Source organism: Rattus rattus, chromosome 4 (genome assembly GCF_011064425.1).
Source record: "Rattus rattus isolate New Zealand chromosome 4, Rrattus_CSIRO_v1, whole genome shotgun sequence".
NCBI lineage: Eukaryota > Metazoa > Chordata > Mammalia > Rodentia > Muridae > Rattus > Rattus rattus.
Window position 1 is genome coordinate 160,035,024 of NC_046157.1, and position 143,885 is coordinate 160,178,908.

Consider the following 143,885-nt stretch of genomic DNA (forward strand, 5'->3'; position numbering starts at 1 on the left):
GTGAGTGGGGCAGCCTGGATGTGTGAATGGCAGCTGGACCAAGAAGCATTGGTCACTGTGGCCAAGCTTTCTTCCTCGAAGATCAGTGAGGACTAAATCTGCCCTGGTCTCAAAAACCCAGAAAACTTAAAAAGTCAGAATAGTACTAAGATCAAGGCACCAGACCACAACGTTGGAGTGATGAGGGGCTGGCTTGGGAATGGGGCCCTTCAGATCCCTGAATGTCAGTGGGCAGCCTGCAGCTGAGCTGACTTTGGACCTGTGCAGGTGGAGTGTCATGGCATATGAGACCAAGCTCCCTCGGCAAGCCTCCTCCTCCACGGTCACTGAGGACTTCAGTGAGGACTCAGAGGTACTACCACCTGCTTGCTCTTGTTCTTTCTCCGTTGTAGTGCTCAGCATGGTACTTTGAATCGCACACTCAGCATTGAGCTGCATCCGAGCCCACCGCCTGAGCTATTTAAGCCCCACATGTGATTGTCATGCACTCAACTTTTTTACTGCATTCCTGCCCCTTTTGAGGTTCTGAAGGGGTGCAGGAAGAACTGTGGGCTGAACTTGAGACCGGGCAGGCTCAACTGAGTAGGGCTTCATGATTGTCAGGAGGTTTCCTAAGTTGTCACCAAGATTTGGGGTGCTCCTAATGCCTAATCTCTTGTGACATCTTACGTTCTTTACGTAAGATAAAGGTAAATAATAGATAATAGATAATAGGTGCTTTAGCTCAGCACCTATTGCAGTCTGCTCTTCCTGCACAGCCTCCTCCTGTCTGCTTCCAGAAGTCTCCATGTTCGTCTTTCTGCCTGCCTCTCTTTGATATCTATGCTGCCCTCGCAGTTAGCGCACAGTACTTCAGTATCAGTTCTGTGTGCTGAGTAGTGGCCATGCCAGGGATTCAGCTCCGAGATCCTGAGGGGTGGGGTTTTGTCTTATGTCCTGACTGCAGTGCTGGGCACATGCAGTGTTAGTCCTGCTAGGAGACTGGTCTGAAAAGCCCAGGGGTCAAGGGCAGTAGCAGTCAGCAAGCAAGGTCAAGCCTGCTTTTATGGCTTCACAGGTGGAAAATGGTCTGTGCTTTTATTTTGAGAAGAATATTTCTTTAGAGCCTGAGAAGTACCCAAGAAAATGTCTGAGACTCTGGCATAGATGGTCTCTCTTTGACTTGTGAGCTTGCTGGTCATGGGGAGGGCAGAGAACAGTGGAGTACTCCTGCTTGTGGGTACACCTTATTGGCAGAGCTCCTGGTCAGGAGAAAAGATAGCTTCTGCTCTGACTGGCCTCTAGCATATTCCTGAAGAGGGACTGGGGTTTACTCCAGGGCTTCCAGGCTTGTTTCACTGTCCTGACTGAAGAGGTGTGGACTGTCTGTTGGCTCTTGTAGGTTTTGTTTTGTTCAGACTTACCATTTTACTGTCCACAGGTTGGTAAAGCTTTTGGTCTTATCCCATAGCTGTGGACAGCCCTGATAGTGATTGGAGATGCTCTGTTCTGGGAGAGGATGGACCAGAATGGCCCAAGAAAACTCTTTAAGTTAGACACTGTGGAGTTCACAGTTGATTCTGAGACTAACTGCCCGTTTTGGTATGATAGGTGCAGCAAATTCTCTTCTATGAAGACTCAGTTGCAGCCCATCTTTCTAAAATCTTGACTTCGGACCAACATTCTGTGGTGATCTCATCAGCCAAGTGAGTGACGGGGCTTTGGGGACTCAGAGAGGCAGCAAGTGTGTGCTATACAGGGTCCTAGCCAAACTGCCCTCTGTTTTTTATAGAGTGCTCTGTGAGACAGTGAAGGACTTTGTGGCTCGAGTGGGCAAGGCTTATGAGAAGACGACAGAGAGCTCACAGGAGTCAGAAGTCATGGCCAAGAAGGTAGGTTTCTGGGCACAGGGTGAGTGGAGCAGCAGGTACAGAAGAGCTTGCTCTCCATGCCACTTTTTCTTGAATCTAGTGCTCTGTCTTGAAAGAGAAACTGGACTCTCTCCTTAAGACCTTGGATGATGAATCTCAGGCTTCATCCTCTTTGTCCAACCCACCTCCTACCATTGCTGAGGAGGCTGAGGACGGGGATGGATCAGGCAACATCTGTAGTTCCACTGGGGACCATTTGGTGGGCTCAGCGTGTCCCTCCAGGCCACAGATCTTCCGACCCAGGGAGCAGCTAATGCTGAGAGCCAACAGCCTGAAGAAAGCAATTCGCCAGATTATAGAGCACACAGAAAAAGGTAGGTCTCTTACTCCCTAGGTGGCACTAGAGTTCCCAAATTCTCTGGATGTAGTAATAGACCAAGAGTGGTATGTGAAAGTCATTTTGGCCCAAGGACTTCCTCACCTCCATCTTCACTCTCTCCTACCCTCTCTCACTGCCCTCGGAAAACACTTGATTCTGTGTCCTCCCTCACACTCTACCAACTTTCTTCCTGTCACTCTGAGCAGCTCTGCCTCTTCTTGCTTCAGACCCTGTGGTCACACCACACTGGGTCGGTGTGGCCATACCACCCACTCTCCTGCTAGGGCCTCTAGTTACTCTGTTCATCTCCACATCCTCCTGTCTCAGAGTCCTTCTCCCCAGCCTGTTAGCTGGAACCCCCAAGTCCTAGTACATAAACTGAGCTAGGGCATTGGACTAAAGTGTGTGGTGAGGAGTTTGGGTCTGAGCGTTGAGCCACTACCACTAAGAAGAGAGAACCTAAGTGCTCTTAGCCCTACTGGCACAGTCTTAGCAGGAATGAATGTTCTTTCATTACCAGCGGTGGATGAGCAGAATGCCCAGACCCAGGAGCAGCAGGGTTTTGTCCTTGGCCTATCTGAATCTGAGAAGAAGGACTTGAAAACTGACAATAGGGTGTGCACATCATCTGCCCATAGTGAGAGCTGTGTGGTAGCCAAGGGGAGGAGTCACCGCAAAGGTAAGGCTGGGCTTTGGTTTTTGGGTGATACTTGGTGAGGTGGACATGGGCACTTTAGGGTGCTTTTTCTCTTCGCTCTGGCCATTGGAGTAAACTGACATTCTCACCTGTAGCCTACATCTGTACCACCTCCATGTTACCAAGATATGTTTAGTAGAGGCTGTGCACCATGTCACCTGCAGGAAATAGGGCTTCTCTGATGAGGACTGTCCCTGTCCTCCTAGGTGTTCTTAGAGTCTTCTTATGTCTGCTCATAAGTGTCTGGCAAAACTGAGACCTTCATCTCTCTCAGAATAGGCCCCAGCAAAAGTCCTCAAAAGGAAGGAAGGGGTTCTTCTCATCAGCCTGTCGTGGCACCGTGGGAGAGGCAAGGGGGCTTTTCTAGAGTAGACGTATTGTTAATTAGCATCCGAGCTCTGTGCCTTCTGTACCCAAACTGATTAGGGATCAGCCCCTCTCTGTCCTCATACTGCTGACCAGGTTTGTGTCCTTTCAAGACGAGCCAGGCCCACAGTGGACGTGTGAGTACTCTTCCTTCTCCTTTACTCAGGGATCAGCACACATACTTACCACTGGCCAGTGAGCGGCTTGAAGCACTCCTCCTTTCCCACAGCCCTCCTGCCTGTTCTTTTGGTTGTGACTCCCTTCAGCTGGGTTCTGCTTTGGACAGTGTCAAGTGTGTTGTCCTGTTTTACAGCATCCAGGACCCCTTGTGAAAAGCTGATGAGCAAAGGTCTGTCACTTGGCAGCTCTGCTTCACTCCCTCCCAATACAGGAAGCCGGGACAGCCTGCCTGCTCTGAACACCAAGATCCTATATCCAAGTGAGTGATCCGCTCCCCCGGGGTGGGGGTCTTAGGCTGGGGGTGGGGTACCAAGGAAGTAGAGGCCTTGCAGGCCTTGGCTGGGCTATGGCACCCGGGTCTTGGGAAGAATAAGACTGTTGGTGTCCTTGGAAGTTTGCAGGTCCATGGAAATAGAGACAGAACTCTGTAGTTTAATTTATGTGACTGCAGGAAAAGTGCTTTTTGTTTAATTAGTGTTTTTTTATTCCTTAGCAATTTCCTATATGTATACAATATATTCTGATGACATCTGTCCCCACCACCTCCCTTCAGGCCACCACTGTGGCCCTCCAATGTATTCTCCCTACTTTATGTTCTTCTCTTATTTTCTTTCTCTGTTTTTGTTTTTTCCAATGCACTGAGTCTAATTAGTGTGCCTGGGTATGGCCCCTACTGCAACATAGGCTCCTCCACTAGGCCCAAGGCTTTGGGAACTCTTCTATCCAGCACTTGGGTTTTGATCAGCTTGCTGTTGTGCACGTGATCAGTGCTTCTGAGGCTGTGCTGTCCACCAGATGTCATTTCACAGCTCTCTCCCCACTGCAGGCTCTCACAGTTTTCTTCAGTGTTTCCTGAGTCTTTGGGAGGAATTGATACAGTTGACCCTTTTAGGGTGGAGCACTCAACACTCATTCATTCTCAGCACTTTGACCAGTTAGGGGTCTGTACATTCACTATTGCTCACTGGAGAATGAAGCTTCTCTGAGTTTTTCTAGTTAAATTCACACAGATAGAAGCAAGTATTTAAAATACAGTGTGACATCATGATTGTTTACCAAAACAGCAGCAGCCAGTTTTCTCTTAGGACTACACTCTTCCCAGTCATGGACTGTTGGCCAGGCTTACAGTACTAGGCATGAATCCCCTGTCATGTGGTATAGGTCACAAATTCAGGTACAAAGTGGTCTCCCCCATAACAGTTGCACCGGTGGGCACATCTTCCTGGCAGGTTGGAATTGCCACACTCAAACAAAGTCTCATGCTGGGTAAGACCATTGATTTTTTTTTTTTTTTTTTTTGCCCCCTAGCCCCACCCCGACAGCCACATAACAAATAACAGCTCCAAGAAAGCTAGCCAGGAAGAATGTTTCCTACTCAGTTCCAGATTAATTTCTCTCTGTCCTGAAACCCAAGTGTGCTGTGTCTTTAGCAAGAGATTTTTTTTTTTTCTTTTTTTCAGAGCTGGGGACCGAACCCAGGGCCTTGCACTTGCTAGGCAAGCGCTCTACCACTGAGCTAAATCCCCAACCCCTAGATTTTTTTTTTAAATGTATGTGAGTACACTGTAGCTGTCTTCAGACACGCCAGAAGAGGGCATCAGATCCCATTACAGATGGTTGTGAGCTACCATGTGGTTACTGAAAATTGAACTCAGGACCTCTGGAAGAGCAGCCAGGGCCCTCCATCTCTCCAGCCCCCAAGCAAAAGAGTTTTACCACGTAGCTTTGGTGGACAACCAAAAGCAATGTCAGTAGCCCATGCTGTTTTGGGAGCTCTTGGACTCTTGACCAATTACTTACAGCATAGTATCCCAAGCCTAGGAAGGTACTTGTTTAAAAGGCATGCAATGTACACATAATGGCAGGGAAAAGAAGAAGGAGACAGTTTTTATGTGTCTACTGTCCATATAACTTATTTTACTATGGGAAGGTGGTGGGGATTTTGAATCGTTAGTCAAATTGGAGTACTTGTTCATAATGTTGTCCTGTAGGATATGTGGCACCAACCTTAGAGATCTGTCTTGCTCCATCTCGAGCTCCTGGCCAAGAACTCTCTTTATCTTCCCTTGCAGGTGTTCGGGCAGGGATGTCTGGTTCCCTGCCAGGGGGCTCAGTCATCAGCCGCTTGTTAATTAATGCTGATCCCTTTAATGCTGAACCTGAAAACCTGTAAGTATGAGGCAGTACCAGTGGGCATTTGTTAGGATGCAGAGTGCAGAGGTCTGATTCACAACATTCAGAGCCATCGTTGAACAGCAGGCTCTTTTTCAGCTGTCCTTGATGTGTACCTGAGAGTCTTCCCTGTAGGCTAATTTGGACAGCAGAGGGCAGACCTGTTACTGTCCTGTCCCAGGCCAGATCAGTGCTGACACTTCTTTACTCACTACATTGTTTTTGCCTTTGTCTCTTGTTAATCTCATGGTGTCTGTCATCCCTTCAATGATGTAGTTTCTAGCATTCCTGGACTGAAATCCTCCAAGTGGTTGTTCCCTGGGTGTTAGGGTTCCTGGGGACAGTGTCTTTTGAGGATTTAAAGTCTGGTGGCTCCTCTATACTGAGTTCCAGGGGGTGTGTGGCTTCTTCTGCTATGTGATAAGGCTGTACAGACATATGCATAGTGGTTTAATGGACCCCTGTGTATATTAAAGCTCATTGTAGATGGTATTTCTCATACCAGAGAAGACACTGTTTTAGTCATGTTCTCCTACTACTGATTGCAGCTTTGTGGGCAGCTAGAGACTGGTGGCAGCTGGCTATAAGTTCTTACTGTGTGGTGTGATGATGGAGTATGTGTGTGGTTCACAGTGGCCCTGTTTTGGAAAGGTGGCTCTTAAGTGTACAGCCTAGAGGTCCATGGGCCTCTGCTCCTGGTCTGGTCTTGTGCTCGGACCCTGACGTATTTCCTCAGCAGGGGCAGAGCTGTAGTTCCTCTGGAGGCCCAGACCAGGAGACTTCTTTGTTTACCTCCTTTGATGTCCTGGAAGGCCCCCATCTGTGGCTAAACATTTTTTCCCCTCTCTGTCATGGGTAGCTGCTTCCTCCTTGGAACCCTTCACCCAGCCTCTCCTACTCTTGTTCTTGCACCCTATTTTCTGTATTACTTTTTTTTCTTTCCTAGGACCTATAAATACTGTTTATCACATGCTCTTTAGCTTAGAAAATAGTTTGGCCCCAGAGCTTTTCTGAACAGTCACAAGGCACTTGAACTAGATGTATGATCAGGAAAGATGCTTGCTGTACAGATTGGTTCTCATCAGGTTGCAAGAAACATAACCTAAAATGTATTAGAATTCTAGGGCACACTTTGTGGAGCACCTCCTCTTGTCCAGCGTCTGTGGGAGTTCTCAGAACTTACCTTCCTCCTAGTGTCTGTCACATGGGACTGGGGGAGGGCATGGGATAGGACACATCTATGGCTCTAAAGGAGTGAGTGAGAACAGTGCCACAGAGTCACCAGTAGTTCTCTGGGGAAGGGAGGCTTTGGCCTTGGTACAGGGGTTTTCAGTCACTGCCCTTTTCACTTCAGAGGCTGGTTGAACAGTTCAGCAGTGCTAGAGAAGCATGTGTGAAGACCTCTGGGAAACAGGCTGGCAGTGCCTCAAGGGCAAACCAGAGGCTGTGTGTCCCAGTGGTTCTGCTCATGGTACAAACTCTATCAATTCTAAAACAAATGTCTACAGCAACATGGGCACTTATGTGCATAAGTCATTACTAGAACGCAAATAAATTTGAATGTTTACAGTTAGTGATAGACAAATGTAGTAAGGCCACATAATAGAAGTTTGCTTTGCATAAAGATAAACTGTGATTAAGGGAAAGGAGTCAGAGGACACTGTCTCATTCCATTTATTTGACAGGTCCTGGATAGGCACATCCAGAGGACCAGTAATTTCTGGGGCCTGAACAGTGAAGAGTAGGAGTCAGTGCAAGTGGTGGTGGTTCTGAAATGGGTGAAAGGACTCTGGAATGTACTAGAAACTGTTGGTCATGTACTTTGAAGTGATAGTGATTTGACATGTGAATAACATCTTGGCAGAGCTCTTACCAAACAAACAAATAAACCCTAAATCAGGGCCCTGAGTTCAAACTCTAAACTCAGGAAAAGGAAACAAACCAAGCCAAAGTGAAAACAACAGCAAAACATGGAAAAAGCCATGAGGTTTGTTCTGCGGGAGAAATGGCAGGGCAGTCACAGAGGAGCCTGTCAGGCAGAGCCATTGAGAGACTGTAAACTTGCCTTTGCAGAGAGTACTACACAGAGAAGTGTGTCATGAACAACTATTTTGGCATTGGCTTGGACGCAAAGATATCTCTGGACTTTAACAACAAGCGTGATGAACACCCAGAGAAATGCAGGTAGGTACTCCCTGTTGTTAGAGATGTAGAAAGAGGCAGTAAAGAAGCCAGCTCAGAAGGGGAGGGACTCCACCCCTGGATTGGCCAGCTGGGGCAGACTGGACATCAGGAAGGCAGTGATGCGTATGACTGTAGCGGGCTGTGGCTTACCCAGCACTGGGGTCTGTGGTGATGTGTTGGAGGAAGGTGACAGCAAGCTCAGCAGCCCAGCCCTGCTTATAGGGAGAGCTTTGCCATCCACAGACTGCCTACCTCCTCGCAGTTGTCATCAGGACGTGGAGTATGTAGAGGCTTGGGAATTCGGAGGTTATTTTCTCCCTTGTGCTTTTATTTTATTTATTTACTTATGTGTATGAGTGGGAGTGGGTGAGCAGATGCCATTGTGCATGTGTAGAGATTGGAAGACCACCTTAGGTGTCATGTGGTCCTTGGTTTACATCTAGTTTTGAGACAGTCTTCTACTTTTCACTGCTGTTTTCCTGGCTGACTGGCCCGTGGGGTTCTGGGGATTCTCCTGTTCTGCTTCCCATTAAGCCATGTGCCCTGGGATTTCAGATATGCTCTATTGCATGCAGTTGTATGTGGGTTCTGGGGATTCAAACCCCAGGCCTCATGATTGCATAGAAAGCACTTTATCCACTAGTCATCTCTCCAGCATAATTTCATAGCCACAGCCATGGTATATAATTTTCCTTCCTTCCTTCTCAGAGTGTGACTGCTCTCTTGGCAGTGTCAGTTTGCAGCATGCTTCCTCATCGCTAACTTGACTCTTCTTGCGTGTTTGAGAAGCCCAGACTGTTCTGTTCCAGTGTCCTGCTGTACAGTTGCTGAGTCCCCAAGTTTTATAGCAGTAACTCAGGCTATTGTAAGAGAAGCCCTGTCGAAGGTGGCACTTCTTCTTCTAGGAGTCGGACTAAGAACATGATGTGGTACGGTGTCCTTGGGACCAAAGAGCTGCTTCACAGAACCTACAGGAACCTGGAACAAAAGGTCCTGCTGGAGGTGAGTGGTAGCCTCTGGCCTGGTGGGTGATCTTCCAACTTTGGTTATAGATCATTCCTACTGAGCCTTGCCTGATGGTCCCTGAGGAGCCCTTGCCTTGGCCCAGGCCCCCAGCATATCAAATCGCTGCTAGGAGGAACTGGCGCATGCTGAGTGTTGCTCTTTTCTCTCCATTTGCCTTTCTGTGGTGCAGTGTGATGGGCGCCCGATTCCCCTCCCAAGTCTTCAGGGAATTGCTGTCCTCAACATTCCCAGCTATGCTGGAGGGACCAACTTCTGGGGGGGCACCAAGGAAGATGATGTAAGTGTGGGGTTTGAGGTGGGTGGGCTGGGCTCACAAGGTCATGAGGTGTGACTAGATGCAGTATCTCCTTGGTCCCGACAGTGGGCATGGTGGAGGACCAGGTAGACAGGCTCCCTCCCCTATTGGCCTGGTGTCTAGAAGGCAGGTCTAGCACATGATCAAGTGAGAAGCAGCTGAGACTTGAAGGAAAACTTAAGTTGGCCAAATTGGCAGGCACTAGATGGGGAGTATCCTGTGTTGACAGAAGAAAGAAGATGTGGAAGCTCAGAAGTTAGAAGGGAACAGTTTCCCGACTGTAGTGTCGAATGTGCACGGAGAGGGAGATGCCTGGAGAGCCTGCACTGCATGAGGCAATAGAAGCCAAAAGCAGAAGTCTGGACTTTATGCCAAGAACATAGGAAGATAGTAATAGGCTTTAACCTGGGTTTGCATGTAATTAAGAAAAGCAAAACAAAACCAGCTAGCATTTACTGCATACTTGTGTGTAGGCCACTGTTCTAAGTAGCTGGAATTTGTTTGCACATTCATTCTGTAACCTCCCTCTCCTAAGCAAGCAGTGTTATCTCCCTCTGAAGGAAGGAGGGCATGAATAACTTAGCTATGGCTAATAAATAGCAAGCTTGAGAGCTAGTCTCAGGCAGTGGGCTTCTGGGTACAGACACCAACCCTGCACTACACTTACCACCATCGCCGCACCGCATGTGGGTTGGGCTTGTCTGTCACCAGAGCAAGAAGGAGACGTGCTTGGGGAAGTGAGGCAGACAGCTTTCATGCTGGCCCTTTCAGACTTTTGCAGCTCCATCATTCGATGATAAGATTCTGGAGGTGGTCGCTGTGTTCGGCAGCATGCAGATGGCTGTGTCTCGTGTAATTAAGCTACAACATCATCGAATTGCCCAGGTACTGGCCATGCTGTCCAGGGGTCCAGCCCACCCCATTCTGGGGCTCATCCCTGTTTGGAGAGGCAGGGCCTGGATTTGCTCGTAGTAGAGACCCAGGAAGAGAGATGCCTAACTAGGACCTAGAGGCAGCCTCCCTCTGCCTCCCTCTCCCACTGAGTGCTCTCTGAGTCTTGCTGAGGTAGAAAGGGCCCAGCTGAGCCCACCAGGGCTTGACAGACAGCACTGAGGCTAGCCAGAGAGCCCTGGCAGGGCAGGGCAGGGCAGGGCAGGGCTCCTGGCTTTAATTCTGTCAGCACTGCTGAGCTGGTATAGGTCCACCCACTTTGGGGATACAGGGAAGGAGCAACTATACATACAGTGCAGTGCTGATAAAGTCTATCGGATGAGATTGCTGGTGTCCTGCACTCTCCTGGTCCCCAGCAGTGAGCTGTTTAAAGTTTACCTTTTTGTTTTGGAGTGCAGTTTTGTAAAGAGAGTTGCAGAAGCCTGTTAGACTTTGCTCTGCCTGGGGATGTTTACATCTGTCAGGAACCATGACTCTTTGACCCCTGTAGCCCAATATCACTATCTGCACCCAAGATAACCTGATCTACCTATTCTAGATGTCTGGGGAGGGAACAGTGGGGGCAGAGGCTAGAAAAGGAGGACCAAGTAAATGGCTGTGGGTAAGGGGTGGGAGTGCAGATACTCAGAACAGCAATGTGCTTTAAATCTCCTGGCACCGGAGTAACAGCATGGCATCTGTTCAGTGTCGCACAGTGAAGATCTCCATCCTGGGGGATGAGGGCGTGCCTGTGCAGGTGGATGGGGAAGCCTGGATCCAGCCACCTGGGTACATTCGGATTGTGCACAAGAACAGGGCACAGACTCTGACCAGAGACAGGGTAAGAGCATTTGCCAACAAGGCCTGGTGGGGTCTGGGCTACTTACTCACTCATGGGCTCACCTGTATGTTCATCAAACAGGCGTCTTTGTTCTTGGACTCCTCTTCACTATACAGAGATTAGCTGACATAGTGGTGTGCCCTGTAGTCTCAGTAATCTAGAGGCAGGAGACCAGCTAAGGTTATATAGTGAGACATGTTCCAAAAGACACAAAGTTAAACTAACATCCTTTCCATACATAGCTCTTACCTTGGTGGGCAGATGATGTGTTCACCCTCTGGAGGGCACAGGAGGAAATCTGACTCTGGGTTCTAATGTCTTAGGCCTTTGAGAACACCCTCAAGTCTTGGGAAGACAAACAGAAGTGTGAGCTGCCCCGCCCACCATCCTTTTCCCTGCACCCTGAGATCCTGTCTGAGGAGGAAGCGACCCAGATGGATCAGTTTGGGCAGGCAGCGGGGAGCCTCATTCACAGGTAGGCTCTGCTGTGTTCCTTGAAACCTTGCAGGCTTTGGGACCTGGTCCTGCTTGCTGGCTCTGCTTTACTGTGGGGCTGAGCCTGACTTCCCTGGCCTAGTTTGCTTCTTTAGTCGAATCCTTTATTATTCAGGTTTGCACAGTGAAGACGTAAGATGCACAGGGATTTTTCTGAGCCACCAAAGCTTTAAACCCCATGCTGGGTTTCTGCGCAGACTGCTCTGTTATTTTATACAGGAAAGTCAACAGGCTTTTTTCTTGTTTTAGCTGTGGTTTGCAAGTGGTTTGTAGAGCTACCGTTGCTCTGTGGCATTGCCATTGTCTGTTCCTCCCTGCTCACCTGGGCTCTCTGGAAGCTCTGATCCTTTCAGCTCTCAGTAGTGCCCTTGGCTGTCCATTTCTTGTTTCTCTTTGGCTCTGGCTGTGGGTTCTCTGTGTGTTCTTCCAGGACATATTTGCCTTGTTGTGGCCAGCAGAGGCTTCAGGTTCCTTAGCAGGCCGATTTCTCTTTGATCCTTGTGGGCATCTTTAGGCACCTCTGCCCCCATGCTGTTGTCTCTAGACAAGCAGCTGATACTGGTGCAACCCCATTCTGCTCCTTTGCGTGTCAGCCATGTTTATCTAGCTCTGTGTTATAGGGACCATGGCCCTGCCACCTTGTAGTTCCTGGTAGCCTAGGAAGCCTGGCTGCTGGGAAGGCCTGCTTACTAGGTCAGCCTTCTGAAAGCCACCAGTAGCTCCATGCTTCCCACAGTATGTGCAAGTTTCTCCCTAGCTTATCTTACCACACCCAGCTTCTCTGAGATATCCCTGGTTGGCTCTTGGTCTTGACCCAGGCTGATCTGGCTCAGAGCTGATCAGCACACCATGTTACTCTGTCAAAGGTGCATCTAACTTGAACTTCCAGAATGTCTTAGCATGGTGCAGCATCCGTATCCAAGTCTCTGATTGCCAGCCTGCATGCACAGCTGTTCGCTTGCTTTCCATGTTATGAGGTTTCGTCTTACAGTTTCCTCCCTGGAAAACTAGGATTTGGCATCAGATTTCCCATAAAAGTCCACTATTTGTTGGTATTGGGATGAGATATACCTGTGGCTGTGACTGAGAGGTCATCGTGGCAAAGCTACTATCTCCATTGGTGTGTCAGACACCCCCCCACCCCCCCGCATATGTCCTCTGGGTGTGCTCATAAGCAGGGTGTAAGGCCTGACAGATGTGTGCCTCTTTCCTTCAGCATTCGGGAAATAGCACAGTCCCACAGAGACATGGAACAGGAACTCGCACATGCTGTCAACGCCAGCTCCAAAGCCATGGAGCGAGTGTACGGCAAGCCCAGAGCTGCAGAGGTACTTGGTCTTTTTGGGTCTGGCTCCTTCTCACCTTTGCAGCTCTTGGCCTTTCATATGGATGCATTTGTTCTTCTCAGGGGTTGAACTGCAGCTTTGTTCTGGAGATGGTGAACAACATCAGAGCACTGCGCAGTGAGACAGAGCTGCTGCTGGCTGGGAAGATGGCCCTGGTGAGCTGATAATCGACAGGAGGGTTCTGGCTGTATGTGAGGTGTATGTCCAGGGTGCTAGACATGTAAGGTAGCCGGTTCCTTCCTTCCTAGATTTATTTTTGTTTTATTTGTTTATACTGTTGCTGTCTTCAGACACACCAGAAGAGGGCATTGGATTCCATTACAGATGGTTGTGAGTTGAACTCGGGACCTCTGGAAGAGCAGTCAGTGCTCTTAGCTGTCCTCCAGCTCTAGGTGCCAGTCTTAACATTGGGTGTGCTGCACTGTCATCTGTCTCCACTCACTATGTGAAACTGGCTGTTGAGTTAACCCTTAGTTCACTGTGTGGGAGTAGGGGTATTGCTGGGCTCTAGGGTTTACTCAGATGGCTGCATATGACATGAAGAGCACTGCTGGAGCCTCCCAGCCTCGTAGCGTCCCACCCTCCACTCCAAAGAGGTGCTGTCCTGGATGCCCAGATGTTGCATTAGCTGCCTCCCATGCTTGTGCACTTTGTGACAGAACCCAGGGGGACCGTAGCTGGCCAGGTAATAGGGTTGCTGCTGTGGCTTCCCTAAGCCAGAGCAGAGGTCCACTCATCCTCACCTGTTCTGGGCTCAGGCCTTACCTTAGTTTCAGTTCTGCTAAGTTTTTATAGCAGCCAAAGATCTTGATCTAAGCCTTATCTGCCTGGCTTGGCTGGTCCAGGCTTGCTGTGCTTAATAGCTCCATTTCTCTCTCCCTTTTCTGGAGCAGCAGTTGGATCCCCCTCAGAAGGAACGGCTTGGGGCTGCCCTAGTTGAGATGGACCGGCAGCTCAGGAAGCTGACAGACACTCCCTGGCTTTGCCAGCCCATGGAGCCTGGTGAGGAAGAGGTATGTGGGTCCTTTACATAGTTACAGAGTTTAGTGGCTCATGCCATTAGTCCCTGTGTGCAATATAGCCCTTGAGGCAGCTGCTCTGCCTTCTGGAAACTTCTCTACTAAAATGGCTGGCCTTCAAGGTGGGGAGAAATTTAGAAATGGAGGAAGGAATTGAGGGTTGGGAATGGAAAGTGATCCATGACAAATGGGCCCTCACTGACTTTGAAACAGGCAGGACTGGGATGGAGCAGGGGAGGGGAGAGCAGGTGGCAACTTCTTGGAGATTGGTGACAGGAACTTGGTTGTGTGTCCATTCCCCATAGGTACTTCTGAGCTAAGGACCAAACCCAGGGCCTTGCGCTTGCTAGGCAACTTAAGAGATTCTTAATTGTTGCTTATCTGATAGTTTAAATAGACAGGGACCCAGGGCAGACTGTTCCAGGATAGAATCCACTTACAGCAGGAGAGCAGATGAAGGAGACAGAAGAGGGATGCCTCTGGGCTTCTGGTGTCTTAGAAATGGAACAGAAAGGGCCTAGAGAAAAGTCATTTTGGCCTCCTGTAACACAGGAGACAGTGTCCACTTTAACACAGTGACAGGAGAGAACTGATAGGAAACAACTGCCCAGCTCAGTCTGTGGGAACATGTAGCAGCAATATGTTAAGGATGAGAATGTTGTGGCTGGAGAGAGGGTTCAGTGTTTAATAGCACATACTGTCCTTCCAGAGGACCGGAGTTTGGTTGCCATCATGCAGGCAACTCACAACTAGTTGTATAACTTCACTTCCTTGCCCATTTCTGGCCTCCCTGGGCACCCATACAAATGTATAAGAACAAATAAGAGTATAAACCATTTAACTAACAAAAGTATCTCTTTCTACACCCAACTCCCAACTATAGATTAGACCTTGGCAATGAGTTTCTGACTCTGTGTTTCTTAGTCTCTCCAACAGAATGTGATGCTGGATCTTACTAAACGCAGCCGCAGTGGTAAATTCCGCCTTGTGACCAAGTTTAAAAAGGAGAAAAACAATAAGAACAAAGAAGTTCACAGTTACCTAGGAGCCCCTGGTATCTGCCCTTCTCCTGTGTCCCTCCCTCTGGCTGTCAAGATCCAGTTCTCCTGGTCTCTGCTTTTCTTCTCAGCATTGAGGCTCTTCCCCTTGGTCTTGTGCTATATAATCTCTAGTCACATTGGCTATACTAGTCTGTCTTATAGCTGTGAGACCGTACCTTGCTTGTTTTCTCTCTGTGTGGGTACTGACTGATGTCATGCTTTGCTTGAATGCACCTTCTATGGAGACTGTGGGGTGATGGGCAACTGAGCTGACCTGTCTACCCTGAATTTGGGGCTTGAAGTGGGGAGGACAACAAGAATGACGAGACGAACTTGGAGACACAAAACTAGACTCAAGACTGTACTGGGGTCCTCTGTGCCTGCTTCCTCTGGCAGGTTGCTGATTCCCATTTAATTGACTCACTGATGAAGGTTCTTAAGCCTGGCATTCCAGGTCACCAGTGATTGTGGGTGAAGAATCACTGGGAAATGGTGCTAAGGAACAGATTTTCCTCTCTGGATCAGTAAATTGGGTCTTTAATTTATCTTAGTGGTTGTTGGCCCTGAGTACTGTGTCTGCACCTTAAGGGGCCAGAGCTTGAATTGGTGTGGCATCTGCTGCCATTCAGGGCAGCTCCTGTCTGATTTTTTTGTCTTTGCATGTTTGTCTAGAATTGGGTTTATGTGAATGATGGTGGATCTGACTCTGCATGGCCTAAGTCTCTGCGCATCTCCTGTAGTGCTCCAGCTGTGAGCTCCTCTGTGTTTGGTGCTGTTTAATTCCTCTGGGATACAGAGGTATCCAAAAGGCTGGTGACTCACCTGGCAGGAATAATCAGCACTTCTGCAGTGCATGTCCCTTGGGAGGGTGGCTCTGTCTCCCTTACACTGCTGGAGCACACTGCCTGTGGCTTTTGAGGGCTATCTTGGGTGGCACTGCTAGAATGTCTTGGGTGCTGGTTGCATCTTGGGTAGCACTGCTGGGTGTCTTGGTGTTGGCTGCTGCCTACTTGGCGCTGGGCTCTGGGCATTCACTGCACTCGTGCTTTTCCGTCTCTGACAGTTCACCTCTGGGGGACAGAGGAGGTTGCTGCCTGGCTGGAGCACCTCAGTCTCTGTGAGTATAAGGACATCTTCACGCGGCACGACATCCGGGGCTCTGAGCTCCTGCACCTGGAGCGGAGGGACCTCAAGGTACTTCACAGGTGTCTTCCCAGAACCCACACCTGCACTTTACACACTCCTTTCAACTATGTCCTCTTCCCTGACTGTGTCCTAGCATCACTGGTCATCAGTTTTTCTTTTTGTGTATCCCAGGGTACACAGGTCTTTGTCTTTTATTGATGATGACCTCCCTTGATACAAATAAGCAAGGCCAGGTGCAGACATGATGGGAGAAGCCTTAATTCTCTTAGCCACAGAAGGAACTGTCTTAACCTTAGAAGCTAGGGGATGCTTCCCTGTGGTCACTAGTTCAGCTGAAAAGTTCTAGGGTCTAGTGGTTGGTGGGCCACACTGCTCCACAGTGAGTGAAGATGAAGAGTCTGCTTTCTCAAGGCTGGTCTCACAGGCAGCTGCTGCCACTTTGCCTCACAGGGAGAAGGGTCATGTGGTTCATCCTCCCATCCCTGTGCATGTGTGGTCTGTTCTGCACCCATTGCACTGGACTCACATCGCCAAGCCCTGGCCTGCTTGGTCTTGCAGAGAGGTCTCTGGGCATTGCTTCTGGTTGTGTCCAAAGGAAAAAAAAAAAAGGCCATGGGGGGGTCTCAACTGGTAGCTCTCCCAACACTACTTGCTGTCAGGCCTCTGTTCTTTGTCTGCTGGCTGTCCTTCACAACAGTACTCTTTGTAGGACACAGGAACCATGTGTTGGGTGTCTGCATGACTGACAGCTGTGCTGATTTCCTTCCTATTTTATCCATTGGCCATTTTCCTATTGTACTTGAGAAACTTGAGAAAGCTTGTTGGTGGCAACCCATTTGTAGAGCCTCTGGCCTGAACCCTCTTCCTGATATCCATGTTGCCTGTCTTCCTTCTCTGTTGCAGGACCTTGGTGTGACCAAAGTGGGCCATATGAAGAGGATCCTCTGTGGGATCAAGGAGCTGAGCCGGAGCTCCCCTGCCGCCGAGGCCTAGCCTCTGCGTTCTCTGCCTGCATCCTCCGCTCCTCCCGAGACTGAGGCCCAGGGAGGAAGGACACTGCCAGCACTCAGCCCCTGGCCTTTCTCATGGTGCTATTCCTTTTGTTAGTGACAGGAAGTCTGACGCCCGTTGGTAACAGCTTTGGAGTCTTGAACATACCAACACAGCTACCTTTGAGAATACTTTTCCTAGCTGCAGTCATTTGGGGCAGACTGTGTCAGGTCCACTTGTGGCTCTCGCTAACCTGCCTGTGGGCCACAGAGAATGTGGTGAATGAAGCCTGACCACCCCAGCACATGGCATCCCTGCAGAACCTTCTTACCTGTGGCACATGCTTGGAGTGTGCTGTGCACTCTCCTTTTCTGTGTCCTTTACTGGGTAGTAACATCTTCTGCCTCTATTGGCTCTCAGAAGCAGAGTTGGGTCTGGCCTCAGTGGCCCTCACCAGAATGTTCTCTGTGCCTGCTACTCACTCTGTGGTTCTTTACAGCAGCCTTTCAAAGGCCGCCCACTGCTGTTGCCCCTTTGTTCACAAGGTTTCATTGTTTTAAAAAACAAGCTTATTTACTTTCCTGGTTTGAAAGTGGCATGGATCTATCTCCAGGCTTCTTATAGTCTGTGAGGAAGAAGGAAAACCCTCCTGCTTAGGCCAGGCCTCAGGACACTTGGTTCTCCCCTCTCTTGTCCTTTGGGCTTTGAGCATACGGACAGTCCATGTGTCTCTTCACGATGCTACAGGTGTCTGCAGTCCGGTCTGGGCAGACAAGGAGGTGGGTTTACACTAGTTCAGCATCCCTGTGGAGACCAGGCTTCCCAGGTGCTGGGAAGGACATATGCCATGGGAGAATGAATAGTCAGTAGGGGCAGTCTGGGCCATCTCAGGTGGCTTCTCATTTGCTGTGAGATTGTCCCAGGAGGTGTCTGTGAGGTCTCTGATCATTGCAGCTGCCCTGCCACTATCTGCTGGGCAGAACTGGCTCTGAGACAGCAGGTGGTACTGTTGGGGGCAGAAGCTCTCCAAAGCTCAGACTACATCCTGTGGGCAGTTCCCAGGTGGGGATGTTCCCCTGGCCTTCACCACCACTGACTTACCCTTTTCTCCACTTTCAGAGACAGCAGTCCTCCACAGGGACTTGTAGAACAGCTAGAAAGGGCTGTAGCTCAGCCCTGGTAGGAGGAGGGCTACTGGTTTGTGGTCCTCAGTAGAGATGACAGTTCTGTGAACTCTGCCAGTGCTTCCCCATCTGACATGGAAAAGTGCTGGACTTGGGTAGGGTCTCCATTAGGGGGGCAAGGTTGCTCTGCTGTTTGTGCTGCAGACTAGACTCCTTGCTCATCTTCCCTTTACTGGTGGCAGATCTGAGAGCCCTGGGCAGCAGAGTGGAGTATGGAGACGGCGTACATTGTTGTTCCTGCTACATTCTGCCCCAGACCTAGAGTTTCATCCACTGTAGATCAGATGTGGGCTGGGACATTGCTGCCTCCATGAAAGCAACCCTGAATGGAAATAGTTGTCACTTTTCCACCTGGGGCTGTTTCCCACTGAGCAGTCAATGTAGACTAGAAGTGGAAGCAGGGAGAACCTTGGATAATTCACAGAGCCTGTGCCAGCCAGACCACCTGGGGTCATGAGGAGAAACAACTGAGGCCAGTGGCCTTGAGAAAGCTTCATGTTTGGATGACAGCATTAGAATTCACTGTTGTCAACAAAAAGTGAGAGGTCCAGGCTGAGTGGGGAGGGACCTGCCAGGTGGCCATGGCTCTTCACAGATGTATTCCGGCCATCACTACCTGACCCCAACCCCACGGCAGTTCTTTAGAGCTGTGGAGAGGGAGGGAGAATATGAAGGATCCCAAAGGATTGGAGTGAAGGTTTTGTGCCTGCAGGTGGGGCTAACCTAACCCTTATATTTATAATCTTAATTTATAGTGACCATCTGGAGCAGATGCCTCTTGTATTGTTATGTACATAGTCTGCATCAGAGAGTTGTAAATAAGTTCTTCTGTGTATAATAAACAAGCCTGTTTCTGATCTTCCAGTCAGCATTCCGTCCTCATTCCTGTGCTTATCTTTTCTAGCTGCTCTGACTTAGTGGCTGTAAAGCAAAACAGAGCCATTGTGTTCTAGGGGTCTGATGTATGTGCAGCTCAGCCAGGGCAGCTCTGGGTTAGTCATTAGCAACAACAAAACCTTCTGGACAGCAGCTGCCACTCATATTTCTTTGTCAAGGTGCAGCAAATCACCTTTACACATTGATGTTTGGCTTGCTCAACTGCTATGCTCCTGTAGGCAGTGTGGCAGTTCTGGTATTGTTGAGTCCCTCGTAATTAGATCTGACCTAGAGGGAAACTAGCAGCTATGAACACAGTTTTGGATTGTTAGGAAATTCATAGTACCTACCACCATGGCCCAGGCCAGATCCTCTTCCCCAGAATAGTAAACAGAACTACTCGACCGTCAGTTCTTCCAGCACACTTTCCCAAAAGTCTATACACTTATTTTTAAGCCAAAATATATTAGAAACACTGATTTGGAAATAAGTATAAGTCATGTTTGTTGAGTCTATAAGTCATGTTTGTTGAGTCTCTAAAAGTATGCTTGGAGAGAAAGCCATACAAGTTCCTCAAGCAGTGGAACACAAGTCAGTCAGTGTATGACAGAGCTGAGGACTGCAACTTTAAAAATGGTTTATTTTTAATAAAATCTTAGTGTTTTTTCCCTGTTTTGTCTGTTCTATCCCCCAATTAAAAACAAACAAGAAACCAACCAAATAGAAAGGCCTGTCAAGAGACTCGGGCTGCAGCCAGCACTTGAGGCATGCCTTCTGGCTTCTCTAAGTACTGAGAGGGTCAGGGAGCTTCTGGCTTCCTGAAAGCAAGGTGTCTGAGCTAGTACTATATTGTCAGGGCTGGGGTGAAAGGACAAACTAAGGAACTATGTCAGTTACAGTACAAGAAACAGTAGCCAGTACCCAGAGGACTCAGTTGTGGTCAAGTAATGTTTACTATCTGGGTCTCCCAGAACCCCTTGGGGTGTAGCTACAAGGACATGGCCAGAAAAGGTAACCAGTCCAAGTCCAACATCTTCTAATCCAAGTGCTTCAATAGAAGCAGCCACCTAACACGACGCTGCCAACTCTGGCAGATGGTGTTGGGAAGACAAAGGAAGAGCAGGATTACGTGCTGATCAGCAGCTCCACAGAGAAGCCAGTATGGCTAACAGCAGAATATGAAAAGCTTTTAGCCAGCAAGGGCCAGCTGAGCCCAGGCCAAAGTAACTTTTCCTTGTCTTACACCACCTCAGTTCTGTTACATGAAGACATGGCAGAGTCGGTAAGAAACCGATACCTGACAACTCCTCTTAGGAATACTGTCATAGGCTAAGTCAGCCCAGGCCTAACCTGCCAGTTCAGTAGCTGATGCTGTTTTGACAGTATATTAATTACAGTACATAAACACCATATCTCTTCAGTTACCTGTGCTGACTGAGAAGGAAGAGGCCTCAGTTTGCCTAGGACAACTGGGAGCCTGGATTTGTTGTGCTAGGCTTCTTTGATGGTCCTGCCCCTTGCCAGAGTGTGTAAGTGGTAGACAACAGGGCAGTTGATGCCACACACAGTTCTTCTTGCACAGCTGTCTTAAGAGTCCCACTTGAAATTTGGCCCAAGAGGAGGCGCATGGCATAGTGAGGGCTAGAACTGGGAATGAAGTCAAGATACACATCCTTCTGTTGCAGCTTCAGTGAGGTGTCAGAACTAGATGACTAACTGGTCACCTCAAGAATGGGTAGGTAACTAACCTTGTGTCTTACCTATCAGAATTGTCCTCTTTGAACAACTTGCCATTGTCCAGAAGTATGCTTTCAGGAGAGGCCACTAAGACCAGGCATGGGAGATGTATTCCAGTTGGCACAGTGCCTGGGGTCAGCTGCACCTGCTTGGTCTGAGAAGTGCTGTCCCTTAGCCTGTCACAAAGCTGAAGACTTGAGATCACTGGCTGTGGAGGCAACCAGCTTGTCCACTATAAACCCACAAGGTGTCTGTCATAGAACTGACAGGACGGTTCTATCTGGAACACAGGACATACTGCTGCAGGGGCTATCTGAAGCTCGCAACATGGATGGACAGAGAAGCTTCTGGTCCCCGGGGCCTAGTAGGCATCCCTGAATTGGAGAACACATCGCTGCTCTGTGTACGTTGGACTTCTCGGCTGTGGGAGACAGAGGATATCACTGATAACACAATCATGGGTGAGGGCCTTATTTAGTTACTTCTTGTCTGTTCCTTTAAGATTTATTTTTATGTGCATGAGTGTTTTGCCTGCATGCCTGGTGCATGTGGAGGTCAGAAGAGCGCACTGTATCCCTGGAACGGGTTATAAATAGTTGTCATTTACCACGTGTGTGCTGGAGACCGGTTAGGTCCTCTGCAGAAGCAGCAGGGCCGTCTCTCCAGCCCGTGTTGAGGGTACTAAGAATGGTTCCCAAATGAATTCCACATACTAGGGTTCAAGGTAGAATGGGTTTTGCAAGTTTGACAGTTGTTTTTCAACTGCCTATCTGAGGACCCAGATGACTCTCATGTGAGAATGGGGTTCTTCACATCTTGGCTACACATCGTTATAGGCGGCTGAGCACAATCATCTCACAGCAGAGTGACCTTTTTCTTCCTCACATTTTAAGTTGAAAATTAACATTCAGTGTACCCAAATTATGCCCACATACTTATGTGACAGTTCAGGCAGCTCCCTTTGCTCCCTCAGTCCCTGTCCCCAGACAACCACCATTCTGACCACTTAGCAAACTAGTCTTCACTGTGACTTCCAAACATGCAATCACGGTAGTGTGGTTCCTGGGTCTGGCATTTATAATGTACAGTACTTCTGCAGATGGCTTCCATGAGACTCATGCTGAGGCTGAGCTCGGGCCACTGCATTTCTTCGTCTGCCTGTGCTAAAAGTGAGTTTGTGAGGGTACTGCTGTGTGACAGGTGTGTGTCCCCAGAAGTAGGAAGCACCTCCAAAGTGGTGTTCCAGCTCTACACCTGCTAGCGAAGCCACAGACCTAGGCACTATCTTCTCACCAGTGTGGCATCATTTCAGCAACATTAATGGAAGTGTCGTGGTTTGAATTGACATTTGGTTGATGACTGAGCTTAACTGAATACTTTCTGTATGCTACAAGCTATTGCACTTCCCTTCTGCTCATGCTTTTTACCTATGTATTTATTGGCTCGTTGGCTTTTCTACCAGTAGGCATTATTTTACACCAGTAGCCATAGCTTTTGACCCAGCCATCGTGCTCCCACCATCTGCGCTGGGCTGTCAGTGACGAAGAGCGAGCATGCTCTCTAAAAGGGTATATAGGTGACAGTGATGCTGGTCTCAGGAAGGTGAACTCACAATAAACCCTTTTGGTGGCTTTTGAGTCTGAAAGCCTGTAATAACATTAAGTATCAAAAAAATAAGATGGGAGGAAGTGGGAGGCAGTGCGGGCCGGTGAGGATGCATTATTCCAATAGCATGCAAATGGCAGATGCCTGCTGAACACAGACCATGGTGATAGCAATTCCAGTTCACGATGTTCTAGCTCTGCATAGGGATGAAGGTGACAGGGCCTGACTTGGAACACTGCTGGGTGACAACAGGGCCCTGCAGATCAGACGAGGTGTCTGAAAAGGTAGTGAGAACGCCAGGTCTTCATCCCTGGCGGCCTTGAGTAGAACATGGCCAAGCCTCAGACTTACCTTTTCTTTTTCTCCAGAGCTGTCCGCTTCTGGTTTTCCTTTCCAATGTCATCTCTGATTGTGCTGAAATCATCATTGTCATCAAACAAGAGATTCTACATTTCAAAACAATAAAAACAAAGGTTTTCAGTCTGGCCTACTATCCAAACTAAAAAAAAGATACTCAGACTTAACTGATTTTTGAAAAATTTTAACTTTTTTTCAGTCAGTATTTGAATTTATTTGTATATGTGTGTTGGGGGGAGGGGGCGTATATAACATGTGCATGCTACAGCACACGTGTGCAGATCAGAAGACAACTCTGTAGAGACTATTCTATCCTTCCTATGGGCGGGAGGGCGGATTAGCAGGTAAGAGTACTTGTGGCTCAAGCATGAGAACCTGAATTCAAAACTCCAGAACTAAGTGGGAGAGGTCAGGCATGTTTGCTCGTGCTTGGGAGGACAGGGGGACCACCAGGGCGTGCTGGCCACCAGCCTAGTTCCAGCTTCAGTGAGAGGATAAAGTGGAAGGTGATAGAGCAGGACACTGAACACTGTCTGCTGGCCTCTGCATGCACAGGTGCTCACACACACATGAATAAAAATAACTCTTCTATTAGAGCCCAGACTGGCCTGGAACTTAGAATGCTCCTGTCTCCAACTTCTAAGTGCTGAGATTATAGGCGTAAGCTAGCATGCCAAGCCGTTTGCTTCTATTAGAGTTGGATCTTTATGTGTCTTGGGTGTGATGGTTCATATTACCAGTCAGCTTGACAGAATCTAGACCTGTGTGGGAGGGGCGTGCCTGTGTGACTGCCTTAACTGAAGTGAGGACCTGCTTACTATGGGTGGCATCCTTCTCTGGACACGGGGTCCTTGGCTGTACAAAATGGAGGAAGAGCTGAGGAGCAGCATGCACACACGCACACACCTCATCACGTACGTCCTGACTGTGGGTGTGATGTGACAGGGTTCCTCAAGCTCCTGTCACTGCTTCTCCTCCATGATGAGCTACAATAAACCTTTTTCCCTTAAGTTGCTTTTGTCAGGATATTTTATCAGAATGAGGGGAAAAGGAACATGGACAATGGTCATAAGCAAGCTGGCTACATCCTTTATTAACAGTGCTGGTCTTATTCTACCTGCTGTCCTTCTCATTCATTCTCTGAAACAATTTGTGTAAAGTGAGACTACCTGGTAAGTGTCTCTGAAATATTTGACCTTTGATTTAAAATGATAAATACAGTTTTCACTCACCTTAATGCCAATAGTGTCTCCGTCTTTTAAGTAATATGGTCCCCCTTGCAAAGTATCTTGGTTTTTCTTCTTTTTCCTTTTGGCAATTTGCTGATTCTATTGGAACATCAAAATAAAATTCAACTTGAAGTTTGCACTGGACTCTCTGCCCTGGTTTCTCTGAGAAAGCCCTACTCACCCAGCTAGATATTGGAAGCCACTCAAACTTTTCAGGAAAATATTTGGCAATTTCAATTTTCTCCACAGGAAGAGAATAGAAGTCAGCCACTCTCTGCCTCAAGGAGCCAGCAGTCCATCCTCTGGTGGTATCCCATACTACGTCTTTGGCCAGGGAGTAGGCTCTCTCACCAGGGATACGTAGCTGTGTCCTCAGCAGTACATCCCGCGGGCTATAGAAGAACAAAGCAGACACCGGGCAAAAGCACAGGAAAGATGAATGCTGCAGAGTGTGATGGGCAAGGCTCCCCAATCCTTCTCCAGTTCCTGAAAGGGGCTCAGATGGAGGTGGGGCCCTACCCCAAGTCTGCAGTAGAGGCCTGCAGCACCATGGCAAGGGGCACTGGCTCCTGCTGCTGTGAAAGCCACTGTTACAACATATAAGCTCTGTGTATTATCCAGAGTCAAGTCACCCTACAGGGTTCAAAGCTATTCAGATTGTCTGCTAAGAAACTCCTTGAGAAACATGAAAAATATACAGAACAATCGCCAATGTTCATAAAATACAGATTTATAAGGCCCAGTCTTACTAGCAATCACAGCACTAGAAAAGCCATGAACACGATGACCTGTTTTCATTTGTCAATTCAGGAAGCATCTAAATGCTGAATATTCAAGGCGGGTTTGCAGGTGAAAACACTTAAGAGCTCTGCATATGGGACCACCAGAAGCCTTTTACAGAGATGAAGCATTTAAGAGATCCTAAGTGTCCACATAAGTTGGTTCCTGATCTTCCTGCCTATAGATGTGCTCTTAGAAAGACACTGGGGTTGACTGAGGGTCAGGCCTGGAGGGAAGGGCATGTTTTCCAGAACAGTAAGAGCAATCTCATTACAACTGAGAGAAGGAAGGCAAGTACTCACGGATACTCATAAAAGTTGTATACACATTTTCCCACATGCAAAACACATGTGACACTTTGGTTATAGATGGTTTTGGGGTGCTTCATTAGTCTTTAAATAATTACTATATCACAGCTGCTATTGCTGGTCTTGGGGATGCAGAAATGAACATAGTGTTTGCTCTTGTGAGCACTTATGTCCCAGACCCGGAAACAGACACTTGGAAAGCCATCTCAGCACACAGTGGGAAGACGTGTCTCAGCAAGCAGACACTGGGAAGAAGGCAGTACATAGGCAGGATGATGGGGACACTATAAATCATGTGCCCTGGGAAGGGCTCAGGTTGTCAAGGGCTCAGTAACACCTTGAGAATGACAGAAAACTAACAGTCACTGCTGTTACCAGAGTAAGTTTTAGGAAAGCCATATAGATCTGTAAATACAATTTGGTTTGTTTGCCTGAGTCAGGTTCTTACTGGATAGCCCAGGCTGACTTATGGTGCTTCTCCTGCTTCAGTCACACCCAGAATTGTGAGACAATTGAGAAGCAAGGGAAATAGCACCCTTCTGATCAGGCCTGTACATTCTCAGGAAAGCCACCACTTGGTGGGAAATGTGCAGCAGGCTTCCTTACCCCAAGTCCTCCTCCTTTTGAAGGAGCTCTAAGCAGAGCTCTGTTCTCCGGCCCAGTCTGTACTCCCTGGGAATTGAAATGAGCAACTGATTAAGTCACTAGGGTTTCTGCAAGCCCCAGGCCCCAATTCCAAGTATTTTCCTGAAGAAAAGGAGTGCTTTCTGAATGATGCATCCAAGCACTCGGCTTTCAGAAAAGGAAGGCATCTACAGCACTGCGGTGGCTACTACACAGACACGGGGCCACTCCTCACCACACAGGAAGGCCCAGCTCTGAAGATGGGCAAATGCCAGTCAAACAGCCCTCTGGCCGAAGCTGGTTGGACTGCTTTTTGGTTGATAATCAGACACACATGAAAGAACGTATTAGGGCTGCTTTTGCCAAAAGAAACCGAATGCCCCAAACTGACCCATTAAGATTTCTGGAGGTGGAGCAGCTGGTCACATGTGTCCTGAATATTAGAGAGCTCGCTCTAACTCCCACATCACTGAAGTCCTTTAAATTATGATCATGTGGTCTTTAGAGCTATGTCTGATCTTGATATGGAGGCTGATGTTCTCCCAGAGTTAACTTGGAACAAGAAGCTTATCCGACTGACAAGTTCCTAGGGGTACTCTGACTCATAGGGCCGCTTCTCTCATAGACTAATCTTGCTCCCTGTCCCTTACAGTGGCAGCAAAGGGTGGCCAGGAATCCAGAGACACTTACTTGAGCTGCCGCCAACCAGTGCGCAAGAGCCTGCTGGGGCGCTTGCTCTCCACTGTCCAGACTCTAAGCAGGCTTGTGGACTGGACAGCGAGCTTCAACACAGAAGGCAAGGCCAAGGCCTAGAAAGAGCAAGAGACATATCGCCACTGACTTTACAAGTACTGGAAAGCATCTGAATGAAAGACTACATGACTCTGAGGGACGAGCACCTCAGTGCCTGTCAATAAATCAATTACAAACTCAGGAGAGCTGGTTATGGGAGGACATACCCACAACCACAATGCTTGAGAGGTAGAGGCAGGAGGATTACGAGTTCAAGGTTATCCTTAGCTACATGTTTGTATTCCGGACCAGCCTGGGATACATCAGATCCTGTCTTAGAAAGTCAAAACATTACAGAAATATCTGTCTTAAATGAGGTATATATGAAGTATATCCTGGTACTTTCATATTTCTTTGCACTGAAATAGACCAGAAAAATGAGCCTTCTATTTTTAAATTCAAGTTTTAAAAAACCTATTTTATTATTTTTAAAATTTGAGACAGGCTCCTGCCCAATCTCCTGGATACTGTATATCACAGTGTTGTACTAGCACTCATGGCTGAAAAAGTACTGCTGTTTGCTGTTTTGAGACAGGGTCTCTCTATGTAGTCCTGGCACTCACTTTATAGACCAGGTTGGTCTTGAACTCACAGAGATCTGCCTCCCTCTGCTCCCAAGTGTTGGGATTAAAGGCGTATGCCACTACCTTAGAATTGAAAAGCTTCTTAATCATGTTTTTACAAAGCCACTTAACCCATTCTACATGGGTGTGACTCATACAGGCAGAGCCTGCTCAAGTGAATGAAGCAAGGCTCATCTTCAGCTCTTACCTACATGAATGTAATCCATTCTAAACACAGAACTTTTGCTTTGAAACACTTAGACTTTGGCTCCGACAGGGAGTCCGGAACTTTGTGTGCTCTAGTTCCACAGGAGCAGGTGACTTTGAGCACCTCTTAGACTGAGGATAGAGTACAGAAAGCAGCCTTTGTTCAGCTTTTACCTAAAAATGGCTGTCTTTTATCTTTCCGCCAAGTACAAGGAATAAAAAGGTCTTCCCATTTGTTTTCGTGGAAATGGAGCTTAAGTCTTCTTAAGTAGGGTTATTTCATTCACTGGGGACACAAAAGATGACACTGCAGGTCACACTGGGTCCTGCATCTGTCTCTTTAGTAAATGCCATGTCCACCACAGTCTAACAGAACAAGATACTGTTTCATCACAGTGGGCCACACGTTATCTAGCCTTCCCATTTGTATGGTGAGATGTGACACACAGACAACAAAATGTTCAGCTTAGGACCCTAATACAGATAGCTCTCAGCTAAGGAAAACCCATACAACACAGCTTGGGACTAATGACATTTAACAAGTGGATCACAATGTACAAACAGTATAAATGAAGAGCTAAAGGGAATGCTTTATAAATGGTTCAAGAAGTCATGTTTCCCTAAAAAGTCAAAAGGAACATAAGCCACAAGCTTCTGAGGACCAATCCAAACACAAGCACAGCATGCCTGTGGGAACTGTATGAGTGGAAACCACCGGGCAACAGCACCAACAGATACCAGAAGTGTCTATGTTGAGTGTGGGCTGCCTGTTGGTACTTACCCCTGACCATGGCATATAACACATGCCATATCAGGACAGACTGTAATTGGGGGAAGAGGAAATAGAAGAATAGATTAATTAATATCTCCCTGGAAGAAGCCATATCAATACCAAAGTGTGCTGCAGGAAGGGGCCTGACCTGAGACTTCAGTTCTGCCAAAGTGGCCTCTTCTGAGATCTCCATATCTCCCAAGTAGAGGAGAGAGACTTCTGCAGGCTCAGGGCCAGGAGCACCTTCAAAAAGACAGAGATGCATGTTTGGGTAGTCTAACTTTACCTTATGTTTCTGAGATACTCTGCCATGTTCTCAGACTGTAAATAGACTCACTTCATCAACATCCACACCTCTACTTTGAGACCTTTCCATGTGCTCATGATTTCACTATTTGTCACTCGGCAGTCAGGGATTATGCTCTAAGTGACTGCTCACACCTGTGCTCTCCCTGAGTGACGGCTCACACCTGTGCTCTGTCCCTGAGTGACTGCTCACACCTGTGCTCTGTCCCTGAGTGACTGCTCACACCTGTGCTCTGTCCCTGAGTGACTGCTCACACCTGTGCTCTCTCCCTGAGTGACTGCTCACACCTGTGCTCTGTCCCTGAGTGACTGCTCACACCTGTGCTCTCTCCCTGAGTGACTGCTCACACCTGTGCTCTGTCCCTGAGTGACTGCTCACACCTGTGCTCTGTCCCTGAGTGACTGCTCACACCTGTGCTCTGTCCCTGAGTGACTGCTCACACCTGTGCTCTGTCCCTGAGTGACTGCTCACACCTGTGCTCTGTCCCTGAGTGACTGCTCACACCTGTGCTCTGTCCCTGAGTGACTGCTCACACCTGTGCTCTCCCTGAGTGACTGCTCACACCTATGCTCTTTCCCTGAGTGACTGCTCACACCTGTGCTCTCTCCCTGAGTGACTGCTCACACCTGTGCTCTCCCTGAGTGACTGCTCACACCTGTGCTCTCTCCCTGAGTGACTGCTCACTTACACTCTTTTTGCTGGCTGCTCTGCCCCACTCCTCCCTGCCTCACAGAAGACTATTGGCAGGATACTCTATATTCTCCTCTCTCAGAACACTTACCCGAACTTGTCATTTTTCTGTGTATTTCCCTGTGTGTGTGCATATTTAAGAGCAGACTTTGTAAGAGGAAACAGACTGTCATGGTGTTTATCTACCAATGTCTGTTATGATAGATTCTATATGGAAAAGGCTTGGTAAATATTCATGGAATGAATCAAATCTTAATGAGAGGATCTATGTAGGCTTAAAAATAAAACCTAAACCAAAAGACTCCACCTAGCTGGTTGCATATGCCTGTAATCCAGTACTTGGAAGCAGGTACTGGGAGAACACTGATGTTGGGGTCATTCAAGGCTAGACAGCAAGATCCTGTCACAAGAAAGGTAAACCTGGTGGCCAGTGATGTGGCACAGCAGATAAGGGTGCTTTTCTGTGAAAGATTGGTAACTGGAGTTCATTTCCAAATCCATATAAAGGTAGCACAAGGGAACCAATTCCACAAAGCTATCTTACAGCCCCCACATATGCCCCATGCATGTAGGCACACACAGTAATTATGAACAGAACAAAACAAAACAACAGTGTGTGTGTGTGGGTGGGGGGCATATCAAATGTTCTGTCATGGGAAACACTAACAACTAAAACTTAAGTCAGGATAACCATGCTCACTTTTGTTTTACTTATATTTCTTTGATTACTATGGAACACCTTGCAAACACTAAGAAATTATAGGTTGAGTCTACATAATTAAATGAAGAAGTTCATTTCCTGAAGTTCTTTTGTTAAATTTTTGCTTTTAGAGGGAGGGTCTTACTATGTAGTCCTTGGCTGGCCTTGACCTTAGTCTTCTTGCTTCACCTCCTGAGAATGGGGAGTAAGTGTGTTCTAACACTCCCAGCTTACCAGTGGTTCCTATGTCCCTAACATCTAATGACTAAGACAGTTCCACTACGACACAGGAGCACTATACAAGGTGAACCTTTCCCTTTACTATAAAAGAGATGTTATATATGTGAGTACACATATCTGCCTAAAACTATGCAGTGTGTATCTAGCAAGAGCTGCAGCTGACAGTTAAGAGCATTGTTCTTACCTTGGGTGGGAGCAGCTCCCCAGCTGCTACCTTGAGAAAAGGCACAGTGTAAGTGGTCCCAGATCTCACGGTGTCCTGACAGCCTTGCAGGCTGGTACCACCAGATGGGCATCTTCAAGTGCCCCTGAAGGACAGAACATTGGAAGACTGAGTCTTACTTCAATAGTTACAAGTAGTTGTAAGCCTCCTGATGTCGGTGCTGGGAACCAAACTTGGGTCCTCTGTAAAACCAGTACATGCTGATGGCTGAGCCATCTTTCCAGCCCTCATATATACATTTTCTACAGTGTTCTTTGAAAAGAGACTGGTGAGATAAATTATAGGTCTGGGGATATAGTCCATCGGTAGAGTAAGAGATTGGCACATGCAAGGTTCTCTTCTGTCTCCAGCACATACAAGTACCGCTACACAGTGGGCTACCACAGTTACTATAGACTGAGATAACTCCATATACACTGATACAGCACATGCTTACACATTAAATATGAATGAAAAAAATAGGTGAAGTCAGGCATGATGGCTCATGCCTGTAGTCCCAGGACTTGGGAAGCTGAGGCACAGCTGTCAGGAATTCAAAGTTAGCCTGGGTTATACACAAAATATGGTACGTGGAATAAAATCTACGCAAATGAAAAATACTCATGCATGACATGTATACTGTACACATAAAAGACACATACTTGAGGTAGGCACACCGAAGTGTAAACCTCTGGAGAGTACAGAGAAAACTGGATGCCAATCCGGAGGACTGGGGTGGAGGCGGGGAGAGTACCCAGCACTTGGAACTTTATATTACCTATGCAAACATGAAACTGTGCAAAGCTCAATAGGACTTATGAAATTATGAATGGAAAATCAGATGCCATGTGTGACCCTTGGGATATGGTAAGTGCATGCAAGCATGGACCGTGAGTGTCAAACACTGAGGAGATGGCACCCTTCAGGGGAGAGCATACAGGATGCACGTCCTTGTAGCTCACAGCTTATACATGCACACATTTGGAACCCCTCCCCCCCTCCTTTCTCTTCTGGGAGGGTCCCACTGTCCTCTTGTGTCAACCTCACTGCAAAACCACGCTTGGTTGCAGAGCATTTTCTTTAGGAGGGTGCACAAGGCAGACACGGGTATGACTCCTGCTTTTCGTTTTAGAGCTTTATCTTTGACAAACAGCTTTCTAAGCTGTCTGAATTCTCTACTAAGTGAATGTCATTATCTGAATATTGGAAACATTTTACTTTATCATTTTGCCTTTTTGCATTAAAAATGAATAAAGAAAAGCAGTGATGTGTAATGCTTGTTTAAAAAAAAAAAGCATCACAACAGGCTGGGCAGAAGGCTCAAGTGTAAGATGCTTGCTCAAAGAGTTTGGACCCCAGCACCCATGCAGCAAAACAAGTCGCCCTGACAAGCTGACTGGCTGGACTAGCTGAACTGGTCACCTCCAAGTTCAGTGAGAGACGATACCTCAGTATATAAAGTGAAAAGAATAAAAACTGATGTCAATTGCTGGCTTCAATATACATGTGAACACACATGTATCCCCACATGTGTCCACAATGCATGTGTCCCCAACTTGTGTCCACAAACATATAAGCACTCCCCACATTGCATATCACACACACAACCACACCCACACACACCCACACCCACACCCACACCCACACTGACACAGTAAAACACTCTGGTAATACAGACCAAAAAGGTCTTTTAAAAACATGCATAGGTTTTGATTTAATAATCCTAGAGACTTCTAGGAACAAAAACTGTAGGAACAAAAATTAAGGGCTGGGGAAATGGTTCAGTGCTCTCTCAGGGGACCAGAATTAAGCGCCAGTTTTTATTTTTTATTTTTTTCAGGCAAAAAAGATACAACAAACTGTTAGCGGTGATAGCACTCACGACTCTGACTCCAGTGCCAGGGAATCTGGCACTCTCTCCTGGCCTCAGTGGGCACCAGGTACACAGCCATACATACAGGCGAATAACCATACGCAAAATAAACTAAACCGTTTAAAAAAGTAAAACCTAAAACCAAAGATGAATTTGTAACACTGAAAATATAAGAAACTAAAGAGCAGTAAAGTTTAGTTTGGCTGTAATGGTAATTTCTGGGCTTTCCATGGGGTTAACATATTAAATATAAAGCCTGGTGTGGCGGACACATCTTTTTAAGCCCAGTAGTCAGGAGGCAGAGGCTGGTGAGTCTCTTTGAGTTCAAGGCTAGCCTGGTCTATTCAGCAAGTTCCAGGCCAGCAAAGTGAGACCACATCTCAAAATAAGTTAAATATAAAAATGGAAGAAGTAACATTCTTTACATCGTTTATTTTAAATATAATTTTAACTTAATCACACATATATTAATATGTAATGATTTTAATTTTATCTTACATATAGCTATTTTAATTTTACTTAGAAATTTGGAGGGAAATCTCCCTTGTACCAACGAGGAGAGATTTTTGCAAAGCTGTATAGATATTTTTTATCATTGTATTTTTATACAATTTTGTATTTTTATACATATTGCATTTTTATACAATTTTGGCAAAGCTGTATAGATATTTTTTATGACTTCCTATATTTTCTCATTCCCCATCATCATAGTAATCAGAAAACAGTAACTTACTTACAAGTGGCCATTTGGTCTTACCGGAGGAGGCAGTTTTCCTTCAGTTAACAGCAAAGTGTCCCCAGAACATATCATAAGCTCTTTCAATGTTGCATCCTGGGAACACAGAAATTCTTTTTGTCACTTCTGAAAGGAACAAAGAGACCACTGGATCTTTTAAAGTCTTATACTTCTATTGTCTTCTTAAGAGATAAACAATCAAGCAGACACTGAAGACAAAAGAGATAAAACTGAGAGAATAAATCAGAATAGCATTATGTATTAAGCTATGGGTACAGAGCAGAAGAGCCACAAAGGATCTAATGAAAGAGACAATGATTTGTGCAATGTGAGATGTTAGTGATTCTTGGGGAAAAGGCTGGATTTGGAAACTTAGAGGAAATAAGATAAGGAACTTTGTTGGGAAAAAAAGAACAAAGGGAAAGTCAGGGCTGACAACAGACAAGAGCTGAGAGAGCAGGAAGGTCAGAGTGCACAGCACCGGGAGGCAGGGGAGTGGGCATTGCCTTGGGTGTGGGACAAAAGCAGCCACTGAAGACGGTTTGGGCTATGTATGATGGGCTGTGCGAGATGGGCTGTGTGGGGCCCACCTGCTGGGCTGGAGAAGCTGTTGAAGTAATTTAGTTAAGAGGAAACAACTCTTAAGCTCAAGTGGTAGTCTGGTAGGAAAGGGGCAAGGAGAGAGTAGAAAGGCTAGCAGGCTCTTGAAGGCTAGGACTAAATCTCAAAAAGACATAGAAGACTAGGATGGGAAAGAGAAGTTTGAAAGGGACTTCAGCTTTGAAAACAATGAATTTTTGCACTCCTTTCTGCAAAAACTATTTACTCTCTGGCCCACCCTTAGTAAGTCATTGGACCAATTTTCCAAGATGAACAATGAACAAACAGTTTAGACAAATAAAGACTGTCTCTCTCACCAAGAACCGCTGTGGGGGAAGCCTTCATCATACATAGCCCTGTTTCCAGTAGAAGTCTCCTCTGCCCTTTGGACACGGACACTCACCTCTGAGCTAAGCTGGAGTTCCCCCCACCTCCATCACCAGCCTGTGTGGCCCCTTCATTCCTAACTCTACACAGTTCCTAGTGGTGACTGGACACTGGGAGTTTGGGAAGCCCTGCCTCCTCCATCTCAGTCTGCACTGTTTCTCACTTGGGCCCCCATCTTAGGCTGCCTTCTGTCCCCCTGACCCCCCAATGTAGCCTAGTGCCCTCCCATTTTGTCTGCCTGAGCAGAATATATACACCCCAATGGAGGGGTGGTACTTGGACCCACAGTGAAGAGGCTACCTAATTTTAACACCTCAGGATTCTTTGAGACCTGCTTCTTACTCTGCTGTCCAACCCCACAAAGACTCCAGAGGGTGCTCAGTGGACTGGTCCCAGTGGAGACCCCATTGTGCCTGTTTAAAAATGTAAACCACTGCTGATTCCTAGACAGCAGGACTGGAGTGTAGGCAGGGAGACAGTGCTGACCACGGCTATCTAAGATGCCAGGGCTTCATTTGGCCACCTGCTAAGAATGAGTGTGGATATGGAGGTCTGATGCAATTTAAGACCAACTAACAGCCTGCCTGGATTCCAACGGCCTAGACAGAAGCCTTCCTGCTGCTGGGCCATGTGACTGGTTGGTACAGACATTTACTTACAGAGAAATTCTGAGATCAAAGGATTTGGAGTTTGGAGTTCGAATGACTTCAAAAGCTTTCCAGCACCCTCCTGCCATTTGCTCTCTGAAATCCTCTGCTTGCTGATAAACTATTCCTCAAGCTTGCCTGCCCATCAGAGGAGTTTACCACTCATGTCAGAAATGACTTGCCATTTATCAGAGAGCCAGTTGGAAAAAGTGAACACAAATAGACACATTTATATATCCTTTTTTTTTTTTTGTATGCTAAGAAAGGGAAAAAAAACCTTTCATTTTCTTTTGGAATTGCTTCCTCTAATGGGATGAGGGAATTGTGTATAAAACTATGAAATAGCTTGCCCATTTTTAGAGCGAAATGTAGAAAAGATGGACTGGCAAGATGGCTCAGTGGGTAAGGGAGATTGCCACCAAGCCAGGAGAACTTGGACCCACACAAAGGTGGAATGAGAGAACTGACTGCATGGAGTTGTCCTCTGGATGTCACACACCTGCTGGGCACATTTGGCATGTTCCCCTCCCCATCACATACACAATAATAAGATGAAATATTTGAAAAATATAGAGAAAGGAGCTTACTTCTTCACATAAAGGCTCACCAGCTTCATAGCACCAATCCATTTTCCTTAAGTGCCACATCTCTCCTAGGAAGAATTAGCAGCAAGATGAGGAACCCTAGAGAAGATGCTGTAAGGTTTGCCAGGAACAACCTTCTAGAGACAACAGGTATCAAATGAGGCTCCATCATTTTTGTTTGAAAATTATGTCTTCCATAATATGAAAAATTAAGTTGGTCCTTCAATTTGTTTAGTTTGCTTTTCACCCAGCAAGAACTTGCAAATCAAAACCACATCCTCACTGGGGCTGTAGCCCAGGAGCAGCACTTACCTGTTATGAGCAAGCTCTTGAGTCTACACACAGCCTAGCTGAGCACGAATGAAAGGAACACCTGGCCATAGTGTACTTGCTGCTGTGCTACAGTGTTTACTCTGTAGCTTTGTAACATGTATTCTGGATTATACATCACACACACACACACACACACACACACACACACACACACACACACACACACACAGAGGTATGTGCACGTACATACTTCTAAGTGTAGAATCTCTTCTGAAAGCCTTAGGAAGTTGAATTTAATTTAATTTTGCTGTCGCACCTAAGAAATTTCTCGGGTATACAAGGAAACTTAGCAGTTAATCTAACAAAAATAGACAATACAGCCTGAGAGGCATGTTCATGAGGTAGGTGGGAGTTAAATATATTTGACTAGTGTTTGATTAGAGTCCCATTGGTCAGTGGACTGACTACCCTGGTGAAATGACAGGTGCTCTGAAAACATGTGGAGAAAATGTTGAGTGGGGCAAGTTTAAAAATCGGGTTATTAAAAGAATAACAATGTTGCTAAATATAACAAGAAAGGTACACTGACTCCTTACATTTACCTTCAGGCAAATAAGAAAGCTTCAACTTTGATTTGCCATAGTAACCTTTTTTCCTTCTTCCTTTTTTTTGGGGGGGGGTGGTTAGTGGGGCAGGAGGAAGAGGGGGATCAAATCAAGGACTTTGCACATGTTAGTACTCTACCCCTGACACACACTATCAGCTCTTGTTTTGGTTTTTGTTTTGAGATAGGGCATTGCTATATTGCCAGTCTGGCTTGGAACTTTTGTTTTTTGAGTCAGGGTCTCTGACTATCCTGGAACTCACTCACATTTGTCTAGAATTTGAAGAGATCTGCCTGCTTCTGATTCCTTGGTGCCATCCCAGGGCTGGCTGTGTAAGCCACAGAAGCAAGCCAAGAAGCAGCACCCTTTATGGCCTCTGCATCAGCTCCTGCTTCCAGGCTCCTACCTGTGTGAATTCTCACCCTGACTTCCTTGGGTGATGAACAGCTCTGTGGAAGTCTAAGCCAAATAAACCCCTTTCTTCCTAGTTTGCTTTTTGGTCATCATTTTTCTTTGCAGCAACAGAAATCCTAACTAAGACAAGTTGATATAGTGCTGGGTTAAAGGTGTGTGTGTACCTTCATGTCGGGGGGCCTACAGCTTTTGATCTTCCTGTCTCTCCTTCCAAATGCTGGGGTTATAGGGATGGGGCGGCACATTGAGCCCTTATAATCTTCAAGTATATTTAAGAAAAAAATCGTTAACGAGTTACAAGTGAACAGTGTACAATGACAAGAAGCTGGGCTCTGAAAGCAGAGAAATGGTCCCTGCTGAAAGGCTGGGTATGCCTTCTAGAGTCTTGAAGCCTCCGCTTGCTTCCTCACCACAAACTGGGACTAGGTAGGGATCCTTGTAGGGCTGCAGGGCTGCTGCAGGGTAAACGAAGTAGTGCATACACACTGCAGACATGCCTCGCACCGAGAGTAACTGGGCAGGGCTGCTGCCTATAAGGAAGCTTGGGGGCTGCGGAGACTATGGTGTCTCAGCCTACTGAAGAGGCTGTGCATGGGAGGGAAGCACTTCAGTTATTCTCAACTTATTGTTTTCTTCCCTTGTATTATATTTTCTAATCTATAACACAGAAATCAACAGGTGCAATTAAATTTTGGATTACTGTGATTTTTCTGGAAGTCAGTAAAAGACCTGAACAGTCCCAGGTAGAAGAAACCTTGGCTTTCTGTTAACCTCTGCTGGACCCAATGTTAGCTATCGATCGTTGCTTAGCACCAGGCTGCCATTACTTTTAATTTGCAGATAAAAACCAGGAGACCTTGTTATGTATGCACAAAATTTAAGTCACAGTTTTCCCACAGCTCTCACAGAAAGAAGGCAGCTTGAGAATTCTTCATGAGGCTTCCAGATTCTGTTTTAAAGGATGTGAATAAGGTTTCATTATCACAGTGAAGAACGTACCTTGCTGACCTGACTTCTCCAGCATTATCTTTAAACACTGTTAAAAAAAATTATACTCAGTGTTAGTTTTCTGTTTCTGATCTGCATAGGAGGAGAAGTCCAGCTTTTGAACCTGGAACTAATTAAGTCTGATTCTACTTCACTGTTCATAGATAAATACACATATTTCATGTTTGCAGCTGGCTCTCTTCTAGGAGCTAAGTAGGGCAATCCAGATGGGGAAACAGTTTCTGCCACTTCCAACTAGGACTGTTCATAATACTAGGCCTGGTGGGTGGCACATGAATGTAATTCCAGCCACTTAAGCGTTAAACACACACTAAGACAAAGCCAGAAACATTTAACTCATTTATTAAAAGGACAAGCAGAGTATGCATGACTGAGTTTTGGATAGACTTAGGCATCCTATAAAGAGAAACTAGCCTGAATTAACACCCAGAAAACACTCCACACAAGCTCTCGGGAAGAACTATGGAAGCCTGACCCCACAGCACAATGTAAAACATCAGACAACACGTGCCAAAGATTAAAGAAAAAAAACATAATTAGCAACACCCACTTCCTGATGAAAAACATTCCTAACCTAAACTCATCTTAAAGAACAAAGTTTGAGGGATACTACCTAAGAGCAAAGAGAAGTAAAAATCGGTTTCTCATTACCTATCAGAGACCTGACGTCTAGTTTTGGAAGGAAGGTGAAACATGCCTAACTTTTTGGTCCCTAGCATCTACTACAGGCCAGATGATCAGAACTTCCTTGTAGGGTTTGCATTATGTGAGCATGTGAATGAGGCCTGCCTAGCCTGGCCCTCATGGTGTAATTCAGGCTGCCACAAACACATAATGCTCCTGCCTCAGCCTTCGGAGTGCTGACATTAAAGCACCCCTCCTTTCATTTTTTTCCCTCAAACTCTTTTCTGATTTTTAAAACTTTTTTCCTTACACAGATCAGTTTAGTCCCCTTAAGTTCAATCATCACTTGCTGACACGGGGACCTGTCTCTACAGGAGGCTTCACTGTCTTCTGTGATGACACGCTGCAGCTCGGCATTTACATTCCCTAGCCTGGACAGAGTACCAGCATTTACTCCACGACGCCTGGTTCCTCCTTCTAGAATCAAGTAGCTAAGTCTAGCAGCTATCTCCTGGGTGTTAGGGCTGTTTCCTGCTACCAAGTTACTCAGGAATTATAACCTGTGGCAGGGGATGAAGCAAGAAAACCTATAGGTTTTAAGAGAAAATAGATGCAGTTCATTCAGAATCTTCTATTTCAAATACAGGAGTGCAGGCTTACTGAAAATCCCAGCTCTTAATGACAGCAACACAATTATTCATTTGTTTTCTCAATGCAAATAAACAAACAAAACCCTCAACCCCGTTGTGAAATATCAAAAGGTTAATAGTAGTGGGATAAGAGACAATGAAGGATTTCAGTATTTTCCTTTTATACCCATTTCTTGTTTAGAAACAGGGTTTCTGTCACCCAGGCTGGCCTTGTAATCAAGGGCTGGATTACAGGTGTGTGCCACCTGTCTGCACAGCTCAAATTTCTGTAGTATTAACGATCATCAGGAAAGTAAAAAGGAACACGAACAGTCTTATTTAAAAGTCTTGGTTGCCTTAACCAACTTCTGAATTTCCTTTTGATGAGTATTAACAATTTCTGAAAGCCTATACTGTGTAAGCCCTCAGCTTATAACCTCCAAATCCTGACATAGGATAACATGGCCCCTAAACCCAAAGTAATTACTTACATCTCTCACTGAGAGTGTTTCTTCTACTATGACTTCCAGCTCTGCCCCAGGGTGAATGTCAGTCCCCAGAGCAAAAAACAGGAACAGCTGTGAGCAAGACCAAAGTATGAAAATAATTTCCCTGGACTAAAATACCCTACAAGCTTATTATTTATTTTCAAAACGAAGGCCAAAGGCCCACAGAGAACTAATAACAAGGCCCACAGAGAACTAATATAACAAGTTCAGTGGCTGGGAACACAGTACTTGCCCACCATTCTGAAGGCTCTGGGTTTAACCTAGAATTGAAAAAAGATGCAGGTGGGCACACCAAACAAACACCAAATTTTGTGAAAACAAGATGATATTGAATAATTTCACATTATCATTTAAACAACAATCTTACTTTCCTGAAAGCAAAAGTAAAATGCTACTCATAAGACCCCTAAAAATCCCACGCCACTTTAAATGTGTTCTCACTACGACTTGGTCACTCCACAGGGATCTGTAGTCACTGTACAGTAAGCATCATCTGTGGCTCTCTCAGACATTTAGTTTTAGTCCATATGCTGCAGTCCCCAAGGCCCCATAGGAAGAAAACAGAAAACTTTCATCAGTTAAGCTCCTTAGAGCAGTTCTAGCTACTGTCTAATTATATTTCACTTGTCACAGCTTGTCATGCCTGCTACTTGCTAGCATCCCAAGGAAAGCAGACTGAAGGACAGTGGTTGGGGAAGTAATAAGATATATCTAGGAGTCACAGGGAACAGGATCAAAGTCCAGACTGCCTTATCGAGGTAGTCATGGAGCTATGGTAATAACAGCTCCCTATCTAGGGAGACTCAGGCAAGGGGTCCATTCTGTGGTGTTTTATAGAGAAGGGGATGCTGAGGATGAGGGCGAGAAGCTGGTACACAGCTAGCACATCCCTGCAACAGAGAGTGGCCCCTCAACTTTACAAAGTCTTCTCAACCACAAAAGGAACCTCAGAAATACGCTTTGGAATGGTATTTTTGGTTTCAAGAGTATAATAGTATAAAAATTTAAAGAAACTTTCTACAGAAAAACAGTATTCCTGGAGCATTAAATCTATCAGTTGGGAAGGACCAACTGTTCTGCTGGGCCATACTGTACCTGAGAGGAAGTTGGCGCTTTCCCCAGACACAGTCCCACGGAGCTCCCCATCTTCACCTCTGCTTCTTCCAAAGTGCTGGTATCTGGTACTATGAGTAAAGTTGGTAACCAAGTGACTATTTTGAATTCCTACCTCTCTTGAGTAAAGTGACATTATTTTCTTTGAAAACTGAGAGGATCAAGGCTGGGCTGCAGCTCAGAAGGAAAGTCTGTACTTGTCTTGGGCAAGGCCCTGAGTTCCACCGAGCACCACCACACCATTACTAGGTTTTTATACACACTCTGAAGAAAATATTGAGAAAAGGGGAGTTGTGCTTCATGTTAAAGAAGCACGTGTGTGGTGGTTATGTTTAACTTTCATATTCCCACACTAGTCTCATCATCTGTGCCACATGCTAAGAACCACGATTCATAATGAACACGACTTGATCAAAGACTTCTTTACATGAATTTAAAAACCTGCACAGTGGACTGGATTTGCTTCATCCACATTTAGAGTTGTGGCTGGAACATGGGTTATTAGATCCTGTGATGGTGTCAGGGCTGACCTCAAGAGGTGCCAGAAATGTGGGAAGTAAAGACTATTCATAGCAGTATCCCAGTGAAATGAACAAGCAGAGAGACCTGAGGGGTCAAGCTATGAAAACCTTAGCGCAACACCATGACCACAACAAGGACTGAGGCATCAGAAAGAATGTTTAAGAAAACAGAGATGGTGTAAGTCTTTCTGTAACAAATAAGATATTTGGATAGAAACACATCCAGGAGTCATTTCCTGAAGGTGAGATGTGGAAACCATTATTTACCATACAGGTGTCTGAATGAGAGCCTGCTAGACTTTGAAAGCTGCCAAAATTTACCTGGACAAAGGAGCCTCCCGTTTCTATCAATGGGTCTCAAACAGCTGTTCTCAGCTGTGAATGAAAAGAAGGTGGTTAACTACTAAGCAAAGAGCTGTAACGTAATGTTCTACTATGGTAATTACAGTAAGTACAATAAGCTAACCTCCGCCCCCAAAAGCAAAACTCCAGATGCGCATAGTGGCTCTGTGTCATGTCTGTGCTCAGTGCATCTGTCTCATGTCTGTGCTCAGTGCATAGTGGCTCTGAGCCCTGTCTGTGCTCAGTGCATAGTGGCTCTGTCATGTCTGTGCTCAGTGCTCACTCAGGAAGCCAGGGAAGAAGAGTCATGGATTCAAAGCCAGCTTCAATTACACAATGAGATGCTGTCTCAAAAACAAAACAGAATACTCCAACAATCAAAAAAACAAAAACAGAACCCCCCCAAACAACCTCAAATGAGGATAACCTTCACTTTGCAGCCATGCAATACTATATAAACAGCTGAAATGGTTCAGTGGGGAAAATTACAACTAGCCAACAATGACTTTAGCATATTTTTCCCAAAACATTAAAAATTGTAAGGTTACACACGGTTCAGGAAAAGAAAATTAAAATGAACACTTATACGTACACTTATACTTTAAACATGTTAGTGTGAACATTTAAAACTAGAACCAGAGACAAGCATTTCTGTCCTGCAGCACACTGATCAAAAGCAGGGCGTGACGCTCTGTACCCTATATAAGCACTTGGGAGAAGAAACAGGAGGGCTGCTGAAGCCAGCCTGGTCTATGCAGTGAACTCCAGGCCAGCCAGGGACAAACAGTGAGACCCTGTCTTCAAAACATAAAACAGGAACCAGGCCCAGAGTGTGGACCAGGGCTGTCTGCCCCTCGTGGGGCAGCTGGCGCTGGGACATGAGGAGATTTTCTGCCTCTTGGCAAGTGCTTGTATTTTTGACATGAGCTCAGTTCCCAGGACTGTTTGTGCATTTAGTGCTGGCAAACATCTCTGTGAGCTGGTTTTCCCCAGCATCATTTCTCTTGGGATGTTTGCATTTTTATCACCGTCCTCACTTAAGTCACTAAGTTTGCCTTTAGCAAATTCCTCAGCTGCATGTTTGGAGCCTCGTGAGTGAGTGACAGCTATGCCACCATTCCTGTGGACAGGGATTGCTTCTCTATTGTGACTTCTGTTTCTCTGGGTGCTTTCTTTCATGATCCATTCATGTACAAGGTCAGGTAGGCTTATGGCTGTGAGAGAGGTAGTAGAGCACCACACTTTACTGTCTGTGTGCAGATATGCATGACACACACACTAGCCAGCCACCATTGAACTTGAAAAAGGGAAGTGACTGGTCTGATTTGTGACTTCAGAGCTAGTAACTGTGGATAGGCTTTAGCCAAATACTAAAATTTGACTATTTAGCTGAAATTCAAGCTAACTGCAAGTGTGCAAAGCAGACCACCTGCATTTCAAACATATTTAGCAAATGGATGAGGCCAGCATGCACTGTTGAGGATGCAGACTCCTGATCCTGGGGAAGGAGCACACTAAGTTTTCAGTCCACATAGAATTCTTACATGAATTGCAAAGCATGAACTTGGAAGGAAGGAGTGTCGAGATTTCTGAATGGGCAAGAATGGCACAGGCTTAAAATGGTCTAAGTTTATTAGAGTGGGACAGACTTCCTTCCTGAGACTCCAGAGTTCTGTCTCATATACGGTGTTGTTATAAAGATGACAGACATTTTAAAATATAAATTTCTTATTAAAGAAGTAGATAAAAAGTATTTCCCTAGTTTAAAAAAGTAGATTTTAAGTCCAGTGCTTTAAGTGGTTTTTTTCAGTCCTGGCTGAGTGTGGTACTGCAGGCCTGTAGTTCAAGCCACGTGGCCTAGTGTGAGGGTTTCTTGTGCCCAGAGACTCAAAGTGGAGGCAGGGTAGCCCTCACATCAGTCATGACAGCCATCAAGCATGACAGCCCTGGACTTGGCCCTTACACAGCCTCATCTAATGGGAGAAGTGAATGGTTGTGGCACAAATGAAAAGAGCACTTGCAGCTATAAATGCTATCAAGCAAAAGTACAGAGTGTTAGGAGTGAAGCCAAAAGCCTGAGACTGCATGGCCAGAAATAAAGGAGAATACTTAGGTTAAGAACAATGAACAGCTTAAGTAGGAGATAAGAATGCAAAGGCAAGAAAGTCCAGAGATCAGAGCCCGGACAGTCTGCAGGCAGACGAGAGCTTGTGCAAGGGGCTCCCAAAGGACAGTCTGCCTGCACAGTCTGCTGTGACTCAGCAGGATGGTGGCATTGAAATCAGAGACAGACAGGTCCTGATTGCAGGTCCCACAGGGTTAGGTTTCAGAGTTAGTGAAAGAGTAGTGGAAAAGCAGAAAGAGCTCAGATAGAGGGCAGAATCTAGCTCATGAAGTGGATAGGATCTCTTGCTGCAGGAGACATAGTGTGGAGAAGGAAAAAGTGTCAGGATGAGCAAATCAGTTACTGGACACAGTACTGATTCCCACTTCCTGAATAAGCAATATGGCTTTGGTAAACTTTACCAATGTATTTTTACTTAGAGTGATACAATCCAGTCTAGGAGCACAACCTGCAGAGCTTGACAAACACACAAGCACTCATTCACACCAAGGTATCAAGCTTGAATTCCCTGCCATGCTACTCTGCAGTTAACCCCTACAGCCCGATCCTCATCTGCTTTCTGGGATTGTAGCTTAAACCGGAGTTTCCTAAAACACCTCCTGTGCAGAAACGTTGGTTTATACTTGTTTGTGTCTAGTTCTTTTCATTTGGCATACAATTTCTGAGAGTCATGCCTGCTGTGTGGAGAGTGCTGCTCTACAGACTACAGTGCCCACTGACATTCATGTTTTTATAAGGTTGTTATGTTTTACCTTTTCTTCAGTAAATATCTAGAAATAGAATTGGGACATGTTTGCATTTATAAAAAACCAAAACCAAACCAAAACAACAACAACAACAAAAACCAAAAACCAAGCAAACAAAATTCAACCAAGCAAAACCAACCCTCAGTTTTCCAAAGAGAATACAGCACTTTACACTCCCTGCACACAGGAGCTCCACATTTGGTTTTATCGGGATTGGATATTACCTATGTGACAGAGGTGTTGTGACTTCCCTCTGGTGGCTACTGAGACTATCCTGCCCTCACAGACAGGTCTCCCAATTGGGGCTGAGATGTCTTTGAATTCCGTTACAAGTACTTTTTATAAATTCTGTATCCAAGTATAAATGTGTATTTTCTAAGTTTTTCTCCTAGTTCATAGCTTGCTTTTTCAAGTGTCCTTTGAAGAGAACTTGTCATGGCTACTTAGGGTAATTTTCATATTTTTCTTTATATTCTTTCATGGTTTGAATGTGCTTAAAAAATCTTTTTCACATAGTAATGTCATCAAGAATTTCTTGTATGTTTTCTTCAAGAAGTTTTACTCTTTTTAGTTTTAGTGTTTAGTTTTATAATGATTTTAAGTTAATATTTTATAAGATGGAAGGTAAAAATGAAGTTCATTTTTGCACATATGGAAGCCAATGATTCAGAACTGTCTATAATACACGGGTTTCTTCTTGAAACACTGTCTTAAAGGTGCAAAAACTCTTCTTTGTCCACTGAACACAAAGTGGGTTGTATACATCTATATGCTCTATACATCTTCCTGTATAACAGACCCGACAGCAGTGTCTTGAAGCCATACACTGCAGCATCCCTTCAAAGCTGCTATGGCTTCTTTAGGGCTTTTGCTGTTGCTATTTTTGAGACAAGGGCTCACTACATAACCCTGGATGGCTTGGAACCTGCTTTATGAAGACCAGGTTGATCATGCTCTCACAGAAATCCACCTGCCTCTACCTCTGGAGTGCTGAGACTAACTACACTTGGTTAATTTGAATTCTTTCAATTACCACACAAATTTTAGAATGGCATCGTCCTGTAACATATAATGCTGCTGGTGTTTCGAGTTAGAACACACTGAATCTAAGGAGATAAGCTCTTAGCATGTCATGTCTTCTGATCTGTGAACACGGTATCCTGCTCCTTTATTAATGTGGTGTTTAGTTTTTTTGTGCATGTTTTCTACTTTCCAGTGTACAGATCCTGCACATGTTTTTCAAATATATGTTTGATACTTAATGATATTATTTTTATTTTCTTGTAAACGCATCAAGGCAAACACTTGAAATTCTAACACATAGGAGTTTAAGGCAGGAGGGTTTTGAGTTCCAGGCAGGCCTGAGTTATAGAGTGAGATCCTATATCCAAAACAAAACAAAACAAATTCCAAATGAATGAATAAATAAATAAATATATAAATAAGGTTTTCTTGATTTTGATGTTCATTTTGTTTTTGCTGTTGACAGATTCCTGCATGTTAATTAATGTAGTATTCTTGCATTTAATGAGATACCCATTTACATTCACTGACAATGGAAAGGGGCTTGGAGAGGCTGCACCCATGACACACGACTGAGATGGTAAACTCTTCAGCCACTTTGGAAGCTGATAGCACTTCTAATAAAACCGAACATACATTTGCCAGATGACCCAATGTTGTCTGTCCTAAGTCTAGCTGAGAGCCTAGCATGTTGTGTCTTCTGATCCACACAGAGATTCATGGCAAATTGTGTACGGCAGCACTATTCAAAACAGGCTAGTGAGGTGTGAACATCCTTACAACTGAATGGCAGTCACCACGAAAGGGATCAAACTTTTGCAAAGTTCTAAATAGTGGACAGACTGCAAAGACTAGTGTGCTAAGCACGAAGCCAGACACAAAAGTCTATGGACCCTGTGACTCCCTCTATACGAAACGTCCAGAAAACAATCTGACAGAAGGCCGTGGCTACTTCTGGAATGATGGGAGTGTTCTAAAACCGGACACTATATCTATCTATATATTCCTGACTGACACTAATTTACACACTCACGATGAGTGCCCTTTTGATACCTAACTTAAATCTCAATGAAGCCATGAATGAGCAGAAAATGTGTAGACTTCTCACTATAAATTTTATAAAAATATACAAATACACCTAAACATATATAGTACATTATGAACACAGTTGAGTTAGATATCTTACTGTTTCAGGGAGAAAGGAAGACTAGTTCTGAGAGAGACACAGAGAACTGATTTTATGTTTCAAAAACAAACACATGAAAAAATATTAACATTTGTCCATTTTGGGTGGTAGGTATAAGAGATTTCCTTAAATTACTTTTGTACTCTTCCATATTTTTTCAATAAAAGAACAAAATTAAATTAAGATAAAAACCAAAAAGCAAATAGAAATGATTACCTAGTTCCTTCATTAATTTTAATTCCTTTATGGCTTTAATTCGAATATCAAACACCACCTAAAATAGAGAAATAAACTAATGACTGTGTATAGGTTGAAGGGGTGGGGATGAAATGAAGATTACCAGTGTTTCTGCAGAGATCACCTGAGACGTACAGAGTTTTTAGCCGTCTCTGACATTCTTCTGACGAGACTGAAAGCAGAAGTTCAGAACAGGTCCTAACAGTCAAGTTCTCACCCAGCTGATTTTAACTGGGACAAAAGGATACCGACGCGAATGAAAGAAAGAGTTCTCACTGGAAGCACTGTACTGACAACACTCACCTGAGAAGAGTCAAGGGAAGGAACAGTGCACAGGCCCATTCCTCACAATGGGGACAATGGATCTGGGACCCGGAACAGAGTATAAAAATGTGTAACAGCAATCCAAGATGAGTATGGCTTCCATTTAAATGACTTTTTTTTTTTTTTAGCCTACTTTAGGCCAATATCCTCTACAGCACCAAATGCTGGTAAAACTTACAGGTAAAAGTGATGTCAGAAATCATGCACTTGCCTCTCTACCAGAACCCACAAAGTGCTAAGCAGACTCAAATGACAAAGGACTTTACCAACACTTCCACACAGGATCAGGTACTAGTGTGCACTGATCCTAGACTGTCTAAGAATACTAGCAAACATCACACTCTTTAAGAAATTATAATGCCAAGGATTGGCAAGATGGCTCCAGGGGGACAGTGTCTGATGCCAAATATAATGGCCTGAGTTTGATCCTTGGAGTCTGCATAGGGGAGAGAGAGAGAACAAACTCTGACTTCCACATGCATGCCTGTCCCTACAAATAAATAAATGTAAAGAAAAACATTTTAGAAGAAAATTTAAAACAATATAAAACATCTTAGTAAGTTTCTATTTCTTTGGTATAGAAAAAATCATTAATATGCTAGTAACAAGTAAATATAAAAATATATTTCCTTGAAGTACCAGGGTGGAGGGATACCCGGGGAGGCCCCACTCGCTCAGATAGGAAGGGGAAGGGGAAAGGATTGGGAGAGGGTGACTGGGAGGAGGGCAGTGAGTGAGATGTAAAGTGAATAAGTTAAAAAAAAATGTTTCCTAATCAGGTGTGGTGGCGCATTCCTTTAATCCTAACACTCAGCAGACAGAGGCAGGTGATCTTTGTGAGTGTGAGGCCAGCCTGGACAGTTGGACAGTCCAGGACAGCTAGGACTACATAGAGACCTTGTCTCAACCTGCCCCTCCAAAACAAACAAACAAACAAACAAACAAACAAACAAACAACGTATGTTACCAGAGATTATTTTTAACAAAACTGGAATCCTTGCCTCCACACGTAGCTAGAGGAATACTTGTTAAGGGTAGTTGGTTTTGCACAGGACAGTGTATATAAAGAGTAATTAAGGATAAAAATGAAAACTTAGCAACACAAAAGGTAAAATGACAAATTCACACATGTGCTTTAAACAGTGCAGAGAAAACCCTTGACAACAGTTCTCCATGCTTATCAAATCAGAGGACCCCAGGAACCACCAGGCGAGTCCTCATCCTGGTTCTAAGCGTCTAGGTTCAGGAGGGTAGAGAAGAGCACATATTGCTTTGAAGCAGGCCACTGGTTGAAGTAAGTAATAAGCAATAAGAGCTTAGAGGATATCATTGATACAGCTGTTCTGCAAGACTGACTGTTTCATAAATAAATTCTGTTGCCCAACATTACCAGCCAGGGTAATGGCCGTCTACTCACTGTGTGCATGGTCACGGCTATCTGAACCTGCTTCTCTTCAGATCCTGACTGGCAGAAGTTTTTCACTTGGAGCCAGTTGAACTCATTCATGCTGCTGGTCCATCTCCCTTGTTTGGACAACAGACTGTAGGTAAAGAAGGAAACATCGAAGGAATGAGTCCTTACAGGACACTCTTGCTTGGGTATCACTATCCAGACTCGGCATGTATCCCCTAAAGTGACTAAGGGGAAGGACCACACTCCATGACTCGCTACCATGACATTAGTTGTCTTTAGGGCAATGTGAGGCAGTAGACTATGGGGCTGGTTTTCATGGCTCCAAATCCTGAGTTACATGAGTTGTGCCTGTTTTCAAGGGGAATTTTTTTTTCTTCTCAAGATAAGGTTTCCACAGCCCAGACTAGCTTTCAACTCATTGTGTAGCCAAGGCTGGCCTGAAACTCCCAAGTGCTAGGAAAACAGGCATGCGCCATTACATCCAGCTTCAAGGGTCACTCCTATAAAGGAATGGTCACCTGCTGTCTGCCTGCGCAGGAATCCCTAGAGAGGTTTAAAAGACTATCAAAGCCTATCCATTGGGGTCTGGATTTAATTTGACAGCAAGGCAGCTGTGTACATACATGTACACATGTACATGTGCAAAAAAGTGCCATATGTATGCAGTCATACACACCATACATTTGTATTTCATTGAAGATTTTGGTTTTTTATGGTAGCAACTGAAGCAAAGTTTCTTCTTCTAACAAAATCTTCCTATGGACTGAAGAAATATATGGGCTATGGAAAGAACAGAGGTTTGAAAATTTGGTCTCCCATTAGTGGAAATGTTTGGGAAAGATTAAGAAGTTCGGCCTTGGGGTTGGGGATTTAGCTCAGTGGTAGAGCGCTTGCCTAGAAAGCGCAAGGCCCTGGGTTCGGTCCCCAGCTCCAAAAAAAAAAAAAAAAAAAGGAAGAAGTTCGGCCTTCTTAGAAAAGGTGTGTCACTGGGGACAGGATTGAGATTGTAAAAGCTCACCCCATTATCAGTCTCATTCATTCATTCATTCATTCATTCATTCAGTTTTTCTCTCTCTCTCTCTCTCTCTCTCTCCCCCCCTCCCTCCTTCCCTGACTCCCTCCCTCCTTCCGTCCTTCCTACTTGTGGACAAGGTTGTAGCTCTCTGCTCCAGTGCCATGCCTGCCTGCCACCATACTCCCTGCCATGATAATCATGCACCCTAACTCTGGAACCATGAGTCACAAATTAAATACTTGTAAGTTGCTTTGGCCATGCTATCTTATCAGCCCAAACATAATTCTACTCTTTATTTCTGTTATTACACTCTGATAGCCCACCTCTTAATATATAACACAGTTTTAAGCATAAGACGTTCATGAAGACTGCCTTGTAGCAACTAGAGGATGAAGCCAATGGCAAAGACGGCACCACACTTAGCACTTGAGATGTGTGACCACTTAACTCTTTCAGTCCTACACCCTAGGAAGTGGGTACTCACTGTTACCTCATCTTATGGAAGAAACTGAACAGAGAGTCAGGTAAACTTGTCTAAGCTCACTCTGTTGGTTGCACAGCAGACTGGAAAAACAACCCAGGTGCTGGCTGGAGTCCTCATCCTTACCACTGGGTCATACTGCCTCACTTAGGAGCAGCGGGGCAAATGATGATGCCCACATCCATTAGGTGGAAGCTTCCAAGGGAGGCTTACAGAATTCACAAACACATGAGGGGAAAGAAGATACAGACAGCTGCTTATCAGAAAGATAATCATTAGTGTGCTTAAAAATATAAAGACCTTCCAAACGAGGGTTTCAGTTTAGAAGAAAAGGAAAGCCACCAGACACCAGTGACCAAAGCTGCATCCTAACTGAGGGCTGGGGTCTCCACTGCTCTTGTCTCATCTCCCGAGTCCTACTAAACGAAGACTGTCTTTTATAAAGAGCACATGATCCATTCTCTTATACACAAGACAGAGATGCACAGCTGAAGAACATGTCTCCTTGGAGGACCACAAAAGTCCACAGGCTCTGCTTCTCAGATCTCACACAGGCTGTAGAATTGCATGGACACAAACACAGAAGCAGGAGCAGGAGCAGGAAGGTACTGTGCTTCAGAGTTTCAGATATGGCTACAAGGCTCAGGATAATCTCTCCAGGCAGTTGTTCCTTGGGGAAGGCTGGGTCTCTCCCAAGAATCACAGAGAATGCCATGAGGAAAGGCTAAATTGTCCTATGAATCTCTTTTTCCTCATGAGAATAAGCTTTGAGCTTTAGAACTCAAACAGAATTCACTTGATAGAATTTTGTCTATAGACAACTAATTGAAACTATATCTATAAGCCAAGGACATATTTATAACAGTTTTTTCTCTAAGTTATACAACCCAACATTCCTCTGTACACTTACGAGCAAAGCCTGATGCCACTAGCACTTCTGATGTGGAGGCAGGCGGGTCAGAGTTAAGGCCAGCCTCAGCTAAATAGAGGCTGAGGCCAGTCTGGACTACACACAATCTTATCTCAAAGCTGGACAACAAGAGATGTTGAAGCAGGTATGGGTAAGGACATTTGTGACACAAACATAACGACCTGAGCGTGACTCCTGTGACCTATATAAAAGGTGGAGGAGGGGTCCACTTCACAGCACTGTCCTTTGACTTCTACACGTGTGTGCATACACACAAATTATTTTTTAAAAGAATAAACCACAAAATACAACTCAATGGCTAGAAATAAAGGAACATTTACTTATCACCAAAATAAAGTTCCTGAGTTCTACAGGGTAATGCTGTAGTTAATTACTTTGAAAGTTCTCCCCATTTTTCTCTTCAACGAGTTACCTGTTATCATCACTGTCTGAATCCTGAACCAAAATTAAGCTTCCATTTCTGAGACCTTGCTCTCTGAATGTCTTCTTCATGTCTTCTTGGGGAATAGCAGTCCAGCACTCTTCATCTGTAGATTCCACACTGTTCATGAGGAGGACGCCTTCTGGGGTGCCCAAGGCTGTGAACACAGTGCCCACTTCGGCATTAGCGGGAAAGACATGAGGCGACTCCACCAACTGCTCACGCTCTGAGCCTTCCCCACTTAACTCTAGATGAAGAATGTGTAACAGCAGAGGTTCACAGTCAAAACCAGTCTGAATTTGGACTCCACCAACCTGCAATATCAACAAACCACTAGTGAAATTTATGTTTGCCAAAGTCAAAATTATTCTATCACAGGAAAAAACCTATTCTTGTAGCTCAACCCACATATTTTCCAAGTGAATAGTTTTTTTACACTGCCCTTTTTTTTTTTTTTTCCGACACCAGCGACAGAATTTACTATTTGAAGCAGTTTGAGAAAGCTGAGGTGTTGGCCATGGTCTTCTCCAGCAGAGTCTTTTTTTTTCCCACATGTCCCCTACTCATAGCTGAAGAGGTAGATTACAGACTTCAGCCCAAGTTACATCACAGTTACTGTGCACTTCTTGATTATCTTAAGATCACAAAGGGTGTGATTTGGACCCAGATCTTATAAAGAAAAGCTCTGTGATTTAATTAGGCTCTGTGATACCCATCCATCAGACATCACCAGCCTTACCCAGCTGAGAAGGGGAGCATCTTCTGATGCCAGAACTGAGTGGGATGGGATAATTGCCTGTGAGTGAGCCTGGGAGAGGAGGCGAATCCTGTGAGTGGGAAACTCAAGCCCTCCTGTGGTCCTCTTGTATGAGTTAGGCTGGATTTAGGATCTTTGGGTGGAAGTCTCCCGGTTGCTTAGCAACCAGTACTGCTCCTGATCAAGAATGAGCACTGTTGGGAAGATGGGCCTCCACTTTGCAAATGTAAGGACAGAATTCTTAGGAGCTGAGGCAGAGGGGTCTTTGGGCAGAGCTGAGTTCCCTTATTCTGTTCACATCTGGGGATCTACGCTGGTGTACCTTATCTGGGATTTGCCTTACTCTTCCCATCAGTTCCTTGCCTGAATCCAGAAGGCAAGTTCCTTTTCTTATTCCCCTCAAATCAAATGACACTTGAGAAACACTGTGCTCTGAACAGCTCTGGGGCCACTTCCATGTTAATGACGTCATTTCTCCATGTTAGCCCCACTCTCTGGCACCCGCATTGGAACATGGACGAAGGCATGCTTTGTCTCCTGAGAAAGGGCATTTCTGGGCCCTCTGCCAGACTCTTGGCTCTAGACTTTACTCAGTATACGCATCTCATTCTGGCTACTAGGTCCCCCAAGGTGTCCCTACTTCTGTCTTTAAGGCACGCCAGCTCCTCTAAGGCTCTTGGTTTATGAGTTTATTATTCCTACCATTCAAAAGGAAAGTTCGCATTAATGGCTTCCCCTTCTAGTCATTTAGCCCTTAGATGCTGAGAGAGTGGGCTAAGGGCATAGAGCAATTACATTAGGAGTTCTGGTCATTGGGGTCACACTTGATCATAACTTTCAGTCCCAGTCCCTTTTTGGCTGTTTCAAAGGCTTCTACAGCCTTCTCCAGGGGAACCTATGGGTCACTAAGTGCTTTACATTCAAAGTCTTCGATGCAAGCATGGAAACTGCCATCAGCCACGTGTTGCAGTATCGAAACACGCCTTTGATATCCACCTCCCGCATAGCTGCGTGCACGAGGGGTAAACTGATCATCTCGGGGCCCATTCCCATAATCACCAAGGTCCTGCCAGAGTGAGTGGCATAGATGCCCGGCTGGATGGAGGACTCCGCTCCTCCGCATTCAACGGTGACCTCTGGCTTCCTCCCCAGCAGACTTTCCACCTTACTGACAATTTCCTGAGGGGTCTCTGTGGAAACCTGGATGATGAAGTCTGCTCCAACTTCCTTGGCCTTGGTCAACCGAGAAGCAGACAGTCTAGTCACCACTACTTGAGAAGCTCCCATTGCTTTGGCCACAAGCAAAGTGACTATCCCAACCGGCCCAGCTCCACACACAAGGACCTTGTTCCCCAGGAAAACTGAACGTCGATGGCAGGCATAGATCCCCACAGAGAGAGGCTCAATCAGGGCCCCTTCTTCAAAGGTGACGCCATCAGGAAGCTTGTAGCAGAAGTCAGCGCTGTGCTTGTAGAAGCGGCAGAGGTTCCCACCATCCGGGGGCGTGGCACAGAAGAAGATGGATGGCGTCAGATTGTATCAGCCGATCTTGCAGAATTCATCTATTTCTCGGGGAACGCCAGGCTCGATGGCGACCCGATCTCCTGGTTTTAGATGTTTCACCATCGGTCCTACTTTTGTGACTGTTCCAGCAGCTTCATACCCGAGCACCATTGGCTTTTTCACAACGAAGTCCCCAATTCGGCCATGCTCCCAGTAGTGAACATCCGAGCCGCAGATCCCCACCGAATGCATCTTTAGTAATACGTCATTTGGGCCCAGCTCAGGGATTGGGTAGTTCTCCAGGCGAATGTCTCCAGGTCGGTGCACCACCAGGGACAGGATCTTGCCCTTAGCAAGAGCTGCCATGTTGCTCTTTTGCTTCGAGGTGTCGGCTGGATCGGGCAGGGAGCTGGTGTTTCTCTACACTGTCTTTTTAAGTACTAAAAGAACAACTTTGAATTTTATGTTGAAAATTTCACTTATTCATCTTTTCTGAATTTATGTGTTGCCAAATGATGGTAATGAGTCCCTGGAAACCCAGAGGACCAAGGACAGGCCAGGGGGTATCTGAGATGCTCACCCCTCCTGAGACAGCGTTCACTCCTATCATTCCTGCTTTAGCAGTCCTAGCCACAACCCCTTCGCTGTCCCTGCAGCTGTCACACACACACACACACACACACACACACACACACACACACCCTAGAGCCTATAGTGCAGCTGTTTACATAAGAAGGCTATTGATTACTGACTTATTCTGCATCAAGCATGTGACATTCAGTCTGGTAAACTGAAAGTGATTGATTAATTACTTCTGTGCATGTGCATTTCTTCATACAGGTGTGCATGAACACACTCATGTATGTCTATATGTGTGCAGCCAAGATCCTAGTTGTCCTTCCTTTTTTTGAGACAAGGTCTCGAATTGACCTAGAACTCACCACGTCGGTTAAGCTGCTGGCCATTAGCCACAGTAATTACGTTTGCCTCTGCCTCCTCAGTGCTGGGAATACAAGAAAATGTCACCATACCTGGCTTTTTCACATAGGTTCAGGGCATGTAACAGAGATCCTCAAGTACTTTACCTATGGCAGTCCGCCCTGACACCCAAACATTTCTTTAATCTATCTAATAAATACCACTGACTGGACCTCAAAGGCACTGAGCATTCCAGAGTTTGCTTCTCTTCCTTTTTCTTTTCCCCTTTCCCTTTCCTTCCCCTTTTCTCCTTACACCTCCTTTCAGTTCCCGAGACACAGCTTCACTACATATCTTAGGCTAGCCTGGAACTCACTATGTGGTCCAGGTTGCTCTCCCTTCAACTTGGGAAGTTCTCCTATCTCAGGCCCCTTGCCATACTTGTCCACCACCATACCCAGTTCATTTTAGTAATTTTCTGATGGCTAACTGCATGTTGATTTTTTTTTTTTTTTTGTAATGAGACACGGTTTCATGCTGCCCAGGCTGGCTTTGAACTCACTATATAGCAGAGGATGACCCTGAACTCTGATCTTGTCCCTGCTTCCTGAGCGCTGAGATTGTGTGTGCTGCCATCATACTTAGTCTTATGCAGGGCTGGAACTGCACTAGGCCCAAGGCTTCACATATGCTAGGCAAGCAGTCTACCAACTGGACTACATTCCCAGCCCTACAACAGAACTGTAAGACATCCTAAATCATCATCAATATTTCTTCAGCCACTTTTCTTACCTCCACCCCATTCCATACAAAGATATCTTCCTCGTCAGTGATCCCAGCTTCACACAGTGTCAGGTCATCTCCTAGAAACATAAGGTACTCAATTCATTCCCCATGACCGGCCGCAAATATAGCTAAGCAAGAGAGCCACAACTCTCCAATGTGTATTTGAAAAAGCACTGACTAAGAAAAATCATAACAAAGCAGTAGCTATCTTATTAGCTATACTATTATATATATATTTATATTTTAATCTGGACCATTCCATTGCTCAGTTTTGTGAGCACAGCAGCAAGACAGGAGGGCACACAGAGGTCAACAGGCCCAAATCACCTGAGATTACCCACAGACAACTCCAAGTGGCCCAGATCACCACCCAACGCTGCCGGTGTCAGTTGTCACAAATAGGTGTACGTTACAGCACTACCATTCTTATGCTGCTTTGTTATTTCAGAGAAGTGGTGCCTCTAAACTCTCAAAAGACTGTCTATATCAGCTACAAAGTCTGAAGTGGAGTGGGTAAAGCCACATAAATAAGGTTTTAATGGGTTTAAACCGTTTTGCTCAGTCATTTGTGACGTGTGTGTGTGTGTGTGTGTGTGTGTGTGTATCTATATACCTAAAGCATTTTAAAGTTTTGGCAGCATGGTAGTCTTAGTTTTAAAAAATGCAGAACATCTGTACTGAGAAGACTGCACAGACACGGGTTGGACAGACTGCTGAGACAGAGGGCTGACACGGTGGCTCAACGGGAAGACACCTGCCGCACAGTCTGATAACCCGAGTGCTAGCCTGGAACCCATACAGTAGAGGCAGAGAATCCACTCCTGTAAGCTGTCCTCTGACTCCCAAAGGCTCCTGTGCGGCCATGAACATACCCATGCATCCTGCATGTATATACTGACCCCCCCATAAACGTAATTAAAAAAGGAAAAGGTGGGAGACAGAGCAGGACTGGCAAGCTCCTCAAGACAAACACAGAATGAGCTGCTGTGTTCTGTACTGATCTTACCATCGAGGGCATGGTACACGTGAAGTCCTGCTGGCACCCGCTTCGCAACACTGAGAACCATGTCTCCTTCCCAGAACTCCAACAGCTAAGAACAGTTAGAGTGAGAGAACAGTGAGCCATAGCACATGAGCAGCATAGCCCTGGACTCAATAAGAGCAGCCAATGAGCACTCCCCTTCCTAAGCAACACCCACATTTTAGAACGTCATCAACGTCATTTGATGAATTACTCAAACCCAAAGATGTTGACTGCATCCATTGCTGACTGAAGAATTTGGGTGCATAAGCCCCAGTAGCCATCTTATCAATTTATCTAAGGATGGACTTTGTTGGAAAGCAAACTGCTCCGCAATCCGACCTAGGAATTCCTGACCCAGCTCCACCTAGAAAACAACACTGGCTCCAGGGATGATAGAAGGGAAAGCCCCTACTCTAATTTAAAAGGTAGCATTTTGGGCTGGGGTGTAGCTCTGTGGTACAGTACTTTGGCTAGCTTGTGTGAGGCCTAGAGTTTTATTACTCCTTCCCCCCACAACACATACAGAAGCAAGGCATCGGTTATATACTAGAGAGACAGGCTTGTTAAATTTTTAAACCTGAACCTGGGGACCAGCAGAAACCTCACTGAAATAGTATCAGACCACATTTTTACTCTAGTCTTTTTTTTTTTTTATAACATTATAAGATATTACAAAGACAAAATATTTTGTCTTTACATTTATAAGTGGCATTTAAGTGCCAGTTTTCTCCTTCAACAGTGGCTTGTGTAAGCTGATAGTTTGCAGAGACGTATGACTGAAATACTAGACTGCATAGCTAGGAGGACATAAGGCATGAGAGACAAATCAGGCCATTCCATTTGGAATGCCCTCCACAGGCTCAGAGCACCAAGACCTGACTCAGAAATGACCTTTACCGCAGACATTCAGACACATACAGGGCTCTAGAGAGCCTGCTACTGAAGCAAAGATTACATGTAAACCAATGGAAGCAAAACACACACTGGTTTGCTTTTCTTAGGAGAAAATAAAGAGTTGGTAACTTTAATGATAGATACAAAGTTCTGAAGAATTTAAATTATTTCTGGAGCACCTTTCTTCTTCCTTTTCTTCTTGAGATAGGGTCTCAAACTTACTGTGTAGCTAAGGTTGATATTGAACTCCCGATCTTCCTGTCTGTGCCTTGAGAATGCTGGGATTATAAACACATGCCTACAAGACTGGCAAACGTTTACATTTCTAAACCCTTTGATCAGTAGTATACGGTGAGGAAGTGGGGCTTAGGGACAAGACACCAGGTAGAAGAGGAGGAGACCAGGGCTGCAGTCCTAGCACTAAATAGCAACCAGATGTCTGTATATGTGCAGCACTGGATGCTTTAAGACATAATTCCATTTTCAGAATGGAGTTGGCTCACCCTGATTGAGGCTGAAGTATCAAATAAAATGATGTTTGTGAAAGCACTGTAATTAAAAATGAGCATCTCCACTGCCCTGTGCCTGAAACACAGGCAAAAAATGACCTGGAGGTGAATACTAGGTGAAAATGCCTGGTTGGTAAATCACATCTGTAAACCCAACACTGAGGAGGCTAGGGCAGGGGGGTTACTAATGAATCTGAGACCAGCATATGTGTGGGCTATAATGTGACACCATCTCAAAAACAGAAACAAGAGCTAAATATCAAACAAAAGGATCTGTCCAGCATGCTCACACAAGAACAACAAATACAGATATTAGCAGTCAAGCTAATCATCATCATCATCACCACCATCACCACCATCACCACCATCACCACCATCACCACCACCATCATCTTATACTAGAACTGCAAAACTAGTTATTTTGATTTGTTCAATGGTTCTTGTTTTAAGTAAGAGCTTAACCACCTTCCCTCTCATTTCTTTGGAAAAGCAATTCTCTTTCACTTGTTTTCCAAAAATAGAACTTTACTGTCATCTCCTGCCCCCATAAAATATACCAGGCTCAATTAGTCCCTTCAAAAGCAGCTGAGAAAACACCAGAAAGCGTTGAGAAGGTGAAGTGGTAGCAGAAAGCTGTGATCCCAGTACTTACTATGGGAGGCTGATGTGGAGGATTGTGGTTTCAAGTCTAGCCTGGGCTATAATGAAAGACGTCATGTAGACTAAAAGGACTCCATATCAACCACTGAAACAATCAAAGAACAAAACAACAACCCAGTCTTCCAAGTAAGAGAAGGTTTGGGTCATCCTGCTATGCAATGGCAGATGTAGGATTCTCCTATGCAGTTTTAGAAAAGTTGTAACTCATGTTAAGATGAAATGAAAAAAAGTCAGCCTGAAAGGACCTTAATGTGTCTGTTGAATTACCTGAAATATTGACTGATGGAGATCTCCTACAGTTTTTCTTTTATCAAATGTTAAGTCCCACACACTCTCAGTCTGAGAGACTGCAGGGTGAAGAGCCCCATTGAAGAAACGGTAGTGAGGACCCAAGTGGAGATGCAACTCAAAAGTACTGTTTGCAGAGTCACATTCTGCCCTTTAGAGACATAAAACACACACATATACTATGTTTCTGTAATACCAAAAATATTTGACTTATCATATATATGCAAATGCTCTACTCTACCTTAGTGACATTTTGTCTTCTGCCTGCCCAAGTGATTCAGTCACTTTGGCCCTTCACTACAGAACACACACTCAGCTGGAAGAAGTCAGGAATTCTAGAGAAAGCTGTTTCCACCGACAAGGTGTATGCTAACTGCCTCTAGTCCTGCCACAGCTCGGGACACGATTCTGGAGGTCTGTCCACATATTCAGAGGTGGATTCCAAACACCATCCCAATGTCCACTAGGCTCCTGAGGATGTCCCAGAAGATACTGACAGTGGCTAAGATCTTTCCCAGTGTTTGTTTCCCAGGCTGAAATCCTAAGTGACTGGCTGATCTCTGCTCCTCTCTGGGACACTCAGTTGACTCAATGCCTGGTACTAAATTTGCTCCCTTAGGTAGAACCATAGGCTGGAATGAGGCCATCGCTGAGACTCAGTACTTCAGATGTGTTCTATGCTCATCAACAGGAACATTAGATTTTCAATTACCACATTAAGGACTTTAGTTTTAGCTTTTGCTGTTTGTTTTTAATTCTTAAGTTGCAACTGCTAGCCTAGGTCATCACGCAGGCTACTTTCTGCATTTAACATGTTTCAATGATTTAGCTTTCACTGACAGTTCCATTGATCCTGGTGTGTCATTCAGTGGATCTGCTATTTTCACTCCCAGTTTCAAGTCCATGATAAAATTTCTAAACATAACCTGCTACATTATCTGACCCTGTTCTCTCCCCAACGCTGCTGACACCACTGGAGAGCAAATACAGCAACAGAACAGTCTCTAGAGCTCAAAGTTAGCCATGTTCTTAAGTTCTGCCCTTAGTCATTTTAAACCTTTGTTTTTATTTTTGGTATTTGCACACACACACGCAATCATGTGTGTACAGTATCTAGCCTCATACACATACACACACAATCATGTGTGTGCAGTATCTGAAGAGGCCAGAAGAGAACACAAGATCCCCTAGAACTGGAGTTACAGACGTGAACTGTGATGTGAGTGTTGGGATCTAAACCTAGGTTCTCAGGAAGAGCGGCCAATATTCTAACCACTGAAGCACCACTCCAGCCCAGCCATTATAGCTCCCCTTCCCCCTGACTGACACTAAGCCCCTTTAGAATTAACCCATCTCTAGTCTTCTGTCACTATATATCAGTTCTTACAACTACTAAATATTGAGGGGCAGTTTTATTGACAAGTTCTCTGTAAACTCAAGAGAATAATTTGGCTAGGCCAGAGCACAATTCTTGTAGCATGCTTGCAATTTTCTCTAGGCTTCCTAGGCTCTGCTCCTTACTTGGCAATGGCTACCATATGCTATTATTCACTCTTAGATATGGATAAAGGATGTCTTTACTATAACTAGTGGATACGTATACATATTTTGGTAAACTTTCATACTGAATGCTTATGTCCCAGAAACACTCTCTAAACACCAAGTGCAGCTCAGACTACCTTCTCGTCTGCAGGAGAACGTTGGCTGCATCCATTTCCTTCAGTAAATGACTGGGAACTCTGTATCTTGGATTGGCTTGAGCTGTGAACAAAACTGACCATTAATTTGTTTTGACTAAACAACATTGTATTGCCAAAGAGGCAAGATTAAAAACCTAAACTCATGTGTGGCAATTCACACCTGTAATCCTAGCTCTAGGAAGGCCAAGGCAAAGATCTTGAGTTAGAGGCCAGCCTGCTATACTAGAAGACATTCTCTCAAGCAAAGATGAGGGCTGCGGAGAGAGCTCAGAGGACAGGTGTGTCTGCTTTTGCATAGGGCTGAGATCTGGTTCCTAGTACTTAGGCAGCTTACAACTGCCTGTGATCCCAATTCTAGGGAGTTTGATGCCCCCAGACACTGCATGCACATGGTGGACATAAATGCATGCAGGTGCACACTCATGCTGGAAGCCAGGAGGACTACCATTGACTACCTGAGGGAAAGTAAAGTCTTCTCTTGATCTTAATTTTGCCAGATTTACAATGAAAAAAAAAAAAGTGTTTTTTTTTAAAGAATCTCATTGTTTCCATTTTCTTTAAGCATTTTTTTTTAAAAGAACACCCACTAGTTTTGTACTGATTATAATTTTAATAGTTGGTTACTGTAAAAATTCAGAAATTAGGGATGAAGGTGACTTAGCAGCTACTAGCTTTGAGGAAACTTGAAGTGCAGGGTGAGGCCCACCCACTCAGTGAAGGGGAGGGGAGATGGGGAAGGATTGTTGAAAGGGATGACTGGGAGGGGTCAGTGATCAAGATATAAAGTGATTAAGTAAAAAATAAAATTAAATTAAAAAAAAGAAAGAAAGAAAAAGCTGCTCTTCACTGACTGCCCTTCCAGAGGACCCAGGTTTGGTTTTCAACACCTACATAGTGGCCAATGACCCACTGTACCTCAAGTTCTAGGGCATCCAATGCCCTCCTTTGGCCTCTCAGGGGACCAGGCATACATGGTACATATACAAAAGAGGCAAACATTCATATACTTAAAATAGTAAATCTTTAAATTTTAGACATTACACTTACTCATTCAGATTTTTTAGGCTCTGACATGAGACAGGGTCTTGTTATAGTCTGGGCTGGCCTGAAGTTGACTATGTGTCTTGGGTTGGTCCTGAACTCACTACAATCATCTTGCCTCAGCCTTCAAATGCTGGGGTTACATGTATGAGTCACTATGACTGGCTTGAACTAATTTTGAAGAACATTAGAGTACTATCTGTAGTCTTACTCACAAGACATCAATCTTTTTATAAAAACAACTGAGATTACAGTCAGCAAACTAGTAGTGATTTTTCACTTCCTATTCCCACAGGTAAAATTTGTGGTTGCACAGTAGTACACTTAAGTAAAATAATTAGTCTAATATTCTTTCTTTTGAAAAAATATTTCCTTAATGTATATGGGGGTTTATTTTTGCCTGCATGTATGCCTCTGTACAACCTGTGTACCTGGTGCCTTTGAAGGCCTGAAGAGGGTAGGTATTAGGTTCCCGGGGCTGGAGTTACAGCCGGTTGTGAGTCATTGTGTGGATGCTGGGAGTTGAACCCAGATCCTCCGAAAAGCAGCTAGTGATCTTAAATCACTGTACCATCTCTCTCCAGCTTCTAACCAACCTTTTTCTGTTAGATAATGTAGTGGTTTGAGTAAAAATAGATACGAATACTAGGTCACTAGGGAGTAGCACTATTAGGAGGTGTGGTCTTGTTGGGGGTGTCTCTTTGTTGAAGAAGTATGTTAGGAGGTGGGCTTTGAGATTCAAATGCTCAAGCCAGGACCAGTGTCACTCTCTCTTCTTATTGCCTGCAGATCTGGATGTAGCGCACTCAGCTACCTCTTCAGCACCATGTCTGCCTGGATGCTACCATGCTTCCTGCCACGATGATAATGGACTACCTCTGAACCCCAATTAAATGTTTTCCTTTATGAAAGTGGCTGTGGTCATAGTGTCTTTTCACAGCAATAAAACCATAAGTGAGACAGGTATGAAAGTGACTATAAAAATCATGATGGCAACAAAACCTTTAAAGATTAAGTATCCACTGTTCTAACTTCTTTCCTCTTACTCCAATTTGATTTGCAATCTACTGGGCTGCAGAATTACAGGTTGCCCAGGCTAGCTTTATTCTAAAAATCCAGTCAGGCCTTAAACTTTAATCCTCATGTCTTACTTCCTGAGTAGCTGGAATTACAGTGCTATGCTACTAGGCTAGGATCTCTTTTTCCTCCTTCCAAAGACAAAGCCTTTCTGGTTAAGAGCAGTCATGCGTATTCATGATCTAGAAAGCTAATTTTTTTAATTCTCATGCAAATTAATGTTTTATTCTCTATAAAAATGATCACTATTCCCATTTTCTAAGAAAACGGAAATTATCTCACTGCTCTGTTAATCTAAGGAGGTTTTTCTTTTTTGAAACAGGGTCACTAAATAATCCTGGCTGGCCTGAAGTTTGCTAGGAAACTAGGCTAGCCTTGAATTCACAAAGAGATGTGCCTGCCTCTGCTTTCCAAGTCCTAGGATTAAAAGCATAAACCACCACACTCAGCAGCTTTTTACTTTAGAGGAACTTTGGCAAGGACCAAAGACAACCTTACTGATTTACTTGCGATGATATCTCTACTGTAAATGCTCGTTATTATGGTGAGATTGGAATGGTTAACTCACAAGGTAGACGTTCTCTCAGAAAGCTCAACAGAGTACTTCAGATATATTTTAACTGCTCGAGAGCAAAATATGTTGAGAAAAAGGAGAGGTAGGAATATACAAAGGAGAGCAAGAAAACAAGACCAAGACCACTTACAGCTCAAAAGCAACGCATAGCTAAATGACAAAGACAAGCCTAACCGGGCACCTGCATGCAGGCTGTCCATCACAATAACAATGGACATCATTCAAGAATGTTCAATTAGGAAAATATAACTATGAGCAAGGGGAGAAAAATGGCAGACATTTCCTCATAAAAATGACACACTGAAAAATAAGGTATGATTTCCTGCTGAAATAAACAAATACATCAAGTAAGGAAAACTTAAATGACAAGCTGATTTCATAACAATATATTTCTATTAGTTTTAAAATATGTAAAAGTACCCAGGTAAAACCATCTCTTCAAAAGACAGAACTTCAGGCAGCAGTTGAAGTGTATCTGCTGAAGTTGGTAACGACAAATCAGAACACTTCTTTTTTCCGTACCTTCAGAGGGTCTCTGCAGCGTGGCTTTCCGATAAAATAGCATGTAGGCACTTTCTTTACCCTGGAACTGCTGCATGATATCGTTCTCTTTGATTGGCTGGACTTTGGAATCATTGATGTCAAACCAGTGTGGGCAACTGATGTTATCCCTTAAGCCTGGGGGTTCTGAAGCAAGTGTGTGTGCAATCTGTTCATGGCTCTGTGGATCAGACGGGCCCTGGGGAAAATGGCTTCTCTGGAGACTGACTGCACTTTCATCTGTGCTGAGCAGAAATACCTGAGGATGGAGCCGTAAGAACTATCCAGAACAAACAAAAACAAAAATTAGGTTTCTTCAAAAAAATTTTAATATAAGTTTTTAAACAAGACAAATTCTCTGTGTTAGTGTGAGTGTGAGTGTGTGTGTGTGTGTGTGTGTGTATGAGTGTGTGTGTTTCTGTCTGTCTGTGTAATTAGATATTTTTAACTTCACCTTTTTTTTGCTACCCTTGTGAGCATGGAAAACTTGTCTGCTAACAGTGCTGCCCTGGGAGACCAGTGACAAGCATTTGTATAATATGTCACTACTGCTATTTTAAGATTTGTTATTTGTATTTGCTATTTTAAGCAAACAACTACTTGCTATTTGACTGTTTTAATGAAGAAAATTGGGAAGAATAAACATTTCTGACTATTTAGTAGGCATTTAATTCTATAGATTCCATTTGCCAATTCTTGGGATTGTTTTCCTATGTCCTCAGAGTTCTCAGAAAACTCTTGCCCACACCTGTATCTTGAAGTCTTTTCAATTAAAAAGCTTTAAAAAAAAACCCCACCAAAGTGAAAAAACCCTAATGAAAAAAATCTTTGCCAACTACACATCAGACAGGGGATTAATACTGAGCATGTAGAAAGAATTCCGAAATTAGACACCAAAATACCAAATCACTTAATCAATAGATGGCCTAATGAACAGAAAGTTCTACAAAACAAAACAAACTCACAAGTGACAAATAAGAGCTTTAGAAAGTAGTCCTTAGTCGTCAGGGAAATGCAAACAAAAGCCACCTTGAGTCCACCTTACAGTCAGAGTTGCTGTGGTCAAGAAAGCAAACAATGGAGAGGCTCCTGGAGAAAAGGTGTAACCATGTGTAACCACTATGGAAATCAGTATGGATCAAAAACTAAAACCAGAATCACTGTGTAACTGAGCTGACTAATCTAAGGCCTTATGCCAACTCTGAGGGTACACTGGGAGGACGCTAACATACCATAGTGATCTGCACATCCATGTTTATTGTTACACTATTTGAAGCAGCATAGCTAGTTGTCAAAAGATGAACAAAAAATGTGGCGCTTGTATACAATAAAATTTACTTAGCCATAAGGAAAAATGGAATCATAACATCATTTTCTGAGTCTGATTTAAACCTAGGGGGAGCAGGGTGACTGCCTTGACTATTCATTGAGCTTTAGAGTGACTTCTGTGGTAATTAAAGGCTTCCTCCTCTTTCCTGCTTATTTCTTTGTAAATAACAAATACTTTGCATGTGAGCTGTAGCATACCAGCAGAATTACAACCATTAAACAAAAATATTGATCATTTTAATCTGTTTTAAAGCTCCTTCTTCACAGGAACTTGTGTTGCTGGGATTGTGATATGGTTTCCTGGGATGAGGCTTCTTGTGTTGAAGCTAGCACTACCTTTCGCAGTGGTCCATGCTGTTTCCTATACTTCTTGTTCCAAGATATTCCTGTTTTTATCAAGAGTTTCTGGCCCAGCTGATCAACAGGAATTTGATTGGCCTCCTCCTTATGAAAAAAATAGTTAACATCTGATGAGAAATAATTACACCACAAATTCATTGGGGATCAATACAAGTGGACCTGCCCATCTTCCCTAGAGTATAAACTTATAATGGGATCATCAGAGCTATATAGTTTTAAAGTAACCTTGAGCACCAGTTTATAAGACCTTGATTTGAAAATCCATTTGCCAAGGGCCACAGACAGGAATTCAGAGTACCATCCAGAGGAGTCCTAAGGTCTGCCCCACTGTGACACTATTTATGATTTGGAAGAATAAACAAGAATGATGTGGCTGACACCGGTTTTATGATGAACCTTTAGCCCCCAATGCTTCACAACAGGACTGTGATTGGAGACAAGGACTTCAAGGCCACAGGCTGAAATTCTCTTCTGTTGTGTGTTTTGAGACAGACTCTCATGTTGCCCAGGCTGGCTTTTGAACTTCTGGTCCTCTTGCCCCATTCCTCAAGTGCTGGGATTATATGGCACTTCATGTATTACTTTATGTGGGAATGCTGAGGACTGAACCTGGAACCTTGTATATGCTAGACAAGCACTTTACCAATGAGGCCACATTCCTTGTCATTATTATTATTTCCTTGCAAGTGGTTCCAATATCAAGACAAATGGAGTTTTCTTTGAACAAGTTCTTATTCTCTAGCTAGGCTGGCTCAAAACTCAAGGTGTTTCTTCTGCTTCAGCCTTTCAAGATGAGAGATTACAGAAAAGAGCCACCACACCTAGTGATTAAGTCAAAGGAATCGGAGGGTGGCGCCAGGCACCTTTAATCCCAGCACTGGGGAGGCAAAGACAGACAGATCTCTGAGTTCATGCCCAGGTTGGTCTACAAACCAAGTTCCAGGCCAGCAGGTCTACACAGTGAGATCCTGATTGGAAAAAAAAAAAAGTTAAAACAAAAACTTTCCATTTTAGAGGTAGCCCTAAAGCAATCTTTATATAATGATATTTTCATATACATAAACCACATACACAAATGCACCCAACATACACACGTCCCTATAATACTTCCATGCCCACAGATATGTACAAAGACTCACTCTACCTGCAATAAGATTGCTTTTAGAACCACCAATGGATCATCAGTCTCTTCTTCATTCTGAGGAGCTTTCAAATTCACAGCTGAATCACTTATCTCCTCCTAGGAAGGAAACAGTTTCTTTCACAGATGCCAGTTTAAAGGAATTAACCAAATAAGAATGTGTAAGCCACCGGAGAAAGAAAGGTAAAAATAGGACCTGTGAGAGCTGGAAAGTCAGACAGACCTGGCTTTGAGTGTAGGGCTGCATCAAGTCAATCCACACAGTTTACTTCATCTCTCTGGCTTTATGTGCAAACTAGGGTTGTGAGACAAAGAAAGGAAGGACGGCCCCATAGGCTTACACATTTAAGTACTTAGTAGGCGTGGGAAGGAACATAAGTAGGTGTAGCCATGTCAGAGTAGCTGGAGTGGGTGGAGCTTTGTTGAAGCAGCAGATGTGACTGTGTCAGAGGAAAGAGATCAGTGGGAGTGCGGTTTGAGGGTTTCAAGACGTTCACACCAGGCCCAGAGTGGCTTGCTTTCTGTTTGTGGAGCAGGATATAGTTTTCAACTACTTCTGCTTGATGGCTTCCTGCTCTCTGCTATGATGAAAATGGAATAAACCTACGAACTGTAAACAAGCCCCTAATAAATGCTTTCCTTTGTGAGAGTTGCCTTGGTCATGGAGTCTCATCACAGCAGTAGAACAGTGACCAAGACACAGCACAATATACATAGAGGGTTCTAACATTTTCCAGCTAAAAATCATGGTGTTTCATAAAATTTGTGCTCACTATCATTTACCGCAAAAGTCGTTTTTTAGTCTTCGCTGGTGTGTTTACACACCTTGTTGGCTTATGGAAATCCTACCAAATTTTTGTAAGCTCAGCGTAAACACTGACTCACTTAAACACTTATCATTCAAAAAGCCCAGGATGGGCATTGTGGCACATGTCCTTTGGTAGGCAATTTTTGTTATTTAAAAGCAATACATATGCCACCTTGCAAAAGTATTTTCTTTGCTTTGGTTTTAAGACAGGGTCTCAAAATGTAGCCCTAGTTGGATCTGAACTCACAGATATCCACCTGCTTCTGCCCTTAGAGTGTGCTGTGTGTGTGTGTGTGTTTTAATTTCTGTAAATTATAACTTTCTTGGTTTCTAATTAAAATTTTTATTTATTTTATTTTCTGTATGAGTGCTTATTTGTGCACCATATGTGTGCTCTCACAGAGTTGAAGAAGGCATTAGATTCCTTAGAACTAGAGTAACAAATGGTTGTGTGCTGCCATGTAGGTACTGGGAATTGAACCCTTTGAGAGCAACAAGTTGAACTGTTTCTCCAGTCCATCAAAAAAGTAAACTGGCTAAAACTGTAACTGCTAATTGATAGCATTAAGCTAAAAAGAAAACTGTTAAGAAATAACAGCTTATGACAGACCAGATTTATCATCTTTTTATAAATTACTGAAAATGATGAAGATAAAACAAAAGCATCTTTTTCTTTTTATACTTATTTTTAAGTTAGTAAACAAAATAAGTTTAACTGACAACTTGAAAAAAAAATCTAAAATTGGGTCTGGAGAGATGGCTCAGCAGTTAAAAGCACTAACTGCTCTCTTCCAGAGGTCCTGAGTTCAATTCCCAGCAACCACATGGTGGCTCACAGCCATCTGTAATGAGATCTGATGCCCTCTTCTGGTGTGTCTGACAGCTACATTGTACTCATATAAAATAAAAAAATCTTTAAAAGAAAATCGATCTAAGATCACCTGGGAGGTAAGCCTCTGGGCATGTCTGTAGGGAATTATCTTGATTAGGTTAATTGAAGAGGAATGGCACCACTCCCTGGGCTGTAATCCTAGAGTGTATAAAAAAGGGAATGTGTACTCAATACAGCATTCATCGCTCTCTTCTTCCTGACTATGGTGACACTGTGACGAGATGCATCTTCCAGTTCTTGACAGCATGACTTCCCTACCATGACGTACTGGACACTGAACTGTCAGCCAAAATAAGCTGATCCTCTGTTAGGTGTCTTTGGTCAGATATTTTATCACAGCTCAGGAGGGTAACTGAGCCCAGCCTTGCTGACACCGAGTTTCCATTTCAATGCTTATGCAGAAAAACTTCAGAGAAGAAAGCCTATGGCTCATGCAAAGCAGGCAGGAAAGGGACCGATTCTTCAAATAACCAATCCTCCAATTCTTTGGCACTAACTGAATGTCCTACATTTCCACTCCATTCTGACACTAGCCATGCAGTCATTCAGATCCCATCTGCTGAGGAATCAGTCTCAAAAAGATCGGCCTCTTCTCTTTTCAAACTACAACTACAACTTTCCGGAACAACGTGCAGCACTCACTACAGTGTATCATGAAGGATATCAATGTAGAGACTGGGTGAAGAGGACTGCTGGGTAAGGCTTAGAAAGTCAGATGTCAATGTAGAGACTGGATGAAGAGGACTGCTGGGTAAGGCTTAGAAAGTCAGATGTCAATGTAGAGACTGGATGAAGAGGACTGCTGGGTAAGGTTTAGAAAGTCAGATGCAAGAGCCTCTGTCCCCAGGGAGTAGGCACCACACCTCTGTCCCCACGTCCCAGCTACACGAAATTCCTAAACTTGTTTCTCAAGAATTTGTCACTGAAGTTTTACTCTGGAGCTTTGTGGTGGTTCTTCTTGGTTGTCAACGTGACTACATCTGGAATTAACTAAAGCCCAAGTGGCTGGGTATACCTGTGAGGATGTTTCTTAATTAAATCATTTGAAGTGGGAAGATCTGCTTTTAATCAAGATCCTTTAAGGTGAGAAGATCCACCTTTAATCTGGGTCACACCTTCTGCTGGCAGCTATTTAAAGAACATAGAAGAAGGAAGTGGTCACTTTTTGCCTGCTAGCTCTTCCTCTCAGTGGCAAGTTCATTCCTTCACTGGTATTAGTGCCTACATCTTTGGGGTTCTGGTGTATACTGAAGACCAACTGAGATATCCAGCCTTGTGGCCTGAACAACTACTACTGCTAGACAGCCATTGTTGGACTGGCTGGACCACAGTCTATAAGTCATTCTAATAAAGCCCCTTTATATATCTACATGAAATATATATATTTTCATCCTATAAGTTCTGTACCTCTAGTCAACTCTGACTAGTATAAGCAAGACTGATGAAATCACCAGCAAGAGGTGACTGAACTTAATTTCCTGTCCCTTTTCCCTCTCTAAGGTCAGAAGGTGGGGCTGCCAATTTAAACTCTTTAAGCACATAGTTGTTTTCTCTGGCAACAATGTCCCACATTGAAGTATCTAAGAATGACCTCATTAGCATCACCTAGATGAAAGGGCAAGGGGCTCATTATAAATAGCAAAATATACTTCCATAGAAAATCCCAAAGAATACCCCATGGTCAAGAAAATATACCAAGCATGTGCAAGTCCATAGAAAATATACCAAGTTCACACAAAAATCCATATCTTGCTTCTTTTGATTATATTGACAGGGCCTTCATCTATAGACCATGCTGGCTTCAAACTCATGGTAATTCTCCAGTGTCAGCCTTTCAAGTGCGAGACTTGCAGCTGTGTGTCCCCATGCCCTGCTTCTTTTGACTACTCTTGATTTTGTGAGGAGACAGGATTTCAATAAATTAGCAAGTGGGTGTGACGGCCCAGGCCCACTACTATGCCTGTAGCTCCAGCACTTGAGAGACAAGCAGGGTGAGTGTAAGCTGCAAACCAGCATGGATCTCAAAGTGAGACAGTGTCAAACGGACAGACAGACAAACAGAAAATACAAAATCAAACTGCCAGACTTCATAAAAAAGAACAAAGCTTGTTCCCTCAGGTCACACTAGCAGCAAAGATTCTACCACTCTACAGAAGAGCAAGCTGCTGCTGAGGGATGAACACATCTTCAAAGAGATGTTCACAGCCCCAGAGGAAGATAGAAGAGTCATTAACTTCAAAATGAAATTTCACATGAATATCTCATGATCTTACAGGCTGCCAGCTGAGAAAATGCTGCAACTCTGAAAACAGCTAAGAAAAAAACTACAGGAGGCATCGAGGAAAAAGCCGAGACAGGTCCCTCAGCTGCAGCTAGACTGGTTCAGAAGCAATGTACCTTTTAAGATCAGCTTGAGGTCTTGTGTTCCTGAAAAAGGTTCTAACAGAAATGTTAAAGGTGGGAGATTTTGATGGATAGCCGGGGAGGAGAATATCCTTGTGCTTAGTAGGCAAACACCACGCATTTCCCAGCAAAGGAGCCAGATGCGCTCAACTTCATTCCAAATTGTTCACTAGAGTGAGATCACTAGTGTGTAAGAATCTATGCCACAGAGTCAGCTGTACATGTAAAACGAGCCTTCAGGACGATCACTGTTTTCTAAAGGAGGGGTGTATACCAAAGGCAGAATGACGACAGAATTCTGTAACAGGAATAGAAATGCAAGTTAATTTCAAAGTTATTTCTAAACAAATTTGTAAGCTTACTTGACATTGCCAGTTGCCGAGATGATCAACGTCTTTAATGTACACATGGTAATGACCTCCATAGCAGCCACCTTTGTGGATAATGACAGAGAAGAGGTCATACATATATTCCATGTCATCCATGTCACTCTAAAAGAAGGAAAATAAACATTGATACAGATTAATAAGGTGAGATACATAATCAAAGGGGGGAAATGACTCTGGGAACTAGTAAGAAACATCCTTGTAATATCCACACCTCACAGTCAGGCCTCTGTGCTGCTGAGTCACCTGATACTTAAAATGCTATTACTATATTTAAGGATAAAGATACATTTAAATAAATGGGCTTAAATTGACAAGTTTTTTTTTCATTTCTTTGAGGATGGCTTCAATTCAATTCTGCCTTAGCTTGAGTGTTACGATTATAGGGATGAGTCACTATGCACAGCTGAACTTTAAGGCTGAATCTATTGGTTTATTGCCAACCATACCACTGAGCATGCATCTGAAGGTGTTATTTTTACCAGCTTTAACTAAGATAATGAGTCTGTGCTAGAGACGGTTAGTAGAGAAAGCCATCTTTGCATGACGCCCATGATACTGTTGAAAACATATGCTCTGTTCCTGCCCACACTGACTGATATCTCAGGAGAGCTGCTGTGTGTGTCTCAAGGTCAAGTTCCTTCTCGCATGTTAGTTCCCTGCACAGAATATGAACTCTGCAATCGTGACTACCACCTGGTGTTGTTCAGAGGTAGTTAGTTTAGTGGAATGAACAGGTTCTTTCTTGCTTTTCTAATTTATCAACCTCTTCTATAATTAATATCGTGTGAAATTACAAGTGACCCAATAGTTAAACTCCTCCAATAACAATGGGAAAAATTACATTAGATTTAAGAGATGCTTTAACCTCTGGATGCAGAAGGAAAAGGAAAAGCTAGCTGTGGTGGTATACCTTTGTAATTCCAGCACTTAGGAGGCCATCCTTAGCTATGTAATAGACTTGATGCAGCCTGGGCTATATGAGGCCCTGTCTAAAACAACAGCAAAAAAGGAAGAAAAGAAAGCATGAGGAAGGAAAGGGAGGGAAGGAGGAAGGTGGGCAGGTAGGCAAGGAAATCTTAGTCTTTACATTCTAGGAGGATTGTGAACCATGTGGCTTGAGACATAAGGTTTCTTCTGGCTTTGAATTCAATGTCATCTGCAATGTAAAATGTGCATGTGGGTATTACCTGAGAGATACAAGTTACTTGAAGAATTTATTTCCTTAACTATAGTTTTTAAGCGGGCAATATTTAAAAAATGTCATATTCAGGAAATAGACGAGACACACAAAGATAAAAGATATTTTTTTCTCAACATAGACATTCAAAAGTAAAATTAACATGGATTTCCTAGCTAAGTAACCAGTTTTTATATATATATATATATATATATATATATATATATATCAAATTATGTTAGAATCATGTGACAAACTACCTTTTATAAAAGGAGAAGCAAGTATATTAGTAACTCTTGGAAAGCAATTTTATTTTTCTGAGTGTGTCAGTAAAACCCTCAGAGACAACAGGAACTACTAGACTCTAGGGATGGTAATTCATATAACAAAACAAATAGTACAGAGCTCGTGGTGAGGTCTAAAGTAGAGAGAGGCTTGGCCATGAAGTTTAAATACACACACACACACACACCTGTTCTTAAATTAAACAATGACTTGTTATAAGAAATGGGTAGAATGATGGAATAGAAATGAAAATTTGGAAATAAAGACAAAGCTACGCTTACCTAATTTTTGACAAACATACACTGAATAAAAGGCAGCCTATTCAAAAAATATGCTGAATTTCTGCTTGTAGAAGATGAAGTTAGATTTACATCTTTTACCTTATACAAGATCAATTCAAAATGGATCATAGATCTTAATTTAAAGCCTTTAACACTGAAATTTCTAGAAGAAAACATAGGGAGCATCCTTCAGGATACTGGGAAGGCAAGAACTTTTTGAATAGAACACTAATAATACAGAGGAACTGATCCACTATGGGAGGATAAGACTACATGAAAAAAAAAAAAAGGTTTTGTATAGCAAAGAAACAATCAGCAGAATCAGGACAGCCCCAAGATGGGGGAGAGCTTTCATAGCTATACTTCAGCCAAGGGGCTAATATCCAGAATTTACAAAAAAAAAAAATGCAGAAATTGAATGCCAAGGAAATACAACTGCCAGTCAACACAAGGCAAATAAATGTAAAAGACAGGTAAAAGACAGTTTAAAACACAAATAGCCAATAACTCTTTTTAAAACTGCTCAATATTCCTAGCATGAGGGAAATGCAAATTAAAACTACTTTGAGGTACCACTTATCTGAATGGTTATCAACAAATGTGACAAGGAATGCTGGAGAGGAGAGAGAGAGAGAAATGAAATCTTATTCACTGTTATTGAAGGTATAAATTAGTACAGTCACTGTGGAAATCAGTTTGGAAGCTTTTGCTTCTTTTACTTTTTGTTTTTTTAATGTAACTCCTCCACAACCCAGCTACTTCACTCCTGGGTATATAACATACCCAGCTACTTCACTCCTGGGTATATAACATACCCAGCTACTTCACTCCTGGGTATATAACATACCCAGCTACTTCACTCCTGGGTATATAACATACCCAGCTACTTCACTCCTGGGTATATAACATACCCAGCTACTTCACTCCTGGGTATATAACATACCCAGCTACTTCACTCCTGGGTATATAACATACCCAGAGAACTTCAGACCTTACTGTCTTAGGGCTCCTATTGTTGTGATGAATCACAGAACCAAAACCAAGCTGGGGAGTAAGGCTTTATTTAGCTCATCTAGGCCAGAGCTGATGCAGAGACCATGGAGGGTGCTGCTTACTCCCCACTGCTTGCTCTGCTTGCTTCTCACAGAAGCCAGGACACCAGCCCATGGGTGGCACCACCCATAATTGATTCTGTCCTTCCAAATCAATCACTGATTAAGAAAATGCCCTCCAGGCCTGCCTGCAGTCCGATTTTATGGAGGCATTTCTCAATCGAGGTTGCCTTCTCTCAGATGGCATTAGCTCTCACCAAGCTGACCTAAAAACTGGCCAGGGCACTTGACCCCTTGTTAAGTTGACATACCAGCTCAATACTATTTAGCCATAATCTTTCCTTTTTTGTTCATGCCCTAAGTCACACATTAAAAAAAAAAATCACACACACACTATAAAACATTTCAACTTTTAAAAGTTCTAAAGTCTTTAAAAATTCAAAATATTCACTATGTCTTTAAAATATTCACTATCTAAAAACCCAAGGTATATTTAAAAGTTCAGAGTCTCTTATAACTATAGACTCCTGTAAAATAAAGAATAAGTTAATGCCAACCAATCAGAGCTTCCAGGGACTAAGCCACTGCCCAAAGACTATACATGGACTGACCCTGGGCTCCAACCTCATAGGTAGCAATGAATAGCCTAGTAAGGGCACCAGTGGAAGGGGAAGCCCTGGGTCCTGCCAAGACTCAACCCCCAGTGAACGTGATTGTTGGGGGGAGGGTGGCAATGGGGGGAGGATGGGAGGGGAACACCCATATAGAAGGGGAGGGGGAGAGATTAGGGGGATGTTGGCATGGAAACCGGGAAAGGGAATAACAATTGAAATGTAAATAAGAAATACCCAAGTTAATAAAGATGGAGAAAAAAACAGTCATAAAAAAAAAAAGAATAAGTTAAATATTTTCTCAGGGTATAGACACAATCTGAACCTAGCCAAACCAACTCAAACAGTGTCAATAATTCAGGGTCCAATGTTAGGGATTCACTCATAATCTGGGGTCTCCCAAAGGACTGGGTCGCTTCTCCAGTTCTACCTTCTTCAGTTCACACAGACTGTCTATTCAGCTCAGACCAGCCCTACCTCATGGCTGCTGCTGTCCTTGGTGACCTTCCCATAGTATTGGCATCTCCCAAAATGCTGGGGTCTCCTGTTGCAATGGCTGCACACTCTCCAATTGCCTCTCCTGGGCTCTCCCCAAGGTACCACACCTCAACGTCCCTCCATGATCCTTTCAATCCTGGGCCTTCAACTGCTACTATAGTTTCAGAGGCTGCACTTTCACCAATGACCTTTATTGACCTCTCAGAGTGCCCTCAGTTGTTCTCCATGATCCCTTCATGCTTCAAAACAAGAATTATCTGTGAGAAGCTTACACATTACTAAGTTCAGCTGAAGTACAACCTTGGAACACAGCTTCTGTTTGTTCACCCTAATGAAACTCTTTCCAGGAGATTCCACCTCAGTTGCAGCTGACCTGCATCACGTGTTCTAGTAAAGCAAAGGTTTCACATTAGCGTGCTGGTCTCTCGTTAATCACACTGACTCTTCAGCCGCAGCTGACCAGAAGCACAGACTCTTAACTCATAATAGCAAACAGCCACGATAGTCTTTACTCTTCCCTCTGCATCTCACAGGCCAGGCCTCTATCTGCACGGTTCTCAGCATCTCTTCCAAGCTCCAACAGAACACTTCACAGAGATCTCAACACTTTTTTAGCCCTAAGTTCCAAAATTCTTCCATAATTCCCCCCAAAACATGGTTAGGTCTATCACAGCAATACCCTATAACGTTGGCACCAATTTCTATCTTAGGGTTACCATTACTATGATGAAACACTATAACCAAATGCAACTTGGGGAGGAAAAGGCTTGCACATCTGGAGTCATAGTCTTCTGAGGAAAGCCAAGGCAGGAACTTGAACCTGTTGGGAACCTGGAGGCCAAAGCTGATGCCGAGGCCATAGAGGAGTGTTGTTGCTCATGGCTTGTTCAGCTTGCTCTCTTACAAAACCCAGAACTACCAGCCTATGGGTGGTAAGACCCCTAGATCCTCCTTCATCAATAACTAATTAAGAAAATGCCTTACCGTAGTCAATCTTATGGAGGCATTTTCTCAAATGTGGTTGCTTCCTCTAAGATGTCATCAACTTGTGTCAAGGTGACATAAAACTAGCCAGGACACTTACTATTGAGATATTTCCACCACCATTTTTATCACTGCTTTATTCGCTATGACAAAGAATTGGACTCCATCTAGATGTCTATCAACAGATAAGTGGATAATAGAAATGGATGGACTTAGAATGTATAATATTAAGCAAGATCATATAATCTGATCAAGAAAAAACTGCATGGTAGCCCTGATATGTGCCAAGTCAGTAAATATGCACATGTGGGCAGAGTGTAATATGTGGAAAAGAGAAGAAAGGCTAAGTGTAAGAGGATAAGGGAGAACTTCATATTGGATTTTACACTTTTACTATCAAATATATTTTTATGAACATATCCATCACCAGACACTCTCAGACATGGTACTACAGGCCTTAATCTTAGCACCCATGAGGCAGAGGCAGAAGATGAATTCAAGGCCAACCTGGGCTGTAAGACATCTGTTTCAAAGAAGAAACAACAACAAAAAAGAAGAAGAAATTCAATAGGAGTATAAAAAACCAATTTGGACCACTCACCCTGCCTAGGAGACATGGACTTTTGTCTTGTCAGTGGAGTAGGGATGCATACACATTATATATTTAACTCAAAATGTTAACAGGGCCAATGTTGAGAAATCCTACAACAAACTGAGTATTCTAATCTTGGGAGGGAAAGAGAAAGAATTAAAAAATAAAAGGTTCAAACCTGTTCACAGAAAGGCTTGAGATTGATCCGGAGGGGGAATGTATAACAGCTAGTATCCTTGTAGCGTTCACATTTCACAAAATCAAAATTAAATCTTAGTAATGAAATAGTAAGAAAAGGAGGCAGCTTACGTAATTTGGCAGACTGGAAAGAGAAAAATTAACAAAGTTACATGAAAGAATACATAATGCTCTGTAAGGTAGTAAAAGATGACATATGACATAATTATAAATATGTCCTTAAGAACTCATTCTGAATTCAATATAAAACCATTTACTTTATGGAACTAAGGATGGTACTATGTGGTTATGCTTACAACAAGACAGGCACAAGCCAGTTTTATACTTTTTGGGTTGTTATCCTAAATTACTCTTTGATAGGTGTGTCCTACTCCTTCTCTGTCCTTGCTCATTTCCTGCCTAGCCCTTGTCCTTTCACCTTGCTCCTTGGGTCTGCATTCACTTAGCAAGCACACATATCTTATTCAGTGAAGAAGCAGAACTCTGAATGATTAGAAAATGTATGTGTATATACATTTTTTTCTGGAGAAAGATTCATAGTTGTCATAAGACTACGAAAAGGGACTCTTGACTCCCCAGAGTTCAAGATCTACTGATGGGGTTTTATTTGTTGTTTTTCTGTTTGTTTAAGATTTATTTTTATTTTGCATATGGGCGTGTTGCCTGCATATGTGTCTGTGTACTACATACATGCACAGTGCACAAGGAGGCCAGAAGTCATAATCTGATACCCTGGGATTAGAGTTTCAAACAGTTATGAGCCACCCTGTGGGTGCAGGGAATCTATTACGGTGCTCTGGAAGAACAGCTGTGATGTTAACCACTGAGCCACCTCTTCAGTCCCTATCTGCTGTTTCTTAAGTTCAAAAGCAGGGTATCTTGTTGCTGTATTAACTCTTTGATTTAAAATTAAGTTGTTTTTTAAGAGTCATCAGGGGGTTGGGGATTTAGCTCAGTGGTAGAGTGCTTGCTTAGCAAGTGCAAGGCCCTGGGTTCGGTCCCCAGCTCCGAAAAAAAAGAAAAGAAAAAAAAAAAAAAAGAGTCATCAGCTGTCCCCAATGCTCTTGTACTGGTGGCCTTAGGGAAGAAAAATGCTCCCCTGTAGAATCAATAATTCTAAGCATTTAACATTACTTAAAACATATTTAAAGATACAATTTCATATAATCTATAGGTTAAAAAACTGAAAACAAGGCTAGGAATGGTGGTGCACACTTATAATCCCAGGATTAAAGGGAGGAGGAACAAGTTTGAAGATAATGTGTGCTATAGAGAGATCCTAGCCAACCTGCATTACACAGCAAGATTCTCAAAGCAACAAAAGAAAATAAAGCATGCATTAATACATGGAATTTCCAAACTCATCCCACAGATGCACCTAAAATAATCAGAGAAACTCGACTCTAATAAGGCTAAGAAACAAGTGTCCCATTGGCCACAGGTAGAGAAGGAACTGAGAAGGTGGCCAGAGAGGTGTAGCAAATGGCACATCTAAGCCAGAGGAATGGGAAATGCATTAGCAACACACACACACAAACACACACACACACACACACACACACACACACACACACTCTCTCTCTCTCTCTCTCTCTCTCTCTCTCTCTAATAATAATTTTGTATTAATATTAAAGAATTACTGATACTTAGCAAATCTGCTAACAATATCTTTTGTTGGAAATTAACCATGTAAAATACATTTAAACCAATTTCATACAGACATCACATATTGCTGTGAAAGGATGTTGAAAAAGAAATAATCAGTTGCCAGAGGAGATAAAGGAGGGAAAAATAACTCAAGAAGTTTTTTCAAAATCTGTCTTCTGAAGATAGCACTCACAGGTCAGACCCTGGAGAGTAAGTAGGTAAACTCAGGAAGCAGAGCACAGAACCCTTCCTCAGCTAGAAGAGCACACTAGTATGTAGGCAGTTTCTAGGAATGCTGAGAAGTTGCTGTCTCAAAGCAAGGTAATGTGATAAAGGAGCTTAGAGATGTGTGTGTGTGTGTGTGTGTGTGTGTGTGTGTGTGCACGCAGTGTGTGGAAATAACAGAGCAGTGTACTCACCTAGGTGGTAGCCCTCTCTATTTTCTTGTTTTCTATCTCCCCAGAACACAGGGCAACTGTGCTCACAGGAGTAACTGTACACAGGACAATGAAAACAACTGAGCCCGACCTGAGTTCATGCAGCTCCACTGAGTTCCCTTCTGCCTCAGCTCAGACTCAGAGACCAGCCCCTCTAACCCTGTCTTCTTGCCTTGCTGTTCACAGGGAGAGAAGAAACTGCTGAGCACACAGATGCTTACTAACAGGAGTCTGAAGAAACGCTGAGGCTCAAACACATTCTTCCATGAAAAGTTGCTAGGTTAATAAAACTTAACTTTTTTCTGTTGTAAACATTAAAATACAGGTAACAACACACTTTCTTAATCCTTAGTGTTCAAAGCGTAAAGTGTGTCTTCCTGACTTCTCGGGTGGTTTTAGCAGGCACAGCTTCCTGTCTCTGAGGACTAAGGGGTGGAAGGTGTGGTTACCTTTGCTGCTTTCACCAGCCGGTCACAGGTTCCACAGTGGTACAAGTTATCATAGTCGAAAATTTCCTCCTCCACGTACATGTTCCAGAGTGCATCTTCTAAACCAGATACGTTTTTGACTGCTACTGTCAAATCCAAGAAGTCTTCCTGAAATACAAAAGAATTAATATTAAGATAACAAATGATTTCACAGAGGTTTACAACTGAAATATATATTGGGAATTGGTCATATATATTTTGCATACAAGAAGATATATATGTTATGATTACATACTGTAAATTTGTATCACTAAATTATTCTTCTTAAATCAAACTATAATTTGGTTTAAAGTACATTAGGAAAACAGTTTAAAAGACAAAGGTTTATAATTTAGATGCAGATGCATAAAACCTCATGTTTCCCCAGGAAATATATACATACCTAAGTTTAAGTATCACACACACACACACACACACACACACAATTTATTAACATTGCTTTAATCTTTAAAATGATAATAGCAACCCAAAATGTAAACATCCTTATTTTCTTTTGGTAAAGTTGATTTAAGATATGCTATGCTGAAAAAATGACAAGAAAAATGTTTTTATCCAGATTAAACAAGTATTTCTGTAAAAATTAAAAAGCGAAATTTTATAAAAAGTCTCTTGAAGCTGCTGAGATTATATCTGAATTTTATTTCTAGCAACAAATGTTATTACAATTTGGCAAGTTTACATCTTATTTATAATTCTGTCACATGTAATAGTACTCTTTTAAGAGACTATGGAAACTAAAACATAGCAGAGCACTAGTTTAAATCATGGCACAATCCCTGTGGAACAGCTCATTTCTGTGGTAACAGCATGTACATGGAGAGTGAGTGTTCATCATTTCTGTGTGGGTTTCATATGTCATGCTTTACCACCGCCCTGTTATCTCTCCAGTAGAGCTCAGTCAGTCAACGAGACACAGGAAATATCAGTTATTTTCAAACTAGGCTGACTGGGACAGCTTCTGTTAACACAGGTAAGAAGGTCCAGATGTACCATTTGTCCCCAGCTCTTCTTTTAAAAATAAAAAAGAAGGCTGGAGTCATAGCTCACAGTAACCCCTTTGCCCAGCATCTGTAAATGTACAAGGACCTAGGCTCAAGCTCAAGGACACAAACAAACAAACAAACAACGAAAAAGGACATAGATATATTTAACACATGTATTTATTAATATAATATAATTGCATCTATTTCTAAAATAGCAGTAAATACATCTGGAAAATAGTATGACATTTTCCATTTGAATAGTCAGATACAGAAACTCCGTACAATCCTTATAACAAAAGGAGATTTTCACTAAATATTCAGAAATGATACCATTTGCTGAGCTGGACTTGAAAAACAACAGAGAAGACAACATCAAGCTCAATGGGCAATCTATATTACCACAAAGAGATGAAAACCATAATTCAAACAGAACTACCAGCTTTGCATGATAGTTTATATATCATATAAATATACACACACACTGGAAAGACACTCCTAAAGGATATAAACAAATTAAACCTAATATTTAATTGGAGATCTATTATATATTCTTTAGTATCTTATCTTTATTACCTCCATAATTAAATTAATTAATTAATTTATTTTTTGTTTGTGAAACCAGAACATTTATTTTATAATTGATTGAAATCTTCAAGATCAACTGGATGCTGCAACAGCTGCCCTCTTGCCCTCTTGGGTTTAGGTGTTGTTCTTTCATGGAATCCATGAAATCTTTAGGTGCCTCATCTGACCAGTTCTGGTAGTGTTTTGTCTCTTAGCCTTTGTACTCCAGTTTTACTCTCCTCTTGTGCTTGGCAGAGTAGCCACATTTGCCACAGGTCGACTTCTGAAGGTGGTAGGCCTTGGAGCCACAGTGGCAGCACAGCGTGTGAGTCTTACTGCAACGCCTTCCATCTACTGGTGAGACCAGAAGAGCAAATTTCTATATTTATATACAGTGTGTGTGTGTGTGTGTGTGTGTGTGTGTGTGTGTGTGTGTGTGTGTGCATGTGTGTGTGCATGTGTGTGTGTGTGTGTGTGTGTGTGTAGGTCACGTATGTGCCAGTGCCTGCAGAGACCAGAAGGTCCTTGGGAGCTAGAGCTACAGACAGCTGTGGGCAGTCCTACATGGGTGCAGGGAATGGACACCAGTCTTCTGAAGAGCAGCAGCAAGCAGTCTGAACCACGGAGCCATCTCTTGAGCTCCTCAGTGGACTTTCTTTACACTGGCTCTTTTCATGAGATATCTGCATGTAAATATCTCCCCAAACCTTTTTTTAAAAGCAAATGTCAGAGCACTGAATAAAAGCTACTTCAAGAACCTGCAGGCTGGAGATGGCGAAGTAGGCAAAGGTCCCTACTGCCACTCCTGACAACCTGAGCTTAGTCTCTAGGACTCATGGGCTGGAAGGAGAAAACAGCAGATCTCATTATGTGGATTATAACCTACAATAATTTGTTACCAGAGGAATCCTATCTGCTTACCTGCCTCTCACTGACATTCTTACACTCTTTGCAAACAATCTGGTTCACAATGGTGCCATGGTATAGACGATGAATGAGGTCATGGCCAGAGGTCCCAACTAAAGAAGTTTCCAAAGCACTGAAGAGAATTCGGTTGAGTTCCTGCACATCGTGTTGTCTCATTTCCTATAAAACAGGAAACAGTTTTTATTTTTGAGACAAGGTCTTTGGATAGCCAAGGCTGGCCCTGAACTTACAACCTTCCTGCTTGACTCTGAGTGCTTCCATTACAGGCACAATGCCCCACTAAAGCAGCTGACTTTAAATATTACTTTTGCCTCAGTTTTTAAGAACAATCTTTAAAGAATACTATCAATTAATAGAAACACATAAGAAAAGCTTTGAAGATGATGACTACAGGTTAAAACATTGCCACCTATATTTACTTACACTACAAAACAAAAATACGAGTAGGCAGTGTTTAGTGTGTATGCACAATTCACCTTACTCGGTGACTATTAAGTACACTCTGTATTATGAGAGAACACCCACCTGCCCGTGTCACAAAGATGAGAGAAGAAAAGAACAGAACAGGCTCAGAACAGTAGGTAAGTATGTACACAGGTAAACCTCACTTAGATCACAATAGTTGAGGACAGCAGAAACCAGAATTCACTACTTCAAAGGATAAAGCAACAAAAACTAGAGTAATGTACTGTTGCTGAGAATTCAAACTGGCTCCTGCTTTAATCCACTCTAAGTCACCCGCCATGTATGAACTAGTCTTTCAGAACAATCTGTACCTCCAAGGTGTGCTCTACCCCTGGGAGGCAGAAAAGGACAATGAAAGGGAGAACCAGGAGCCAAGTCCTCTAAGGACTTAAAGAGAACAGCAAGTAGCCCATCCCACAGACATTAACAGTGTCACACACAGCAAAGTGTCTCTCAGCCTTGATACATTGTTGCCACTGTTACCAAGGAAAGCCAAAAGGAAACAAGAGGAACAATTCAGGGTGCAGAAAGAGAGGCAGCCAGGGGGAATATAAAAAGTAGTTATACCACATGAGGTATGTAAAGAGGATGAAAGCTGACACCATGTATGAAACTGATGTTCTTTTTCTTGTTTTTTGAAATGAAATGTAAATCTATCCTATATCATCGGCTTGAAAGGGAGGGAAAACTCCCTATCTCTGCCATTTATTTGGCAAAGGAACCTCAAGGACATTTTACTATCCAGGTTGGTCCAGTCCTTTACAAAAAAAAAAAAAAAAAAAAAAATTAAGAAAATTGTTTCAGGCCTTTTAAGAATTATGAAGCCAGCAACTTAGTGGAAGCTCACATACGTAGAGCCCCTCTGTGGCATATCCATGAAGCAGAGGCTCACTAATTGGTAAGAAGGAATGACCCTTGGCATTATCTTAATGAAACATGCCAGTTAAAAAAGATCATGCAGTGTCTAACTCTATTCCTATGACATGTGCAGGACAAGCAGGTCTCTAAGTGGGAAGTAGGTTACAGATTAACCAAGAGCTTGAGGAGGGTGGGGAGTGACTATAAATGCATAGGGGTTCTTTTCAGAGCAGTGAAAACAACCTAAAATGGACTGTGGTGATGGCTGCCTAATTCTGTGATAATACTAAATGCCACTGAACTGCCAGTTTTGACAGAGTGAATTTATGGCATGCAAACCTCAATGAAGTGGTTATGATTCAAAGGCAAGGATAAGGGAATATAGCCCTGCACTAGTCCTTTATCCGGAATGTACATGCCTGTTGAGAGGATATGCTGTCACCTGCTACAAGGCCCAATCCCTGTTTTAATCCCACAGGGCAGTACCACTGGGTTAAGGCGTGCTCCTGGCACAAGGCTACAGCTTTGCAGGGATGGACCACAACGATACGAATGTCAGCTGTCTGATGTACTGACAAAACCCTTATCCATTACCACAGATGTTTGTTTGCACGTGGTGGAACACCTTTTAGGAACGCAAACTGAACAGTGAGTCATGTCTACAGCAGATACAGGGTTCAGGTGGAAAAATGAAGTCAGGGGTCAAGAAGAGGAAATGAAAATGCTGATGTGATGGCAGTCCGTTCTCATCAGAGTCAGACAAGAAGCACACCACAAAGGTGGGCAGCCTTCTAAAAATCCACTGGTTTATTGCTGAAGACTGGAAACTTGATGAGCAGTTTGACACCTAAACAGTAAATAATGTTGCTATTAGCTCAACTAAATGACACAAAAATTGTTCAGTATAAATTTCAATAATCAGCTCCCGTATTTCTCCTTATAGTAATGGCATCCTTCCCAGTCTCACGTCACAGCTAGTTGTAATAGCCTATGTTCAGTAATCATCTAGATATTCGCCTGTGAAGATGTTCCAATATGCTGAGGCCCTGAGACAAAATTAAAGGACATTAGACAAAATGTGAAGCCGGTCGACTTTTCTCTCCCTGCTGGCACCTTCCTACCTCATCGCTGGTCCACCCGAAGCTGTCAGTGAGGTCTGTGGTGGATGCAGCCTCCTGGTCCACGAGCAGAAGCTGGGCAAACAAGCGCTGCAACTGCAAAGGTATGATCCGGACCTGAGGGGAGAGGTGTGCATTTCCAGGTGACTGTTCACGAGGGCAGCAAGGATTTCAAAAGCTCCCACACTGCTTTTCTCCTGTCTTCTGGCTCACTTAGCAGAAAGGGCACAAACCCTTCATTATAATAGAGGGAGAGCTAACTGGATTCAGCCCTTTGGAAATTCTAATTCAATCCAAAAGGTTTTAGTGATCTGGAGTTTTCTCCCTTGATGTAATTCAGATCAATATTAAAAATCCAAATGGGTCCCAACAAACCACACAAATGATCACAGGCATACAATTTCATACTTCATTTTTCTTCTAAACTATCTCCATACACACATATTCAAGGTTAATGTAGCCATGTTTCAGGTGCTCAAATCTCAGCAGCTAGCCTACACCCTGCCTCCCTTTCTCCAGGCCAGAGAGCAGGGCCTTGCACAGCCCAGTGTGCAGGTTAAATTTTAATGATTCAGAGGAACAATAAGCATTCAGGAATATCTGTGACAATTCTATAGTCCCATGACTTTAAAAATACATACTATAAAAGCATTGATCTGCAACAGACTGGAAAGAACCTGACATCTTGCCTCACAGTTGCTTTTGAAGCATGTGTCTGTATCACAAATCACCAGTGTTCCACAGACCTGCGCCTAAGTGCAATGAGAGGCCTCTGAATGAGATTCCAGCAGGAAGAGCATGCTTAGAGTTATGCTTTAGACACTCTCACCAGAGCAATGTACAAAACAATGTCCTAGCTTTCTCCTCAATGTATTTCCAGAACACTAAATTGAGAAAATACTGGTCTGTAGGGTTTTCCCCATGTATTCAGTGCATAGTAAGTAAGTGCACTGAATGAATGCTCTGGTCAGCTAGCAGGGATGGCTGGAAGTCTCTCCTTTGCCTTGAAAATAAGCACAGCAAAGTGAGGCATATTCATGATAGCAGCAATGGCAGCATGGTAGTTGAAAACGCTATTCTTTTGTAGAGAAAATTTTGTTGCTAATTAAGTATGAGGCAAGTCACCATCTGTCAATGTAGATGATACTTTGTAGTAAATAAATGTTTTCTATGAATAAGGCACTTAATTCTTTCCTTAAAAATCATTTCCTGGGGTTGGGGATTTAGCTCAGTGGTAGAGCGCTTGCCTAGCAAGCGCAAGGCCCTGGGTTCAGTCCCCAGCTCCGAGAAAAAAAAAAAAAAAAAAAAAAAAAAAAAATCATTTCCTGAGCTAGGGAGATGCTGCAGTGGATAATGTGCTTGCCACATAAGAGTGAGCACTGGAGTTCAAATCCCTAGCACCCACTTAAATGCTGGGTGGGTGTGGCGGCTTGCCTTAATCTCAGTTCTTGGGAGGCAGCTAGGATCACAGGGACAATTGGGTTAGGGAGAGAGCCACAACAATACAGAGAGAGATCCTACCTCAGTGAATAAGGTGGAACGTGATGGAGAACATCGACCCCTGGCCTCTACATGCACATACACACACTTGTATGCTCACAGGCATATACATGTACATCTCCTTAGCCCCGGGCAAACCTGTAGCTTCACAGGCATGCACGTAACACACATACACACATAACACGCATACACATGCAAAAACCCCCAAACAAGTCCCGACTATGCTAAGACCCAATAAAGTGCACATTCAGTACCTTTGCTTCGGGTTTATCCTTATCCTCTAGAGAACCGAGCTCTTCCGGACCAAGAGAAAATAAAGCTTCTAAACGAAACAGTAGAGTTAGATATGTAAATGATGGCTGCCTCTTTGAAAATCGTTTAAGAAGCCAAGACCCCCATTAAGCAATATCATCAAAAGATTTAGAAAGGACTAAGGCAATATTTGTCCCCTTCATCTATACATTTTGAATTCTTTTTAGATTTTTGACCACCAGATCTAAGAATAAACATCAAGGGACACTTGAGTACGACAGATCCACAGAACATAAAAACATAAGCAATATGGGACATCTTTAACCCTACGTTCCTGAGGCAGAGGCAGGAGGATCTTGAGAGCTAGGCCAATTTGTCTCTATAAGAAGACTTTGCCTCAAAAACCCAAAGACTAAGCATGGAGTCCTAAGACCGTGTGCTAAGACCAGGCACTGCACCACTTCCTCAAAAAAAAAAAAAAAAAAAAAAAAAAAAAAAAAAAGCCCTATAAGCATAAAAAATGACTGGTTTTCTTTGCCTTTGGCAGTGAGGCTCAAAAGCTATGAGGAGTCTCAGAAAACAGAAAAATGTCACAGGTGTATATGCTTCACGTGTGAGGCTGCTAACCAACCATTCAAATCCTGGACCAGCCTAGATGTCTTTTATCTCGAGATCCTCTGGTTTGGTGTGTAAATGTCTTTTCTATGCAAGTAATGAGACATGGTAATGGCTTTACTTGAAAATAAAGCTGTCAGTCCCTGCCCTTGCCTCCAGTGTTTTTTGAAACATTCCACTGAGGTAAGTGATAAATGGGGTGAATATATCTCTTTACTGAAAAACACTGATACCTACTCTTAAGAATGTTGTCTCTCACTAGTGCTGGGACTGGACAAAAATAAACTAAAAGCCTACAGTTTAAGGAACAGAACCACTCATGGGCTTTCTAGACTTAACTCCCATTGTTCCTCACTGCAGTGTACTGGAAATATAACGGAACTCAATTTAGCCTTGCTTTAAAACACCACTCCCCACAAAAGACATATACAAAAAAAGTCCCTGTTTTCCTCCTTCAGGACTGTTACTCCTTACTCTTTCCAAATTATACCTCCTCAACAGCAGGATCATGCTGAACCATCCAGAGTGCACAGTGCACACTAGTGACAGACGACATGCTTGAAGAGACGAGAAGCTTATTCCTCTTGCCCTCTTCTCCTCTTGCTCTTTCCCCTCTCCATGTGCTCACAGCCAGCCTCTCCTCCTCCTCCTTCTTCTCTCTCTCTCTCTCTCTCTCTCTGTCTGTCTCTCTCTCTGTCTCTCTGCCTTTATCTGTCTCTATACCCTCAACTCTCCCCCCATGCCCTAAATAAACTCTCTTCTATACTAAAAGGGTGGGGGGCTTATCTACACCTCTCTTTCGAGCTTCTGATATTCTTTTTTGGGTTTTGAGAAAGTCTCACTTTCTCAGGCCAGTCTTAAACTTTGAATCTTCCTGCCTTGATCTCCTGAATGTGAGGCTACAGGTGTGTGCCATATAGCTGGTATTAGTTTTTCTTCATTTTGTCTTGAGAGAGGGTCAGTCTCCTGTGGCCTTGAACTTGAGACCTTTCTCTCGACTACCTCCCATCATCAACACTGGGACCCCCCCCAATCGGGATCACGCACAGGCCAAACAAGCTCACGCTGGAATCAAAGGACACAGAGATGGCTATGAAGGAAGCTGGAGTGTAGATAGACATGGGACAGACATGTTGGGAAACAGGAACAAGACATAAGGCTCTAGTGAAAACTGGCTGGCTTCCAGCCTGTGGTTTCTGGAGAAATGGTCTATCATCCCAGTAACTCCCCATAGCCATCTTATACAGCAAATCTGAGTAGGTTCCTGTTTCTTTTACAAAGTTCTTTACTTCAATTCCTTTGGGCCTTTGAAATTCATAATTTCCAGGCTTTAGAATGATGAAGGATGCATCTGTACAGCATTTGTCATTCTTACCAAGGTCTGGGGCAGATAATGCTGATTAATTAGATTAACATCCCTGTTGTGAAAATATTAATATTCATCCTCCTGAGAGAACTACAACTCCTAAGAAGCCTCGGCCAGGTCAGGTTCTAAGGCCAAACAAATTCAGGACTGGTCAGCTCAGAATCAGAGTTCTCAGAATCTCAGAAATGCAGATATGTAACTATGGATGTGTATAAATAATATGACAACTTTTCCCACTGCAGAAGTCAAGCTGCCTGGGTAACCCTGACTTAAGTGACTGTTACTTTGGAGAGAAAATTCTCTTTATTGTTGTATTTTAAACTATGGGAATTAGAAATACCTTGCCTTATTTTTTTTTTTTTACCACTGTTGTTGTTATGAAACACTGTATCACTACACAGAATAGATATCTTTTTTTAAAGTGGTAAGCGTCACAATTTTCTTCAGAGAACTGCTAACATATGTTTTCCTTTGCAACGACGAGCACGTATTGTTGAATGCACCTTTAAGAGTCATTTTCCTTTATGATTTTGGCATAACTAATTACATATAAAACCCATGACACATACTACTATTTAAATGCATGTCACATAGCATACCTCTGAATTCAGGTGTGAAATGAAGTGTCTGAAGAAGGGAACTGAGATAACAGGTTCCACCCTGATTTCTGATTCCACTTAACTTGGTGAATTCTCTAGGGGCAGGTGGCTCCAAACCTTTAGTCTTTAATTTCTTCCCGCTTCCATACTGACTACTTGACACACTGGAATACTCCTCTTCAAATAGGTTCCCAAACATTGTGGAACTAAACGCTATCCTTTAAAGAAAGCGACATGTTACATAAATGTCTTTATTCTTGAAATGAACCTCCACCCCCAAGTTTTTCTTATCTTTCGAGCGTAGTTGTTTTATTAAAAATCATTCTTCAGAAAATACAGTAGTCTGTGTTTAGGAGACAGCGGAGACCCGACTTATCCTTCCTGCCTACACGGGGTGCTGATTAACCTGTGTGATCCTGGACAAGTTATTTAGCTAACATTTACTTCTATGTAAAATGGGCTGTGCATGTTTTATAGGGTAATTTAACCAATCACATGACAAAAGAAAGGTTACTGAGTACAAAGGGCTTGGCTCACAAGAACTGATAACTATTCTTGGATTCCACATCATTAAATGAGGAGACAGGGAGGGAGAGAGGGAGAGGGGGACAGACAGTGTTAGTTGACAGCAGCCTTCATCAATTATGAAATCTCAGCTTCTCCCATCCCTTCACATACTGTACCAGATCACAGCGTTTCAGGGACTTAAACCTATCACATTAATCTTCGTGACAGTAGTTTCTGCACTTTGGCCCCAAACTAGAGAACCTGGCGTAAGTACCTTAAGAAAGAAAAACTGGTCATTAGAGCTATGGAGTCCAGTGGCCTTCCAACACATACCCAGGAATCCAACCCCAGACCTGTGGACCCTGCGGGAGTCTGCTCTGTTTCTTGTGTGGTTAAGGGGCATTTGAGGTAAAAACGCTGAGGACTCTCTTTTAAGTGACAGGAACGCCCAAAATGCAGTTCTTTTCCTTTCCAACACAGTCCTCTGAAGAAAAGCTCAAGAAATGGAACTCGCGAGTCAGGCCTCGAGCTCGCGAGCTGGATTCCCATCATGCCCTTCCAGAGGCCTTCCCGCCCACCAAGCCGCCCAGGGCCCAGGAGCGCGACCAGGCGCGCGTCCCCGCGGCCCGACCCTTGACGCGCCGCCAACAGAGGCCCGGCGTTTCGCTCCAGGCCGCCGGGGTCGTCTCTACGGGGCCCTCCTCCCTCCCTGCGTCCCGTTCCCCGGCCCCACTTACTGCCTACAGCCCAGACCCCCGCCCTGGCCACAGCACAGAGTAAACGAACTCGCTCCGAACAGGCACCGCCATGCCGGCGAGGCCCGGTCTCTGGAAAGTGATTTTTTTCCCCCCCAGATGCGGACTACACTTCCCAGGGTGCGTCGCGCCACGCGGAGATTTATGGGTAGTGAAATTGCGGCGCGGCTAGTGAGTACTGCAGAGACTGCTCTTTTCTCCTGACAGTTTGCTTGTTAAAATTTGTATTTATCGCTGCCTGCAAACGGCGTTGGAGCCACATTCTGTTAGAGCTTTCACTAATTAAGTGGAGTATGTATTTATATAGTCTCTGCTCTAGAATATACAAAAGAGCCTTAAAACTCTTTTTCCCTCTAAAAGTATATCTCCAATACAAAACTTATGAAGATGCTCTAGGTTCTGTGGATCTTCTTACATTGTCTTAAGTAGTTTATATAATCATGCAAACATATATGCACACATATTCCCTTCAAAACTGTCTATCCTACTGGAACTCTTTGGATGGGTTACTTCCCATCCTCTGCATAGAACCCATTTGTATTGCCCACGTGAAAGAAAGGAACAGGTAAAAACTAATTTTTATTTCAGCTGAGAGTTTGAGAGATAGAGAACAGGAATAGAGATGGAGGGAACTGCGGGGTGGGGATGGGAGAGTCAAAGTGAATATCAGTCCAAGGGTTTTGTATTTGGTACATTTGAGTGAGTCTGGTGTGGCTAGAAAACTAAGGAAATGTTGGGAGGAAAGGACTGGAGATGAAGGTTGCCTAGGAACAAGGGGTCTGGGCCAGGAAATGGACAGAGAGAGCACATAACTCTCAGTACTCCAGTCTGAGGACCACTTTGCTTTTTAGCAACCCCCTCTTCACTTTGCTTTCCTGGCCGCATCTCTTACTTTTCACTTATCTGTTGACTTCCGGTACTTCATTCTCCTATTTAAAATCGTAGATATACCATAAACTTTTATTCCTTGACCAAAAACCTACCACAGATCCACAGACATAGGAAAGATCTTTTCCTTCTAGGCAGCTATATCCCTTTATACCCATGTGCTTGCTTGTTAGATTTTGATTGGTTTTTTTTTTGGGGGGGGGGTAGCCTGTTTGTTTTTGTACTTTGTTTTGTTTGTAAACTGGACACAAGCTAGGGTCATATGGAAAGAGGAACTAATACTAAGAAAATACCTCCATAAGATTGGTCCGGAGGCAGGAGGCTTGAGGGGTGGGGGTGGGGGGCGGCATTTTCTTGATGAATGATTAATGTGGGAGGACCCAGCCCACCATGGGTGGTACCATCCTTGGGACGGTGGTTCTGGGTTATATAAAAATAAACTGAGTGAGCCAGAGGGAACAAGCTAGTAAGCAGCATTTCTCCATGGCCTCTGTCCGCTTCAGGGTCTGCCCCTGTCTTGAGTTCCTGCCCCGACATCCCTTCATGATGAACTGTAAGCTGTCTGAAATAAACCCTTTCCTCCCCACGTTGTTTTTCAGTGGTGGTGTTTAACACAGCAATAGAAAGTAAACTAGGGAACTGGAGAGATGACTCAGTGGTTAAGAGCACTGACTGCTCTTCCAGAGGTCCTGAGTTCAAATCCCAGCAACCACACGGTGGCTCACAACCATCTGTAATGAAGTCTGATGCCCTCTTCTGTTGTGTCTGAAGGCAGCAATAGCGTACTTATATATAATAAATAATTAAATAAATCTTTAAAAAAAAGAAATCGAACTAGGACACCCTAGCCTCCCAGTGCCTGGCTTATTATAAGATCTTAATATTAATGGAATGAAAGAACCGGCCATACTAGTAGATGGGTAGAAGACCGTGGTGCTGAGAGCAATGGAGACTTTCAGATTCTTGTCTCAAACCACTTCCAAAGGCTCTCCAATTATGTGGTCGTTAGTCACAGCAACGGCTCCATTCTTGATACTAGTTTTTTTTTTTTCCTCATTGCCTTAAATACTTGGCACCATTTAATAAAAGTAGGGTTTCTTTTTTGGCTTATAGGTGGGGGACTAGTCCACCATGATGGAGAAGACAAGGTGGTAAATGCGACTCTAGTTGGGGGGGCAGGAGTGTAAACCAGCTTGCACACAGCGTCTGCAATCAGGAAGAGAAAGAGAAAGTAGGGGGAGAGGGGAGGGGAAGGGAGGGGGAAGGAGAAAATGAAGAGATTGCCTCCCAGCCTCTTTATGATGTTCTGACTCATAGTCCCATTCCACCACTGTCCACATTTTCCTCCTCTCCCTGGGGTCAACTTACTGTAAGTGGCCATACCCCAGAGCTATCTTATCTCTTGGGTTGGCTTACTTTCTGTGCTCGCTCTCCAATTCTGGGCACCTAACTATCCAGTGCCCCCATTTCTCACACTTTAGGTCTCTCCACAGACAGTCTCTCCTTCTACATTTGTCTGACCCACTTTATTTTCTGTTCTTTCACAGCTAAACATCAGTAGTTTGTCCCATCCATCCCTTTGCTTTCTCTTACACAATGAGACAATATCCAACCATTGAGATGCATTCATTCCCATAGTCCCTTCTAACTTTTAGATTTTCCCAAGAACTACAGAACCGTATTGTCCTACAAAAGTCATGGGAACCACTCTCATATTTTCTAGGGTCTTTGGTCAATATCCATGTCTATTTTTGATATTCTACAAAAATTCTTTTTAAAAATTCTGGGGATCCTTATTTGGATTTGGTCAGACTCTTATATTTTATTTAAACTCCTCTGCTTGGGAAGCCCTGCACCTGTTTCTTTCAAAGTGCACAGTCTGTACTGATCCAACTTAATCCTTCCTGCACTGCCTGACTTCCAGCTAGGTCAAGTTGCTGGGACAGCTTCTGTCCCCAGGGGTTCTGAATGGGTCATTCTTGATGGACACATTGAGATTCCTTAGCAGCCTTGCATACCGTTAATCTCTTTTGTGGGCAATTAAATAGTTTAACTCTCCCCCACCCCCAGCTGGGGACTGAACCCAGGGCCTTGCGCTTGCTAGGCAAGGCTCTACCACTGAGCTAAATCTGCAACCCAATTAAATAGTTTAAAAGAACATTAATATCGGATCAGTTGGAATGCCATTTGAAACAGATGATAACCAGATACCATTGAACCCCTGGGGTCATCCTTGTAGGCAAGTCTTCTATCTAACTTAGCCACAGAGAAAGGATCCTGTCTAGAAAGGGAAAAAGAAACCTGCTGCACACAGAGCAGGACATTCAGCAGTGTCTATTCATGGCAGCGTTGCCTATGACAGACAACCTCACTGCCAACCAGGAGGTCATGAAGAACAATCCTCCCAGGGCTAGCTTCCTCTGAAGCTGGTTGCTGGCTTGTTTCTGTGGAGAGAGTTTTCATTATTCTGAGCACACGACTCAATAGTTGTTTCTGAAAAAACAAAAACAAAAACAAAACAAACAAAGAAAGCTCTAACAAAATGTCTCTTCAAATTTTCTCTCACTTTAATCTTTCTGAAGTCTCAAAGTCCAAGATCACCGATTAAAATTCTGTCTCAATACTTACATTGAAGAACATGATTCTCTCTAGAGCGAAGAGCATATGCCATTCTTTTCAGGAAAAGTAAGTCTCTCAGCAGTTGTTATTCATTAATCATTGATCTTCTGAGTTCAACCATTGTTGGTGGGCATAATATTTTATCAGTATGTAAATGTGAAAACATACCTGTGGGGACATTTGTGCTCTCGTTTCTCCACTTGTGTTATAAGAGCACGGGGTCACATCAACTGGATCCCCCTGGGCTGCACATCTCTCACAGGTCCTGCAGGTTTTCCACCCTCTCTTCCTCTCTGTGTGACTGGCCTCTGGATGACCACTGAAAAACTCAAGAGAGTATTTTCTCTATCACAACATTCATCCAGTAGTTGCTTTGAACTATTATTTTCACCCTGTAGGAGTGTTTAACCACAAGAAGTTAGTGGAGTACTTGAAGCAGACTTCTTTTGATGCTGTACCAAGTACTTTTCTCTTGGGGAGGTATTTTGTTACTATCTTGATGAGGGTGCCCAGTGCCCTAGTCTTCCTTCTTAGGTCCCCAGAGGTCTCTTGAAATTCACAGACACCATGACTTTCAAGGAGAAAGCGTGGAACCATCTCTCTTACATGAAGGAGCATTTATTTTGCCCCTATTTTTTCACAACTGCTATAGAAATTGCTTCTGACATTCTGCAGACCCTGGTGACTATGAGAGATCTCCTCGGCCCAGTGTCCATTTGGTTGTTACACACTGACTTCGTATTGGAATTTCCCAGACCTGTGATGCTCAACATGGTCTTCAGTGGTGGGGTCAGCTGCCTCCAGGGGAAGCCACTTTCCAAGGTATGTTATTTCTCCTTTAGCACATAAAGTGAGTTCTGGCTTTGGACAATAAAATTTCCATATGAATCTGTGATTTGTTGTTATATTAGTTACATCTTAGATTTCTTCTTGGGTTAGAGAATTATTTTGTACCAATTCATTAATAGAGAGAAAATGTATATATCGCTTCCTTGTTGACATGTCTATGTGTATTCATGGTATAATTAGATAGAACTTTGAAGCATAATCCAGATTTAAATATATGTGTGTGTGTGTGTGTGTGTGTGTGTGTGTGTGTGTGTGTGTGTGTGTGTGTGTGTGTGTGTTGAAAATCGAAAGGGGAAGAAGAGGCCTTATGTGAGGCAGGAAGTGGGGAGAGACAATTCCGGGATATATTATATACAAAAGTATGAAGCAAACTTATTGGGCTGAGGGAGATCAGTAAAAGGGGTCAGAAGAAGGGTGCAAGGCCTCACTGAGAAGGTTTTTGCCTCTGAGTTCTCATCGTGATTGGGGAGAACCAAGATATCCTTGATGCAGTTGCCAGGGCTCTGATAATCCAGAGGTACCTGACTCTCCTGCTTGCAGCACTGTTTGTCTGTGTCCCAGCCATCCAACCTGTTTCCTGTCCCTCAAACCACCACGGCTATTGCCTTCTCTGGAATCCTGCTCCTCCTTCATGTATCTGTGCAGAACATCCCTGTTTGAGTCTGGTCTCAGTGGGAAACTTTTCATGATCCCTACATACTGCTGAAGTTCAATCTCATGGTGGTTGGGGGCCTTTTTCTCCTAGGATGACTCATGGCAATGCTGACTGGTAAATTATTTTCAAATCTCTCTGTCTGGTCTATCATGCCTCCCTGTGCATCACTATCTCCAGGGCAAAAATCAGAGTTGACTCTTTGTGTCTATCCAGGCTGGTATCAGGAGATCTTCTGTTAGAGGTATAAAAAAATAGGGCTGGAATTTAGGGCTGTGCCTAAGGATTTTGTCCTCTTGCTTTATGTCATATATTTTATAACTGGCAAATTGTGCCATTCCCAAGTCCAAAGGGACTTGTGAAAAATGATGCTGGAAATGGTGGCTGATGCCCAGTCTTTCAGTCTAACTCTAAGTGTACCCCAAAACACACATACCCATGAATGTGCCTCTTCCACCCCAAACTTTCAAATGAATACATGCACACAAATAGCATATAGAGTGGATACACCATAACTACAAATCTGGCTTTTTGATAGATAAAATTCCTGGTACCTAATAAGTTATTAGAGTGCCTAAAGAACGTTCTTTTGATGCTGTGTTTCTGGATCCTTTTGATGTGCATGGCTTAACTGTTGCCAAGGATTTTTCTCTCCCATTCATGGTCTTCACCAGAGTCTTTGCCACTATGTTGATGGTACTCAGTACCCCAATCCTCTCTCTTACATTCTCAGAACTCATATCTATCCTCCAAAGACCCTAGTGTGAGGGACAGGAGCAGTGGTGTCTCCACAGTTAGTAGGTATGTCAAGGTGGGAAGGGTGATTCCTCCTGATCCATAAAGATAACAGTCTCACTTTGATGCTTATGTCTTGGTCAGGGATGGGGCAGAATTAGGGATGTCTGAAGCAGAACAATGCCTGCAGGAAGAATTCTATGTTCTCCTCTTCCTCACAATTGGAGAAATGAAGTGGGAAATTTTTTTAATGTGATTATAAGTGTGTTGGTAAGAGAACATAAAGACCAATGCTGGCAGAGATGGGAGCTCTGGTGGACCATTAATGTTTGAAGAAGGAAGAAGGGGAATAGCAGATGAGTGTGGTTGAGTATGTTATCACAAGGAGGGATGGGGGTGAGGGACTTCTTTTCCAAAGCCATTTTGCTCGTGATCACACAATGGAAGTCTAGGGATTACCATGAAGGAGTACCTGCCTCATCACATTTCAGTCTTCAGTTGGGATGAGAAGTGCCAAGTTCCCACTGGGAGTGTGCTGAGACCCAGTTGTAAAATGCCAAATCCTTCTATCCTGTACCTGCCCCTCACTTTACAAATTCAATGGGGAGGTGGTTCTGGTGAAGTTCTGAGTACTGACTAGGCAGCTGTCCTTGGGGCAGTGGAATTAGCATCAAAATACAGATAACTTCAGGGAAAACCACATTTCCCCCTTTTTGTTCAGTTAAAAAACCTTTTCGCTCATATATAAATTGAGTACAATTATTACCACTCTACAATTTATAAAGCATATGATATACTCAACACCCAGTCCATCACTCTATCAGTTAGAGGGCAAACCACAACAACTACTTAGCATCAGGAAACTTAGAAGAGAATTCAGACTGGATGATCCTTGAAAGGACTCTAGCCAGGCACAGCATTTCATCAATCAGTACATCCCGTAGTAGGAAGGGGGTTCTTGATAGCCAGTGCTTTATAGCAGTGCTTCTTAAACTGTCTGGTTAAGCAAAAACAAGAACAATTCAAATTTGTTATTATTTTATCATGGATAATAGAGATCGTATAAAAGAGATTGACTTGGTTGGCCAGGCAACATCCGTTGCTGTGAAAATCTCAGCATGGGTGCTGCATCTCCTCCCTGGTGCCTGAACCTGTTCTGTGTGCTGGAAGCAGACTCAGAACAGCACTGTCGCAGACTTAAGCAAAAGACTTTGCATGACTGCTGCTCAGTCAGAGGGAAAATGGGGTTAGAGTTCTTAATTAAACATGCTAGTGTATTGCCAAATGTCCTGACACGTCAACAGGAGGACTAAGTCCAATGTCATCCGTTACTGTTCTTGTTACCTGTTTGGGAACCTGGCAGTATTTCTGTTCTTAATCTGCGATGACATCTCGAAGTCCTAAGTCAGATGAGACCTCAAAGTCTTTAGCAAAGATAAGCCCTTGGTTGTTTTACTTGGGGCAAAATAGCCATGGCCATCATAATTGGAGGGCTCAGACCTTGACAGACGTCAGAGTCTCAACTCTTCTATCTTCCGTTGAGAAGCCAGGCTCTGAAATACACATCCTTTCCTGGAAGGAAAAAAGGAACCTTTCCATTGACTATCAAGCAGCCAATACTTCAGAGATACTGCTCTTATCGTGGCTGGCTCCTGGATTATTGACTTACAAGGGTCCTGAAGTAGGACAGAATTCCCAGGCTCAGTGCTTGTCAGCAAGGTCTCAAATTCTCAGACCTGTGAAGTTGCCACACCTCCAAGAGTCATGTAGAGTTGTTTTGGCTCTGACCCAATACAATGTCCTAATACAATGTGTCCTTCCGTGAGGGACTAGATTTGCTGTAACCTCCTCTAGCATTCTATGCCTCTTCCTCTTTAACTTGTTTCTCTCTGTCTACTTTTCTTAGCCTACCTTCTTATGATGTATAAACAACATATGATGCGGGCTGGGATTTAGCTCAGTGGTAGAGCGCTTACCTAGGAAGGCAAGGCCCTGGAGTTGGTCCCCAGCTCGAAAAAAAGAACAAAAAAAAAAAAAAAAAAAAAAAAACAACAAATATATGATGCATACTGAGACTCCTTATAGGCAGTGAATTCTAAATTCTAAAAATCAAAATACATCGTTCCATTTCACTCTCAAAACTGGTATTGCAATAGAGGACATAATTTTTCCAAAGAAAAGATCACACATTTAAAAAAAATTTGGAAAACACGCAGGTGGATATTTCAGCTAGTGAAGTTCCTTAATTTTTATTCTTGTGACTGAATCATTACCACTGAATTGAATTTCCCTCGTGCATATAAAACCTGTCTTTGCTGGCTGTGCATTGTTGTCTGTTTTCTCCTACTGTGTTATAAGAGCACAGAGTCTCAGCCCCATCATCATATGGAGACTTCATTAGGATTGCCTTCCTATGATAGGAAGTTTCCACACCGCCACTCAAATGCTTGCCAATTCTAGCTGGCTCTCCCCAAGATGGTCTCACTCAGAATCATCTCTCTCCAGTTTTTGTCTCATCTCCAGTCTCCAGTCCACCCATAAAATATATAGTTTCCCCTTTCCAGGCAGATCCATGTGCCCTGCCTAGTCCCTGATGTTGGGGACTGTGTATTCAGCTGATTTCTGTGCCCAGGGATCTGGTAGCAGGCTGGACATTGGCATTATTATTGGAGTATCTCTGATCTCAGTATTGTGTAAAAATTGTTTCATCACCTCAGATTGGTTAATAAGGAGCTGACCGACTGGTCAGAGGAGCGGGGAGGCAGGACATCTGGTCCCAGTGGGACGAGAGAAAGGGAGAGAGAGAGAGAGAGAGAGAGAGAGAGAGAGAGAGAGAGAAAGAGAGAGAGAGAGAGAGAGAATGGACCATGTAGATGGACCATGAGGATTCTCCATGAGCAGGTTGTCAGCACCATGAGGAAACTAATGGAGCAGCATCAGACTAAGATGGCAAATTGTGGGGCAGGTAGCTGGGTGGGAGACAGCCGAAGAGGGTTAGACTAGATGAGTATCTGCCCAACTATCGTGCGCTGCAGCCTGTTACTAAATTTATTAAGTCTATGTGTCATTACTTAGGAGCTAGAACAGGTGGGAAAGCCCCAAAATTACTTTTATAACTTTCATCTATGCCTAACCTCTCCTGGTCAATGGATTATAATTTTGTTATCATTTATTAAGTGGCTACTATTGTAAGGGTGCGTGATTCACTGAAGAATGATACCCGGGACTCAAATAGTATGTCAATGCAAAGAGTGTTTTATTCTGCAAAAGTCCAGCATGCCAGGGTTTCCCATTACCAGAATTAAGAGACAACCAAGTGAGCTTGCAGGCCTGATTTAAAACACCTTAGGGGATCCCAGGGTAAGTGACATACATCTTGCTCCCTCTCTAGGGACATTCCATTACCTGGGCGTGGGGGTTGGAAACTGATGTCTGGAAACTGTTGCTAAACCATTGACCGTGCCTTGAGCCAGGTGGCAGGGCAGCTTCTGAGGGCAGGGCAATTTCTGCCTGAAACCTAGGTTTTGTTTTGTTTTGTTTTTGCTTTTTCTAGTAACTCAGTTGCTTGGACTTGCCCCATTCTTAGGGCTAGTCTCCTAAACTGCCAGGTTGAAGCCTGTTATGGAGTCAGCCTAGCCTTCTCATTTCCCCCTTCAGTTTTAGGCCATCTTGAATCCTTGAGATGTTTAATAAATCTGTTCCTTAACAAGCCTAACTAAAGCATTGATTATGCAAGGACAACAAGTCAAAGCTAACACCAGTAGGATCTGTTTCTTTCTGACCAAGACCATAGACTCTTTGACCACCCCTGAGTGGTCAACATAGAAACAACATTCCTCACCTAAGGCCACACAGAGTGTCCTCCTGGCTGAAGGAACAGCAAGTTTAGGCCTCTTCTGTTCTGTAAGACTACAGCTGCCAGGGAGGACAGGGGAGGATAGGGAATCCTGCAGGGCCATGACAGACTATTTTTTTTTAAAAAAAATATTTATTTATTTATTATAAGTACACTGTAGCTATCTTCAGCTATACTAGAAGAGGACATCAAATCTCATTACAGATGGTTGTGAGCCACCATGTGGTTGCTGGGATTTGAACTCAGGACCTCTGGAAGAGCAGTCAGCGCTCTTAACCACTGAGCTATCTCTCTAGCCCATGATAGACTTTTCTATCTCCTATATTTCTGCATCTATCACCATCCATAGGACTTTGTAAATTTTATCTTGGAGAATTAGGGCTGAGGCCCCTACACTAGCAATTCCAGCCAGCCCCCTGCCAAGGAGAACACCTAGTAAAATGGCCACCCTTGTAACCCAGTTGTTTGGAGGTGCTAGCTGGTTGATGATATCCTCCCCAGAGTAATAAGCTGTACTAGAACAACCACAACAAAAATCCTCAGTCCGTATTTACAAGCAGGACATAAATGCATGGCATCCCCCACCCTCCCCTGCAGATACAAGCCCTGGGGGCAGCATGTATCCTACAACAGTAGGGGTTACAGTGTGGTGGCAGAGGTGGGACTAGGCTATGGGGACTTTGTTTCCAATACAGAGTCCCTGTTCCATAACCAACAGTTCTGTGTTAAGTCCCAGGGACAGAGGTGTTTTAAGAACCAGCAGTCCCATTGTTAGGACAAAATGGCAACCAACAGATTGGGAAAAGATCTTTACCAATTCTACAATTGATAGAGGGCTTATATCCAAAATATACAAAGAACTCACAAAGTTAGACTGCAGGGAGACAAATAACCCTATTAAAAAACAGGGTTCAGAGCTAAACAAAGAATTCACAGCTGAGGAATGCCGAATGGCTGAGAAACACCTAAAGAAATGTTCAACATCTTTAGTTATAAGGGAAATGCAAATCAAAACAACCCTGAGATTCCACCTCACACCAGTCAGAATGGCTAAGATAAAAACTCAGTTGACAGCAGATGCTGGCGAGGATGTGGAGAAAGAAGAACACTCCTCCATTGTTGGTGGGATTGCAGACTGGTACAACCATTCTGGAAATCAGTCTAGAGTCTCCTCCGAAAATTGGACACTGCAGTACCTGAGGACCCAGCTATACCTCTCTTGGGCATATATTCAAAAGATGCTCCAACATACAACAAAGACACATGCTCCACTATGTTCATAGCAGTCTTATAATATCCAGAAGCTGGAAAGAACCCAGATGCCCTTCAACAGAGGAATGGATGTAGAAAATGTGGTACATCTACACAATGAAATACTACTCTGCTATCAAAAACAATGACTTTATGAAATTCATAGGCAAATGGATGGGGCTGGAAAATATCATTCTGAGTGAGGTAACCCAATCACAGAAAAACACACATGGTATGCACTCATTGATAAGTGGATATTAGCCCAAATGCTCGAATTACCCTAGATGCACATGAAACTCAAGAAGGATGACCAAAATGTGAATGCTTCACTCCTTCTTTAAAAGGGGAACAAGAATACCCTAGGGAGGGAATAGGGAGGCAAAGTTTAGAACAGAGGCTGAAGGAACGTCCATTCAGAGCCTGCCCCACATGTGGCCCATACATATATAGCCACCAAACTAGATAAGATGGATGAAGCAAAAGAAGTGCAGGCTGACAGGAACGGATATAGATCTCTCCTGAGAGACACAGCCAGAATACAGCAAATACATAGGCGTAATGCCAGCAGCAAACCACTGAACTGAGAACGGGACCCCGTTGAAGAAATCAGAGAAAGGACTAGAAGAGCTTGAAGGGGCTCGAGACCCCATATGAACAACAATGCCAAGCAACCAGAGCTTCTAGGGACTAAGCCACTACCCAAAGACTATACATGGACTGACCCTGGGCTCCAACCTCATAGGTAGCAATGAATAGCCTAGTAAGAGCACGAGTGGAAGGGGCAGCCCCTGGTCCTGCCAAGACTGAACCCCCAATAAACGTGATTGTTGGGGGGAGGGCGATACTGGGGGGAGGATAGGGAGGGGAACACTCATATAGAAGGGGAGAAGGAAGGGTTAGGGGGATGTTTGCCTGGAAACTGGGAAAGGGAATAACATTGAAATGTAAAATAAGAAATACCCAATTTAATAAAGATGGAGTCAAAAAAAAAAAAAAAAAAAAAAAAAAAAGAACCAGCAGTCCCATCGGCCTTCTTGTCAGCCACTGTGAACTTGATGACAAGGTTGTTGCATCGCCCCCCTTGGGGTACCCAGATAGCAAGGGAGATAGTGTCCGATGCAGCAAAGCATAAGCAGCAAGTGTTGGTATTCTGTCTAAGCTCCACCCCCACAGCTACCTGGGAACAGCCAGATATGCTCTGCCCCACAATTGCCTGGCAACAGCCAGCTGTGCCTGACTATAAAGGGGGCTGCTTGCCCCCTCCTCTCCCTCTGCCCTTACTCTTGTCTACTGTTGTGCCCTCTTTGTCCCTATCCCTTCTCTCCCCATCCCCCTCTTCCCTCCACATGCTCATGGCCCGCCTTTCCTCTCCTCTCCTCTTCTTCTCTCATTAAACCTCTCCACGAGGAACCATGTTGGCTTGGTGTGTTCTGTCCAGGCACGGGCTGAGATTTAAACCCTAACAGCAAGCAAGCAGGATTGGGAGCACTAGAGTTGTAGTTTCAGTGGATTGACAGGTGTGGGGTTGAAAGGTAAAAGTTTTAAAGTTGCCCCGCTAGACCAGAAGAAAGAAACAGGTTAGGCCCCAGAATTGTATGTTCCAGGAAGCCCCTCCTAGGGCTCTAGAATAGGTAATTACATCTGCTGGTTCAACAGCTTTCTCCCAGGAACTAGCTGACCATGAAGTTAGATTAGAATCTTAGAGAACAATCTTGAGAAGCAGGAAGCAGCTTCTCCAAGAACTAGCAGACCATAAAGTTAAACAATCTTGAGAAACAGAGAGTTTCTCCTTGTGATTTTTCACTGGTATTCTTCACACTTTCCAATGACGCCATTCCTGCCCCCTCGGGTTGTGGTTTCTCCCTTTAAATACCCTTTCTCCCAGCCTCTCAGGGTCGAACTCCACTGCCCCTGCATGGGATATGAGTCTCAACCCCAGTGCACTGATTCCTATCAATAAACCTTGTGTAAATTACAGCAAGGATGGTCTTACGTGAGTTCTTGGGGGGTAGCGTCATTCTGAGACTTGAGTGAGGGTCTCCCCACTCTGGGGGTCTTTCAGGGTGACCTTCCATTGTTCCCAAGGCAGTTTGCCTGGGAGTCTCCTCTGCGGGGACCTCAACGGCTGGATCTTCTCTCCTAGCAGGCTTAACTTGGGAGTGGTGTATCCACATCTTGATCCTATCCACCTTAACAACTATAGGAGTGGTTAGGATCAAGGTGTGAAGTCCTTTCCAGCAAGGTTCCAGAGTCTTTTGGTTATGTCTCTCAATCCAGAATTCTTCACCTGGTTCAAAGCAGTGGGAGTGAAGGGAGGAGCAAATTCATAAACCTGGCAGATGGCAGGCCAGAGTTACTTCTGGACCCTACCCTGGAGGACTTCTAAGAATTTTAAAAACTTAAGTTGGTCATATTCAGCTAAGGTATCAGACTGGAGGTTAGGCAGCATGGGGGGGGGGAGCCTCCCATATAGGTTCTAAAAGGGGGGGCACTGAAAGTATAAGGGGTTTTTCTAGCTCTATATGAGACATAAGGTAGGAGAGAGGGCAGGGCAATTTCTGACTAGCTGCCTGAAGCCTAGGGTTGGTTGGTTTATTTTTCTAGTAACTGACTTGCTTGGGCTTGCCTGAACTTGCCCAGTTCTTAGGCCTAGTCTCCTAAACTGCCAGTTTGAAGCCTGTCACAATGAAGTCAGCCTAGCCTTCTCACTATTCAAATATAAGCAAATAACATACCATATTTATCTTTCTGAGTCTGGGTTACCTCACCCAGGATGACTTTTCCTAGTTCTTTAAATTTGCCTACAGATTTCATGATGTCATTTAAAAAAAAAAAAAAGCTGAGTAAGACTCCATTATGTAAATGTAACACATTTTCTTTATCCATTCTTCTATTGAGGGGCATCTAGGTTGTTTCCAATTTTTGATTATTATGAGTGGGGCAGCATTGAACATGGTTGAAAAGCTGTCACTGTGATAGGCTGTATACTTTGGGTATATGCCCAAGAGTGGAATAAGTGTTTGTGTTTATGCCAATAACATGCTGTTTTTAATACAATAGCACTGTAGTAGAACTTGAGATCAGGATGGTGAGAACTCCAGCAGTTCTATTATTGCTCAGGATTGTTTTAGAAGTTGAGAATTGTCCTTTTAAGGTGTGTGAACTATTGTGTTGCAATTTTGACTCTCTGCATTGCTTCTTCAAGGATGGCCATTTTTACTACGCTAATCCTACAGATCTATGAGCATGGGAGACTCTTCTATCTTCTGATAGCTTCTTCAATTTCCTTCTTCAAAGACTTGAAGTTTTCATCATAAAAGGCTTTCACTTGCTTGATTAGTTAGGTCTGTTAGAGGTGCCCCTTTTAGAATTCCCTCTATTAGAGTTAACAAGATATTTTATAGTGTTTGAGCCTATTGTGAAAAGTGGAATTTCCCTGATTATTTTTCTAGTCTATTTGGTATTTGTATATAGGAGGGCTACTGATTTACTGAGTTAATTCTCTATCCAGCTACTTTACTGAAAGTGTTCATCAGCTGTTGGAGTTCCCTCAGGACATTTTTAGGGACACATATATACACTATCATATTATCTGCAATTAAAGGTAATTTGACTTCTTCCTTTTCAGTTTGTATCCCCTGATCTTTGTCAGTTGCCTTATGGCTCTAGGTAAGACTTCAAGTACTATATTGAATGGGTATAGAAAGAGTGGACCAACCCAACATGTCATAAAGATACATAATGTTCTTTTCCATGCATTTTGCTTGCCAAAACATTGGAGATACAAGCCAACACTTAACAGACTTGGCCCTGCCCTTTAGTGATCTCATTACAATTTTTTCACTGAATGACCTTATTTTGTAAGTGATAATTAGTGATATTTACTAGCTTTCTATCTTTTGATTTTGTGAAGAAGATTGTGCTATGTGTTCTTTAATATTTTCTTTACATCGACATGTTTCTGTATTACACTCTGATGTCTCATGAGGCAAGAGGTGGGGTTTCTGAGTAATACATCTGGGCATGTGCCACACACATGTACACCCCACACACTTAGTTACACACACATACACAAACCACCACCATCACCATCACTCTCATGACCACTACAACCATTGGTCTCACATGCTATGCTCAGGCACACACAATCACATATATATGTATATGTGGAGGCACTTGATAAAGAGCTTGTATAGAGCACGGCTATAGATCTAAACAATCAAACAAGCCTGGAAACATGTGTGTGTCTGTTCTAGTATTTCATATGGTAGCCATGTTCCATATATAGTGTTTGTGCTACTGGGGAGCAGAACTTATGGGTGGAGTTATAGCTGGGTGTTGAGAGGAAACTGGGTGACTATATATGTCTAGGCATGTATTTGTGTTCAATGTGCCAGATTCTACAGAGGGGATTTAATGTAACACTGCACCCATGAATCTTTCTGGAGAGTTCTTTATAGAGGTATAATTAAATTTGACAGCAACAGTGACTCCATGGAGTTGCCTTACACACAAGAGCAACACAGAGTTAGTTTGACTCTGTATCAGCCCTTCCCTTCACAATGTGTCCTTTGGTGTGACCTTCTTTCTGAGGACTAAATGTCATGTCTCACCTTCTTCCATTCCTAGCCCCTGTAATGATGTTCAGCCAAGCAAGTACATTATAAATGCAGAGACTCTTAGTGGAGTTCATAGTTTTCCTGAATTCTCAAAATCCAATTACATCATTACATAACGGTCTTTGAAAATTGGCCTTGCCATGGAGGGCATGATCTTTCAAAGACAAAGGTCACAAGCTTTTCTTTTTAGGAAACCATACAAAACATGTAGTCAGCAAAAACAGATCATTAGTTACTCTTCTGGATAAATCTTTGGCAGTGAGTGTAACCACCTATGAAGACGCAAATAAATGTCTTCACTGAGGTAGGTTTGGTGCCTGTATCTTTTCCTGCTACTGTACAAGATATGTAGAGCCTAACTGGCAAGTCCTAGACTCCAGACCCATTTGTTTTTGGAAAAGCAACCTCCTGGCCATTGTGCCTGGGGTAAATCAATCATGGAGTCAACAAGTTTTTAGAGCTCTTCATCTCCTGTCTTCTGTCCAGGTGCCTGTCAAAGAGCCAGGCTTAGAAATAAACATCATCCTGTCTTAGAAATGTTGCTTCAAAGACCAAAAACTTCAGACTGAATATATAACACAGTGAGTGAATGTTTGCTATTTTGACAGGGACAATGGTGGGGTTATTAGCTTACTGGAGTCCTACAGCAGGGCAGAATCCCAAGGCCCAGAGCCTATCAGTCAAGATTCCTAAACTCTGAGACCCATGGACTCACAGCAACATAGAGTTGATTAGAGACCTGGCATGTCTTTTCCTACATATGTATCCTTTAGGGAGAGACCTGATCTGTGTGATTGCTTGCACTCTCTACCTCTTCTTGGTGACTCTCACAGTCTGTCCTCCTTAGCTTCTTTTCTTATGATGTGTAAATGACCATAGGATGGTTGTAGAGGGCCCTTTAAGGCAGCATCATAATTTTACTTAATTGTCAAAATCCAAAGCATCGTTTCACAACTCATTCAAAACTGTTTCTGCAATAGAGGACATGATTTTTCCTGGACACTTCTTTACCTGGAAGGCCAGGACAGCTATTTCAGTGAATGCAGTTAAGTAATTATTGTTCTTTTCAGTAAATCATTACCACTGAATTTAACCTCACTTGCAAACATATAAACACACGTGTCCACTGCAGTAGTTCCTATGCCTCTACTTTTTAACCAGCTCTACCATAAAAGCCTCTGATCACTGTGACTGGATTGGGCTGGGCTGTGATTTTACCATGGCTCCTTCAGGCTATCCATCCTCCCTTCCTCTGTGTGTGTGTCTGTTCCTGGCCTCTGGCTTTGCCCAGGCAGGCAGGCTGCTGGTGGTGCCCATGGATGGGAGCCACTGGTTCACCATGCAGATGACTGTGGAGAAACTCCTCCAGAGAGGGCATGAGGTAGTGGTAGTCATCCCAGAGGAGAGTTGGCAGCTGGGAAAATCGGTGAATTGTACAGTGAAGACATACTCGATTCCTTACACTGTGGAGGATATGGACCGTGAATTCAAGCATTTTTCATACACTCAATGGAAAACTCCAGAACAAAGTATGTATTCTTTAATAACAGGCTCAGTCAAATATTTCTTAGAAATAACATTTTCACACTGTAGGAGTTTGTTTAAGGACAAGAAGTTAGTGGAGTACTTGAAGCAGTCTTCTTTTGATGCTGTGTTTCTGGATCCTTTTCACCTGTGTGGCTTAACTGTTGCCAAATATTTGTCACTGCCATCAGTAATTTTTGCCAAAGACATATTTTGCGACAATCTTGAAGAGGGTACCCAGTGCCCAAGTCTTCCTTCTTATGTTCCTAGACTTTTCTCAAAATCCGCAGACACCATGACTTTCAAGGAGAGAGTGTGGAACCATCTTATCTACTTTGAAGAACGTGCATTTTGCTCCTATTATTTGAAAACTGCTGTAGAAATTGCCTCTGAGGTTCTGCAGACCCCAGTGACTCTGACAGACCTGTACTCCCCAGTGTCCATTTGGTTGTTACGCACTGACTTTGTGTTCAACTTCCCCAGACCTGTGATGCCCAACATGGTCTTTGTTGGTGGCATCAACTGCCTCCAAAGGAAGCCACTGTCCAAGGTATGTTATTTATTCTTTAGCACATGAATAAAGTCGGAGCTTTGGACAATATAAAAAGATATTCTTTCCTGAGCTAAGACTTATGGTTTATATTACTTCATATGGAATGTCTTTTGGACTTGAGAATTGTTTCTTTTTTTCAATATACTAATTATGTAAAAAAATCTACATAGGTGATTTATTGATATAGATGTGTATTACTGTGGCATAATTGTATATTCCAAGGTACAGTCTAAATTTATACCTATACATATGCCATTATATTCGTGTGTGTGTGTGTGTGTGTGTGTGTGTGTGTGTTTATGACAGAGAAGGAGAGAGAGAGAGAGAGATTGTGTGTGTGTGTCTGTTTGTAGGTCCTAAAATTAGATAGGGACAAGGCAAAGAAAACTTTCATGAGCAGGAACAAAGACAGTAATGATAGCCATGTTACATCAAAGCAGAAGGAGGAATACTCAGGGCAGGAAGAGAACACATGGAGGTAAGGTTGAGCAGCAGCAGAGTGGAGTGAACCAGAGAAAAGCATTGCACATGTTATTATTTTTGTAAACATTGAAAAATACAACATACCATGGTGCAGTGCTCGTTATTGGTACATTGTTCTTGAAGGGAGTATGCATGCTGTTTTTCCAGAATTTAAAAGTTATTGACATGATACATAGGATGGAATGTATGTGATTTTCGTGTTTGTAAGGAAACACAATAAGATAAACAGAAACCATCATCTCAAAATTGGACAGGTCAACAGAGAAATAAAAGTGCCCCAAGAGAAGGCAAAGGAATCATACTATAGTCAGACACAGGAATGTGGAAACACCTTGTCAACCCATTCAATAAAATGCTAAACTGAAAACTATAGTTCATCTGCCAAGACCTGCTGCAAACCCTTTTGGCCCTGTGTTTACTGTCTGAATATTTGTCAGTTCATATGCGCTTTGCTGAGCTGTTTTAGAGGGCTTTGTTCTCCTGGTGCCCTCTGTCTCTTCCTTCTCCCCAGTTCTTTTTGCGTCCTCTTTGGAGTTCCCTGAGCTCTGAGGGAAGGGTTTTAATGGAGACATCTCCTTTTCAGCTGTGTATTCCAGTGTCTGGCTCTCTGAAGCGTCTTGCTGTGGGTCTCTGTGTTAGTTCTCATCTCCTGTAAGAGGAAGCAGCTATCATGATGGCTGAATAAGACACCGACTATGAGTACTGAAGGATTCCACTGGGAGTCATTTTATTGTTACCTCATTTTCAAACAGTCCAGAAGCATTGGGTATTGTCTTATCCCTTTCAGCTATGTATACCTAAGCAGCGTCAGGTGTGAGCTCCATCTCAGGGAGCGGGCCTTAATTGAAATCAGATATTGGTTGGTTAATCTCACAAGGTTTATACTTCCATTGCTCTAATATATTTTATACTCAAGACAGATTGCAGGCAAAATATTTGGTGGTTGTTGTGATGTTTACTTTCCCTTTGGTTGCCTGCAGCATACCTTCCCTATCATAGACAATAGAACATAAAGGGAAGGTTCTGTTTAGGCACCAGCTGAACTTCTCCGTGTTCAGTGCTCTGTCTTTGTGTTGTCTTCAACACTGGGACCTTGCTGTCAGTGTGTGGATAGCATACTGTTGTCTTGGCCACAGCCTGGTTTGTTTGTGGATTTCCATGAGATCCTTTGGCTACAAACTGAAGTAGATGGAATCCAGTGCCATCACTGGAACCTTTGTCTAGTGTCAAGATACGGCCCTAGGCTTTTTACCTTCTTTAATATAGGCAAACTTCATTAGGATTGCCTTCCTGTAGAATAGGAAGTTTCAACTGCACTAGGTTTACACACTGCCACTCAATCGCTCTTCAATTCTAGCTGGCCCTTCCAACAATCTCTCTCTCAGTCCCTTCTCCCTTCCCCCTCTCTACCTGGCTCTTCTGTTTTAGTCTCCTCTCTTCACTCCACTCCACTCATAAAATCTATTCTATGTTCCACTCCCCAGGAGATCCATGTGTCCCTCCTAGTCCCTTTCTGTATACCCAGCCTCTCTGGCTCTAAGGATTGTAGCTTAGTTATTCCTTATTTAATGGCTAATATCCAAATGTAAGTGAACACATAAAACATTAATTTTTCTGCGCCTGGCTTATCTTACCAAGGATGATTGTTATATACATTTGCCTCCAAATTTCATGATGTCATTTTTGGGTTTTTTTTGGGGGGGGTGCAGGAAACTTTATTGATGGTATTCAAGAGAGAAGGGGGAGCTCCCTAGGCCCCTTCTGTTATTATGGAGTCTGGGATGGAAATGTGAGGGAGATGCTCAGTGTTGGGGGCTGAGTTGGGATGGGGACTCCTCAGCAACTGAGGGTCTCTCTGTTGCTCTCAGATCCTTGCTGGACTGGGGTGGGTCCAGGGTTTCTCATTCTTTGGAGGTCATGTAGACCGTGAGGTCCACACCCTGTTGCTGTAGCCATATTCATTGTCATACCAGGAAATGAACTTAACAAATTTGTCATTGAGAGCAATGTCAGCCCCAGAATCAAAGGTGGAAGAGTGGGAATTGCTGTTGAAGTCCCAGGAGACAACCTGGTCCTCAGTGTAGCCCAGGATGCACTTGAGTGGGCCCTCGGACGCCTGCTTCACCACCTTCTTGATGTCATAATATCAAGGTTTCTCCAGGCTGCATATCAGATCCACAACGGATACATTGGGGGTAGGAACGCAGAAGGCCATGCCAGTGAGCTTCCCATTCAGCTCCTGATTCCTGGGTGAAACAATAAGTCACTAGAGTCTCCATTAAAAACAGACTGTAACACTGTCATTATGCCCTGACTCACTCTGCACCAGGACCAAGTCGAACAGTATCTCCAGGAACTGTGTTAAGAGATATAAGTCCTAGGCTCCAGAACTAAGTCCTAGATTCCAATTCCTAGAAAAGCAAACTTGTGGACATTGTGCCTGGGATAAATCAATGTGACCCTTATGGAGTCAACAGGTTTTGAGAGCTCCAGTGCCCTTTGTATCCTGTCTTCTGTCCAGGTGCCTGTCAAAGAGCCAGGCTAAGAAATAAACATCATTCTTTCCTAGAAATGTTGCATCAAAGAACAGAAACTTCCGAGTGAATATCTAACACCTTGAGTGAGTGTTTGCTATTTTGACAGGGACAATTGCTAGGTTATTAGCTTATTGGAGTCCTACAGAACAGAACACTCCCAAGGCCCAGAGCCTGTCAGTCAAGACTCCTAAACTCTGAGATGCATGAACTCACAGCAACATAGAGTTGATCTGAGACCTGGCATGTCCTTTCCTACATATGTGACCTTCAGGAGAGCCTGCTTCTGTGTGACTGCTGGCACTCTCTACCTCTTCTTGGTGACTCTCACAGTCTGTCCTCCTTAGCTTCTTTTCTTATGATGCGTAAATGACCATAGGATGGTTGTAGAGGGCCTTTTAAGGCAGCTTCTTAATTTTACTTAATTGTCAAAAAACAAAGCATCGTTTCATAACTCATTCAAAACTGTTTCTGCCATAGAGGACATGATCTTTCCTAAGCACAGATCATCACCCATCTTTATCTGGAAGGCACAGGACACCTATTTCAGCAAAAGCAGTTAAGTAATTATGGCTCTTTTGCATAAATCATTAACACTGAATTTAACCTCACTTGCAAACATACAAACACCCATGTCCACTGCAGTAATTCTTGTGCCTCTACTTTTTAACCAGCTCTACCATAAAAGCCTATGATCTCTGTGTCTTGATTGCTCTGGGCTGTGATTTTACCATGGCTCCTTCAGGCTGTCCATCCTCCCTTCCTCTGTGTGTGTGTCTGTTCCTGGCCTCTGGCTTTGCCCAGGCAGGCAGGCTGCTGGTAGTGCCCGTGGATGGGAGCCACTGGTTCACCATGCAGATGACTGTGGAGAAACTCCTCTAGATAGGGCATGAGGTGATGGTAGTCATGCCAGAGGTGAGTTGGCAGCTGGGAAAATCGGTGAATTGTACAGTGAAGACATACTGGATTCCTTACACTGTGGAGGATATGGACTTGAGTTCAAGCATTTTTCTTAAACTCAATGGAAAACTCCAGAACAATGTATGTATTCTTTAATGACAGGCTCAGCAAAAGAATATTTTGAACTAATATTTTCACACTGTAGGAATTTGTTTAAGGACCTGAGGTTAGGGGGAGTGGGAGGGGTTAGGGGGAAGTTGGCCCAGAAACTGGGAAGGGGAATAACAATCAAAATGTAAATGAGAAATACTCGTTAATAAAGATGGGGAAAAAAAAAAAGGACAAGAAGTTAGTGGAGTACTTGAAGCAGTCTTCTTTTGATGCTGTGTTTCTGGATCCTTTTCATGTGTGTGGCTTAACTGTTGCCAAATACTTGTCGCTGCCATCAGTGATTTTAGCAGGAGGTATACTCTGCAATATTCTTGAAGAGGGTGCCCAGTGCCCAGTCTTCGTTCTTATGTTCCTAGACTTTTCTCAAAATCCACAGACACCATGACTTTCAATGAGCAATTGTTGAACCATCTTATCTACTTCAAAGAACGTGCATCTTGCTCCTGTTATTTCAAAATTAGAAATTGCCTCTGAGGTTCTGCGGATCCTGGTGACTCTGACAGACCTGTACACCCCAGTGTCCATTTGGTTGTTCCACACTGACTTTGTGTTAGAGTTCCCCAGACCTGTGGTGCCCAACATGGTCTTTGTTGGTGGCATCAACTGCCTCCAAGGGAAGCCACTTTCCAAGGTATGTTATTTATTCTTTAGCACATGAATAGAGCCGGAGCTTTGGACAATATAAAAAGATATTCTTTCCTGAGCTGAGATTTATTGTTTATATTACTTTATTTGGGAGTCTTTTGGACTTCAGAATTTTTTTTGTCAATATACTAATTATGGCAAAAATTCTACATAGGTGATTTATTGATATAGATGTATATAACTGTGGCATAATTGTATATTCCAAGGTACAGTCTAAATTTATACCTATACATATGCCATTATATTCATGTGTGTGTATGTGTGTGTGTGTGTGTGTGTGTGTGTGTGTGTGTTTCTGACAGAGAGGGAGAAAGAGTGTGTGTGTGTGTGTGTGTCTGTTTGTAGGTCTTGAAATTATATAGGGACAGTTGAAAGAAACCTTTCATGAGCAGGAACAAAGACAGTAATGGTAGCCAAGTTACATCAAAGCAGAAGGAGGAATACTCAGGGCAGGAAGATAACACATGGAGGTAAGGTTGGGCAGCAGCAGAGTGGAGTGAACCAGAGAAAAGCATTGCACATGTTATTATTTATGTAAACATTGAAAAAATACCACAGTTTTTGGTGAAATGAAATGAGGATTACATTGATTCTGATAATTGCTTCAGGGAGGGGGAACATTTTCAACTGTGGTAATCCTACAGATCCATGACCAGGGGAGATCTGCCCATCTTCTGATATCTTCTCCCCTTTCTTTCTTCAGAGACTTGGCTAGAATTACCAAGAGACTTTATATTGTTTGAGGCTATCGTGATAGGTGTTGTTTTTCTGATTTCTTTCTCAGTCTGTCATATATAAATAGAAGGGCTGCTGCTTATCTGAGTTAATTTTTCTGAGAGTGTTTATCAGCTCTGGTGAAACGTTTAGGGTCACTTATCTACAATATCATATTATCTATCTGCAAGGAAAGGTGATTTGACCTCTTCCTTTTCAATTTCTATCCCTTGATCTCTATTAGTTGCCTTACTGCTCTAGCTAAGACTTCAAGTACTGTATTTAACAGGAGTTGAGTGGACGACCTTTTTGAATTCATATATTTATATATGTTTCTGCCTTATATCCCGATATCTCATGAGGCCAGAGATAGGGTTGCTGGGTAATATGTCAGGGCATGTGCCACACTCATGCACACCCCACACCCTTATTTACACACATATACACAGACCACCATCACTTCCACTAGCACACGACCCTCAGTCTCACACAGTAATTCTCACACACTATGCACAGCCACACAATCACATGTCTGTGAATATGTGGAAGTTGTGGATAAAGAGCTTGTATATAATACAACCACACATCTAAACAAAGGAACAACCAAAACAACCCTGGGAACGTGTGTGCATCTTATTATTTCATATAGCAGCTATCTTTCACATATAGCCTTTGTGTTGTTGGGGAACAGAAGTTGTTATGGTAATTATTAAATAAAAAGTTTCTTTATCCCGCACTAGTACACGCACTGTAGGGCCACACAGCATGTGTGTGGTGTTCTCATCTCAGAGGTAGCTGATTCTAGTGTGGCACCATGTCACTTTACCTCATCTATCCTCAAGACCCAGCATTGTCTCTGCCCCCATTTATAGACACCCTATCCTGGCTGTCTCTCTGCAGGCCAGAACCTCCCTGGTCCCATCATCCAGGTAAATTCAAGACTGTAATTTAGCAATCAGATTTACATGTTAAATTCTCAATCCACAAATCATCCAAACAATAAACTCCCAACCAATCTATGAAGATATAAACCGCCCATCTAGATAAGATAAAATGACCTATAGAAATCCATCCCTTAAGAAATATTCACAAAAAACTATGACCATTTAAGGCCACGATCCCGGTAGTCCTTTTCTGCCTCTCTCTTGGTTCTTCTTCTCTTTTTCCTCTTTTCTCCCACCTTATAAGAATTTTGTCCCTTCCTTCGTTTTAACTGTCCAAACATGGGCCGTGGCCTAACTTGTCCCAGCCCTCACCTGCATATAGTCCTCAACCCACAAGTAGTTATGGATTTATATCTCTGTTTTGAGAAGGAATGTGTGTGACTGTATATGTCTAGGCATGTATTCATGTTTGGTGTCCTAGGTCCTACCTACGGGATTTGATAATTGTCTTAGAACACAACACCCATGAATCTCTCTGAGGAGTTTGTTAAGGAGGTGTAATCACACAGCAATGCTGAGTCCATGGAGTTGCTGTACACACAAGAGCAACAGAGTTTGATTGGCTCTGCACGAGCTCTTCCCTACACAACCTCTCCTTTGGTGTGGGACTTGCCACCAAAGTTTTTCTGCATACCTCTCAGCGTTCTTTCCTCCTTCCTGCCAAGTAACTATCAATTCTATTTTTCTTACCGCTCTTCTCATGTTTAACCTTGCAAGTACATTTATATGTAGAGACTTAGTGGACAGTTCTTAGTTTTTCTGAATTTTCAAAAGCCAAGTACATTATGTTGTAACTATCTTTGAAATCTGGTCTTGACATGGAGGGCATGACCTCCCAAAGGCAAAGGTCACAAGCTCTTCTTTTCAGGAAAGCACAAACATGTAGTCTGCCAAACTAGCTCATTAGTTATTCTTCTGGATAAATCATTGGCAGTGGGTGTAACCTCTCCACTCTGAGGTAGTTTTGGTATCTCTATCATTTCCTGCTAATGTTCGCAAGATGTAGACTCTGAAAACAATTGGAAAGCGGGGTGGTTTGATTAAGTTTGGCTCTCTTGGTCTATGTGTTTGCATGCTTTGCCCATCAGCAGTGGCAATATTAGGAGATGCAGTCTCTTTGGAGTAGGTGTGGCCTGCTGAGGTAGTGTGTCATCCTGGAGGTGGGCTTTGAGTTGAGCACAATCTCTGCCCAGTGTGGAAAGAGAGCCTCCTCTTGGCTGCCTGTGGAATCCAGTCCCCTTCTGCTGTCTGTCTTTGTATCAAGATGTAGAGCTCTTGAGTCTTCCCATACCGTGTCTGTCTTGAGACTGCCATGCCTCCCATTATGATGGCAGTGGACTGAATCTCTGAAAGTGTAAGCCAGCCCCAATTCAATGTTTTCTTTTGTAAGAGTTGCCTTGGTCACGGTGTCTCTTCACAGCAATGAAACCCTAACCGAGACAGTAAGATACCTGCAGGCAAGGTTTTCTGATGCATTCCTGGATACTTTTGATGTTTACACCGTGATTGCCAAATATGTTTCCCTTCTACCAGTGATGGTCAGCAGTGTACCATTTGCTGTGTGGAAGCTTTTCTTTCTCTCCTCCCTCTCAGATACTATGGCTTTCTCTCTTCCAAGAGAGATTGTAGAATTATTTTTACTTTTTGCTTGAACGATTATTATCACAGAAATTATGTCTGACCTATTGCAAGTCCCTGAGACAAGGATCTCTACAAATGGACATTTTGTTGTTTTGTATAGACTGTGCTTTTCAGTGTTGCAGGGTCATGATGCTCAGCATGGTCTTCACGGTGGGATCAGCTGCTAGCAGAGAAAGTCACTGTATCAAGTGTGTTTCTGTCCCATAGACTAGTACAGGTGGCCTGGTTTTGAGCACTAGGAGGGGACTTTCCCATTAAACCATGGGTCGTCAAGCACGGTTGCCACATAGACCGTTTGTGGCTCAATGAGTTATTTTTTGCCAAGTTTTGTAATTTGATTTACCAAATCTTATAAATTCGCCTTCCCTGATGTATGTGTATGTACAGCTGTATTCATTATTTCTAATTTTCATGTTGTTTAAAAATATACTGGTTTCAGTTGAATTGTATCCTAGGATTTCTTGGGAAGAGGCACCACGATTAAGGCACCTATTATAATTTTTCTCTCATTTGTAGTTTTGTATAATTTAACTGGGGCTGGCTTACAGTTTCAGAATTTCAGTCCAGTATCACCATGGCGAGAAAGATGGCAGCAGGTAAGAAGACATGGCGCCGAGAGACAGGAGCTGAGCGTTGTACATCTTGAATGAGAGAGAGACAGGAAACAGCTGTGTTTTCCTCATGCATCCATGAGGAGGGTGTCTTCCACACTGGGTGCAGTCCTGAGCATAGGGACCTCAATGCTTGCCTCTGACAGTGACTCACTTCCTTTAACAAGGGCACATGTCTTAATAGTGCCACATCCCATGTACCAAGCATATCCAAGGCCCCACAGTTCTCTTCATATAACTCTTTTAACCCATCTCTCAGTTCCTCACTTACAAGAGTGGTTGAATGATAAGTGTGCTGCTTTAAAAAATCCTCTGTAATTATTTTGCAATGTGTTCACATGGGATGCATCAGCTCATATTCATTTCATTAATAATGTATAGTAATTGGTGGGGAATATTGCTCCTTACTTTGTCCTTTTTTAGGTAACAGATCACTGATATCTTCTTCACAGGCAGAGCCTACAGATTTGTCTTACAGATTTAAGTACCTTAAAATCTTCATGTTTATCATCAGTCAGTAGCAATAGACATTTAAACTTTTTTTTTTTATTTTTTTTTTGCTTTTTATTTAGGACAGAAATGTGCCAGGCATCCTGAAATCCTGTTTTCTGTTCACTTCTTTACCTTTTTTGTCCTAAGTTCAGCCTGGTGTCCTAGGTAAGAGTGGCCATGTCTAATTATCAGCGTGTCATTGTATGTGTGTCTTAAAGCACTCCACCAGTTTGAGAGATAGATTGTAATCTACAAATAATGTGACAGTAAGGTCAATGCTGGATGACGGTAGTAACTTTCCCACTGCCTGCCTCCCTCCAGATGATGTCTAATTAATAAAATTATACATTAACGTTTCTGAGCAATGATATTATATGCAGCAACATTTCCCCGTTGATAGTACTGGAGATGGAACCCAGGTTCCTATACATGCTAGGCAAGGAAGCTAGCTACTACTGAGCTATATCCTTGGCCCTCCTTTTGTTTTTCCTTTTGAGACATGTCTCACTGAGTTGAAGAGATGATCTTTCAACCCTTTCCATAGGCCACACAGCCTGTATTCAGTCTCTAGTGAGTAAACCCAAGGCCATCACTAAAGATTACTTATCTTGGCTTTTTAATCAAAATCTCCAGACTTATATAAGCACATTCTATATTGCAACGAGTACCTTTCTTATATCCTTCTATCTATCTCTTTAAAAGGAAACAGTGGTGGTAAGCATAGTATCCATCAGGTGTCAGTTTATGGCCTCAAGAGTGGGACAAAGATGAGTAGTGACAAGCTGGGACTCATTCCCATCCAGACATGACATCTGTTTCTAGGACACCATGACCCTAAGAGCTTCACACTGGTGTTCTTCATGGGTCTTAGAGGAAGAAAAAAGAAAAGGAAACCTGCAGTTTATTATGTGTTCATGATCGTATAGTGATAGCTGAGATCGTACACAATGGTAAAAACCACAGCTCCCCAATGTAAGTCGTTGAAGATGGGCTTGGGTACCAGGAAACGTCTGGTGCACTGTGAGACTCTGCACAGGAGTACTGTGTGTGTCTGTTCTGCTGTCTGCAGGATGGAAGGGAACACTGTACCTGCACTGTGTGTTGGGGACAGACCTGGGGCAGCACTGCTTTAGATCCAAATAGGGGCTTTATATGACTACTGCTTACATCGAAGTAAACCTGATTAGAGTCCTTGTGGAAGCAATGCGGACGTGATGGCACGTGCCCTGATTGGTTACTCCATATCACCTGTAAGACAGCATCTGTGCCCATGATTTCCCTGTTACCTGTGCTTTGGAACCTGGTGACATTTCTCTTCAGAAGTGTGGACAAAGTGTGCATTCTGATCCTTATGAACTCTTTTTTTCTGTTTAACAGATCTTTTTTCTTCCTTTAATGTATTTATTTACTCATTTTACATCCCAATCCCAGTCCCCTAACCCCATTCTCCCCTCACTTAGCCCCACCCTCATTTCGTTTCCCCTGTATTTTGATGAGGAACTCCTAGTACCAACCCATTCTGGTCCATCAAGTCACTGTAGGACTAGGCACATCCTCTCCCACTGGAGGTCAGAAAAGGCAGCCCAGTTAGGGGAACAGCATCTACAGGCAGGCAACAGAGTCAGGGACGCCTCCACTTCAGTTGTTGGGGGACTTTTATGAAGACAAGCTGTACATCTGTTATATATGTTCAAGAGGCCTAGGTCCAGTGTGTGTGTGCTCTTTGGTTGGTACTTCAGTCTCTGGGAGCCCTCAAGTGTCCACGTTAGTTGACTCTGTTGGTCTACTTTTTGAGTCCTTATCCCCATTTAGGTCGCTCAATCCTTCTTTCATTTCTTCGCCAAGACTCCCCCCTCTAGGTCCATCTAATGTTTGCCTGTGGGTCTCTGCATCTCTTTCCATTGCCTGCTGGGGGGAGCCTCTCAGAGGACAGTTATGGTAGGCTCCTGTCTGCAAGCATCACAGAGTATCGTAACAGTGTCAGGGATTGGTTCTTGCCCTTGGGATGGGTCTCAAGTTTGGTCCATCATTGGTTGGCCATTCCGTTAGTCTCTGCTCCATCTTTGTCCTTGCACCTTTTGTAAGCAAAACAAATTTTTGGTCAAAGGTTTTATGGGTGGGTTGGTGTCCTTATCCCTCCACTGGGAGTCCTGCCTGGCTATAGGAGGTGGCCACTTCAGTCTCCACATCACAGAATGCTAGAAGTCTCAGCTAGAGTCACCCTTCGAGACTCCTTGGGGCCTCTCCCATCCCAGGTCTCTGTCCTGTTATAGAGATTCCCTCCCCACACTTCCTGTCACTCTCCAGGCACTCTTTCCCCATCTCTGCTGAGAAGTCAGGTGTAATTCTGACAAGTCTACTCACATATGTAACTTAACCTTTCCCCTGGCAGCTTTTAATATTCTTTCTCTGGTCTACATATTTGGTGTTTTGATTATTATGTGATTGAAAGATTTCCTTTTCTGGTCCAATCTATTTAGTGTTCTGTAAGGCCATTTTCTCACTAAGGGGTTTATCAACTTGTTTTTTTCAAATTGTTATTTTCACATTGTAGGAGTTCGTTTAGTGACAAGAGGTTAGCGGAGTACCCTCAGCAGAGCTCTCTTGATGGATCCTTTCAAAGTGTGGTGCTTAATGGCTGCCAAACACGCCTTGCTCACATCTGTGCTCTTCACCAGAGTAGGATTTTGCCACTCTCCTGGAGGAGGTTCTCAGGCCCTCAGTCCCCTTTCTTACATCCCCAGGCTTCTTTCTGGCTTCTCTGATATCATGACTTCCAACAAGTTTATTAACTTGGAGGAACATTGATTTTGCCCTATATTTTTAAAAAGCACCCATAGCATTTACCTCTGAAGTTCTCCAAACACCTACAACAGCTTATTATATCTTCAGCCACACATCTATTCAATTGTTAAGCACAGAGTATGTTTTGAACTGTCCCAGACCTGTGATGCCCAGTATGGTCTTTGTTGGAGGAATCAGTTGCCACTGGGGAAGCCACCGGCTGAGGTGCATTCTTCCTTCTTCATAGAGTGAAGAAGAAGCTGGCCGTAAACTGTTAATACGAGCTTTCCTTACTGATCTGTGAGTTCTCGTGTTTGGTGTTTCTTCCTGGTCTTACACCATTCACTCTGTGGCGCACTATGCTTTTTAGAAATCTGTGCTTGTTGATGCGCATTTGTGGATAGGTGGTGCTCTAGCATACGATCACCATGGTGCATTTTAATATTGTTTTTGAAAAAATGGTGAAGAAAAGGAAGAGATGAAATTTTAGTTTTTGCTGTTTTCATGCCCTGTTCTGTTGACAAAACCTCTGGGAAGCTTCGCGTTTATCAGTTTGAGGGGGATTGCTATAAATAATACGTACAGTAATAGAAATCTGTGGATCATCGGCCTAGCCAGTCCACAAGGCAAATGGAGCAGAGCTGTTGAACAGGTGAATAAACCACACAGGGGCCTGCAGTCAGGAGGCAGGGCAACTTTACTTAGGGTGGTTGAAGGCTTACAGAGTTTGGGGGGGCTGAGGGTAGGGACATCCGGGATGGGCAAAGGTCATTGGCTGGGGGCTTAGTGTACCTGACTTAAGGTACCTCATTAGCATGGGGAAGCATTTCAGGAATCTCAGGTGCTGGCTGAACAGGTTTTGTAAGGAGAAAGGAAATTGATCCTATAAACTAATTGAGCATATGTGACATTCCTCAGGTAGAGGCCAGTGTTGGGGCTTAGGTCAGAGAAGGAGAAAATTCTGCTAACCAAGGGCATCCTGTATGACGCGCCAAGCCCCAGAAGGCTATCTGGTCAACTGTAGACTGAACTAAATGAGCAGAGTTTTCCCACATGATTTCTTACAACAGTTTCATTAAAGTAAAAACTAACATTGGTTTGGACGTGAGGTACTTCATCTCATACTTTCCGTTAAATGATAGCTGGTTTTTTCTTTCTTTTTCTTTTTCTTTCTTTTTTTTTTTTTGTTTATTTGTTTTTTTGACCTTTCAGTAGTAATCTTATGTTCTCTTTTCAAATAGAACTTTGATTTTGTGTTTGATAATCTCATCCACGCATACAATTTATTTTGATAAAATCCACCCCTCCCCACTTCATCCTCTCCAAATTTTCATACTCTAGCACTACCAATGTGTTATGTTAGGTGTGCCTTGTCTTTTGTACCAACCAATATTGAGATTTAATTTCAGACTAGAGTAACCATCCTTGCCCTTTAAACTTGAAAGCATTTCCTAATCCTGCCATGTTCTCAACAGCACAGAGCCTCGGGAACACAGTGGCTGGGGCTAGTTACACACACAACACATTTTAGTGCTTTCCACTAATTGCTTTCCAAATTTGGAGTAACTCAGCACTTGGTCACTGTGTGTGTGTTATCCATGTCCCCTGCTTCTCTGCATGTTGTCCAACTTAAAGTGTTGTGAACTGTGTCGATGAAACATTCTGTGTCAATGCCTCCGTGTTCACTAGCAGTTTTGGCAGGTGGTTGGGCACTTGTGTATTTCCTCCTTGATGAATTGCACATTGACATCCTTTTACCAATCTCTCCAGTTGCTGCCAGCCTCTAGAGCTCAGGACACTCAGCCCTCAAATACGTGCTGCACCTTTTTCTCAGCTGCTTATCTTTCAATCTTTGTTCATGTTTATGAGTAAGGAGTTTTGCCTTCCTGTATGTAGACCACGTGCATGGAATACACACAGAAACCAGAAGAAGGCATGGGATCCCCTGGAACTGGAGTTGCAGATGGCTGTGAGCACTGATGTGGGAGCTGTGGATTGAACCTGGGTCCCATGGAAAGGAAGCCATATCACCTAACCCCTGGGCTACTACCCCTCTGGCTGCCTGGCTGTTAATCTTCTAATTGAGATGGTTTTTATTATGGATCATCCAAATTGGTTAACTTTTCTCTTTGTTTTCAATGTTAACTTTATCTTTAATCACTTCTGGATTTCAGTAAATATTGCTATTTTCAAACCCAAAATATCAGAGCCTGTTTCCAAACCTAAAACACCAGCTCATATGTGAGTGTTTTCAGTTGCTGTATGGCTGACAACATGTTTCTTAGAACTTGACCCCAGGCAGTGTAGGTGTCTGAATTTCTCTGTGGCTGCCTGAGGACTGCAGGTCCCTACCATCACTTGAGGACCTCGCACTTCCTTGGTGGACTGGTAGAGTGCTTCTTTGTCAGGCCTTAATTTTCACGTTTATGGCTGCTTCCAGCCTCTCAGTTTGGCCACACTCACATGCAGCACCGTATTATAATGGATTGTTTCTGCGGTAGGTTTTAGTATCTTTAGTAGTGTGAGTCCCATGACTGCTGATTTCCAAGTTGTGTTGGTGCGTCCCATGATACAGTCTCCCTTACAACTTAAAATGGTTTTGTCGAGCTGGGAGCTAATGCTGCTTCTGTAGAGGACCCAGGCTGGTTCCCAGCCCACATTCAGGCTCCTCACATCCAACCCTAACTTCAGCTCCAGGATTCCAACACCCGATTCTGGTCATGGTGGGTACCTTCACACACCTGTGCACACACCCACAGAGACACACATATACTCATCATTAAAATTAAACCCTTGGAAATTGTGTTGCTGAGGTCCATAAATTAAAACTAACAGTAGGGCAGTGTGTATATTACATAAAATGCTTTCATTAACTGAAAAGCACTGGTTTGTGTTGGTATTGTGTCCTTGTCAGGAACACGCATTCTACTTTACACATTGAGATTTCATTTCATGCCAGTCATAAAATTTTGTCCTTACAATTGTATGTTGTAGACAAGTTTTATCTTTATCATTAAAATGTATTTCTAGGCTTTTAGTATTTATTTTTGGTTGTGAGCCTAGCCTTTAACGGCTGAGCCATCTCTCCAGCCCGGCTTTTAGTATTTAAAGTTGTGGGTTACAGGTTAGTTTATTTTGTTTTTGAAGTGGTTATTGGTGGTTGAAATATACCTTTGTCTTTTTACATTCCATCTATCCATGTAGTTAATTTCCTTTATTAGTGTATAAGATTTATTGGGTACACATAAGATGCCAAAGGCCCTGCCATTATGATACCAACTATTATGGACTATGTGCTCCTGTCCTGCTTGGTTGTATCATCCTGACTGACCCCTCAGTCTGAGAAAGGGAACACAACTGAGAAACTACTTCCCTAAGACTGGCATGCAGGCAAGCCTGGGCTGCACCTTCCTCATTAGTGCTTGGTCAGGCAGGGCCCAGGACACGGGACACAGGGCCAGCCCTGGGCAGCTTGTTCTGGGTTGTATTAGGAAGCAGGCTGAGCAAGCCATGAGGATCAGGCCGGTTAACAGCATCCCCCTTGGCTTCTGCTTCAGTTCCTGCCTCCAGGTTCCTGCCTGGATTTCTTGCCCTGCTGTCCTTCACTGAGGTAGGTTTCCCTGAGAGCTGTAAGCTGAAATAAACCCTTTCCTTCCCGAGATGCGTTTCCTGTGTCTTTATCACAGCAACAGAAACTCCGACTAAGACAGCCTTACTGACTTGGAATGAGCTGCTCCTTTAAGTTGTTTAATTTAGGATTCAAGTGAGTTCAGGTCTGACACCCTGTTACTCTCTCTGGAGAGGTTTTATAACAGCAGACCTGTGTGTTTCAATCCTTGTTCTGACTTATTCTGCATTTTAAAAGTCTTCGATTATCTTTAAAACAATAACAGAATAGAATATAATGGAACAGAATAGAATATAAAGATGCACGCTTGGACTCATTTGTGTAAAATGCATAGCACTTTACCAAGTAAAATACATGCATTCATTAAAAACAGTTTTTAAAATTATCAGAATCAAAACTATGCTTTACATTAAAATGATTGGGATAACAACAAACTTTCCTTAACTTCATGATCATGAATAAGTCCTGGGCTGGAGATACACTCAGTGGTTGACAATGTCACTTACCTCTCAGAGGAACCCAGATTCAATTCCCAGCACCACATCTCAGCTCATAAGGTAACTCCCAGCCCACAGACTTCTTCTGATCTCCATAGGCATTATATGCATGTAGTACACATACATGCATGGAGGCAAAGCACACATACACATAAATAATAAATAAAATGCACAAAATAATCTGTGATATACTCAACTTTAAAAAAATTTAATGGGGGTTGGGGATTTAGCTCAGTGGTAGAGCGGTTGCCTAGGAAGGCCAAGGCCCTGGGTTCGGTCTTCAGCTCTGAAAAAAAATTTTTTAATGAGCTTTATTATCTAAAAAACCTTCTAAACATGCCAAAAACAGTGGTGCAATGCCTTTCATCGCAGCACTCCTGAGGATGAGGTTGGTGGATCTCTAAGTTCAACATTAGCCTGGTCCACAGAGGATCCAGGACAGACAGGTCCACACAGAGAAACACTGTCCCAAACAAGCAATAAACAAACAAACATAGAAACAAACAAACCATTTCAACTCCTCATCCCCAAAAAACAAAAACAAAAACATTGCAGATAAATCAAAACATCAGAGACCATAATTAACCAGAAGAAAGGCCACACAGCTCAAGAAACTTCTGCCTCGTTAGAGCAGTTCTTTTGAACACATGCTGTGCTGAAAGTCAAAGGCTTTATTATATATAGTTGGGTATTTTTTTCACATTCTAGGATATTAGGGGAATGAGAGATTTTTCAACCAATTCGTGGGCAAAGGGGACAGTGTTATTTCTGAAGATTAGAGACTGTAGTGTCAGGACTTTCAAATTCAAGCATTGCTCTCTTGTCCTGGCAAGATCGGGCAGGATATGGGAGTGTTACAAAAATGCAAGCAGAAACTACAAGATCTACAAGATGCCATCCACAGCACCAGGAAGAGGATACTAAAAAGAAAAGTAAAAATACCTTCAGAGTGGATATGAAGACCAGACCATCATGCAGGCCTGGTGGGAAACTAAAATGATACAGCTCTGTGTAGAGCTGTCTGATGTTTTAGCAGTGAACACTAGAATTTCCTCATGAGCTAGCAGCCCTAGTTGCAGGACTTGAGATCCCTTCCTAAGAAGAACCTGCATGTGGCAGTGATGACAGCACTATTCAAAGTAGCCACAAGGTGGAAGCAATCCTACAGATGCTGCAAAACCATGGGAGACAGAGCCATAGCTCTGTGAAGTTCCCTGGGTCACTAAGGGGCATCACAACAGAGCTCTCTGCTTCTCCATAGAGTATGTCTGCCTGTGACTTCGGGTGCATCAGAGGGGATGTTGTAAGGAGGTATTTGGTATTAAGTCCCTGGAGTGGTTCATGAACATGGTTGTCAGTCTCATGTCAGCAAGTCAGAAGACAGAGTGTCTGGAAATGGAACAAGAACTGCACTGCCCATTGTCAGGGACAGCAGGATGGCTCATCTGGCCGACATGAGTCTGTGTCTCGGGAGGAGGGGTAGGTTCAGGAAGTTCCCCTGAGCCTTGGAAGCAGAAGCAGCAAATTGCAGAGTCAATGTGGTCACCTTAAAAAAAAAGTCCAGATTTTGCTTTGAGACAAATTCTAGAAATGTAGCCTTCTTGAAACTTGCTTCCTTTGGTAAAAACATTTGGACTCCTTAGGATCAAGTATATTTCCTCATAACTACTTCTAAGCTCACATTGTGTGATTCTGCCCAAGAAAAGACTCACAAGCTTTTCTGCTCAGGAAAACAAACAAGCATGTTTCTCAATAATGCTTGTTCAATTATTACTGTTCTCCCAGGTAAATCATTGACTGGAACTGCTGTGTGAGGACATGCCCTCTTGAGGGGCAGAATTCTCTCTGGCTCTCACTTCTGCTGTGTTAGGAGAGCACAGTCTCAGCAGCTGTCTTGCCTTGGGCTGTACTTCTCCCATGGCTCCTGCAGCCTCTCTTCCTCTCTGTCTGTGCCTGCTGCTGGCCTCTGGCTTTGGGCATGCAGGCAAGCTGCTGGTGGTGCCCATGGATGGTAGCCACTGGTTCACCATGCAGATGGTTGTGGAGAAACTCATTCACAGAGGACATGAGGTGGTTGTAGTGATCCCAGAGGTGAGTTGGCAGCTGGGACGATCCCTGAATTTTACAGTGAAGACATTCTCAATTTCTCACACTCTGGATGATCTGAACCGTGAGTTCAAGATTTTTGCTCAGACTCAATGGAAAACTCCAGAACAAAGTATCCGTTCTTTAATGACAGGCTCAGCCAAAGGTTTCTTTGAACTAATATTTTCACACTGTCGGAGTTTATTTAACGATAAGAAGTTAGTGGAGTACTTGAAGCAGACTTCATTTGATGCTGTGTTTCTGGATCCTTTTAACGTGTGTGGCTTAACTGTTGCCAAATATCTGTCGCTTCCATCAGTCATCCTAGCAAAAGGTATATTTTGTCACTCTCTTGAAGAGGGTGCCCAGTGCCCGAGTCTTCCTTCTTATGTTCCTAGACTTTTCTCAAAATCCGCAGACACCATGACTTTCAAGGAGCGATTGTGGAACCATCTTATCTACTTTGAAGAACGTGCATTTTGCTCCTATTATTTGAAAACTGCTGTAGAAATTGCCTCTGAGGTTCTGCAGACCCCAGTGACTCTAACAGACCTCTACAGCCCAGTGTCCATTTGGTTGTTACGCACTGACTTTGTGTTAGAGTTCCCCAGACCTGTGATGCCCAACATGGTCTTTGTTGGTGGGATCAACTGCCTCCAAAGGAAGCCACTGTCCAAGGTATGTTATTTATTCTTTAGCACATGAATAGAGCCGGAGCTTTGGACAATATAAAAAGAAATTCTTCCCTGAGCTGTGATATTACTGCATATGGAATTTCTTTTGGGTTTGAGAATTGTTTTGTGCCAATTTACTAATTTGGATTAAAATTCTATTTATGTGCCTTATTGATATGGATGTGTACACCTGTGGCATAATTTGTATATTAATTCCAAGATAAAATCTAATTTTAAGGATATACATATACCTTGGTGTGTGTGTGTGTGTGTGTGTGTGTGTGTGTGTGTGTGTGTGTGTGTTTGTTTGTAGGTTATGAAATTAGAAAGGGAGAGGAGAAAGAAAACTTTAATAATAGCCATGTTAGACCAAAGCAGAAGGAGGAATACTCAGGGCAGGAAGAGAGCACATGGAGGTAAGGCTGGGCATCAGGGGAGTGGAGTGACCAGAGAAAAGCACTGCACATCTGAAAAGTGCTATAATGCCAGATAATTTGTATTCTATCCTAGAAAAGTAAATTAAGAAGACAAGAACAACAACAATAACAACACCAAATCCCCTTCAGGGTGCATTGTAATGTTTTGTAAACATTGAACAACCGCGTCAAGCAAGCCGTGGTGCAGCTCTCTCTCTCATACTCTAAGGGAGTATGCATGCCGTCTGCCCAGATCCCGAAAGTTGTTGATATGATACATAGACTGGAATGTATGCGTACTTGTATTTTGAGGAAACACAATAAGATAAACAGAAACCATTATATCAAAGTTGGACAGGTCAACAGAGAAATAAAAGTGCCCCAAGACAAGGCACAAGACTCGTACTGTACTCATACACAAGATCGTGGAGCAGCCTGTTGACACGTTGAGGCGTTTTATAAAATGCTAAACTGAAACTATAGTTCATCTGCCAAGACCTGCTGCAAACCCTTTTTTCCCTGTGTTTACTGTCTGAATATTTGTCAGTTCATATGTGCTTTGCTGAGCTGATTTAGAGGGCTTTGTTCTCCTGGTGCCCTCTGTCCCTTCCTTCTCCCCAGTTCTTTTTGCATCCTCTTTGGAGGTCCCTGAGCTCTGAGGGAAGGGTTTTAATGGAGACATCTCCTTTATAGCAGTGTGTTCCAGGGTCTGGCTCTCTGAAGCGTCTTGTGTGGGTCTCTGTGTTAGTTCCCATCTGCTGTAAGAGGAAGCAGCTATGATGATGGCTGAATAAGACACCGACTAAGAGTACTGAAGGATTCCACTGGGAGTCATTTCATTGGTACCTCCATTATAAACAGTCCAGAAGTATTTGTTTTTATCTTACCTCTTGAGGCTATCTAGACCCAAGCAGTGTCAGTTATGAGTTCCATCTCATGGAGTGGGCCTAAGTCGAATCAGACATTGGTTGGTTAATCTCACAAGGTTTGTACCTCCACTGCTCTAGCATATTTTACAGTCGAGACAGATTTCAGCTCAAATATTTTGTGGTTGGGTTGATGTTTACTTTCCTTTTGCTTGACTGCAGCATTCCTTCCCTGTCATAGACCTAGATCAAGGGGTGAAGGTCTATGTAGGCACCAGCTCAACATCCCCATGTTTCGTGAGTTGTGTGTATTGTCTTCAACACTGGGACCTTGCTGTCAGTGTGTGGAGAGCAACCTATTGTCATGACAACAGCCTGCATTGTTTGGGGATTTCCATGAGATCCTTTTGGCTAACTACTGAGTTGGATGGAATCCAGTCTCAGCATTTACATGTTCGTTTGGTGATGAGATATGGCCGGCAGTGTTTTCATCTCCTTTAATATAGGGAAACTGCATTAGGATTGTCTTCCTATAGACTAGGAAGTATCCACTGCACTAGGGTATCTCGCTTCATGTAGCTGGTGTAGTCCCTATGCTGCTCTTGTCTCTCCCTGAACCCCAACCTTGTGGCCACTTACTGCCTGTAGCCCAGACCTCACACCTGGCCACAGCATGGAATAAATGAACTCCTGAAAGGGCAGCTCCATGCAGACAAGGTCAGTATTGGAAAGTGATTTTACCCCCATATGTGGACTACACTTCCTATGGTGCATTTTGCCATGTGGGGATTTCTGGGTAGTTATATTGCTGAAGATCTTGTGAGTCCTGCATAGAGTCTGCCCTTTTTCCAGTCAGCTATGCTAATCCTACAGATCTATGAGCACGGGAGACTCTTCTATCTTCTGATAGCTTCTTCCATTTCTTTCTTCAAAGACTTGAAGTTTTCATCATACAAGGCTTTCACTTGCTTGATTAGTTAGGTCTGTTAGAGGTGCCCCTTATAGAATTCCCTCTATTAGAGTTAACAAGATATTTTATAGTGTTTGAGCCTATTGGGAAAGGTGGAATTTCCCTGATTATTTTTCTAGTCTATTTGGTATTTGTATATAGGAGTATATACTGATTTTCTGAGTTAATTCTCTATCCAGCTACTTTACCGAAAGTGTTCATCAGCTGTTGGAGTTCCCTCAGGACATTTTTAGGGACACATATATACACTATCATATTATCTGCAAATAAAGGTAATTTGACTTCTTCCTTTTCAATTTGTATCTCTCTGATCTCTGTCAGTTGCCTTATTGCTCTAGCTAAGACTTCAAGTACTATATTGAGTGGGTGTTTAAAGAATGGATCACCTTAATGAAGTCATAAAGATAAATGATGTTCTTTTCCCCGCATTTTCCTTTCCAATACATTGGAGACACAAACCAAAACTTAACAGACTTGGCACCCTACGTTAGTGATCACATTAAAATCTTTTCGCTGAATGAACTTATTTTGTAAGCGATAAAAAGTGATATTTACTAGTTTTCTATCTTTTGATTTTGTGAAGAAGTTTGTGCTCACTGTTCGTTAATATTTTCTTTACATTGACATGTTTCTCTATTATGTTCTGATGTCTCATGAGACAAGAGTTAGGGCTGTTGGCTATTACATCTGGGTATGTACCACACTCATGCACACCCCACACACTTAGTTACACACATACACACAAACCACCACCATCACCATCACCATCACCTTCATGACCACTATAACCCTTGGTCTCACATGCTGTGCTCAGCCACACACAATCACATATATGTGCATATGGGCATGTTCTTGATAATGAGCTTGTATGCAGTACAACCATAGATCTAAACAAACAAACAAAACCCCTGGGAACATGTATGTATCAATCCTATTATATCCATATGGCAGCCATGTTTTATATATAGTGTTTGTGCTGCTAGGGAACAGAACTTATGGGTAGAGTTATATCTGTGTGTGTTGAGAAGGAAACTATGTGACTGCATGTGCCTAGGCATGTATTTGTCTTCAATGTGCTACATCGTACTGAGGGGATTTGATGATTATCTTGTAACATAACACCCATGAATCTCTCTGAGGAGTTCTTTATAGAAGTGTAATCACACAGCAATGGTGACTCCAAGGAGTTGCCATACACACAAGAGCATCAGAGTTGGTTTGACGCTGCACCAGCTCTTCCCTTCACAATGTGTCCTTTGGTGTGGTACATGCTTTTCTGTAAACTTCTCTAGTATTCATTCCTCCTTTCTGATGACTAAATGTCAAGTCTCACCCTCTTCTATTCCTAGACCCTGTTGTGATGTTCAGCCAAGCAAGCAAATTATAAATGCAGGGACTCTTAGTGGAGTTCATAGTTTTTTGACTTCTCAAACTCCACTTACATAATTTTGTAACTGTGTTTGAAAACTGGCCTTGCCAATGAGGGTAAGATCTTCCAAAGCCAAAGGCCACAAGCTTTTCTTTTCTGGAGAATAGAGAAATATGAAGTCTGCAAAAACAGTTCATTAGTTATCCTTCTGGATAAATCAGTACTCACTAGTGTAACCAGCTATGAAGATGTAAATGCATGTCTTCACTGAGGTAGGCTTGGTACCTGTATCTTCCTACTAGAGAAGTAAAATCTAACTGGCTAAATTTCTCCCAGGCTCCTGCAGTTTTTCTAGCATTCCTTCCTCTGTGTGTGTCTGCTGCTGATCTCTGGCTTTGCCCAGGAAGCCTGTTTTGTGGTGCCTGTGGATAGGAGCCACAAGTGTACCATGAAATCTCTTTTGGGTAAACCGGCCCACAGAGGCCATGAGTTAGTGGTGACAGTTCCAGAAGCGGGTTGGGAATAGGGAAGTCCACTAAATTCTTCAGGTAAGACTCATTCTGATTCTCACACGCTGGTGGATTAGGGGTTTTGCTGATACTCAATGGAAAAGTCAAGGAATAAGTATGCTTTTTTCTAACAGTGACCTCAGTTGAAGGCTCTAATAACATCATCTTTTGCTGTGTAGGGGTCTGTTTAGCAAAAAACAATTAGTAAGTTTCCCTCAGTGGAGTTTTCTGATATATTCCTGGACCCTTTAGATTTGTGCAACTTGGTGATTGCCAAATATCTTTCCCATCTACCTGTCGAGGGGGCCTAGTCTTTCCAGTTTGTCTTCACTCAGAAACTAGGCCATAAGCCTTTGCCACAGCAGCAGACCCCAAAGTTCAGGAACAAGACAATAAAACCCCCCACTGGAGGAACAACCTAAAGATAGCCACCCAAATAGGAGACATCTTATCTCAGGATAGGCCATCTGTGCTGGGCAGGCCATGCTGTGGTTAATCATTCAGGGTATAGTAATGCAGCCCATCCTGGGGCACCCACCAATGAGAATTTAGATTACCTAACCCTAAGAATATAATAGTAAGATGTTTACCTACCCTAAGTCTAAGTCACTTTGCTTCTGTGTAGCTGACCTGCTTGTCTGAATTGTCTCTGGCATTTAACACCTCATAGTAAAACAGCAGGAGACTAAGCAAAGTAGCCTTTGTTCTATCTCTGCAGGAACTGCTGGGCTCTAGGTTGAATTCCTGGAAGAAAAAGGGGAGGGAAGCCTGTCTTTCTTCATTGTCCTCAGCACTTGTATGTCCTTCAGAGTGCATGATCACATGGTAAAAAGTTCATCACAAGTTGGCACATAAATTCAGGTCATAAATTAAATCAATTATAACAGAGGGTATCTACATGAGTGTCCACTAACTAATTATCTGGGTAAACATTCATCATTTGTTACTAACTCTACAGGTTCATGGAGAGTTTAAGACCATAACAACATTGTCTTTAAAGTTTTGTAAAGATAAACCCAGTCCATATCTTATCTTCTGTCTGTACACTATAGGGTTATTGGTCACATGTCTGCTCTGCCACAGGGTTTGGCCATTCGGGGAGGCTAGACTTGGGGAGGCAGGACACGGGGAGACAGGATGCAGGTGTCCAAGGACACTGCTCCAGGGGTGGGGAAGCACAGTCTTAGGCGCGGGACATCCTGAACTGTCTCGGGGGTAGAGGCTGGGGCCATCTGGTTTGCAGGCTCACGGATACCCAGGCACAGCTGGATGATGTGGAAGAGCTGAGAATGGAGAGGGGGCTGGATCTAGCCTGGGGTGGAGGGGGGAAAGAGGGGAGCTCTGTCTGGTCTCAGGGGAAGAGTCCTTGACTTGATGGTGGCAGGCTTGAACTTGGCTTTGTTGTGGCTTGGAGTGCAGAGAGACCTTCTATGGGAGACTAGAAGGTAGTTCTATAGGCAGAGGTCTCCTCCATGGCTCCCCATGGTGGATTCCAATGAAAAGAGGCAGTCCATGGTTTTAAGACATTGTCATGGCAGAAAGTGGATGTGTAGAACCATACCCCACCTCTCAGGGTGGGCCTAAGGTTAAATACCTTTGCAGAGAGGAGTGTCTAGAAAGGAAAGCTCATTCACTAAGCCCTCAGAGCCTCTAGGTACCTCATTAAAATGGAGATCTGTCTTGAGCCTAAATGACCACAGGTCATGTCCTCTACATGTCAAGGGGCTTTGAGCATTGTTGTTACATGACTGAGGGCCACAAAACTATGGGGGGCTGTAGCTAGGGACAGGAGCCTGGTGCCCAGGAACAGGCAAAGCACCTATCATCTCTTCAGGGTGTCTGGGGTTTCAAGCCTTAGTTCAACTGGGAACCAGGCTGCCTTTCACAGTCCAACAGTGCACCTATAGTAAATTCTTAGCTCTTTTTTTTTTTAATCCATTGATCAATGCTTTTACAATCTCTTGGAATGTGCTCTAGTTTTTAGGTGCCTGTTTGTTATCTTAATAGCAATTAACTCATGACACTTGAAAACTGGCAGGGTTTTCATCACAGTTTTGACATCAGAAAAAATTTAATACACAGCCCTATTATAAATGATTCTTTTTTTTTTTTTTTTTTTTTTTTTAGGTGGGGGCCAAACCCAGGGCCTTGTGCTTCCTAGGCAAGCGCCCTACCACTGAGCTAAATCCCCAACCCCTTTATAAATGATTCTTGAGTCTTTGTGTGGGTCACCATTTTGAAGCGGTGGTGACCCCTGCATGCTGGTTGTTTGTTCAGAATAAACGTCCTTTGTTCTTTCATACTATTTGAATGTGGGGCCTTCCTTCAGTGGTTCTCTAACTGTAACACTATGGTGGTCATCAGAGTAATATTTGTTCTAATGTTGAAGGAAGCTTTTTCTGGTGCTGGATTTTTCAATCTTAATAAATCCATATAAAGGGGTTGGGGATTTGGCTCAGTGGTAGAGCGCTTGCCTAGCAAGCGCAAGGCCCTGGGTTCGGTTCCCAGCTCCAAAAAAAAAAAAAAAATCCATATAAAAGAGACAATTCAGATATATTAATTATCATGCATATATTGGGAAGATCTAGGGCTATGCCTTAGTCCTTAGCTATAAGGCCCCTTATTACTTGCTGTTTCTCTTGGCCATGAGGTTCATAGCAGCTTCCTCTTCCTCTGCCTTTTTCTTCTCTCTCTCCATCCCTACCAGGAACTCCTTTTCAAGCCTCCAAACCCACCTGGAATGCCTCATTAGCATGGGGAAGCTTTCAGAATCTCAGGTGCTAACTGACCAAGTTTTGTCAGGAGAAAGGGAATTGGTTTTAGAATCTAATTAGGGCTGCATGACATTCCTCAGGTTGAGGTGAGGGTTGGGGCTTAGAATTCCCTGGACAAGGTCAGAGAATGAGAAATTCTGCTAATGAAGGGAGTTCTTTATTACACAATGAGTCCCAGAAGGCTATTCAGTCAATTGTAGCCTTTGACCTTAATTGGCAGAATTTTCCCAGATAAATTCTTACAACAGTTTCATTAAAGTAAAAACTAATGGGCATAGGGTTCTTCATCTGAATTATTTGTTCATTGCTTTTTCATAATTTAAGTCTATTCCCATGGACTCTCAGGGTCAGTTAGGAGCCCTGGGGTCCCCACGGTGTGTAAGATGCTTAAGTTAGGTTTGAAAGAGTCAGTAGAGTGACTTGGGGGTGTGTTTGAAGGTAATTAAATACAGAGTTTTAGAACATGGCTTTTGGAACCATCCAGTACTGACTCCCCACATAACCTCTCTCTGAAACTTGCCCATCTGTAAGAAGCTTCCAGCACAAACAGCTAATATCCAGATGAAATTCTATCACATATAATAACTGTCTGCCAGGAAGCAACGAATACCCAGTATCCCTGGTGGGGTGGACAGTGTGCATTGTCTGGCACAGCTGTTCCGCAGCTCCACAATATTAACAGGAATAACCACACCTCCAGGCCTCTTCAGAATGGCCTGAGCAGATGTCACATTTCTAGTATTGGAAGCATCCCACAAACGATTGTGTTCAGATGGGTGAAGAAGTGGCGAATTACGTAGAACAACACAGAACATGCTCTCAATGTTGTCCTACGCACTTGCCTGCAGGACAGCAAAATCAGGATACCTATTTTACATATAATGAAATTGAATACATTATTCAAGATTACAGTTCATTGTTGTATAGTTTGAAGTTGCTTGCCTGAGGTTCCATTTTGTTCTTGTTTGTGTTGTCCATGGTCACATAGGACCAATCGGATATTTCACAGTTAAAAAAAAAATATATATATATATATATTTATATATATATATATATTTATATATATGTGTGTGTGTGTGTGTGTGTGTGTGTATTATTGTTCTGTTTCTGTGAAGACAGCTATTGATAGACAACGTGTTGAATCTGTAAATCAGTTGGGTATTATTGACACTATGACAACATCAATCCATTTAACCAAGAGCAAAGGCTACTTCTTTTTGTTTCTGTTTTTATATCCTCTTCAAGAATTTTTCCCCCTTCAGTGTTTTCAATGTGTAGAACCTCCTTGTCTTTGGTTGCATTTATTCCTTCGTATCTTCTTTCCAGGGGAGGTGACTACTCTAAATAGAATTTTCTCTGAATTATTGGTTTTGTGGGGTTTGTAGTTAGTGTGAAGGACACTACACTAAAGGATATTTAGTGGACAGTGTCTTCATTGATTCTACCATGTTTTCCTTTTTGTGGTAGATTCTGTAGGGATTTCTGTATTATGAAATCAGCAAAGCACTGACAATTTCACTTCTGCTTCTGTGTGGATGCTGTATTTATTTCTCTTGCCTAATATATTTGGCAATAATTTCTAATATATTGGCCAGAAATGGGAGGAGTGAACATTCCTATGTTTTCAGATCTTAGGGAGGAAAATTGATGATTTGTGATATGGATACTATCTTGTTTAGGTTTCTAGTGCTGTGATAAAATACCATGACCAGAAGCAGCTTGAGGAGGAAAGAGTTTATTTCCACTTGCATCACCAAGGAAGTCAGGGCAGGAACTCAAGGCAGGAACCTGGAGGCAGGAGCAGAGGCAGAGGCCACTGTGGGGGCTGCTTACAGGTTTTCACCTCATGACTTGTTCAGCTGCTTTCTCATAGCACCCAGGGCCACCAGTTCAGGGGTGGCACTGCCCACCGTGGTCCCTAAGGTAATTCTAGGTAGGTACAGCATTACTACCTGTCTATTACTTGCCTTCTAAGTTTGGAGACAATACCTTCACTGTTCCTAAGGTCTCAGTGCCTCTGTTTTGCTTTGGCGGTTTTATGCAGAAGTGCATTATGAAGTTTGCTCACATATGTTGCACATCTACAAGACCACGCCAAAGCTTCCATAACCACTTACTTCTCTCGACGTTCACTGGTTTTACCCACATCCCATTTTATGTGCTATATCTGAATTTGAGTCTTCTGTGATGTGTTTATTTTTCTGATTATTGTAGGTACACTTTATTCACAGCTTCATAGTTTATCCTTGATAGAAGGAGTAAATCTACTTCACACTCCATCCTGACAGGTCTAGAGTGTTGTGACTGCGGACATTTTTGCTTTTACCATTCTGCTGTGATGTAAGCAGCTGGCAGTCCTCTCAGGTTAAAGAACATTAGGGCCTGTCCATCCGGTCTAGTGGTGAACTCCCTAGGCAGTTGTTTATGTAAGCTTTATTCTTTATCATCACTGTTTTGACTTTGTTTTGTTTTTCAAGCCAGATCCAGTTGTGTGTCCTAGGTTGGGCTCAAACTGGACTGCTGGAGTTACAGGCACGTGCTACCACACCTTGCCTCTCACTCATCTTCCAAAAGCTAATTTGCTAGGTAAAATATTGTTGGATGTACTCTACCCCTTGCAACACCTTGAATATATCACTCTATTTTCTTCTGGGCTGTGGGAAATGCCCTGAGAACTCTGATGACAGTGAATAGTCTTCATACTCTTTTCTGTGTGATTTATTTCCTACCTGTCTTAGCTATTGCTGTGAAGAGACACCATGACCACGATAACTCTTCTGAGAGCAAGCATGAAACTGGGGCCTTGCTTACACTTTCAGGGCTTAGACAGTTGTCATCATAGGGGAGCATGGCTACAGGCATGGCAGACAGGTGCTGGAGAAGTGATTGAGAGCTACATCCTGATCCATAGATCCACAGAAGGGGAAAGGGGCAGAGGGAGGGGGAGGGAGGGAGGGAGGGAGAGAGAGAGAAAAGGGGGGGATTGAAGGGGGGCAGTCAAACCACTCTACTTCCTCTTTTGGTTCGCAGAATTGTTCACTTTCCTTAGTTTTTGGTAGCCCAGAGTATGTCTTGATGTATGCAATCTTCATGTTCCATTTCCCCCTTCTTTCTTCAACTTCTGTCCTATGCCAGTTTGGTCTCTTGGGCATGTCCTGCCGTTCCTCTAGGGTGGCCTCATCCCTTTTGCTCTGTGTCTAGACAGCTTCAGCTGCTCTGCCCCGTTTCTGATCTGCCTGCATGGTCAGATCTGCAGCTGAAACTTTGTTTTTGTCAGTTTGTTTATTGTGTTACTCATCTGACCTTTTCCTGTCTGTTGTTCAACTTCTACTGTTATTAAATTTTACTTCCCATGTTCTGATAGTCTGTTGACCATTTTTATGACTCTTGTTCTGAATTCTTTCTTAGTCATTTATGGATTTCAATTTCTTCAGTGCCCTGTCTTAGTTTCTTCCATGTATGTCACAGGTCCTTGACTCTTTGTACTATTAATATCTTGTTGTTAAAAAGTCAAACTTCTGCTTTGAATCCTTCTTGACCTGTTCTCCATGGGTGGGACCCGTTGTCATTTATTCTAGCCTGTATCTCGGAGTAAGAGGGCTTCCTGTGAGCTTCCTAGTTGACTAAGATGCACGTTGCTTCTGTGCTTAGGCTGGGTAGGGCTGCTGGCAGGTTTTGCTGACACAAAATGGTGGCAGTCTCTCTGCCTGTGCAGGGCTAATTAGTAGGTCTTTTTGACCAAGGAGGGACACTGATCAGCTTCCCTGAACAAACACAGATATGCCCTTTGGGTCTCTGAGATCATAGGATTGGGCTGATTTCCTAAATGGGTAGGATCATTAACCAGGGAGTCTAGCTGAATGAAACGTCTCCCTTTTAATGCTTTTATACCTTTTTAGTAAAGGTTTTCTGTAGGAATAAAACTGAAGGAATGAATATATGTTAAATGGGGGGGGTAGTTACATTGGATTACACAGTCCAGTCCAGATAGTCTAATACCGGTTGTCTTTACACTAGAGAGCCTGAGAGCTGGGTTACTGCTCAATCCATGACACTCTATACCTAACAAGTCTTAAAGTGACACTGAAGTCCTAAACGATCCCTGGAGACCCACTGGTCTTCAGTCAATATGGAAGCCCAGTGAAGTTGACCTCTGATATCTGGAAAGGAATGTAGAAGAAGTATCAGCAACAGGATAGATTAAACTGTCCAGTGGGGCTTGAAGGCAATGAGGTCAAAAGTACAATGTCCCCCTGGGAAGGTCTTTGACCTGGTCGGCCGCTAGAAGGCGCCATCACATTCAATGTGGCTCTTTCCTCCTATCCCAGATGTCCTGATGGAGAAAAGCCCTTACAGGTCTGGCCAGGAGCTTGGTTCTTAGGTGGTTCAAGGTCTGATCAAGGTGGCGACCAGGACGAGCCATCGCAGCCAGCTCCCACATTCTTCTGAAGTGGGCAGGGACGCAGCTCTTTGTTCATCCAGGGAAGTCAGACTGTGCTCTGGGATGTGTTAAGAACACAGAAGGATAAAAAGCGATGCTGACTCGAGTGTTTTCCTATGCCTACGAAGGTTGACCAGGCTGGTTTTGTAGAGGGGCTAGGATTTAGTAGTTAGCTCTGCACAGGTGCCATAGCTGAGAAGTGACTAAGGTGCCATGGAAGTGTGACTCTGCTTCCTTTCTTTGATTCTATTTCACCCCATGTGCCATGTCCTTTCTCCTAGTAACTCTTCAGCCAGCAGAGATATCTCTGGGGCAGGTCTAGGAACTCGGGACACACTAAGGACTTTGTATTTTGATCACTAGCTCACCTCCCTGCCAGCAGGTTGATGGTCAGGGTAAATGATCTCCTTATCTGCATTACACTGATTTGGGAATAGGAGTTGGGTGGTGTGATCTGAGTAAAACAATTGTTCTTTCTTTACTACTTTAATTTCATTAAGTTCTGTGAACCATTCACTCTTCCTGGGCTTGTTTCCAATAGTTGAGGTTTCAAAACGAGGTCTTGGGGTGTTTTTAGTTCATTTTTCTTTGGGAGGATCGGAGCCAAAGTCTTCCCATACCAGGAACATATAGATGTCACCCTAGCCAATTTTTGTTTGGTTCATTTTATTTTGAGGCAGGGCCTATTATATAACTCCAGCTGCTTTGGAACTTGCTATGTCTACCAGGCGAGCCTTGAACTCACAAGATCTACCTGCCTCTGCCTCCCTAGTACTGGAATTAAAGACATGGCATGCTAGCTGCTTTTTAAGTCTTCAAAAATAATGGCCCAAGTGTTCTTCAGTCACCAAGGAAAATAGATGAGCAGTTATGTATCTATTAACAGTGACATTTAAGGAAAAAAGGGACAATGTTTTGGCACTAACAAGGATCACACCCGTAGGATGGCTATAAATTTCCTTGCCAAATGTGCTTTATTACCTGACATATACCACTAAGCTACTCATAAAACTACATAGAAAACTTGAACGATGCAGTTGAATCTGGAGAAAACCTGTTTTATTCTTGTCTGGTCAAGCCATAGCTGGGTACTGTGCAATAGGACACATACACAAGGCAATCATATGCCCTGACTTCATGGAGTGCTCAAGGGAATGTGGGACAAAATTATATAGATCCCTTGGGGAAACCCACAGTAACTGTACCAACCTCTGTTTAGAAGATGTGACTGTCCATTGCTTTGGACATTTGAGAAGTAAGAGAGATGGCAGTCACATGCCAGCAGGCCCTTGGAGTGGTCCATACTATAGTTGCCTATCTTATTTTAGCATCTCACAGCACTCCAGGAGCTTAGATGTGGAACAAGAATACTTCTGTGGAGCCAAGACCCACAGCATTGCTCATCTGGAATGGTGGCTTCACTGTCAAAGGGCCATGCTAAGGACCCTCCCCTTAGGCCTTAGAAAGAGAGGCAGTAAATCCCTTTAGGGCACAGTGTAGTGGCCTAAAGAAAGTGTCCAGATTTTACTTTGAGACTAATTCTAGAAATGTATGTTTCTTTCACACTTCGTTCCTTCCTCTTGTGGAAATATTTGGACATAGAGTCAAGTGTATTTCTTCATAACTATTTCTAAATTCGCGTTTCATGATTCTGCCCAAGAAAAGGGTCACAGGCCCTTCTTATCTGAAAAAGAAACATGTAGGCATCTCAATAATGGCTTGATTGTTATTGTTCTCAAAAGTCAGTCATTGTCAGGGAGTGTACTCTCTTAATGAATGTGAGTGCACGCCCTCCTCTGGGGGAGGCTTTCTAACTTCCACAAGCTTTCCCCTTCCCAAATTCAAGAACACAGTGTTCCAGCCCCTGTACTCTCCTGGTCTGCACTTCTCCCATGGCTCCTTCAGGCTGTCCATCCTCCCTTCCTCTGTGTGTGTGTCTGTTCCTGGCCTCTGGCTTTGCCCAGGCAGGCAGGCTGCTGGTGGTGCCCATGGACGGGAGCCACTGGTTCACCATGCAGATGATTGTGGAGAAACTGAGCTACAGAGGGCATGAGGTGGTGGTGGTCATCCCAGAGGTGAGTTGGCACATGGGAAAGTCGCTGAATTTTACCGTGAAAACTTACTCTGTTTCTTACACTCTGGAAGATTTAAACTACCACTTCAAGTTTTTTGCTCACAACCAGTGGAAAACTCAAGAAGTAGGGATGTTTTCTCTACTGAAGCATTCAGGCAAAGGTTTCTTCGAATTACTGTTTTCACACTGTAGAAGTTTGTTTAAGGACAAGAAGTTAGTGGAGTACTTGAAGCAGAGTTCGTTTGATGCTGTGTTTCTGGATCCTTTTGATGTGTGTGGCTTAATTCTTGCCAAGTACTTTTCTCTCCCGTCCGTGGTCTTCAGCGGGGGAATATTTTGCCACTACCTTGATGAGGGTGCCCAGTGCCCCAGTCCTCCTTCTTACGTTCCCAGAATTCTTTCAAAATTCACAGACACCATGACTTTCAAGGAGAGAGTGTGGAACCATCTCTCCTACCTGAAGGAGCGTGCATTTTGCCCTTACTTTTTCAAAACTGCCGTAGAAATTGCCTCTGAAGTTCTCCAGACCCCGGTGACTATGAGAGACCTCTTCAGCCCAGTGTCCATTTGGATGTTTCGAACTGACTTTGTGCTGGAGTTCCCCAGACCTGTGATGCCCAACATGGTCTACATTGGTGGGATCAACTGCCACCAGGGGAAGCCACTTTCCAAGGTACATACATCCTCTTTCCCTAAGCAGGTGAAGAGGGTCGGCTTTGATGACGAAGCTGTTCCTCACTGAACAGCGCTTTGTCATCTGTGTTTGTGCTTTTCCGGTTTTGTTGTGGTCGTTCCTACAGAATTGCAGTAGTGAGAATGTTGATATGTGTGTGTACCACTGCCGTCCTCCTGACCACCAGGCTGCTTTCATTATTGCCTTTTGAGAAACACAGTAAGACCTGAAGCTTTGATTTGCTCCTTCCTCTACGCTGCCTCCTTTTAAAGAGCATCTTAAGCTATGCGTTCATTGTAGGTATCCGACGTTTCATGTTCAGTTACACATGGTAAACCAGTGAGAGTAACTCGATATAACTAGCTTTAGAAACGTCAGTCTAAATGCAATAAACATTTGTTGTTCAACTATGCCATAAGTAACTTGAAATTTTCCATTTACTTTCAGTAGTGCACAGTCCCATCATTATCAGAGTTTCTTTTCATTTAGGCACTAGAGGATAATAGTTTAAGGATTCCTCAAAGGAAAAAAAAAAAGACAAAACTATGTTCTGGTAGTACCTCTCATTCCATACTGTTTTCTTGTTTGTTTTGTTAACTCTTCAAAGTCCTAAGAGCAAAGGAAACAATACACCAAATGAAATTGCTTTAAAAAAAAAATGAAACAGTTCTTTGGAAAGTAGGTCTAGGTATCACCTTTGAGACAACTTTTATGTCACAGAAAAAATGTTGGTGCTATAAATTCTTCTGATTGTTTACTGATATTGAGTCTGCTTTTGGTCCAAGGTATGCGTAATATCTTAAGCAGTACTTAAATTATCTCTTTACAAGAACTGCTACTACTTAGTATAAATTGATTTGATTTGATATCATTTCTTTTACTGTAAACTCAGCTTACTCAAATTAGAACTTACACCAGTACATATTCCACAGGGCCAGTTCAAAGTGTAAGTGTTGAAATACAAGCAGTCATTGTGGGCTGAGGTCAGACTGTGTAAGTAATAACCAGTGGTGTCAATACGTCCTTCAAATATTGTATAGGTACGCATATTTCATCTGCATATCAATAATTTAAGGGACTTCCCGTCACATTCATACCATTTCTCCAAAATAACTTGGTATTTCAAAACCATGACAATTGGGCTGAGTGGTGGTTGCCCATTCCTTTAATCCCAGCACTTGGGAGTCAGAGGCAGGTGGATCTCTGTGAGTTGGAGACCAGCCTGGCAAGTTCTTAGGAAAAAGGAAGGAAGTAAGGGAGGAGGGAGGGAGGAGGGAGGGAGGGAGGAGAGGAGGGAGAGAGAGAGAGAGAACATGAGAGAGAGAACATGAGAGAGAACACGAGAGAGAACACGAGAGAGAACATGACAGAGAACCCTCCAGAGTTTTGTGTGCTTCCCAGGTTCAGGGATGTAGTTCACAAATAGTCCGCAGAACTGTGACCTTAAAACAAGATGTAGTGTCAGCCTGGACAAAAGTGTCTTCTCTGTCCCTTTTCAAGTTCCATGAATTGGTAGTAATCACAAAAGTAAATTTATCGTGGCCTTTAAAAAGTAGTATTTAATTTTTTTGTTTGAGCATCTTACGCATGTATAAAATGGAGTTTGAGCAAATCTCAACCCACTCCATCCTCTCCAAGTCTTCCCATGCACTCACTGGACAAGTGTGTTGTTTTACATGTGCCTTTGTGTTTCTAACCCACACATGCTGATACATACTTAATACCCCAGACTGGATCAATTGTTATCCTTAGTGTTCTCTCTCTCTCTTCTTTCCTCCCTCCCTCCCTTTCTCCCTCCCTCCTTTCTTCCTTCCTTCTTTCTGTGCATCTGTCTGTCTATGCATCTGTCTTTCTTGTTTTCTCTTCCACTTGGTTGTTTGTTCCTTGCTTGCCTGCTCTCTATACAGGGCTCTCTGTGTGCCACTGGCTGTCCTAGAATTCACTCTCTAGACCAACCTGACTTCAAGTTAGGAAACCTGCCTCTGCCTCCAGAGTACTGGGACTAACAGCATACAACACCATCTCCTAGGTCTTTATGCCTTTCTTAAACACACAGCATTTCCTAATCCTGCCATGTTCTCAGCAGCACAGAGCCTCAGGAGCACAGTGGTTGGGGCTAGGTACACACGCAGCCCATATTAGTGTTTTAGGCTAATTGCTTTCCAAATTTGGAGTAACTCAGAACTTGGTCAATGTGTGTGCATTATCCATGTCACCTGCTTCTCTGCATGTTGTCCAACTTGAAAAGTGTTGTGAACTGTGTCAATGAAACATTCTGTGTCGATGCCTCCGTGTTCACTAGCAGTTTCTGTAGGTGGTTGGGGCATTTGTGTATTTCCTCCTTGATGAATTGCACATTGACATCCTTTTACCAATCTCTCCAGTTGCTGCCAGCCTCTAGAGCTCAGGAACATGAACACTCAGTCCTCCAAATACGTGCTGCACCTTTTTCTCAGCTGCTTATCTTTCAATCTCTGTTCATGTTTATGAGTAAGGAGTTTTGCCTTCCTGTATGTAGACCACGTGCATGAAATACACACAGAAGCCAGAAGAAGGCATGGGATCCCCTGGAACTGGAGTTGCAGATGGCTGTGAGCCCCCATGTGGGAGCTGTGGATTGAACCTGGGTGCTGTGGAGAGGAAGCCATATCACCTAACCCCTGGGCTACTACCCTTCTGGCTGTCTGGCTGTTCATCTTCTAATTGAGATGGTTTTTACTGTGGAGCCTCCAAATTGGTTAACTTTTCTCTTTGTTTTAAATGTTAAATTTATCTCTAATACCTTCTGAATTTAAGTAAATATTAATATTTCCAAACCCCAAATATCAGACCCTGTTTCCAAACCTAAAACACTAACTCATTTGTGAATGTTTCCAATTGCTCTACGGCTGACAACATTTTTCTGAGAACTTGACCCCAGGCAGTGTAGGTGTCTGAATTTCTCTGTGCCATTTAAGGAAAAAGGGTCAATGCTTTGCATTAACAGGGATCACACCCCTAAGATACCTATAAAATTCCTTGTCAAATGTGCTTTATTACCTGACATATACCACTAAGCTACTCATAAAACTGTGTAGAAAACTTGCACGATGTAGTTGAGTCTGAAAAAAACCCTTTTTGTCCTTCTCTGGTCAGGCCAGAGCTGGGTATTGTGATACAGGACAAATAGACAAGGAAATCATATGCCCTGACTTCATGGAGTGCTCCAGGGAATGTGGGACGAAATTGCATAGATCCCTTGGGGAAACCCACAGTAGCGGTATCAACCTCTCTTTAGAAAATGTGGCTATCCATTGCTTTGGACATTTGAGAAGTAAAAGAGAACTACATGTTCTCACAGATTGGCATATTCTCATGTGAAAAAGAAACTTCTTAGACAAAGTGAAATGATGTTCCTCCTACGAGATAGAGGACTACAGATTCATGGGTGTCAAAGTACAGAGTGGGGGCAGGTGGGAAGGCTCAGGGGTAAGTGCTGCTCTAGAGGATCTGGTGCAAGTCTCTGCGCCCACACTGCTGCTCGTCTTCTGCACCCATAGTCCTAGAGGTTCTGATGCTCTTCTTCTGGCCCCCAAGGGCAACGGGCACCCAGAGATTGCACAATCTAAGTAAATTTTAAACGATGAGGTAAGTCTTTCTGTTGTTGGGTAAGTCACGCAAGGGTAAGTCACGAAAGGGTAAGTCACGCAAGGGAGCTGCAGGTGGCAGGACTTTGAGGAGCATGAGTCAGCTAGCTGAAAGATATTTTTCTCCCCTTTCCTCCCCATCAGTAAAGTGCCAAGCACTACCCAGCCCATGTGTGTGCCCTTGCCTCTTTCCCAGGGTGGCACCTATAACTCTCTGAACAATAGCGACATTAGAGTAGCTCATTGCACCCCTCCAATGTTTACAGATATTAAAGGCATATATGATCCTATATCTATATACCTGTAAAATCTGAATACATTGAACCAGGGTTTTACAGATCAGGGTTGTATCTATATGTACATGTGGTTTTATGTATCTGCTAAAGGATGCATATATGGGAAAGGTTTTTTTTATAAGCGGAACCTTATGTATGAATAGATATAAAGCCAGACCTTGTCAGAAAGCAATGTTCAGATCACACAGACAGTCCTTTGACTAGGACCATGCGCACAGTCCCTGTAGGAAGGTAAATTTTCATTGCATCACCTCTGAATGGATGTGTTCCTTC

General features: G+C 43.5%; 4 protein-coding genes and 2 pseudogenes across 7 annotated transcripts in view; 4 read left to right on the forward strand and 2 right to left on the reverse strand.

The window, feature by feature from the left end:
- Positions 1-17,536, forward strand: part of Dgkd (diacylglycerol kinase delta) — an 86,485-nt gene extending 68,949 nt beyond the window's left edge. For 3 of the 4 annotated variants that reach the window (XM_032901572.1, XM_032901575.1, XM_032901576.1), the window contains 19 exons: positions 268-352; positions 1,591-1,685; positions 1,772-1,871; positions 1,951-2,224; positions 2,750-2,908; positions 3,606-3,731; positions 5,545-5,641; positions 7,718-7,828; positions 8,734-8,830; positions 9,024-9,131; positions 9,921-10,034; positions 10,786-10,920; positions 11,244-11,395; positions 12,632-12,743; positions 12,824-12,916; positions 13,655-13,774; positions 14,705-14,834; positions 15,884-16,014; positions 16,870-17,536. In XM_032901572.1, coding sequence (XP_032757463.1) covers positions 268-352; positions 1,591-1,685; positions 1,772-1,871; positions 1,951-2,224; positions 2,750-2,908; positions 3,606-3,731; positions 5,545-5,641; positions 7,718-7,828; positions 8,734-8,830; positions 9,024-9,131; positions 9,921-10,034; positions 10,786-10,920; positions 11,244-11,395; positions 12,632-12,743; positions 12,824-12,916; positions 13,655-13,774; positions 14,705-14,834; positions 15,884-16,014; positions 16,870-16,959 — 2,329 coding nt within the window. In that variant the 3' untranslated portion in view covers positions 16,960-17,536. The remainder of the gene's footprint in view (positions 1-267; positions 353-1,590; positions 1,686-1,771; positions 1,872-1,950; positions 2,225-2,749; positions 2,909-3,605; positions 3,732-5,544; positions 5,642-7,717; positions 7,829-8,733; positions 8,831-9,023; positions 9,132-9,920; positions 10,035-10,785; positions 10,921-11,243; positions 11,396-12,631; positions 12,744-12,823; positions 12,917-13,654; positions 13,775-14,704; positions 14,835-15,883; positions 16,015-16,869) is intronic. The other variant, XM_032901574.1, reaches the window with a different exon arrangement.
- A 2,093-nt stretch (positions 17,537-19,629) lies between these two features.
- On the reverse strand, positions 19,630-88,569 carry Usp40 (ubiquitin specific peptidase 40). The gene is made up of 31 exons (XM_032901577.1): positions 87,988-88,569; positions 85,410-85,477; positions 83,659-83,772; positions 81,209-81,373; positions 78,702-78,848; positions 76,149-76,292; positions 70,464-70,592; positions 66,002-66,097; positions 64,834-64,941; positions 63,151-63,448; positions 59,916-59,997; positions 58,216-58,387; positions 55,868-55,952; positions 54,868-54,938; positions 50,889-51,211; positions 48,053-48,176; positions 46,291-46,348; positions 40,974-41,027; positions 40,114-40,202; positions 39,001-39,087; positions 37,248-37,284; positions 34,960-35,024; positions 32,760-32,834; positions 30,112-30,235; positions 28,139-28,233; positions 26,347-26,465; positions 25,639-25,704; positions 24,126-24,336; positions 23,948-24,043; positions 22,710-22,804; positions 19,630-21,174 (listed from the first exon to the last, which is right to left on the reverse strand). Exons 1-31 carry the CDS (start codon positions 88,184-88,186, stop codon positions 21,063-21,065), a joined length of 3,708 nt encoding a protein of 1,235 aa, XP_032757468.1. The 5' UTR covers positions 88,187-88,569; the 3' UTR covers positions 19,630-21,062.
- Positions 52,198-54,859, reverse strand: LOC116899615 (annotated as a pseudogene).
- Positions 88,570-105,937: 17,368 nt separating the features above from the next.
- On the forward strand, positions 105,938-109,823 carry LOC116898569 (UDP-glucuronosyltransferase 1-9-like). The gene is made up of 2 exons (XM_032899776.1): positions 105,938-106,792; positions 109,800-109,823. The coding sequence occupies exons 1-2, from the start codon at positions 105,938-105,940 to the stop codon at positions 109,821-109,823; spliced, it is 879 nt and encodes a 292-aa protein (XP_032755667.1).
- A 721-nt stretch (positions 109,824-110,544) lies between these two features.
- LOC116898570 lies at positions 110,545-115,959 on the forward strand (annotated as a pseudogene).
- Positions 115,960-124,719: 8,760 nt separating this feature from the next.
- On the forward strand, positions 124,720-126,804 carry LOC116898571 (UDP-glucuronosyltransferase 1-9-like). The gene is made up of 2 exons (XM_032899777.1): positions 124,720-125,602; positions 126,763-126,804. Exons 1-2 carry the CDS (start codon positions 124,757-124,759, stop codon positions 126,802-126,804), a joined length of 888 nt encoding a protein of 295 aa, XP_032755668.1. The 5' UTR covers positions 124,720-124,756.
- Positions 126,805-143,885: the final 17,081 nt, after the last annotated feature.

Excerpts from the sequence above, each read along its gene's own strand:
- Usp40 (XM_032901577.1), bottom strand. The coding sequence starts at position 88,186 with ATGTTTGGGAACCTATTTGAAGAGGAGTATTCCAGTGTGTCAAGTAGT. Across the intron at positions 63,449-64,833 it reads AGCATGGACCACTGCGAAAG|TTCTTACGGCTCCATCCTCA; the intron begins GTAGTGCTAGCT and ends TGTTCTGGATAG. Across the intron at positions 48,177-50,888 it reads TCAGACAGTGATGATAACAG|TCTGTTGTCCAAACAAGGGA; the intron begins GTAACTCGTTGA and ends CTTTACCTACAG.
- LOC116898571 (XM_032899777.1), top strand. The coding sequence starts at position 124,757 with ATGGCTCCTGCAGCCTCTCTTCCTCTCTGTCTGTGCCTGCTGCTGGCC. Across the intron at positions 125,603-126,762 it reads AAAGGAAGCCACTGTCCAAG|TTCCCATCTGCTGTAAGAGG; the intron begins GTATGTTATTTA and ends TCTCTGTGTTAG.
- LOC116898569 (XM_032899776.1), top strand. The coding sequence starts at position 105,938 with ATGGCTCCTTCAGGCTATCCATCCTCCCTTCCTCTGTGTGTGTGTCTG. Across the intron at positions 106,793-109,799 it reads AAAGGAAGCCACTGTCCAAG|GTGCCTGTCAAAGAGCCAGG; the intron begins GTATGTTATTTA and ends TCTTCTGTCCAG.